Raw genomic sequence first — 141,707 nt, 5'->3', positions numbered from 1 at the left:
GAAGAAACACTTCAGCTCTCCGCTATGTGGGCTTTCTCTGCGTCCTGAAAGCGACCAGCTTAATACCAGGGAGCCTCCCACTGACCGGACATTTCTGTCAGGAGCCGTTCTCGCTTCCCCAGGGTGGTGTTGGTATTGTCCTTACTTTTTGAAGAATGCTTGTCTTTGACGTAGAGTTTATGGGTGCGTTGCTCTGTGGCCAGCGAAGGGGGACGTGAGGGGTGGATGGTGCAGGTGCAGAGAGACTGGCCACGCGCCATACATTGGGAAGCCAGGGGATCGGTAGAGGGGGACTCATGACACTAGCCTCTAGTTTTGAAAAGTGTAGTGTTTGCTGTCATAAAATTGTTCGATAAAATCAACAAAGAGAAAATACTCATGAGCACTGACGTAGCTGTACTGATTTCCAGGCGAAACAGATCTCAACGCTGCGATAACAGAAGCAGGAAAGACTTACGAAGAAATCGCCGGTCTTGTGGCGGAGCAGGTATCCCCACGCACACGGGCTCCCCGAGCGGACTGTAGGCTGTCAGACCCACGTGTTCAGTTGGCCGATTGGTAGAACAAACTTTGCAGATAGAGCTTCTCTTCTCTCATTGTTCATTGTGTATGGCCGTCGTGTTTCTTCGGGTAAGCCGCGGTGGAGGACGGTGGCCGCACTGACCATGGAGAAATGGACGTGAATGCCTTCCAGTGTCAGTGGCTCGGACCCACCCTCCACCATCTTGGGGGGGTTGGGATGTTAGAGCAAGAGCTGCGGTCGCCCCCCCCGCCCCGGTCTGGACCCGTAGCCTGTCTGAGGCTTGCTTTACTTGGCTGGTAATGGCAGTCGTGGACCGCGCCGGGACAGGCTCTCCACCTTCGGCAGCCACTAAGGAGAAGGGACCTCTGAGGGACCCTGGCAAGGGGCGGGTCTTTGTTCCAGCCACGTGGCTTTTACTGGAGCCTTCAGTGGTCCAGTTCCCCGTTCTTTTTACCAATAACCGATAATAGATTCCCTTCAGGGAAATACACATCGATGTTGTTTCAAGTCCCCGAATTAAAGTTTCTCAGGTGACCTCCTGAAATAACGTACTTCTGCACACACACGTACACAACACCTTCATGTCGGTCATGGACTACCGCTGCTTGGAGGAAAAGATGAATTTTTAGAACTGTGCCTAACATAGCTATTAAAAATTATAAATCAGAAAAATAGAAAAATTTTAAGTTACCACTTAAGATGACTACCAGATTTTTAATAATAATTTCTATTCTCTGTTAAAATTTAGACATTAAATGATTACATCTTATTTGCTGATATATAAATAGTATTAGTTTTTTGCCCCTACAGTGTCATATTTTAAACCACCTCAAAATACCTAACTTGACCAACCAGCCTAAAAATGATCTGATATTTTTTTTCCCTCTAAACTATGATTGAGAATATAATAGCCTTGAGGGTTGTTTTCTTGGAGGAAAACTATGCTGAATGCCTTAGCCCTTGATAGACAGTAACTCGTACCTCGGGCTTGGCCCATACAGTCCTTCAGTACGACCCTTTTCTTATCCTCGACGGTCTAGATTTCTCTGCCAGTAATAACCAACCTGTGTCTTATTGTAGCCAAAGAAAGATCTCCATTTCCTCATGGAATGTAATCATGAATATAAAGGTTTCCTCGGCTGCTTCCCTGACATTATCGGCGCCCACAAGGTAATTTGATCACAGAAGTGCGGACAAGATGACACAGGGAGCCGGGGCCATGGCCCACGGCCACCGCATGGGTCCTGTCGCCCAGCATGGCCCTGAGTGGGGGACAGGGGGAAGGAGCTTTCTGAAACCGACTAGAGCCCCTTGGGCTGTTGAAATAGATCCTGTAACACATTTACACTATGCATAGTTTCTGGTTTTTTCCATTCTATAAAAAGATTACTTTGAGGAAACAAAAATGTGAAAAAAAATTCCTTTATGCCTGTACTTAGGCCAGGTATCAAACAAAATAATCACGCTGTTGCAAATTCAAGACAAGATTAGGAATACAGTTTGCTCTTACTAATGAGACCCCTGTAAGCTGTTGGGGCGGGTCCTCAAAGACCCTTCCCCGTCGAGACGAAGTCAGATATTCTGTCCCCCTGGGCCTGACAAAGGGTTTCCTAATGAAAATTTAAATGAACAACATCGATTTTATATTTTTGTTCTAATAAGGAAACTATATAATTCCCACCATAAAGGTATCTTTAAACTGAATTTCGAAATAGTTTGGGTGTCCTTGCATTTCAGCTCTGGTTTGTTTGTTTCAGACTCTACGTATTAGTTCAGAATAGGGGCATTTTATCAACTGTCATACTCCAGGGAACTGTGATGTACTTGGATTTATTAGGAAAATCTCTACAGAGGGCTGGTCTGCGACCCTGGCAGTCCTGGCATGTGGCCGTTTTAGCGTTCAGCTTAATGATCCGAGCGTTAGGAAAGGGTAGTGTGCAACTTCAGATACTTTAATATAAAACTGAGAACATTCTCTTTACCAAACCGTCCACCAATGGACACTCAGGCGTTTCCACACCAAGGCTGTTGTGCATAAGGTTGCAGTGAGCCTGGGAGCACGGTGGTCTCTCGGAGGTAGTGATTCTGGGAGCATAGATCTGAAAAGTTCTCCCCACAAAGGAAACATCAGACAGACTCGTTCCTGTGGGAGGTGACGGACGTTAACAGCAGTCACCATGGTCGCTGTCCTGGGGTCCAGACGTCAGGTCATCATGATTGGATTCACCTTGAACTCACGCAGTGCTGAATGTCAGTTACAGCTCAACAAAACTAGGGGGGGATAACATAAGTAAATATAACACAAGTAAAAATCTCAGTTAAAAAAGCCAACTCAGAAGAGTCAGCTTGTCATAGGGATTGAGGTCAGCAATTAAGAGTTTTGGGCATGGCGGCTGGTTTATGCACAAGCATGAAATTTCTTTTCCAGACCGCTCTCACGAGCACTGTGATGATCCTGGAGTGGGAAACGTTCAGCAGCTCTCTCACTCCTTCCGCCTGAGTATTGATTTGAAATCGAGGCAGCACTCCTCCCAGAAACCAAAGTAAAGGTGACAGCCCACACGTGCCAGCACCCCCAGCCAGCACGCCCCGAACAGAGACAGAGAGCACGGGCGCAGGCACAGACTGTCCCCCATCATTCTAAACCCCGATGCCTGTGTCCGTCTCCTGTGCGCCTCTGGTCCTGGCACAGGCTTGGACATCACAGAAACAGAGCGCTGTTTGCTTTTCATGGTGTTGTAGCAGAAAACTGTCCATTTTAGCTTAGCTCTGTTTTTCAAGAATAGCAACCGTTTTGCTTCCAAGTGACTTGCAGGAAGTTACATTCAGGCGCTCTCCTACGTTCGTTCTTTGTGGGGACATGTTTCTGTTCAGTAGCCGGTCAGTTGTAGAAGACGTTGGCGTCGTTGCATGTGAAATGGAAGGCTGGTCCTTCGAGCGTCGTTCTGTTAACACTCTCGTGTCCGTATTCCACAGGGAGCGATAGAGAAAGTGAAAGAAAGTGATAAGCTGGTCGCCACCAGTAAAATCACCCCCCAGGACAAACAGAACATGGTGAAGCGAGTTGGCACCATGTCTTACGCGTTGCAAGGTAAGGCCCGGGTTTGTGCGTCGCGCAAAGACGGTTTCGGGCCTTGTTGCTTCCCTGGCTGGAGAGAAGGCCCACCGCGGACCACAGCTAAGCCGATAAGAGCTGATTTAGAGTTTCCTCCCAAGCCCGTTGTCTGCAGGATCCCAGTGTTAATGCAGATGAACCCGTTGAGTCAGCTAGGAGTGCCGGCCTGATTAAGCCCGTGCTTCTTGATCATGTCTCGGAGACAGTGAAGATCCTTCTATAACCCTTCATATCCGCTCCTGTCGCGACGCTGTGTTAGACTCCAAAGTTCAGCTTTCAGCAGTTTGTAACCTCTACCCCCCAGGACCAGAGAATGTAAAGGGAGTTTGGACATGGCTTTTTCGGCAAAATTTGAGTGTTAGTAAAAAGATACTAAATAATTTTTATATATTTGAGTGCTTTCCGGCACACAGGAGCTGTGAACGGGTTTTCCCTGTTTTGGTGGACAGACAGAGCGGGCACGGGCAAAGGAGAAAGGGGAGGGATGTTCTAGTCCGGACAAACCCACGCAAAATAGTGGGACAAGATGTTCTCACTGGTCTTCAGGAGTAAGATGAGCTTACAGGCTGGCGGGGATTAAGTGTCGGTGATGGTGGCGGGCCTTGAGAGCTGGCAGAGGAGCCTAGTCTTACTGTGGGCATTAAGAGGCCACTGAACGGCTTTATGGTGGGGGGGCGTGGGGGTTCACGGCTCAGGGAGAGGGTGGGAGAGGTTGGCGGGCAGTCGTCAGAAAGCCCACGCGGGACACCGCTGCCTCTGTGGTCTGAGAGTTGCAGGCACGAAGAAGACGTGCTCGGGGACACAAGGAGGCGCATTTGCAGACTTTCCCGAGGAGCAGCCCTCAGGACTGGGGAGTGCATGGGACAGAGGCAAGAATGTCTGCAGGGGTTCCAGAGCTGAGGCAGCTAGGGGCAGCGATGGAAAAATCTGAGAGAAGATCTGGCTTCTGAGGGGTTCGAAACGGGGGATTTGGCTTTGAACTTGTGTGTGAAGCTTTCCAAACTGATAAATGAGAAGCTTTATACGACTTCAGATAATGCAAGACTCAAAACAGCGCCCTTACGGTGGGCGTGTATGCCTGCAGCTGGCTTTCTAGGTGCACAGAATGAGGGAAGAGGCAGGGGGAGGTGTGACAAGGCCTCTGCTGAGGTGGTGATGGGCGCGGGGCTGGTACAGAGAGACAGATGTGATAAGGGAGTCATCTGTGAGGACATGTATTCAGCAGAGCTGGAAAACAGGGGTCCAGAGCCTCTCACCTAGCAAGAGGTTGGGTTCTGGGAGCCCTGATGCTCCGAGCAGCGAAGTCCATCCAGAAAAGGGTCCCCCTGCGTCTCCCGCATCCCTACAGCCTTTCAAGGGCACCCCAAGAAGCCTGTCCAGGCAGCTGCAAGAGGGGGCGGGGTGGGACCCACTGGGTGCCTCACTGGGTCCCGTGTCAGTGACAAGTCTGCAGAGAGGGAGCCCCACGCCGGCCTCCTGCTCCGTCCCTTCTGGGAGAGCAAAGTCCACACGCGGGTGGTTGTCTGTGTTGGGTTTGGCAGCGTCTCATCTGCACGTCAACAGGAATCATCCCTCTGCGGGGAAGTATGGTTGCCCTCAGCTATGCTGATGACTTTTCTAGCCTCTTTGTAAAGTGATCTGGCAGGGACTGGCCCTGCCCTGAGGCCGGCCTGGGCAACGGAGCCGAGCAAGCCGGAGTGGCCTGTGGAGGGCCGGGTGGGGGACTGACTGACACCTTGGTTTCGGTTGCAGCTGAGATGAATCACTTCCACAGTAACCGCATCTACGACTACAACAGCGTCATCCGCCTGTACCTGGAGCAGCAGGTGCAGTTCTACGAAACAGTAAGTCGGCCGTCCTTCCCGGGCCCTTTGCACGCACACGCGCGCACGCGCGTGCACACACACACACGCACGCACACGGAGGACTCGTGCTCACATAACTTTGACCATATATAAAGTTAGTCTGCCTGTATTTTATAATCCTAAGTAATAAACCAAAGGAGGTTAATTATGGAGCAGGGGTTTTTTAAATCCCTTTGACTTGGATCTGCCTTTTCCTTTTTGAATCCCACTGGGTTAAAAAAGTTTTCTCGTAAGGAAGAAGGGGTAGTGGATGCTGGTTGTGAGGCCCCTAGAAGTCCTCCGGGGAGGTCCCCCCCCCCCCGCCCAGCCTCTCTGTGCCCGGGGACAGTGCAGGACAGGAGGGCCGCCGGCTCTGCAGGCCCTCGGCTGGGGATGGGGCCCGGCACCGCGGGCAGGCTCCGTGAAGGAGCTTCCGTTGTGCACCAGAGGAGCCTCAGAGAGAAAACGAGAGGGAGAGAAACCTCATGTATTTTCGTTTAGGGAACGATCACTAAAATGTAAGCTTTTGTGCTCTGCATAGTAATTTGGTTGTTCACCGGCGTGTGCAGAGAACAAAGAGGTAGCGTGTAAGCGGGAACTCCGGCACCTGAAGGCAAGTTCCCGAACCGTATTGCGGACCCCGTGCGGGTCGCCATGCCTCAGTGTCCCACTCGCGCCATGCTCCGCTCCGCATGTGCTGAGGGTGATGGCGGGCCAGCCCCGCACTCGCATCCGTGCACGTGTCCTCTTCGGGCGAGGCAGTGCGGGAAGTGTCGGACTCCAGCAGCAGATCCTTGAACGGCAGCCGTGATCAGGGTGCTTGCCACAGAGTGCGAGTCGTGTGTGGGAAGCAGCTGGTTTGGGAGCTGAGCTTCCAGAAGGAATTCCCTGAAGCACGCTTGTCCCTTCCAGCGTGCAGTTCCTGGGCTCTCCGTGTTAACTAGAGCTGCCGTACGGTTGCCTTCACGTACTGGAATCCAGGTTGCTGTTCTGTGTTAGAAGAGCCTTGAAGGGCAACTCTTGAAACTCCGATCATGTTGATTTGTTAGATAATCTCAAGCCCAAGTGAGGTTTCATTATCAATGACATTGTGACTCGATGACATTTAATCAGTGTCCTTACCGGATGTAACAGTTTTAGGAGAAAGCAATGCTTCAATGCTAAAGTTCACATGCTTTTCGGTGGAGCAAACCTGTATTGAGCACGTAGTATATACTAAGCACTTTCTCCAGATGCTTGGGCTCCAAGAACGGCCGTGACATCCGTGTCCTCGGGGAGCGTGTGTTCTCCCTGGGGGAGGCCTGGGCACATAGCCACGGCTGCGGTCCCGCACCGGCTCTGTCATGGGGCGCCGACAGTCTGGAAGGTGTGCCCGGCAGCGGGGGCCCAGGAGTCCACGGGTGTCCGACAAGACAGGGCAATCCATGCGAGTAGGACACCCACCCCTGCCGGACCCCTGGTCTGGAGGTGCTGCTCCTGAGAGAGATGGGGGCTGTGCCGGGAAGAAGGGGGGCCTCCTGCAAGCTGGGGGCAGCATCTGGGGTTGGGGAGGGCTCCGTGGCTGGTTGGTGCTGGAGGAGACTTGAAGCTTAGTCCAGTTGAAGCCTTTGAAATGTTTGCAGTGTCTAACTCATAGGAGGTGGCAGGAGTAAGATGCTGCCGGGTCCTGGTGGGACTGGGCGTCTCAAGGTTGTCTCGTTTCTTCACCAGATCGCAGAAAAGCTGAGGCAGGCCCTCGGCCGCTTCCCGGTTATGTAGAACACAACAGAACACCAAGAGAACTCCCAAGTGCTTCTTTCTGACTTTGGGCAATGCGGTTTTATTTCTTCCCCCTTCATCAAAAACAAAAAGGAACGAAAGACCGAAAACCAAAAAGAAAGAGTTGCAAAAAACTGCGTCTATTTTATTAACCAACCTAAATGCCTCGGTTCGTGGGGTTAGTCTTCTTTGGTTCGTTTCCACATCCATTACTGAAAACAATGGAAATTGTCTCTATTTTTGGAAAGTACTTAAAGTTATCAGAATTTTGAATGGAAAATTAGGGGTTCCCCCACTGATATTTTACACAAATTGTAATTTGTACGTCGTCCGTGATCTTCTGGGTCTTACCCAATGTCAGATAATTACTAATTGCTTTCTTAAAAATATGAAATATACCAGAATAAAAAATATATATGTTTGTATATTTTTATAACTCTTTTCAGTCCCGTGGGATTCCTATCTACTTGTAGGAAGCTCTACATGCCTTTCACTGACATATTTATGACTCCAGTGCTTCTGTTTCCAGGAGGGAGGAAGCCAGGAGGGGCTCTGGGGGCTGCCTGCGCCCTCCCAGGAGGCTCGGGGCGGCGGGGGGGGGCTCACGTGTCCCGTCAGAGCGGGCAGTGTCGCAGAAGCCCAGGATCCCATTCACTGCCCGCACTTCCCTCAGGAATGCTGCTGACTGTCCCCTTCCACGGGGGTGGGGGGGGCTTCCTCCCCAGGCCTGGTGAAGGCGTGGTTCTTGCCAGAAGGAAAACGTTGACAGGGGTGGGTGCGTGTCTACAGGGCTCTGATTCTGCTCCCAGGGCTGGAGCTGCCGTGCCGGGGCCTCTGCTCGGCGGGGACAGACGTGCTCCCCCCAGAGCTTCGCTCCGCATTGGTGTCTTCAGCTGTTGAATCAGAGGTACTGAGACCTGTTTCCGAGGCCGTGATATGCCACTTATTTTGGAGGGTAGGCGAGCGAGCCGGGGGTGTTAAAACCACAGCTTGGTAGGCCTCTCCGTCCCTCAGATGGAAGCGCTTAGGGACTGAAAAGGGTCACAGGCTGAGTCGTGCACAGCGGTCCCTGGAGCTTTTGGTCTCTGTAAGGACATCGTGATGGTCAGTGATGCTCTTCCGGACCGCATCTAGAACTTCCGACGGGATTTTTCTGATCACCGGCCTCCAGACGGAGGCACAAAGCGAAAGTTAATCGTCACAGACTGTCAGCTTTAAACCCGAGCGCTCGGACACGCACCATCTGCCCCGCAGCCCAGTGAGCCCATCCTCCACACTTGCCTTACGACCTCTCCCCACTGCTTTCATTCTCCTGACCTAGCGATGATAGTATAGATGATGGAAGGTTTGGGCCAGCACAGATAAAATGAAACCAAAAAATAAGTAGCAGAGGAAATCGAACGAACATGAGTATGAGAATTTCTTGCTCTTTAATATCACGGGTTTTGTTAATGTTTTATAAGTAATTTTCCCTACTTGATTTTTCTTTTATAAAATCTCATAGAACAATGTTTATGATACAGCCATTTAATATATGTACAAATTGTAAAGAATATGTATAAATGTTTTACACAAATGTAAGAGCATGTAGAAGCCAACATATAAGTAAATTGTTAAAAAAAAAAAAAAAGACTGTACAGTAAATTCTGAAAGCACTTTTTCAAAACACTTTTTGGTATTTGTGTGATTTATTTTTTTCCTTCCTTCCTTTTTTTTTTTTTTTGATAATTGCTTCTTGCTTGCAGCTCCTAAAAATAGTCCAGATAATGAGTTTTTCCCCAAAACCTAATTCTCCTGATACGAATTAATAACTTAATTCCTTAAGTCAGAGTCACCAGTCTTAGAAGCACGTCTTAATCACCAAAGCGCTGTAAGTGACAGATCCTGATGCCGAGCATATTAGTGATCCGTAGAGAAGCAGCCGACGGGGGTGTGCGTGTGTGTGTGCGTGTGTGTGTGTGTGTGTGTGTGTGTGTGTGTGTGTAGTGATGTTGGCTTGTCTCCATGTGCTGTAACCTAATTCTGTGGTGTAAAAATCTCATGTCACAAGATAAGAGCATAAGAGGGGAAAGAAATCAAATACTTGCCCTACACACACGCACGTGGTATTCAAACAAAATAAGAAAATATGACAGTTAAAATCCTTTCATGGGCACTCAGCAGTGGCCGTGGCCGGGTCCACCTTGGTGAGCAAAGTGGACGTTGCCGAGCCCACGCATAACCTCGGTCCCTGCCACCGTGGCACTTTGTTCAGGAGCCCACTGGGACGTGACCAGGGCAGCTGGGGAACGAGGTGGACTGGTGTCCACAGACTGGGTCATCCTAGCCATTTGAAGATTAAAATCCTCTTCTGCTGAGGCCCTCTTTCACGGGCATTTTGGGGACGCAGAGATCTTCACTCTTTTGAGGACAGGTCTGTCCACATTCCTCTTCCCCAAATGTCTTTCTCACCAGTTGTCCAGTCCTGTTCCTTTCAGGTATCCGCCATCCATCAGCCCGACCGTGGCCACAGCCCGACCGTGGCCACAGCCCAAGAATGGACAGGGAATCAGTCGCCCATGAGGCCATCTGTCCTTCCGAGCTGCGTGAGCAGCCGGGAGCACTGCTCGACATTCTGGCCACGGGGAGGCTGTCCCTTCACCGTGTCCTTCAGGGGTGTCCCGGGGAGGGGCGATGGTGCTGTAGCTGTCTGCTTTCGGGGGCGTCTACATCCCATGCAGAACCATCTGTAAACCAGGCCCGAGTCTTCTCTTCATTTCTTGGATGACCTTCGACAACTCCCCAAGCAGCCACAGATCAGGCTGGGAGAGGGAAGATGGTGTAGCCAGAGTAGGGACCGTGGGCATGTGGGCCACTTGTCCCTGTAGGGCCTGCTTGGGCCTGGTCTCATATTTTCCACTTCCCTTTACTGATGGGGTGCTGGCCTGCATGCCCAACTTCATGGCCCAATGGGACAGATAGCACCCAGTTCACAATGGGTTGCTTGGGGGCCCATGGGTAGGCATTTAGTCTACTGAGGCCCAGTAGCAAACCCAGAGCTGTTTCTCACAAGGAGAGTCATTATCTAGGGGGACGGGTCGGGGGGTGATAGCAAGGCTTGGCTCCAAAATCCTAAGGGCTTGCTTTATTACTCACCTCTAGGGCCCTGCCGAAGGCTCCAGACGTCAACCCTGTCGGCTCTAACATTCCAGGTGCCGCTGGCGGTGCTGGATCCTACGGCCCCAGCCTGGGAGCAGAGCAGCTTGCACGGTGGCCTGGACCTGCTGGGAAGCCCTCTCTTGTTCTGGGCCCCACACCAAGTATCTGTACACCCTGTGGCCCTACTGGTCTGAGGAAGGGGCCAGGAAGATGAAAAAGGAACCTAAGGAAAAAGGATGGCAGGAGATACTCAGAAAAATGGTAGCTGACTGTGAGCCAGGGAAAGTAATGGGAATTTGAAAGTGAAAAAATTACCCATTGCAACGTTGATGCTTGGAAAATGCTCCTTCAAGTGGCAAAATTTTAATGACCTAGTGTGGGTTTTGTGGTTCCTATAGGATATGTTGATTTTTGATTTTTATTTGTACCCACCTTTATCACAGAAGAGCTATAATTAGAGAATAATTTATAATCTTTACAAATCTCGACCCTGTAAAAATCAGTACTTGGAGAGGAGAGGTAAAGGCACGGTGGGAGAATGGGGTCAGTCTCCTTGCCAAGGCCGTCCACACGCGCCTCTCCTGCAGCACGCGAAGGGCCCCGATGGAGCAGGGGACGAGGAGCCAGTTTGTCTAAAGGCCGTGGAACCTCTGGGGAGAAGACCGTTCAGCTTGGCTGTCAACAGTAGGTTCAAAGGTCCGGAGGTGGGAGTACGTGCCACATCTTACACCAAAACAAAAGACTGAAGGAAGCAATCAGTCTGTGGGATTTGCAGAGCTCTGTGGGCCGGGAGAGAGAGAGAGACCCGTAAGGTGTGTCGTTTGGGCCGGGCCAGACCAGCGGCTTGAAGATGCGAAGGTGGTGTTCTGGGGAGTTCCACTGCAGAGGGAGCGCCTGGAGCAGAGTCGGGGAAGCCCGGGCAGTGGGGTTGGTAGTGAGTCATTCATTCTGGAGAAACGCCACTGACTTCCTGAAAGTAATGTTAAGTTTACCAGCACGCCGGAGTCATGTGCTCCTCCCTGGGGATAAAGTGACGTCACAGCCTGTGGCAGGGAGCGGGGACAGCCCCCTCGGCTTTCCTGCAGGGCTTCCCAGCTGGAGGTCACGGTGCCTCCAGAACGCATTTCCTGAGGCTGGTCCTCTGGTCTGGTGGGTATAAGTCCGAGAGGCCTTAAACGTCCTCCAAGGTAGAGAACAGCCCTCACCATTAAAAAATTATCCACCCAGAATGTCCAGAGTACCCAAACTGGGAAGCCCTACTTTAAAGCACCTGGGGGGTTCAGCCGGTTAAGCATCTGAGTCTTGGTTTCAGCTCAGGTCATGATCTCATGGGTGGTGGGTTCAAGCCCCAGGTTGGGCTCTGCGCTCAGCAGGGAGTCTGCTTGAAGGCTCTCTCCCCCAGCCCCTCTCCCCAACTCTGATGCATCCTCTCTCTCTCCCAAATAAATAAATAAATCTTTTAAAAAATATATAAAGCAAACAGACAATTACTCTTTGCCTGGGGGCCAATAGATGGTGCCAGGGCCATACAGAAGGTGCTCAATAAATGCACGCGGTCATCGGTAGAATCTAAAGAGCCCAGGGTGATGGGGAATAGAGGCAGCAGGAGATGCGGTGAGGCTAAAACCGTAGCACTGGGACCAGGGAGCAGAGCCGAGCGCTGGACAGACTCCCTCTACACCGCACAGACCTCAGCGCACGCTGCTGGGTTCAGCCCCGGCACCGAGGAGCCCGCTGAAGTGTGAAGACCGGCCTTCCCCTGGAGGAACCCTCCGTGGCATAAAGAGACCTGAATTGTGAGGTGGCGCATCAAGTCTGGCAGCGGCGTCTGTCACCTTGAACAAGTCTCGCAGGTTCTCTGCCCTCAGTCCCCTCCTCCGCGGAGTGCCAAGACGAGCGTGGGCTTGTCCCAGAGCCCCTCCCAGCTCTGGGAACCTCCGTGAGTCACTTAGAGAGAAGCAGGCTGGGGGCCCGAGGACCACGGCCTCCCGGCTTCAGCTGGGGACAGCTCCTCTCTGGGACAGCCACCCCAAGGAACCCCTCTGGGATGCAGTCCCAGTGGGCTTCAGGGCAGGGTGGGGTGTGTCCCAGAACCTTCTCTCATCACCTGTCAGCCCTGCGGTTCAAAAGCAGGACCCGGCCACCACCAGCCGCTCCAGACACATGTCACCGAGCAGAAGACAAAGGGGGGCCTCTGAGCAGGTGCCATCCAGGCTGAGTGTCGGGACACCCTCTTTCTGCTCCAAACCTTCTTGATCTCAAAGCAGTCGGCAAGTGCGAACTCACTCCATAGCAGTAATGAGGTGGGGCATGGCTGCCCACACTGTCTTCTGGAATAGTCACTGCCTGTTTTCACACACGGGGGCGTCCAAGTCCAGGAGGGGCACCCCTCTGCTCCAGGCCTCTCCGGCCCCTTCCACATCTGGAGCGCATTCCCTGATTCCCTTTGCCTTGGCAAACCCTGATGCTTCACGAACGCCGGCGGAGCTCCAGAACCTTCCCGCTTCCCAGAGTAGGTGTTCGACGAGTTACAGGGAGGGAGACGGCTTCTCCCCAGGGCTTGTGCACGTGCCCACCTGTGCCTTCCCAGCCTCACCCACAACACCACGGTCCGTCCCCCTGGGGGGCGTCCACATCGGCTGAGGCCCTTTGGGCTTACTGTCTGGACGTTCAGTCCGGGGTCGTGTGATGTAGTCTGGCTGGAAGGCCAAGCTGAAGCCTGTGACAGGCCCGGAGGGAGGCTGCTCCGTCCTGGAGCCTCCCCAGCCTGACGGCCACCGCACCTGCTCGCCTCCCACTCCCGGGGTGAGCGGGCACGCTCGCCCGCTTCTCCCCCCGGGTTTGCCTACTTTGGGGAATCTTTGTAATTGATTCCATTCTCTGGCGCCCGTATACTTTTGGCAGTCAGATATCAAGAGCGGTTTTCTATTTTGTTTCTTAGCCATCAGAATAGAAATAATTGTCCAGTGAAGACGAGAAAGAAAGCGAGGTCAATACTAGGAAAGTTAGGGATGCAGGGTCCCTAGAGTCACAGGTACGGAGCGATCAGTTCACTACGTCTTTAATACACGTGGGCTCTTAGGATTATGGACTCACCCGGACCTCAGGGAGAGGCCACGTGTCAGGCACAAGAGCCACGGTCCACGGAAGGGACAGCCAGCAGGCCGGATGCTGCCAAGAGCAAGCCGGAGTCACTCGTGTCAGACAGGATCCTGTGTCCAGCAATGACAGAGGCCCCAAAGGACCGCAGCTCCCACATATCACGGGGACCAGCGCCCGCTGACGACGCCCCACAACCGAGAAGGAGCAGAAGCAGAGGAGGTCTGTGCGGGCCCCAGACTGACTCAGTCCCTTTGAAAAGGGAGGGGTTTGCAGCCATCAGACCCTTCAGACACTGGTCACTTAAAAAAGGCAGTGGCCCCTGGAGGTTCTGCCCCATCAATCGCGGAACAGAACCGAGATCCTTCCTTCTTGGCTTGACCACAACAAACACTAAGGGCCGCAAGCTGACCTGGCCGGGACAGGGGCCTCGTCTCAGCTACGGGCCCACAGACTGACTGCGAGTCTGGGTCGTTACCTTCCTACCTTCTGTGTTACCTTTTTTTTTTAAGATTTTATTTTTTTATCAGGGAACGCACACGCATGAATGGGGGAGCAGTGGAGGGACAAGCAGGTCTGGTGACAGTGTCACGGTCCGCACACAGTCTCCTCGCACGGACGCGGGCCACCCTCTGTGCCCAGTTGTGGCTTTCTGGGGGCCGCACGCGGGCAGCCCCCCCATGCCACCCCTGTCTCTGTCGAATCCTCTCCTCACTCTGCCCTTCCCATCCTGGCCCCCTGGGCCCCCCACCCCCCCACCGAACGCGGATTCTCTGGCTCCTCAACTCGACAAGGCCACAAAACTCAGTCCAGTCTCCCCCTCCCCGTTCCGGGCCTGGCATCTGCGTTCGGGCAGGAACTCAGGGCCAACATGGGGCTCACCCCGCTTCTTTCTCTTCTCTCAGGGATCAAAGTCCTGCATCGCCTGGTGTCTAATGTTTGAACCCATTTTTCATGTATTCTCTCCATTTTTCTCTTCATTTAAGGAGGGGTAGCTGGCCTCTAGTCTGCCACCGTTGCTAAAAGTGGAAAGTACATTGTTTATTTTTAAAATCTAAGGCCCGGGTAGCTTTCCTGCTCACAGAGAGCACTTGGCACGCGCACCCCTCACGATCTCTTCTACTTTGAAGCCGGTTCCAGCTGTCCCTGCAAAACCACTTAAAAGCATAAAGTTGAACAAAAATCAAAATAGCTGCATGAATGCTTTGGCGGGGCTCAGTTTTATTTTTCTTTTAATTTTCATTTTTTAAAAAAAATTTTATTTATTTATTTGACAGATCACAAGTAGGCAGAGAGGCAGAGAGAGAGAAGGGGGAGGAAGCAGGCTCCCCGCTGACCAGAGAGCCCGACTCGGGGCTCGATCCCAGGACCCTGAGATCATGACCCGAGCCAAAGGCAGAGGCTTTAACCCACTGAGCCACCCAGGTGCCCCTAATTTTCTATTTTTTTAAGCCTTTATTTATGTGTTTGAGAGAGAGAGCACGAGCAGGGGGAGGGGCAGAGGGAGAGGCAGGCTTCCCCCTTAGCATGGAACCCGATGCGGGGCTCCATCCCAGGACCCTGAGATCAGGACCTGAGCTGAAGGCAGACACCCAACTGGCTGAGCCACCCAGGCGCCCCTGGGCTCAGTTTAAAACTGGGTGAACTTCTTCCTTGCCCTCGTCCGCAAACCTCCCCTCCTTCCCTCTTAGCCTTCTGTTTCAGGATCCCAGGATCCCCACCCTCTCCCAAAACATACGAGGCTGGCAGCAAGTACACAATTCCTATCGAAACCAGCTAGATCCTGTATCTGCCTGTAAAACCCCCAGCCCCTTTCCGGGCCAGGGGGGTCGCAGTTTTGAAGGCCTTCACCTGCTTCAGCCTCCTTTGCCTGGCGAAGCAGTAAAGCCAGCGTTCCTCTTCTCCCGAGTTCCGTCTTCAAGTTCTGGTTCACCTGCGAGGCCTGGAGGTGCATTTTGGATAACAGCTGCGGGAGGCAGTACAAGTTTAACACGTCGTGGCTCTCGCCTTCTCTGGGCCCACTGAGTCACCCCCTTCCCCGTCTCCACAAAGTCAGGCGTCCCTGTGGGCCTTGCACCAGCCAAAGAGCATTGTGCGCCCTTGCAGGTGGACGCACGGGATGGTGGGAGCGCGTCTCCCAGCTCTTCTCCGCGGCCCACAGAGACAAGGGGAGGGGGCACTGAAGGGTGCACGGGACTTAGAACGCAGAGGAACACACAGAGGGGAGGTGGCCCGGGGAGCAACTGCCCGCCCCCCGCCCCGCCCCACCACAGAATTTTCAGGAGCTAGAAGTAACCCCTGCCACGTTGAGCCACTGAACCGGAGTTGTGTCTTAAGGTAGCACGGTCTACACTGCACCCACGCCCCCTCCTGGCCAGTGTAGCCGCTCATGATGGCACCAGTGTGTGAACTCACCCTGACCCTAAGCAGGTGTCTGGAAATATGTTGGCTGAATGAAGCAGATGTAGTTGAAAATGAACCACTTGGAAAACTCTCCATCCTCCTCCAAATAAAGAGCAGAAAGAAGCAAAACAAAACAAAAATTTACGAAAGCCAATAAACCACTTTGGGGAGATTGAGTTCTTCGGTTGATGTGTTTAAGTACCCCAGACTGATGGATCCGTTGTAGTGCAGCTGGGCCCAGTCTTCCCGCAGCACACCTCTGAACAGAATGGACAGCGAGTTCCCATGAACCATAGCCAGATACCTACAAGAGAGGAAGCACAGCCCCCTCCCCCTCCCCAGGGAATTAAGGTTTTTCTTGAGGAGCCCTCTATGCTTGACCCTCTTCTTCTGGATAACATTACCTGTGTTTTCTAGTCCCTTGGAAATGTCTTTGTAGTTAACATTTACTTCTCACCAGGGCGCCTGGGTGGCTCAGTCTTAAGCGTCTGCCTTCGGCTCAGATCGTGATCCTGGAGTCCTGGGATCAAGCCCCACATTGGGCTCCCTGCTCAGCGGGGAGCCTGCTTCTCCCTCTCCCACTCCCCCTGCTCCTGTTCCCTCTTTCGCTGTGTCTCTGTGTCAAGTAAATAAATAAAGTCTTTGGGGGAAAAAAAAAAGATCTACTTCCCACCATCTTTTTTTTTTTTTTTTTAAGATTTTATTTATTTGACAGATGGGTCACAAGCAGGCAGAGAGGAAGGCAGAGAGAGAAAGGGAAACAGGCTCCCTGCTGAGCAGAGAGCCTGATGCAGGGCTCGATCCCAGGATCCTGGGATCATGACCCAAGCCGAAGGCAGAGGCCTTAACCCACTGAGCCACCCAGGCACCCCTACTTCCCACCATCTTTAGAGGTACTTGTGTGAGCAACTTTTTCTAACTTGCTTCTAAAATAGGAATTCTTGGCCTTGTGGTCCACGTAATATCAGGTGTGTGTATCAGTGAGTTGTAGCTGGGGTGCAGGGGTCCCAGACAGACCAGGGTCGGCCACTCGCCGCAGACAAAACCCAAAGGCAGAGAAACAAGTGGGTCGTGGAACAGGAGAGGGATTTACTCCAGTGAGGCCAGTGCCGGGAAGACCGCGGACTAGCATCTCAAAGACAGTCTCTGAAGTCCTGAAAGTACTTCCGGGTTTATCCAAGGAGAACGTGGGGCAAAGGTGGGTGGGCACGTGCAGGTGGGCCATGAAGGTCAAGTCCATCGTTGCTGGTGGAGTCCATCATGGCCAAGGACGGTCTTGCTGGCTCAGGGCAGGCCGCGTTGCTTGGGGGCGGGGAGCAGGGGTGGGTTTCGGTTCCCATCACAGGGAGGCTTCGCCCACAGATAGGGTCTTCCGTCTGAGCGGAGAGACCAGCTGGAAAGTTTGAGGTCAAAAAGGAGGCGGCCGAAAACCTCTTTCAGAACCACAGACGATTATACGGTTCCTATTCGTGTGCATGTCTTGCATTTTTCTCAGATGGGGAGCCCCCACGGATTCTAACATTTCTGGGAAAGGGCTTTATACCTTGCATTATCTTTTGAAAGGGACGGGTGACTCGGCTCAGGATTCAGAGCTGCTGCTCTCCAGACAGAGTCAACTCACCTTTCGTCCACCGCATCCTGGTCTCCTTCCTCCTTCCCTTTCCTTGTACCACGCGGACCGGCGGAGTGCTGCGGAGAGAGAGAGATGGGTAGTTCCCTCTTGGCCCTCAAAGCTTCCAGCGGGTCCCCCCGGTCAGCTGTCTGAGCGAGACCCAGTATCTCAGTCCGTGGGGTCACTGTGGAGAGCACCGGGGCTCCAGGACGCCCAGAACCTCACGGTAAGAGGTCACAGACGGCAGAACGAAGATCGGCTCTGCACCTTTGGCCAAAGGAGGGGCGAACGGGAAAGGAGCTGAGCCCGGAGGAGAAAGGGGAGGCTCGTTCTGCTTCAGAGCCGGTGGCCCTGTGTGGCTCCGAGCAGGGTGTGAGATTTTTGTAGGATGGGTTTTGGAAAGAAGAGGGAAAGTTATGGCAGAGAAGGGAAAGAGAGGGCAGTAAAGAGAGTGCAAAGACCCTGACTATCTTAGTCCCTGTGATTGTCTAAATAAATCCGTGCAGGCCCGGGGGGGTGGGCTGGGTGGAAGGCGGGGAGCAGGGGGAGCTCAGAGACGGCTCTCTGACCGCAGACACTGCACTCGGCCTTCAGGGACCCGGATGCGGAGTCACCACTAATTTCTAATGTAAGTAGGCTTAGAAGCACAAACTCTGGGGCATTTTTAAAGGTCAAAAGCCATGTCTTGGGGTTTCTGGGGGGCACAGTCAGCTGAGCATCTGACTCTTGGTTTCGGTTCAGGTCATGATCTCAGAGTCGTGGGATCGAGCCCCGTGTCGGGCTCTGCACCCAGCATGGAGTCTGCTTGAGATTCTCTCTCTCTCCCTCTGCTCCCACTCATGCGCACATGCTCTCTGTCTCCCTCTCCAATAAATAAATAAATATATCTTTTTTTAAAAGGCCACGTCCTTAATGAGAAACAAGCAGAATACCTCTTTTAACAAGGAATCCTTTGGGAAACTCTAGAAATAAGGACCTAAGAGGGATAGGAGCTAAGTGACCTGAGGTCACAGTTCCCTTTTACTTTCTGTCTTGCTCACGGAGCTGTAACAGATCCTTTCTTAGTTCTCATTTTTGTTCCAGCTTACGTGGATTTGTGTTCAGTTTTGTGGTTAAAACAGTCACCAAGGTTGATCTGAGGAAGGCTGTCGTGTTTATTCCGTTGTGGTCTGCTTTGTCGTTCGTGCTCCCTGCAGGGACACGTCTGTGAGTACATGACAAGGTGACCACCTGCTTCTAGAGCGGTGCAGAAAATACCCATGATCCGTGCCTCCTCAGCAAAAGAGGACAAACACTCTGGCCTGCTGAATTCCTCAGCAGCACCGTGGAAAAACCAAGTTTTCTCAAAGAGAGAAAATATGAAATCAGAGGCAGTGTAGCCAACAGAAAAAAACACAGGGTGAGAAGTCCGGAGAGCTGGTGTCTAATAGCAAGTCCGCTCAAGGCTTCAGCGTCTTGTAGCAAATCAGAAATCATTCCTGTCCTTTCCACTTCATGATTGCCTTGGGAGGAAAGATATGACATATGGAAAAAATTAAAATAACATAACTGTTTCTAAGGCAGCACTAAGCCTTAAACCACGAAAACAGCAAGAGAGATGATCTTATGCTGTGGCTGTTCTAGACACAGGAGACACTGTTGGTCAGCCAACCACAAACCCGTTCTTTCCCATTCCTTTTGCTCTCTTGTCCATCTCAACCAAAGAGTTGGGAAAAGTCCCTCTTGTAGCTAATGCCAGGCATGTGACACAGTTCTGGCCAAGGAGACTTCAGTGGAAATTTGTTGGGGGCTTCTGGAGAAAGCCTTTTGCCTTTTTCTTACAAAAGAGACAGAGCTGCTTTAGATTCCTCTCTTCTTTCTACTTCGAGTATCAATGTGATGGCTGGAGCTGAAGCAGCCATTTCGTGATCATGAGGACAACAGGCCAACATGCTAATGATGTAGTAGGTTGGGTCTGAGGACCCAGAAGGGTCCCAGCAGGACCAGCAAAGACGGTCCTCAATTTTGTGCAGGATAGAAATGAAATGCAAGCCGAGAAACTGAAAGCAGAGTTCATTGAATAGCATAAGTGACAGGTAGAAAATAGCAGAGTGTCGGGGAGAAAGTGAGTCTTTTCGTTATTTGGGGCTAGGGGCTTATGTTGGAAAAGGGCTCTAGGATACATGTTACTTCAGAAATCTTTGATAGGGTCTGACCAAAGGTGAATGACTGAGTAATAGGTGTTATTTTATAAATAATGGAAGGTAGGAGGTGTTGATTCCAGTGTGGGCCGAAGTTTGTTCAAATCTAATGTTCTGGAACAGGTTTGGGATCTGGCTCTTCTTAGACGTGATGAGGTATTGGGTGCCTAGGACAAAAACGTTGGAATGGGAACATAGCTTCTTAAGTTTTCAGACGGAAATATAGGGGGTGCCTGGGTGGCTCAGTTGGTTAAGCGTCTGCCTTTGCGTCAGGTCGTGATCCCAGGATCCTGGGATCAAGCCCCACATCGGGCTCCCTGTTCAGCGGGAAATTTACCCAACAACTGAGCCACCCAGGTGCCCTAAAATCTTTAAAAATATACATCTAGGGGCGCCTGGGTGGCTCAGTGGGTTAAAGCCTCTGCCTTCGGCTCGGGTCATGATCCCAGGGTCCTGGGATGGAGCCCTGCGTCGGGCTCTCTGCTCAGCAGGGAGCCTGCTTCCCCTCTCTCTCTCTCTGCCTCTCTGCCTACTTGTGATCTCTCTCTCTGTCAAATAAATAAATAAAATCTTTAAAAATATATATGTATATACATCTAGAACATGAGAAATAGGGCCTCATGGGAAAACAGCAAAGATGGAGACTTCGTAACATGGAGTCCCTTCAGCTTCCCTACCTCACTAAGAATTATGGTACAAGAAAGAGCTGGGAGCTGCTACCTTCCCTCTAGATGACCTGGCTTGAGAGTCCTGGTTCATCTGAGACTTTTAGAGTTGAGTTTTCTGTAGCTTCCAAAGCCTTCCAAAGTACTCCTGATACACCTGCTATAATATGTTATTACTGAAAGGTTTTACTAATTTTGTTCAGAAAGGAATGACCACGTAATGATCCAAAATTTCACTGTACTTTTCAAAACGAACAGTATTATGAAGCAAATTTTAAGAGAAAATTTTTTAAGAATTTGGGGCACCTGGGTGGTTCAATCAGATAAGCGTCTGCCTTCAGCTTAGGTCGTGATCTCAGGGTCCTGGGGCTGACCCAGGGAAGCCTGCTTCTCCCTCTCCCTCTGCCTGCCATTCTGCCTGCTTGTGCTCTCTCCGTCTCTCTGTCAAATAAATAAATAAAATCTTAAGAGAAAAAAGAGAATTTATATTTTGGGGCACCTGGGTGGCTCAGTGGGTTAAGTGTCTGACACGTGGTTTCGGCTTAGGTCATGATGTCGGGGTCCCAAGATCGAGCCCCATGTTAGGCTCACTGCTCAGCAGGGAGTCTGCTTTTCCCTCTCCCTCTGCCTCTTCTCCTGTTCCCACTTGCTCTCTCAAACAAATAAATCTAAAAAATGAGAATTTCTATTTCAATAACTTCTAAACATACAGAAAAATAGCATGGTTGTAGATGCAATGCAAATTTTATTTATATAATTTATCTTTTTTAATTTTTTATTTTATTTTTAATTCCATTACAAATTTATATTCTGAAAGTTTTCAAACATGCAGAAAAATAACACGCATCCAGAAAGTGTTTCCTTTCTCACATACCCACAGGAGGGGTCATCACCCAGCCTCCTACCCTGCATTCTTCCAGAAATGGGGAACTTACTTCTACACAAGGCAGCCTTTTTTCTTTTTTGACCCCTCATTGCTAGAAAAGTCTTCTGAACATTGAATTAAAACGTGTCCCCCTGCTCTCTGGAGTGACGATGTGCAGACCTCATTATAAAACCCCTCGTGGCATTTCTCTGTCTCTGGATCTTGGAACCCGCTCAGGAAGGAGGTATTTCGGAGGAGGGTCAAGGATGCAGCGGAAAGGGGCTGAGGTGGGAGCACATTCCAGAGACCTGAGCCTCCTCCTGCGCCGGAATGTGGCCCTGCCCTCTTCCTCCCTCTGCCCCGCCCCCCAGCTATCTGCCTGGCTCTAGCATGGGGCATAGGAGGGGTGCCGGAGAGAGACCTTCAGGTCAGAACCACTTGAGCTGACAACCCCTGAGCCGCCCGAACCCAGTCCAGATAATCGGCCGCCCCGGGAGGTGCCCCCCGAGTGTGGAATCGAGCCGCCTCGCAGCACGCAGGCAGCCAGATGCGAGCTGTCCGTGGCATCTGGCCCCACACCCCGACCTGGGACTGGTGGGCTTTGCGTGGGTCTTCAGCTGTGACGCGGGATTCAGGCCCGACCGGCAGCTGCTATGCCTGTGTGCTGCTATGTCTTGGCCGCAGAAGTGAAGAAAGCTCCCCGGGGCCCCAGAGCCCGCAGGCACCCACGCCAGCAGGCTTCGTTTCAACCCACCCAAGCAGCAGGTGCTGTTGACCTTCACCAGACCGGGAGGGAAGGAAGCCGCCCGGGGCCTGCGGGCAGAGAGCGCAGGCGGCGTACAGACTCGTGGGAGAGCCTCTGAGTCACCCGCACCTGGATCTACGGAACTCAGCGCCAACCGGCGACCGGTGCCCTCCGGTGCTCTGAGACAGTCCCCTGGGAGGCCACGAGAAAAAGCAAAGCAAGTCCCTACCCTATTCCCTGAGCTCAGGTCGTAGGTGCAGCCCTGTGCATGCAGGTGTGTGTGGATAGTGAGATTCAGAGGCATTTACTCCTTTTTCACAAACATGATAATGAACTTCCGACCACCCTCCTATGAAGGCCGCCTACCGCCCAGCCCACTGCGTAAAGGCCAATGGAGCCAGGCCAGCTCTCCCAGGGAGACCTGAGAGCCCAGTGGGGTCTCATTTCTTTGTTCAACAAGGACCCCTGGAACACCAGGCACTGGGTGTCCAATGGCAGCCGTACAGATGCAGCCCTCGCTTTGCGGAGCAGCGGGCCGGGGGGTGGGGGGATGCTCGGAGTGATGGCTAGCACCTCCCTAGGGCCCCCTCCGGCCCAGCACTGTCCCAGACCCTTTCCATGCATCTTCCTTCTCATAAATCCATGCAAAAGCTGAGGCATGTGAAGCCGCAGGCAGGTAAGCAAATTGCTCAAGACTGCCCAGCGGGAAAAGGGTAGGTCCAGGCTTCCTACCCAGGCCATCAGGCTGCAGAGCTGCCTTTGACTCCTATGTGATTTTGTCTGTGAAGGCAGCTCAGGAAAGCCCAGACACATGAAGGACTCAGAGTGACTGCTAGCAAGGGGAAGGGCAGGGAGACGTGGCCGGGAGATGGTGGGGTCAGAGCTCTCCGAAGGGTCACACGTCGGCTGAGGAAGGAAAGCTGACCCAGGAAGGAACTTCCAGAGCCTCAGTGAGGATAAAACCACAAAGGACAGGAACGATGAAGGTGGAAAGACGAACGAATTGGTCACCATCCGAGGATGTTAGTGGAGCAATTCACGGTCATGAGTTGAGCGCTCAATCAAGGAAAAGCATCCGGCTCTGCCTGTTGTGTTGACACGCCCACTGGGTAACAGAGAGTTGATGCGAATTTCCCATTTCTGGAGGAATCTTGGCTACAAATGAAGAAGGAAGGAGAGAATAGAACCGAACTGTTGACAAGGGTCACAGCATGGAGGTTCGGGGGCGCTGCGTCACAAAGGAGAAACCAGATGTGTGCTTCTGGATGGGAAGCGCGCAGCCCAGCCACAAGTCAGAATCTGCTGGAGCTTCGGTATCTCGCACCCCCCGCCCCCAGGCTACAGATCACACAGAGGGCAAACAACCCCAGCGACCACCCTCAGCGGAGTCCCGTCTTCCCCTTGATTATGCTCCACGCCAGCCGGAGCCTCGCCGGAGGAGTGTGTCCGGCGTGTTCACCAGGCTTCCAGGAGTGGGGGGCCTGGAAGCCAGCCCAAGGGAGCAGTGAGTGTGACCGGAGCGGGTGATAGAGACCAGGAGGCATGAGGAGCAGCCCCAGGAGCCTGGAGGTTTCGCCAGGGAAGCTAAGGGGGTTCAGAGTCACCGCCGCCGAGTTTCCCGTGTGCTTTTCATCCTCTGAAGTCGACAACTAGATCTTCAGGCACACCGAGGGTGAAGCGGGAAGAGTCGAGATGTGAAGAAGAGCCACCGGTACCCCATCCGTGTTCGGCAAGTGCTCCCATCGGGCCGGCGGGGACCGGCTCCCCACAGGACCCCAAAGACCGGTCTTTGTCCTACCAGACCCATCGCAGCCTTTGCCGTCTGCTCCTTGAGATGCTTCCTTCCCTGGGACTCCAGGACCTTGTCCCTGCTGGGTGCCCTCCCACCTCGCGGGCATCCCCCAACCCAGGCCAGCACCCAGCCCCTGGCGAACTCATCCAGGGCCCAGGCTTCAAATGCCACCCGGATGCCCATAGCCCATAGCCTCTATCTTTCCATCTCCGCCCAGCCCCCGCCCTCGGACTACAGGCCCGTGTAGCCCACCGCCTGTGGGACACCTCCACCTGCGTTTGAACGAGGCACCCCAAACACGTGACCCAGCCACCTGCTCCTCCCTGCGCCGCCTCCATCTGACGCCAACGCCGTCCTTCCAACTGCTCTGGCCAAAAGCATAGGGTTGTCCAAACGCCTGTCTTTTCCCCATATTCTTATCTGCTCTAACAGCAAAACCCATTGGCGCACCCCTCAAAAGCCTACGCAGAACAGGACCATTTCTCTCCACCCACCTCCCACCCTCCCCGTGGCACTCTGGCCACAGCAGCCTCCCTCTCTGCTCCCTGCTCTCCCTCCCTCTGCCCTGCACTCAGGTTTTAGTATCCCAGACCTTGAGACAGTCTGATGAAAACCGCATCTGAGCTCGTCTCTGCTCTGCTCCCATCTCTCAGAGCAAAAGTCAGTGTTGCCGGGGCCCGCGTCTCCTCCAGCTCCCCCTGTCCAAGCACCCCCTCCTCAGGGATTTGCACTGGCTGTTCCCGGCACCAGAAATGCCCTTCCCTGAGACACCCACGGGGCTCATTCCCTCCATTGCTTCAGTTCCTAACTCAGACGTCACTTCTCAATGAGGCCCTCCCTGACCCCCGTTTAAAATTGTCCCCCCCCCAGCATTCTCCTGTCCCCCCGAGCGCTATCACCACCTACCATGTTAATGGATTTCGTTTGTGTGATGTCCCCTCTGCGGCAGGGACTTTTCTCTGTTTTGTGTCCTGCTGTTTCCCCAGCGTCTAGAACAATCCTGGGCACACAGCAGGTGCTCAGAAGATATCTGTTCCCTAAATTCATCAGCCGGGGTCAGAATCACTGCCATGGGTGACCACAGAAGTTGTGACTCCTCCGCTCTCCCGGGACGAGATGGAACTAAGGGGACTCATTTATTCACTGGGCAGGTTCTCGGGTTCCCACTAGGAATCAGCATTCCCGCTCGGCGAGCTTATAACGCGGTGGGAGGAGGGTGGCCGAGGAATAAGGAAATAAAGGATTTCTTCTATGGGAGAGGGATGCGAGCAAAGGAGAAAATTGGAGCGGGGAAGAAGACAGCAGATGGCACACTCGTCTGCTCCAGGCCGCTCGAACAAAGTTCCACAGACGGCGGGCTTCAACAGCAGAAGTTTATTTCTCACAGTTCCTGAGGCTGGAGGTCGGAGCTGGCAAGTCGGGGTCTCCGAAGGCCTCTTTCCTTGGTCTGTAGGCGACCAGCCGTCTTCTCCCCGGGGCTTCACACCGTCTTCCCTCTGCACCTGTCTGTATCCCGATCTCCACTTCTTACAGGGACACCGGTTGGATTAGGGTCCATCCACGTGGCCTCTTTTCAACCCAATCGCCTCTTTATAGGGCCTGACCCTAAACACAGTCACATGCTGAGTGTGAATTTGGAGAGACACAATTTAGCCCATAACCGGAGGTGAGGTGGGTGGAGGAAATTGAGGCAGAGACTGGCCGACGCTTTCAGGACGCCTCCAGGGGCCACCCCACTCTGGAGGCTCTGGGGGGTCGGCAAGGCCAACAGAGCAGTTCAACTTCATTCTCTCTTCCCTGGCGTGGGGCCTGAGAGCCCCCCCGCCCAGTCTACCTCCCACTCACAGCTCCCCATGAGCTCCGAGTCTGTGTCAGAGAGAGCCAAACCTCAGTCCATGGGGAAGCTAACAGTGGTCAGACCCTGGATATATTTTTAAGGCATTGCTGACAGAATTGAGACCTTCTCCTTTGGCAAAGAACCCAAGAGAAGACCAGCTGAGGTTGTCCCCAGTTTTAGGATCCCAAGATCTCCTCAAGCCCAGGGGACTTGGAACACACCTTCTAGAGACAACTGTGCCACAGCAAATGTTCTGGGCCTTTCTCGATTTCCTCAGTTCCCATGCCCAACCCCCTTTTTGGCTTATTGGGGGTTCAGCCGGGGCCAGGTCTTTGAAAGGATGATGTCTCTTACCCTCCTTCTCGACCCTGCCCTCCCACTGTCCAATCTCTCCCTTCGAAGGGCCCATCATTCCACCTGCCCTGGGGGCCTGACTGTCCTTCTCTTCTCTAGAGGGAAGGGATGCATCCTCTCCACACAGGGGCTCTAATTCCCCCTCCTCCTGTCTGCTGCCTACAAAGGCCTGGCCCATCTCAGAAAGCCTCTACTTTACCCTCGGGCTGCATCGTATCTGTGTTTCTCCAGCCGAGCTCCTAGAGCCTGCCCACTACCCTTCCTGTCTGCCTTTCTTCCTTAATTCTTTGCAAGCTGACTTTTTCCCAGCCCTCTGATAAAGCTAAGCACTCGAAGGGCATCAAACCAGGGATCTCTTCTGAGTCCTCATTCCTGAATTTTTTTTTTTTAAGTTTTTTAAGTAGGATCCACACCCCCGGGGCTTGAACAAATGACCCTGAGATCAAAAGTCAGATGCTTAACTGAATGAGCCACCCAGGCGCCCCTGAATCCCTCTTCATACAGACCCTTCTGAGGTTTACAACCACTGGCCGCTCCCTCCTTCCTTGGGCTCCTCTAATCTCTCCAGCCACTGCTCTGGGGCTTTCCTCCGTCCCTCCCAGGCTCAGAAGCCGGTCTCCACGCCCCTGCAGACAGCCCGCACCCCTCCACGGCTCCCGTCCTGCCTTCTCTCCCGGCTGACCTTGCTCATCTTAAGCTCAGCTCAACCCCAACCACACCCCCCAGCCCGCTCCCTGGTTCTCCTGTCTCTGTCGATGGTGCCGCTCTGTCCCATTCCCTAAACACGGGCTTCCTTTCTGACTCCTCGCTGTTGTCCTTTTCGCCTCTCATGCAATCAGGCCCCACAGACAGAGCCGTTCATTTCTTCCAAAGCTCTCCCCTCTTTCTCGCTCTACTTTGAGATTTCCCTGGACTCCAGACTCCCCAGGTCCTGCTTGCCTCCCCCCAGCACAGCCAGCATGAATTTCCTGCGGGGGGTGGAGGAAGACCCCTGGCTCTTTGTCTGCCACCCCTGTGGACGGACAGTTCACTCCAAACCTGAGGGGAGCCACCTAAAAACCCAGCGGGCTCCTGGCTCATTCAGCCACTTGTCAGAGATGAGGGGGGGCGGCCACTATAGTTCACTGAGTCTAAGATGCACACGGTACCATTGCTGCAGTCTGGGCACAGCCAACAATTTACACAGGTGAGCAGGCAGCATTGCTCCTTTCTTAGCGGTTCCTAAAACCGTGGTTCGTCTTACCCCTGATCATGTCTTAGATTCTGTAAGCTGTAAAGCTCAGGTGCCGGTCTTCACCATGGGAAAGTTTCTACAATACGTACAGCATGGCGCTAGGCAGAGTTTCGAATGATGTGATGCTAGAGAAGGCACAAAAGAGTACAAGAGTTAAAATTTTTAAAAGCCTGGTCCTCCCTGAGATCTTACCCCTAATTTGTGAAACAGAGCTAAGAGAAAAGAAATATAAAAACATGTCTCAAGCAACCCATGACCACATGAGAGCTGAAATGTACATCTGTGAATCTGAGTACCTACATATAAATGCTATTTCCTGGGACCTCATCATTCCAGGAGGGCTTCCTGGAGGAAGCGAGTTTCAAATTTAAAAGGAAAGGAAAGTGGGCCGGAGGGTACTTTGTATCACTTCATGGGTACACTGTTCTCAGGAAGGTAATATCTCCATTTCACAGAGGAAGAAACTATGTGGACAGCTTCTGAGCATCCTACCTGGGACAGCCACACTTCATAACTGAATTTGTGAGCAAAAGGACAGAAGCCCAAGGAATGATATGAATCTCTGGCAGTTGTTTACATTTACTTTATTCCCCAGTTCATCACCTGGGTGGTTGTCCGCAGCGGATTGAATATCTGGTCATTCCCAGTCATTCACGAATGTCTGCAAGGGCACCACAGTGTCCCGCTGGGCACTGGGAACTGCTCCTTCCTGAACATGCTCGGGAGACAGAGCCTGACCCATAGCCTTCTCAAGGTGAGCAGGTTGGGGTGAGAAGAGCCTGGTTGGTTTGGGAGCCTGATGGAGGTCTCGGGGCTGTGCATGCACACCTGTGGCAGGAGAAGGAAACAAAACCTTCAAACCCACCCAAGGCGCCATTCTGGGTAAGCCTTCCCCCAACTCCCCTCTCCAGGGGAGGAAGCAGGGATATGTGCTGGGGGCCATATCTTGTGAGTACAATCAGGCTAACCGCAGTGTCTGCCCTGAAGTCAAGGACTATACCCCAGAGTGGGGAGAGGGGCTGCAAGCTGGATGGGAGAAGGCAGCTGCCTCCACCAGCACCTGACAGCCGCCCTGACCCCTGATTCAGCACCCATCAGGTAAGCGGGTGGGACAGGTACTGCCTCCATCTGACCGGTGAGGCAAGAGAGTCAAGGTCACATAAGGGGCCCGCCTAGAAGTCATAGTTCTCCCCGGGGCATCAGGCCTTGGATCCCCCCAGGTTGCCCCTGGTGTGGAAGTGGACCACAATATCCTCCCTTATCGAAAGCTAATAAAAGGAAACATTTCTCGATCACTTTCCGCTCGCCAGGCGCTCACTAAGCGCCTTTGGGGAGTTAACTCGATCCCCAGTGCCTCCTTAAACCCGCTTCACCCGCAGGGCAACTGAGGCACAGAGCGTTGAAGCGACCGGCCCAGGGTCGTGCACCGCCCGGTCGGGGACTCGGGGGAGGCAGGCGGCGGACTCCCGCCTCGCGGTCCCGCGGGCCCGGCCCGGGCTACCCATATAAGGCCGCGCCGCCCTGCAGCGTTTCCAGGCTCCATAGGGCACCCCGCGCCCGCGGCCTCCTGCGCGCCCAGGAATGTGTGGAATCTTCCTCCCCGGCTGCCGCCCGCCGCAGGGAGGGCTTCGCCTCCGGCGCGGAGCCCGCAATCGGCCCCCGAGCCAAGCCCCGGGCCCACCCGGCCGCCCGCAGCAGCTGCCTGGCCGCTGGGGGGAGCGCGGCGCCTTCCGGAGAGGGACGCGGGGGCGGGCGGCGGGGCGCCCTCACCTGCCCCGGGCGGGGCGGGGAAGGCCGGGGAGGAGGCGGGGGAGGAGCTTGCGCGGGGCCGGCAGTCCCGGCCCAAAGTGAAACTCCGGGCACTTGCGGGAGCGCGGGGAGCGGGGACCGGCTGCGCGCCCTCGGGCCGGACGCGCCCCGGCGCCCATGGCGCTGAGCAAAGGGCTGCGGCTGCTCGGGCGGCTGGACGCCTCGGGGGAGTGCAGCGTCCTGCTGGAGGCGCGCGGCCGCGGGGACTGCCTGCTCTTCGAGGCCGGCACGGTGACCACGCTCGGTGAGTACGACCCCGCCGCGGACCCGCGGGCTGGGGCTGCGCTCCCCTGGTCTCCCGTCCCGGGGGAGCGGCGCCCGAGGCGAGGGCGCCTGCCGCGCCCAGAGAAAGGGGCACCTCCCGTCCCCGAGGTGACCAGCCCCGGCGGGGTGGGGGGCGCGCCGAGACAGCTGGGGCGTGGGGGGGCGCGCGCGGGCTGCGGGAAGCCTGTTTGAATGAGGTGACCCCGGGGACGCTGGAGTGGCCCTCGGGCTGGGCCCAGGGCGCGGCGGTCCCCAGCTCCTCCTGGGGGGCTGCCCTCGCCGCGCCCGCCGGTGGTTGCGTTCTTGGAGAGCCGGTGTGGCCCTTAACGCCCTGCGCTCCGCCGGGACACGTTCGAGGTTCACCGCGATCCCAGGGGATTGACTTAAGAACCGCGGGACCCTGTGCCTGGTGCTCGTTTTCCTTTGCACCTGTTGATGAAACCAGTGATCGCCTGATTGCCCGTTGGTTTGTGCTGGCTAGCTTCTGTTCCGGAGGGATTGGGGGACACAAGCACGGGAGCATAGACCCCGGAGAAACCTCTGATCGTACCTCTGTTTGCCTCACTAGATATTTGGGCGAGAAGTATCAGTTCTGCAAAGTGCGGAACTTGTAAGCAAACATACTAGCCGGTGACCCTGCCTTTATGCTGGATGTATTTGAAGTTAGACGACACCAAACCAGTACATTTCATGTCGGTGCTTCAGGAAGTGTGGAGACTGGCCTTGTGCCAAGGACTTTAGTGATGATCTCATTTAACTTTCACAATTCCGCCAAAGAGGTACTATTATCCCCATGTTATAGATGAGTAGACTCGGGCCTGAAGAGACTATGAGACTTGCTTGCCCCAAGGTGACACACCTCTACCTGAGTCCTGTGCTGCTGTTTTCAAAGATTTATTTATTTAAGGGGGGAGGGGCAGAAGGGGAGAGAGAGAATCTCAAGTGGACTGCCAGCCCCTGGTGGGACTTGTTCTCACACCCCGGAATCATGACCTGAGCTGAAACCAAGAACCAGGGGCTTAACCCGCTGAGTATGCTGTGTTTCATACAATGCATGGCTTCCTTGGTGTCACCAACCAGTCACCCTATCCCCAGTTTTGTGGCTAACTTCATGGGGAAGGCCAAAGTGAGCAAAAGCAGGTGAGACTGTTAGAATTTTGAACTTGAACACTGGAGAGTAGGCTTCCCCGGGGTGTCCTGCTGTATCATCTTACCTTGTTGCTCCTAAACGAACCTAAAGGAGGAAGATCACTGTCCTTTAGGTTCTGGATGACCAGTGCCCTCACTCCCACCACACTTTACAAATGCCTCCAGTCTTTTTGCTCCTGGCATTTGTATACATGGATTCTTCAGTTAGGATATACATCCTGGAAGAATCCTCTCTTCTACTGCAGTTTCCCTATAATCATTTCATTAGCATATAGTTATCGGGCTTGTTTTCAGTGGCCTGGTTACCGAAACAATGTCTCCAGTATTGTCAGTACCGTAGCGTGCCTCCGATCCTTGATTAAATTATTATCAGATTACTCCGGTTTGTGCTCTGTCCTGAAAAAATCCAAGTTTGGTCATTCGCTAAGGTCTTGAAAGAAAACCACAGAAATTTCCATTCCATTTTAGATGTCTACTTCATACCACATTTATCAGAGCCGAGAGATTCATTTCATGGTACAGAAATACTCCTTCATCAAAGAGATTAAAATGTCCATCACTTGGATTACGGAGACGCGAAGCAAGGTTCGTGCGCATTTAAGAGCTCCTTTGAAGCCACTTGGAGAAAAAGACTTTATTTTTTCAGAAGAGGAGACTTTAAAATGATGGATGAAAAGAATAAAATGCATATTTTCCATTTGGAAATTCAGTTCGGGCTGTGATGCGTGTATTTCTGTGGGGTTTCCAGAGCCCCGGATTCTAGTACAGAGGGTAGCATGGAAGGCGTTGGCTGGCCTTCAACTCATGTGCGGCCCGCATTTGTCACTTAACCTAGCGTTCATTTTTCGGTAGAACTTGGGCTCGGATACTTAATTCTTCAAGTCTGCTTTTCTTCAGTGAAGTGAAACTATTTTTAAAAAGCAGCTGTCCCGCCCTTGGTGGCGTTGCTATCCCGGTGGGGGCGGGGCGGGGATTATCCAAGCCTCCTGTTACTAGAAAGTTGTTGTTTGAGGCTTTTCAAGTATCCGAAACGCGCCGCCTTTGGACAGAATGGTTCTGAATTTGAAATCCCGGTCTGTGCTTCGGAGGGCTGGCTCCTTGGCTTGCCTTTCCTTGACAAGGAAAAGCGGACTTTCATTTTTTTCCCCCAGAAGATTCCAGTGTCTGCTCTTGCCAGGGGCCGGATATCTGTGGAAGCCAGTGTGGCTGGCGTGGGGATCCTGACCGCTCACCCTTTCCATGAGGTTCGAGCTGGGGGGGTGGGGGGGTGGGGGGGAGCTTCCTCTCCCTTGAGCTGCGGTCCCCCCTGATGGGTCTCCCCTGGAGGAGCGAGAGGCCAGGGTCACTTACGTGGACGGTTTATGACCATGTGGGTGGGGTGGTTCCCCCCCAGCCCGGGAATGTTCCTCCCGCTCCATCCTGCTCTGAGGCTGATTTACGCTGCTGCTTTTAGGGGGAGCAGCGGGAGAGCCAGCATGAGCCGCTGCAGGACAGCTCTTCAAGGGACACGTTAGCCCATAAGGATCCACACTTGAAAGGGCCTCTCTCGGCTGGTCTGGTCGGCTGGTCGGGGGCTCGCAAACAATGGCTTTGCATTTGCAGGCGGTGCTCAGAGGCAGTCCGGGGCTTGAGCTGGGCTGTGAGTTTAGGAGAAGCTGGTGATGCTTGGCTGGGCTGTGGCTGGGCGCGGTCCTTCTGTTCGTTCTGCGGTGACTCTGGGGACCGTCTCCACGCCAGGCCATGGAGCCTGCCAGCGGGAGGGCTGCTGAGGGAATACTTCTAAGTTCCTGCTTCTGAAAGAATGAGGTTGAGGGTCTATCTTCAGAGTAGTTCAGTGAGAACAGGGATTCGGAAGCAGAAAAGCCAAACACGGTGGCACCAATTACAAAAGGTTTTGTTACGTTTTCTCGATGACCTGATTCCAAGGCAGGAGGCTTCCCAAGCACAGGTGTAAAGAAAGCCATGGCAGAGCATAGCTGGAGAACAGCTCCCCGTGGCCGGCAACCCACAGTTAGCACAGATGTTCTTTTATTTGCACATCTGGAGGAAAAGTACCTGCTGGCTTTCCTTGCGTCTCTTTTAGGCTTGGTGCGGACCCGGGGAAGGGAACTGTGCCTGTTGTCCACGGGTTTCATTTTCAGAACGAGCACGGATCCTCCGAGTCCAGCCTTCTCCAAACAGCCCCCAGGGCGGGCGGCCCGCCAGCGCGCGCGCGTTTGCACAGGTGTTTGCGAGCGAGGGCAGCCCGGCCTCTTTCCCCCAACCACGTCTGCTGTTGAACAGGGAGCCGGGGCCATGGGGGGCGGGGGGGGGGTTGGGTGGGAAGGAGGCCTGGAAGACTTAATTAACTTAATTAGTGAGTGTCCCTAAATTACGCTGAGCTTCTGGGGGGGGGAAAGTTTCTGTGTAAACACCGGGCCTGGGCTTTCCCAGCCGATGTTTACATAAAGGCCACAATATCCTGCTTTGTTTGATTTGCTGAAACGGCCACGGAGCCCAGCAAGGCTTCTAGCTGTGGCCTTGCTCACTTTCCCCGGCTTTGCGGCCCAGAATCAGTTGGTCGGGGCCATCAGGAGTGACTGCTTCAGGGCACCTGAGAATCTGTGAGCGGCCGGGTTATCCGCTCTCCTGGGTGGAGACTGCACGGACACGTGGCGCCCGGCAGGGGCTCCGGGCTGCTGACTTGGGACACCTGGGCAGCCCCCACATGTCGGCCTCCACGGCTCATGCACGGGTCCCTCTTCCTACTTGGGGGTAAGCTCGGCAGGGGAGTCACGAAAATGCAAACGGGGTTACTGCGTACTTCTGCCTGTCGTTTGCGTACCCGCCGGTAGGAGCGCGATGTCCTGTCTTGCCTCCTGTGGCTCAGACACCTTTCCCGTAACCCCGAAGTGTGAACATTTCCCAGTGTAGGAAACTAGAAGGAAAAAAGAATCCCCCGTACCTGTCACTCAACATTGGTATCTGTCAATATATTTCAATTCTGTGGCACTTGTCCCGGTATTTTTAAAAGATTTTTTTAAAAATTTTATTTGAGAGAGAGAGAGAGAACAGGGGACAGAGGTGGGTGGACAGGGGAGGGACAGAGGGAGAGGGAGAAGCAGGCGCCCAGCTGAGCAAGGAACCCTATATGGGGCTTGATCCCACAACCCCGGGATCATGACCTGAGCCGAAGGTAAATGCTTAACCAGCTGAGCCACCCGGGCACCCCTGTTCCCGTATTTGTTATGACAGATGAATCTCCTAAAATTTAGTTGGTTCAATGCCAAGCAAGATTTTAATGTATTTGAATTGGCTTTTTTACCCCCCCACCCCGATTGCATTTGTGTCTATGTGTTTAAGTTCAAAGTTTACTTGACAGACTGAGATGTGGCCAGCAGCAGAGATGGTTGTGTGAATTGATTCTGAGATTCTGGCCAAGATACTTTTTTTTTTAAGATTTATGGTTTATTTATTTATTTTGGAGAGGGGCGGGGCAGCAGAGGGAGAGGGAGAGAAGCAGACCCCACTGAGCACAGAGCCTGATCCCACAATCCTGAGATCCAGAGATCACGACCTGAGGTCACGACCTGAGCCAAACCAAGAATTCCCAGCGTAACCAAATGTGCACACAGATGCCCCCTCTGGCCAGGCACATTTTGAAAAACAAAGTGACCACATGGGAAGAGTAAACCTTTGGTTGGAAGAGCAGGACATTTCCACCTTGGGATGGCCCTGATGGGCTCACAAGGAGACAATCTGAGCTCTTTGGTGGCACTGCCCTAGATCATGGCTGGAGGGGGCCTTGCCCATGCCTCTCTTTGAAATGAGGAGTTGGGTTAAGGGGCCATGTCCACCTGTCATCTGCAGTCCCCTCTCTGGACCTCACTGCAGGTACCCAGGACCCTGGAATTTTCTACCCAAGCAGTGCCCAGACTGCTTCCTGCTCTGGTCTCTTCCCAGGGTCTGTGACAGACTGCAGTGCCCATGTCCCCTCTGGGTCCCGGGGAAGGGGGTGTGGCCGGGCTGCACCGTATGGAACTGGACACAGGACACACTGGCTGGGGTGTCCCCAGGTGGGCGCATGAGGCCTGGCAGAGGTGTGAAGACTGGAGGTGGGAGGAGGGAGGAGAGTGGTGTCCGTGGAAAGAGAAGGGCCCAGGCTAAGGGCAGCCGCCACCACTGGCCACATTCTGGACTGATTTCCAGTTAGCAACAGGGGTGAACTTCTCAAGCTAAGAGGGTAGAACATATTTTGTTGAACAGAACTGTGGCAAGGGTCCAGGACACTGGGTCTCACCTCTGGGGTGTTCCTCGGGTACCCAGGTCCCACTTTGGGATTTTTTGGCTGCTCAGCATCTGTTGCTAGACTGGGTCAGCCTTTCCATCTGAGATGAGGAATATTTCCTGTTGTTGCTGGGTTTTCTGCCCGCTCCTGAAGTGTCCTTAAAGCCCTGGGAAACTGCCCCAGGCTCAAACTTGGGAATTAGATGGGGGTCCCCAAGCATTTCTGGGCAGGGTGGGTGGTGTGGTCACCAGCTGCCTCAGTCTGAAAATCAGATCCATTTTGCAGGGGTGTCTGCTCCTGACCAAGCCAAGGGCTTGAAAGCAAAGCCCCCAGAGCTGCACTAGCATTTCCAGGCCACATTTGCAATGGGCATCACTTTTGTTTTCCACGCACTGGCGGGTATTGTGCAGATACTAGTAGATTTGTCCGGGCACTGGTAGATGGGGGGCTCTCAGTGGGCAGGCAAGGGTCCACCCTCAAGGCCAATGCAAAACAGCCCCGTTATGGGCACTTCCTAATTGTGTTCAAGGAACGCTGGAAGGAGGCTTCGGGTACTGTTCTGTACATTAAGTCATTCTTGGGGACGATTTAATGCAAACCTTGAGAAATACACATGTCCTTGGGGCGCCTGGGTGGCTCAGTCAGTTAAGTGTCAGACTCTTGGTTTTAGCTCAGGTCATGATCTTATGGGCCCTGAGATCAAGCCCTGCTGAGCCGTGAGCTCAGTGGGGAGTCTGCTTTCCTTCTGCCCCTCCTCCCACACTCGCTCACAGGTGCATGCACGCATGCACGAGCTTTCTCAAATAAATAAGTAAATCTTAAAAAAAAAAGAAATATGCATTGATCCTGTATTAAATGGATAGAAATTTATTTCAGGACATATTCATATATCATATTCATATAACATTTTGCTTTGAGGATGTTCATTGCAGGCTGCTTTGAATTTTTAGCTGATCACACAAACCCTGGTCCAACTTGAAAATGGCTGATGGAAAAATGGCTGATGTTTATGGAGCACTTACCAGGTACCCGGTGTTGTTCTAAGTGGTTTACATGTATTGATTTATTTAATCCTCACTCCGAGGTAGGTATTAATTATCCATTTTACACCCAGAGAAAGCGAGGCACAGACCAGTATAAGAGCTCACATCCCTAAAAAAAAAAGAAATGTCAAGGGCGCCTGGGTGGCTCAGTCAGTTAAGCATTTGCCTTTGGCTCAGGTCGGAATCCCAAGGTCCTAGGATCGAGCCCCACATCAGGCTCCCTGCTCAGTGGGAGGCCCGCTTCTAACCCTCTGCCTCTGCCCAAGCTCATGCTCTCTCTCAAATAAATAAATAAAATCTTAAAAAAAGAAAAAGTTCAATGTGTGTATGAAAAAGACTAGGTGTGTCCTGTTGTCTCTGTGAGTATTTTGGGCTTCAAAACACGTGTGTCGTCAGTTAGTGAAGATCAGGGGTGCTGGGGAGTTGAAGTAGGCAGAGCCTCCCCTTGGGGACTAGATTTTTACTCGATCCTTGTGTCAACAGGCGGGGTCAGGCTTGGGGAAGCGTTTGCCCACTTTCTGCGCAGAGTGTGGTGTCAGGAAGGGGACATCTTGCAGAGAAACGTGGGCTTCGGTCCTGCGTTCCAGCGAGCTGAGGCTTTGCGCTGGGTAGTGACCTTCCAAGCGGCTGGCCCAGCACCTCCAACAGAGCCTGATTAGGACTCCAAGCTCTGAAGAAAGTGCTAGGGGCATAAGTGCAGCCACGAGCCACGAGCCTCCCCGAGGACATGCTTCTGGACGTGAGGCATGTCAAACCGATGACATGTTGGACTGGTGTCTTCCCGAAGACGTCCTCAGTTGATCAGGGAGAGATGCCTGAGGGCGTGACTATGTCTTCCTGTCCTAAGTTCTCTCGTTCTGGAGGACTGGGGGTGGGAGGCAGGAGGGTCTGGCAGCTGGGTGCACAGAGCTGCGTTTTGCACCGAAGGTGGGCACCGGGCATCTGTCGTGGGCCTGGTGCTCAGCAAAGGGCCTGTCCGGGAAAGCTGGATGTGCCTGGCCAGGTCCTGGGGGAGCGGCTGTCCTCGTGCACGCCGTGGGAAGCAGGACGGTCGCCACCTGCTTGTAACGCTTCCTGGTTCAGAAAATGACTCTAGCGGGAGGAGTCGCTTCGAGCGCATTAGCTAAGGAGGGCAGGCAGGGCAGCTCCTGGTGACCCAGTTCTTGGGAGCAGTTCCAAAGTACGAGTACGAAAGCCTGAACTTAATTTCACGGCGGCGCTTTGAGGCTCAGGGACTCTCCTGGGGAGCCTTCTGTGATACCGCGGGAGCTGGTGGCTTCCTTCTGTTCCTGCGTCTCTGTGCCTTTCTGGCCCACCTCCTCCCTTCTGTGAGACCCGGCCTGCTGGAGCCCCCCTCCCCGACCTCCCCTGCCCAGCCCGACCACAAGCCGCTGTGCTGGACACATCCGCTGGTCAAGAACAGGCCTCATCCTCTCCAGCTTCTGCTCCTTGGCAAGGTCTGAGACAACGCTCAGGGCAAAGCTGGTGATAAGAAATGAAGGGGGGGGCACCTGGGGGGCTCAGTCGGTTCAGCGTCTGCCTTCGGCTCGGGTTGTGATCCCAGAGCCCTGCATCAGGCTCCCGGCTCCATGGCGAGTCTGCTTCTCCCTCTGCCTCCGTGATCACTTTCCCTCTCTCTCAAATAAATAAATAAAATCTTAAAAAAAAAAAAAAAAAGAAAGAAAAGAAATGAAGAGTGACCTTCCTCTGTCCTTTAGAGCAGCGTAAGTTCTCAGAAAGTGGAACTTGGGCCCCCAGAGTGCTCCTAGTTTTGAAATTGATGTGGGATTTGGGGGGTGAGGTGGGGAGAGGGCAGGGTGGTCACAGTGACCCTCAGACCCAGCATGGAACTGGGGTGGTCTGGACACCCACCAAGAGCTAGGAAAATGGCCAGATTTAAGCAGGGCGTGAGGTACATTTCTTATCTCTGCTGGCCAGCTGCCTTTTTGTATTCAACTTGTGTTGACTGTATTACTGATGGTAATTATGTATTACCATGAGCATACTGATATTAGGTATTAGGTAATTAGGTGTTAGCATGAGCATACTCAGGTATTACCTGAGCATACTGATGGTGGTAATCTCTACTCAGAAAAAGCAAATTACCCCCCTTTCCTCAGGTCTCACCCTAGAATGTTCCAACAAGACCTCCACTAAACGCTTCACCTCTCTCCTCTGCAGCCTACCGGCAGGAGAGACAAGACCTGAATTCTAGCCCTGGCTCCTTCTGCGAGTCCTTATCTGTTCTTATCTGAGGGAACTAACCTCACAGGCCTCAGGGTCCACATCTGAAAACCAACAAATGACAAGCCCAATGGCCTTTCCTTCTCTGGGATTCCATGTGTCTTAAAAAAATAAAAAATGAAAAAAAAATTAAGCACTAAGCATGAGCAAATAAGCAACACCCTTGCCTTACACACCTAGTAAAAATAATAAACCACCCAGAAATTTGAGTCTTAGGAGAAGTGATCTGGCAAGGTAAGATTGAAGATGGTTCAGATCTAAGTCTGAGCTAAGAATCTAATGCTATACATTTTTTTTATTATAAACTTATGAATTAACTAAAAGGCATAAGATTCTTTCTCCTTGGTTCTGCCCCTTTCCCAATGGGCAGAGAAGATTTTCAAAAGGCAACAACAATTTAGCTTCAGTTAGGGACACAAAGTAAGGTATTTCTTAAAATATCATAAAATGTGCCAAAGTAGTAGCTCCTTTAGTTGGTTCTTACTAGCATCCCTTAACATTCCGAAGCTCCTGCCTTGGGTCATAAACATAACTTTGCTTTTTTAACCATCTGCTCTGCAAGGAGGAGTTTGTGTGTCTGGGAGTGTGTGGTCTTCTTTCAGCAGCTTTACTGACTGCTGCGTGAACTTTGCTTGGCCTCAAACCTTATCCCGGCTGACAATCCTGCATGTGGAGAAAAAACTCTTCAAGGAGACCGTTTTCCGCAGCTCCTGCTTCCCGGTTAGGCGACGCTGAGGTCGGGTGGAGCCAAGCCCGATCCTGCTGGCAGAAGGAGTGACAGAACTTGGTCCAATGTGGCAGTCCCCGGGCTCTGGCCCAGCAGAGCTGTGGTACTCCCATCCTGGCCTGCTTCAGTAACGGGCTCGTTTTTATGTAAATGATGTAGATAAAGAAAGGAATATTGGAAAGCTTGGGCTAGAAACAACTTGCCAGCAGCCCAGGCCTGAGCCAAGCCCTTGTGATAAGGTCGATCATAGGGGTATCTGCTTCTCTTTTACCCGGACCACCAGCAGGGGTGAAGGTGGGAGCCGGGGGTCCAGAGGGGCGGGGCCTGTGGCTCAGGAGGGGCGGGGCCTGTGGCTCAGGAAGTAGGGGCCGCAGACCAGTCGGGAAGAGAGGGCATACATTGCGCTCCGTTTCCTCCACCACCTCCCTTGCTTTCCAAGCTGACCTTTCTAGAGAGGACACTTTTCCCCAATTAACAGAAAGGCACCCAGTGGGCTCTAGGCAGCCTTGGAGAAAACAGACCGGAAAGGCCTTTTTCTAACTTGCATGGCGGTGATGAAATTTTATTTATTATTATTATTATTTTTAAAGATTTTATTTATTTATTTGACAGACAGAGATCACAAGTAGGCAGAGAGGCAGGCAGTGAGAGAGGGGGGAAGCAGGCTCCCCGCTGAGCGGAGAACCCGATGTGGGGCTCGATCCCAGGACCACTGGGATCACGACCTGAGCCGAAGGCAGAGGCTTTAACCCACTGAGCCACACAGGCGCCCCTGAAATTTTAATCCAACCGTGGAACTGGTATTTGCAGCTCACCCCTGCGACACAGGGCGCATTGCATAGGAGCACACACCGGAAGGGAGGAATTGTACTGAAATGCCATTGCGTGCAGACGGTGGCTGCAGACCTGGGGGGTTTTGGCCGTGTGTCTGGCTTCAGCACTCTCCGCCGTAGGTTTCTGGTTCAGTCTTGGTGTTAGGAAATTTGCTGAGAGTTTATTAGAATTTTGTCTTAAAAAGAGAAAATAGACCCAGATCCCAGACCAGGCGAGTGATCCTAGAAGAGAAGTTGTGAGCTTGAGAGGCTGAGGTTCGTGACTTTAGTCCGCCACCAGCTTTCTCTGGGCCTTGTAGGAGGGGCCTCAGTTTTGCGGCCTCTGTGTGCTCCCCTCCTGCGCACCCTTAAGTCTTTTGGGTGCAGAGGATACGATTGGTGCACTTAGAAGATTCAGGAGACAGATCCTGAAGGATCTATCAGTGACTTGGCAATACTGAGGGAGGGGGATGGATGGACACGCGCGCGCGCAGGGCAGGAAAGAGCTGGAACGAGACTGGGAAATGTTGGTAGCGCCTGGAGTTGGGTGATAGGTATGTGGAGGTTCATGAGACTTAGTGAGTGAATAAGCCGGCTACTGTTCAAGCTCGGTAGATAAAAACTGATGGCTTTCCAATACACTATCGTGATTCATTAGAAATTAGAGTATCACATGGAAAAACAAAAAGATTCCACTCCCAGGGACAACAGTTTCCAAGAATAAACATAATAAAATATGCAGCGCCTAAAAGAAGAAAGCTATAAAACTTCACTAAAGCACCAAATAATTGGAAAGGTATGCTGTGTTCTTTGATAGGAACATCGACCTTGTAAAGATGTTCTTCTCCAAGTAATCTACAAATGCAAGTATCTGTGAGTAAAACCAATTCAATTCCAATAGGAGTTTGATGTAAAACATAGGGGACTGACTAAGAATATCGGGGACTCCCCCCATACTTAAATGGCAGCCCCATATGGGTGGGGTAGAGGCTCGCGACAATAACGTCTGACTCACCCTGGCCCCACTGCCTTCCTCCGCTCCGCCCAATCCCCCAGCAAGTCCAGGCTTCTCTACCTCCACACTCCACAAGGATCTGGATGCCGTCCGGTGCTCCTTCAACCAGGGCCTCCTTCACTCGGACTCGCGGCCGCCACCTAACTGGTGTCCCAGCCACCACTCCCAGGGCTTCCCCCAGCCCCCGTGCAGGGAGGGACCTGCTTAAGCCTGCACTTCCTAAGGCCTCTGCCCTGGCCTCACCATTTCCTGAGCTCACTCCATGTGAGCAACCCTGGCTGGCTCCTGCCTTGGCAGCTTTTACTTGCTGTGCCTTCTGCCCCCGGTTGTCTCCCCCTCCCCCCAACCCCCGACCTCTGCCTGGCTGGGTCCTCCCCATGTGGGGCTCTCTGGAGGATTTGGGCGAGACTTTCCTGGCCACTCCAGCTGATCTGGCCCGTGGCATCCACACACCCCACGCCCTCATTGTCACCGGTCTATCGCCTGCTTTCTTTGTCTTACCAAAAGCACCTTCGTTGTTTGCTTGCCTGTGTCCTGTGTAATGTTCACCTCAAGCGCGCAGGCTTTCTGGGAGCAAGGGGTTGTGGGTTACATCGTGTCCCCCCAAAAGATCTGTCCAAGTCCTAACCCACAGTACCACGATAACGGAATGTGACCTTATATGGAAATCAGGTCTTTGCAGCCATAGTTAAGTTGTAAACTCAGGTGAAGTCATGTGGGAGTAGGGTGGGCCCTTAATCCAGTAGGACTTAGTGTCCTTAGAAAAAGAGAAGACACAGAAACAAACACACACAGGGGGAAGACGGGCATGCGAAGACAGAGGCAGAGATCAGAGTGATGTGGCCACCGGCCAAGAACCCCGGTGGCCCCCAGAAGCTGCAAGAGCCAAGGAAAGATCCTACTCTGGAGGCTTCAGAGGGAGCATGGCCCTGCCAACACCTGAGTCTGGACTTCCGGCCTCCAGGACTGTGCGTAAAGTGTGGTTATTTCCAGCACCCCTGCCCGTGGTGCTTGGTTCTATGGCAGCCCCAGGAAACCACAACAAGGGGGCATTTTCTGTCTTGCTCGGTACTGTCTTCTCAGCCCTGTCCGGTGTGAGGAGCAGCTCCAGAAACACTGCGGAATGCTGAAGGAATGGCAAAAATAGCCAAGAAGCTTTTGAAAAAGATCAGGGGAGACGAACTTGATCTAGCGGATAGTGAAGCATACTATAAAGCTGTAAGAATGTTATAACAGAGGGGCGCCTGGGAGGCTCAGTCCGTTAAGCGTCTGCCTTCTGCTCTGGTCATGATCCCCCGGTTGTGGGATCAGCCCCCCCCGCATCGCATCGGGCTGCCTGCTCAGCGGGGAGCCTGCCTCTGCTTCTCCCTCTGCCTGCCGCTCCCCCTTGCTTGTGCGCTCTCTCTGTCAAATAAATAAATAAATCTTCAAGAAAAAAAGAATGGCATAATAGACAAAAATCAATAGACTAGAAGAGAGGGCTCAGAACAGACTTAGGTAAATGGATTTAGTTTATTATAATGGTGACGATTTAATGAGCCAGGGGAAGGGTGACTATTCAACAAATTGTCTTGATACAATTGACCAGTGCTGTGCCGGGGGCGGGGGCGGGGGACAGGCGGGGCAGGGGGCTGCTCCTCCTTTACTCAGCCGGATATTCAGACCGGGTTCCCCTTGGACTGTCTAGTCTGAAAGGAGGAGGGCAGAAAGCTCAGCTTGCCCCCCGGGACTGTGCTGGCTGTCCCTGTCCAGGAGACCGAGTGTTCTTTGTGGGAGTTCTGGCAGGTGACTGCGTAGCCACCCAGCTGGTAACTAGCTTCTCCCTTGGCTTAAAGCCTTGTGTCCTGTTGGAAACAGCATCTCTTAAAAAAAAAAAAAAAAAGATTTTATTTATTTGAGAGGGAGAGAGAAAGAGAGAGCAAGCAAGCACAAGGGGGGGGGGCAGACCCCCCGCTGAGCAGGGAGCCCAATGCAGGGTTTGATCCCAGGACCCAGGATCATGACCTGAGCCGAAGGCAGAGGCTTAACCGACTGAGCCCCCAAGCGCCCCCGAACCGGTGTCTCTTATCAAACCCCCAGAAGTATAGATTCCAGGCTTCACCCCAGCTCAAGCCTGGCGTCCTCATCAGCAGGTGTAATTCATTTATGGCTCTTCCGTGTCCAGGAGCAATGGGCCGATCGCAGTCATTTTTACCATAAGCAGTGCTATCTAGTGACATAGTTGATGGCTGACCGTTATGGGGTTCCTAGGTTTTGTTAAGCCCATGGGGATGCTAATTAAATTAGAGCCCTACATTATACCATGCATTAAGGCAAATTACAGAGGCCTTTACGGTGAACTATAAAGAGCCCCAACTTTTAAAGTATTAGAAGAACATAGAAGAGAAACTTTCACAGTTTTATGGTGTAGAAAGCCTTTCTAAACAAAGCATAAAACTCAGAAGTCAAAAAGATAAAGAAACCTGATAGACTTAAAGAAATCTCTCTCTCTTTTTTTTTTTTAAAGATTTTATTTATTTATTTGACAGACAGAGATCACAAGTAGGCAGAGAGGCAGGCAGAGAGAGAGGAGGAAGCAGGCTCCCTGCCGAGCAGAGAGCCCGATTCGGGGCTCAATCCCAGGACCCTGGGATCATGGCCTGAGCCGAAGGCAGAGGCTTTAACCCACTGAGCCACCCAGGCGCCCCAAGAAATATTTCTTTATTGAAGTATGACATACATAGAACAATGAGCAAACCCCACCACACAGCTCCTGAGTTTTCACAAAGCGAACGCACCCCCATGACCAGGGAGGGATCTGGAAACAGAGCCCCGGTGGCACCCTAGGAACCCCTGCACAGCCTTTGCCCTGTATCCGACCAATAGATTGGATTATATAAATATGTAAATCTCCAGGATATCAAAAGACACCATAAAAGCGCTTTAGAAATGAGCAATGGAAAGAAATCGTGTACACCCGTTTGCAACATACAAAAGGGTCAAAGACTGACAATCATGGGATGTAAGAGCGCCTATAGATCATAAAGAAGGACAAATAGTTCACCAGGAAAGATGGCAAAGGATACCTAAGTCATTCCCAAGAGGAAAACTGCAAATGGCCCAGGGAGCCAGCACCGCCCACTCTGCTCAAGGCTGGAAGCCATCTCCTCCGTTCTTCTAACCCTCTCCCTCCTGTGACTCAGGCATGGAAGGCCCAGGACAGACACTGCATTCCACCCAGGGTGACTCTGCCCTGCTGCCCCCGCCACGCCCCCGCTGTGCCCTCCCACCTGTCTCTCCCTTAGGCCTTGACCCGTTTCCCAGGAGACATTTGCTTCTCTCCTGCACTGGCTCCCAGGCTTCCAGACAAGCCCAGATCTGACTTGTCCTCTAGGGACACACTTGCTCAGGTGCCCGCCAACCTCAGTGCAGCGCACATCAGCGCGGGGCTCAGGTGCTTGACACACGAACAACAGCTGTGGCAAAAGGCAGGAGGGGGCCGTCATTGCCGGAGGTTGGGGCAGGCGGTAGGTTTGGCGTCCCATTTTTGAAGACTCGAGTCGGGGAGGACCGAATCGGCCCCCAGGAAGGAGGGTGGGACAGGCACCAGCAGCAGCAAAGTGTTAGTTCCGTAAAGGCGAACTTCCCCAGGGAGGGCTGCTGAACGAAGGGACTTCACAGGTAAATGACTGGGGGAGTCTGGACCTGGCATCCCCCCCACCCCGGAAATGTGCAGCTCAGGCCATGTGGTCAGTTCAGCCCAGGGATCCCGGGTATGTTTGACCTTTGTTCGCAGAGCACACATCAGCCTCTCAGGGGACACTGGGGTCTCTTGGGGAGTCGCTGCTGTGAAGTGATTAAGATTCTAAGACCAGGTTCTGACCCATCCACAGACTTTCCTGTTTCCAAGGCTGGAACTAATTCCAGGTACAGAAAGCCTTTGCCTGGTTGGTAAGTCAGAGGAGGCAGCCCCCAGATTGAGGAAATGTGGTACTAGGACCATTTGAGAAGGTTTTCTTCTGCCCTTTTGTAAGAATAGTGTGAATATCTTCCCTTTTGTTGTGTGGGGCCTCTGTGAGAAGCAGGCATGTTTAATTAATAGACGCGTGTGGAGGGAGAGCCCAAACTTGTCACAAAAGATGCCCCCAAATATTCCCTACGTGTGGGGACGCGAATAACGAGGCACCATTCACGCGTCCGCTCAGAGTTGAACCTTCTGGGACCGGTGCATCCTGTTTGCCCAGGGCCAGCCCTGCTATAGCACTGCTTCTCTGTGGCCCGTCCAACACCAGTGACCACATTGGTGTTCTAATCACATCTCTAACGCCAGTTTTCCTGCTAAACAGCGGACAACAACAATTTTTTGTAAAAATCAAAGAAGGCTGACAAATGAATTATAGCCAGTTTTCTGGATTCTGTATTAAAATACAGAGTAGGAATTGGCTTTTGATGGATGGAAGAAGTCTTACCTCAGCTTTCTGGAACCGTGTCCCATCCTCAACAAGTCCCTCCCGCACCAGCCTCCCCCTGCGCACCCTCCCCCAACCTGAGGCTTGCTGGGAGTGGGGCAGGTGACCCCTGTTCACAGCCCCTTCCTCCCCCACCCCCGGGCCAGGGTTCCTCCTTCTCCCCCAGAAGGACCGTTCCTGGGGACCCACGCGCGTCCTCGCTGAGATCTCCCTTCCTCCTGGCCACGCTCTGCATTCACAGAGGAGCTGCGCTCCTGGCTCCCTGGGTCCTTTCGCCACAACTCCTGTCCCCGTCCTCGGTGAGCTCCTGGCCATCAGCACGACCCACCTGCTCTGCGGGCCTCCCTCTGCCCTCACCGGCTCACTGCCAAGCCCTGCCTTCCCTTCCCCTCACCCCGCTAGACCTTCTACTCACCGGGTACTAGGCCACCCTGCAAGTTCAGCTCCGGGCACCCACGACTACCCCGACCCAGACAGCTCTGCAGCCACCAGGCCTTTGGTGTCTGGGCTGGGAAACCTTCCCGCCACCCTCACTGCCCGCACACCCCCCTCCCTCGCCCTCCTCTGGCCGACAACGCACCCCATGCACTGACCACTCCTGCACACACTGCCCCCCACCCCCCCAAGCCTGGCAGCCCCCCAGCCCAAGATGAGGCCCCACGCATGCGCCCTGGTTGTCGGGTGTGGCAGGACATGGACTTCTCAGTGCAACTCCTCAAGGGGTTTTCGTGCTGGTCCATAGTCTCATCATATTTTCCTTTTTATTCTTTTTTTAAGATTTTACTCATTTATTAGACAGAGGGAGAGTGCATAAGCAGGGGGAGGGGCAGAGGGAGAGGGAGAAGCAAACTACCCACTTGAGCAGGCAGCCCCAAGCGGGGCTCCATCCCAGGACCCCGGGATCATGACCCGAGCTGAAGGCAGACGCTGTACCCACTGAGTCACCCAGGCGCCCCGCCCCGTGTTTTCCTCCTCTGGGTGCTCTTCTCTCTCCAGGATGACTGTTTCACACCCTCTCAGCCTTCAGCACCTTGGGCCTCTCAGCTAACGTTTTGCTTCCTATTGCCCCGACAAAGTAAAAGGGATTTAAAGGAGAACTTGCACGAGCCCCACCATCTGAGCTATTTGCCCTGTGCAGGTGCTCTCGCCACCTTCCCTCTGTTACAACGATGACGCCGGTGTCCCTGGGCGCCCACCTTCCTGCCCCCTCCCTCCCACCCTACCTTGAAAGACTTTGTTCCCACTCTTTACCCCTTTCCTTCCTAGCTGGGTGATTTCCACCATTAAACCCACAGACAATCAGATCTCACTTTAAGAAACCTACTCCCGGCCCCAGCCCCTCACCTCCTTCCTCCATTCTCGTGCATGAGGGGGTTGTGCACACACGTGCCATCTCCGTTCTCCCTCCCCCCATCCTCCCGGGGCCAGGCTTTGGTACTTGCTGCTCCTCTGAAGCCCTTCATCAAGGTCCCCATAACTTCTGGGTCCCGGGATCCCGCAAAGGTCTGTCCTCCCTCCAGCAGCACCACCCACCCAGCTGATCCCACCTTCCTGAAGCGATGCGCCTTCCCAGGTCGTGTTCCTCGCAGCCATTCTCCCGTTCTCCCGTTCTCCCCGGTGCTCAGACTCAGAGCAACCCTCCCCCCCCACCCCCCCCCCACCCCGCATCGCAGAGGTGCGCATCTGGAATCCTTGCTGAGCAATGGAGTTGAAGCAGGACAGGGTGTGACTTTCCCCTTTCTTCCCATGCCGGCTGGGCCTCTCACGTAGCACAAGATATATGTGGATTACACTACATGGCTTCTAGAGGGGTGTGTGTGTGCCTGCACGTGTGCACACGCATGCACGTGCCCACACCCCTGCGTGCAAATGGGGCTTCTCTGCAAGGGGAGAGGCTCAGAGGAGGGGCCGTTCAGTTGGACGGATAACTGAGGAAGGAAGAAGAAAGAGGGATGTCCGGGGGAGCTGGTTTGGCTTGTCAGTTAGAGAGGAAACCTGGAAGGTAGCTCTCAGTAGAGTCTCCAGTGCCAGGAAGGCCCGTGGACCTGATTTGTTAGTCACAGGAAGCAAAATGAAGGGCTTGCTGTAGGAGGAAGTGACACATCAGGACCCGCTCCAGGAGGCGAGCCTGGGGGAGAGGGTGGGGGGGGGGGCAGGGCCTCGGGAGAGTCTGCAGGCCCAGGAATGAGATCTGCGGTCAGGCCAGGAACACTGCCCCGAGGGAGCGAGTGGGTCTGCAGGATCTGCCCCCACGTATACAGCGAACAGGCACATATTTGGAGAGAAGTAGGTATTGTCAGGCTTCGCTCTGCCTCCCCTCCCTGTGCAGCGCCCCGCTGCCCCCCATCAGAAGTCTGCTCAGCGTGGGCGGAAGACTCCCCCCTAAAGTCTCAGTGTCCAGTCCTGTGCTCCCGCCCCCTTGTCTGAGGAGCCGGCCTCCTCCTCCAGCTTGGTCACAGCCACGGCTGACCTCCGTGCAGGGAGCGGAGTGGGGAGGACCCGCCCCAGCCCGCAGATGTTTTTCCAGCTGTGGCTGCAGGAGATGATACATTTCCCTTTTATTTTCTCTGGTCGGTTTGCACAAGCTAGCACAGCCTTGGTGGGAGGCCGTGCACTTGCTTAGGTCATGTGTTTCTGAGTGCCCGCCCCCCCCCCCCGCTCGCCTCCCCTCCCCCCACTGGCTCTTTGGTGTGGCCTGGACTTTTGTGGTGAGAGAGAGAAGCAGTGGGGAGTACAGGAAAGTTTCTTCTTGGGGCTGACCTGGGTCTGCCCACTTGGCTTTCATCACGGCTCACAAGCTTCTGTTACAGACCGATGTTTTTGATTTGCACTTGGCTCAGCAACCCTCCTGCGCCTTCTTCCTCCCGCCCCGGGAAAAATCATTGTCTTTCGGAAGAGCTGCTCTGGCTCTAAGCTGGTGACTCTGGAAGGAACAGGCATAAGCCAGTCTGAACGGAACTCGCGAAGGACACGCTGACCTTGATCTGGCCGAGGCTGTCCTCTCCGGAGCCTGAAACACGAGGAGAGGGTTTAAAATCCTGCAAGTGGTACCTCGGTCTTGGACTGTCTGCGGCGTTAAATTGACCTACTTGTGTTTGTGATATGTGGGCTGGGCTTCCCCGGAATTTCCCGATGGCGTGTTATTGTGGATTAGATTATGAAAGAAAGAAACGTGTGTGGTTGGTTTGCTGACTGATCCGGACTGGCTGCGTGCGGCCCGGGAACACGGCCTGCGTGGCCTGGGTTTTAAGAAGCAGAGTGTGCTCGGGCTCCACGTGTGACTCTGACTCCTGGTGACACCAGCCCCACCCGCGGGACATCAGGCCAAGTTCGCCCTGCTTTGGGGCAAGCCACCCTCTCCTGGCAGCCTAAGTGGCGGCCGTTTCTCTTCCACTCCCTTGGCCCACTAGTCCCGGGGGTAGGATGTGTGTCCCCTAGGCCCCTCTTTGCCACCTCCGGACCCCCCTTCCTTTCTTCATAAAAGCGCTCAACTCTGAATCGCCTAATGGAGATCTTCCAAGGTCATCCAGACTTCTAGACTGTCAAGAGCCCCTGGGGATTTAGGACGGGAGCCGTAGCTCGCTGTCAGGGCAGGGTGGGGCACCCCCTGAACCTTGACCCAGCCGTCAGGAGACCCCAGGCCCATTTCTCTCACCGGATATGCACGCCAGGGCTGTTTGCAAGCAAGGCTCACCCACTGGGTCCAGTGTTAGGTGGCTGAGCTTCCAGGATCCCCTCAAAGGACAGGCTCGTTTGTTCCAAGAGTGTCCACATGGCCCCGTCATAGTTCTCAGGTCACCCGTGGTTCCTCGAAGCCCAGAGGCCTTCTACCAGTCAGGATGATTTTGAATCACAAGCCATGCTGCCTGGTAACATGGATAACTGACATCAGGTTACCGGGGAAACAGGACTTGATGCTAACCCAAGGTCAGTTCTCTTGCAGGCTCTGTTAACCCTTTGCCCACACACCCCGGGGACCCCGTCACCCGTTGCCCTGTGTTGGGATGACCTGGTGATTTTACCTCATTTTCTGCCAGTGTCGCTGATGCGGAGGTTTGCCCTCATTCTTGGTACCTTCTGTCAAGCCCTTGGCCTTGGGCTCCCCGACCTCTCCCCGTGGGCTCCTGTCCATCTTTGTTTGGTCCTGCTCGCTTGGTAATACCACCAGTGAGATCCTCTCGTCCTTGCCTGAATCCTTCTCTGTGTAGCTGGAAGTTTCCAGAAACCCACTGCATGCTGATAGGGATCATTGCCACTTCCGACCCCTAAGTACAGGGGGGTCCTGCGGTGAACTGTCCCAGTGGGCTCTGCCCACCTTCCCGCCTTCTGGCTCTGCCGCTCCTCCCCCACCTCCTCCACTTCCTCGCTCTTAGCTGATGGACTTGCCTCTCGCTGCACCGAAGCCCTGAAGCATTTGCGGGGGACGTCTGCACACTGCCTACGCCCCAGCGGCCCACCCACCCCCTTCCCGCCGCTGTCTGTTCCCGCTGTCTGCTCCCGTGTCTCCTGGTAACTGTTGGACTGATGGACTGTTTTTGAGGGTGGTCCCCACTTAGACATCGGATTCCACTGACCTCCGGGGCCTCCCTCCAGCAGCTCCCCCTCTCCTAGTACATCGGTTTTTACTGTCCCAGAGTGTTTCTACCAGCATATGTGTGTGGGTGCACACACACACATACACACACACGTGCACATTACAAATATACACATGCACGCATGTGTGTACACATGTATGCACAGAGAGACACGCATACATGCATATATACACACAGAGACACATACACATGTACAATATACACATACATGTACCTGCATGTGTGCACACACATGTGCACACATGCACACGCGTATGTACACATGTGTGTGCACACAGCTGCATATACAGACATATACCTGCTTGCACAGACATACACACATGTACACATACATGTACATACATACACACGTGCACATATATATACGTGCACTCGTGCACATACACAAATACACAGACATATACACGTGCATGAACACACATACACACACACACAGAGTTCCTTGAAGAACTGTCTCTGTTTCTCCCTCTGCAGTCAGCTGCCTGCCCCTGCACTCCACCGACACTGCTCCTTGCTGGGCCCCAGTGCCTGACTGGAAGGATGGACACTCTGTCCTCATGTCACGGAACAGAGAGCAGCACCTGAACTTGCCGACCCCTCCTGCCTCCTTCAAACACTTTCTTCTCCGACCTCCAGGATGCCACGCGTTTCACATTTCTGGTTTTCCTTACATCCTCCGGGATATTTCTCTTCATTCTCCTTGATTTCTGAAAAAGCTGTTTCCAGTACTCACTTCCCAGGCGATCCCCCTCCAATCTCCAGATTTTAAATGCCTTCTGTTTGCCAGGACCCTGTTCACACCTCCGGCTGGACTTCTCTGCCGGACTCCAGGCTGGTACAGCGCCACCCTCGATGTCTGTGCCGGGGCGCCCGTGGGCACCGCAGGCTCGACCTGAGTTCCTGATGCTCCATCCAGGCCTGGCCCGTCAGTTTCTGCCCTCCTGGTGCGGGCTGCTGAGCCCCCTCGCTGTCCAGGAGGAAGACTTGGCCTCATCCTTGGACCCGGTCTTTCTCTCATATCCCACATCGAGTCTGTCCACAAATCCTTTTGGTCTGACTTTCCAAATATATGCAGATAACTTGTGATGTTAAGGAATTATGGTCAAGTTTTATTAGATGGGATCATCATATTGTGGCTATATTTTTAATTTATTTTATTTTAAATATTTTTATTTATTCATTTATTTGACAGAAAGAGAGAGAGCACAAGCAGGGGGAGTGGCAGGCAGAAGGAGAGGGAGAAGCAGGCTCCCCGCTGAGCTCCCTGCTGTAGGACCTGGTCCCAGGACCCTGGGATCATGACCTGAGCCAAAGGTCACCAACTTTGAGCCACCCAGGTGCCCTGTGGTTATTTTTTAAAAGGAGCCTTTATCTTTGAGAGATTCTTACAGTTTGCATTTCTTTACATGCTAAGAAGGTTGGGATTTACTCACAGTAATCTAGGGCAATGATTTTCACCTGGAGGACTCATTAAACCAGATTTCTGTGTCTGGAGGCCAGAGGTTCTGACTTCGTAGGCTGCAGTCGACCCGATCATTTGTATTTCTAATGCAGGTTGATGCCTATTATCTGAGGCCCACATTGAGACCCACTGAGGGAAGGTAGAGGAGAGTGGTGGGGAGTCTGAGTGGGCAGGGGTGCGCAAGAACTGATAGGGGAGTCGATGGGACGTGGTAGTGTGGGTCCATAGTGTTGTTCCAGTACTCTGTTTTTCCCCGGAAGTGTCTGTAGTAAAAAAGTGTGTGTGTGTGTGTGTGTGTGTGTGTCCAGAATGACTATTTCTCACCATCTCCCCTGCTACCACCTTGGCCCAAGCTAGAGTCATCTCTTGCCTGGATTGTTGTAGGGGTCTCCTTGATTTTCCCCTTGCCCCTGTGGGATCTGTTATCAACAGAGCAGCCAGAACTATCCTCAAAACTCTGCAATAAATCCCTGTCACTCAGAGTGAAACCCCGGGACTTTCTATGACCTACAAAGCTCTCTACAACGTGTTCTCCGCTCTGTTTTCTCTGTCAGACACAGAGCTCCTTGCTGGTCCTTGGATATGGCAGGAATGCTTCTGCCTCAGGACCTTTACACATGATCTCCTGGGCCTGTAGTGCCCCCCTCCCACCACCAAACTTCAGCTATCCCTGTCATTTCCTTCAAGCCTGTGTTTGAAGGTCGCACTTGCAGTGAGGTCTTCTTAGACTACAGTATGTAAAATTTCACACACACACACACACACACACACACACACACACACATACCCCACACACTTCACACCCCTTCCCCTGATCACTTTTTCTCCTTAGCTCCTCTCACTGTCTGTATCGTGCTTATTGCTCTTGTCTGTCCCCCTTGGCAGGAAGCTTGCACGGTCGGTACCTGGCACTGAGTAGGGCCCGCCGCTCCGCCTCTGTGGCTGCGCCTTGGCCGTGCCACGCTGTTCCCGGCTCCCACTCCCCTCCCGGCTTGGCCTCCACTGTCATCTCACATCCATTCACCACACACGTTCCTTCTTTGCCACTGCCGAGTGCCTGCCTTGGCCAGCTCTGCTGAAGACAGTTTTTGTCGGTTCGGTTCGCCTCTGTATTTGTGTCTGGCACAGTGCCAGCCGTGGCGGGCTCTCGGCACGCGCTCGCTGGGCACGTGGCTGCATCCTAGGGGCGAGAGGTGGACGAGGAAGAGGGTGGTGGGAGAGCAAATGAGGGGACTTTCCCGAAAGGTTGGAAATCTGTGGCCAGGGGGAGGGGAAGCAAAGGCATTCTAACATGGAAAAACCTACAGGAAATGCAACAAAAGTGTGAAAGACAGGAATAGTCTATTTTCGGAACATTAAGAAGGGACGACAGAAGTTGCAAATGGGCAGGCCGAATGCAGTCTGCAGAGGTGTGTGCTCAGCCCACACGATGCTTAAAATAAATTTGGATTGGTTGCCAACGCTGAAAAATCAGGAGTGTCCTACTTCTCTCGAAAAACTGGAGAAGACTCGCTGGCACCGGGCTGGCCTGGGACTGACCCTCGGTCCCCCCTCAGAGGTGGGGGGTGTGTGTCCTCGGGTCAGCTGTGCCCCCTCCAGCAGCTTCATTCATTCATCACCTACCTGCTGCTTGGAGATATTCCATCTGTGAGCTCCGTTCTGAAGAGCCAAATGGATTTCTTCTTCCTTCAAACCTAACTGAGGAGGTATCGTTGTGTGGGGCAAGCAGGGGTGTCGGGTGATTGGGGAACGGGCTGCTCGAGAGGCCAGGAGGAGGCAGGGAAGGACCATCCCCCGGGGCCTGCAGTTAGGGGGCCGGGCCCTGCGGACACCTGCTGCAGACTTCTGGCCTACCGCCCTGTGACATGGTCGCGTCCTGTTGAGGCCAGGAAGGTGGCGACTTGCTGGGGGCCCCCATGTGTCTGGCAGAAGGGGTTTCCATTTGGAAAGCGGTCAGTCACAGGCTTCGAGGGCGACCTGGTGGCCCTGGGGTGTTGTGTTGGTTTGTCTGCTACATAAGAGGACGAAGAGCCTTTTTTATTGGCCCCATGTTCCTGGTGGCAGGCTGGGACACGCGCACTTATCACCTGTCACCCAGCAGGACAAGTGGCCAGTTGTGTTTCCAGAACTTCTCTCGTGGGCACGTTCCCACCTCTGAGGCGTGGGTCAGACCACATCACTTCAGCGAGCCGTGTCCCGACGTCTTGCTTTGTTGGCTCAGGATGGTGGTGCGGAGGTAAATGGACACACGAGGGCCTCCTCGTTGACGTGAGAACGGGCTGATGCTGAGGCTTCCGGATTCTGTCTAAGGGCTTTTGTAAAGCTCCGAGGGTTGGAATATATATTTCTGGGGTCAGGATCATTCTCATGCTTTATCAGCTCGTGTCCTGAGAGGAGGGCTGGGATCCTGCTTCGGCTGCACGGGTGCCGGGTGCCGCCGCGCTGGCCGTGCCTGCAGTCCACGGGGGTGGGATTTCACAGGGATTACCTGTCCTCGATCAGGGCGCGGACCCATTTCCCGGAGGGCTCTGTAGGCAGAGGACACGGCGCCTGGCCCTCAGCAGTGGGCTTGCCATCGCCTCGGGGGCGGGGGATGTTGTTCCTCTCGGCCGGGAGCAGATATGCAGGGAACGGGGAGGCTACCTCGCCCCCCTCACCCATCATCAACATGGGAGCGGGAAGCCTGTGGCCTCTGAGAAATGTGGGCCCCTAAGAGGTTGGCAGCCTAATCCTCAGCCCCTGTGACACCTTGTATGGCAAAAGGGACTTTGCAGGTTTGATTAAGCTAAGGGCCTTGACGTGGGGCGATTGTCCTGGGTTACCTGGGTGGGCCCAGCACACTCACAAGTGCCCTTCGAAGAAGGAAGAAGGGGGTGACAGGGTCACTCAGTCGGTTAAGCATCTGCCTTCAGCTCAGGTCATGATCTCAGGGTCCTGGGATCGAGCCCCGTGTCGGGCTCCCTGCTCGGTGGGGAGTCAGCTTCCTTCTCTCCTGCCCCATGCCCCATTCATTCTCTCTCTCTCTCTCTCAAATAAATAAATAAAATTTAAAAAAAAAAAAAAAAGAGGGAGGAGGGAAGCAGGAAAGGGAAGGGGAAAGAGAAGTGAAAGTGGGAGGAGAGAGCCGAGTATGGCTGTTGCCGGCTTTGAAAAGGGGGTGTGCAGGGGCCAGGAGCCCTGGAGCACCGCCGGGCTCGCGCGATGCTGGGAAATGCCAGGGACCAGGTTCTTTCGCAGAGTTTCCAGAGGAATGCAATCCTGCCGACACTGATTTTAACCCAGTAAAACCCAGTCTGGAGACTTCTGACCTGCACAGTCGACAGCTCACAGACACGTGCTGTTCTGAGCTGGGGGGTCTGGTCATTTGTTACCGCAGAGGCAGCAGGAAGACCCAGGAGGGACGCGCCTCGCGGCCGCTCCTTCTCTCAGCCCGGCGGAGGGAGTGGTCGGGGCGGTCCCCCCAGTCCTTCTCATAGTTAGCATTAGGTTACGAGGCCCCTCTGCCCCCCTCCTCCTTCGCCATTCTGACAACAACTGTGGCTCCAAGCCCCATGAAAAAATACGTCCGAAAACTTGTGCACGGTTGTAGAGGTGACACGGAACCCCCAGATGCTCCCCCGTGAAGCTGCAGCGTCTGCTGGGCCTTCCTCTGTCGCCGGGATGAGAAGCCCATCCGGACGCAGAGGGGCTGCTTTCCCAGGAACCTCGTTAATGGGGTCTGCCGGGCCCTCATCCGGGGACTCATGCAGGTTCCCGTTTCATTCGCTGCGTATGGAAACGTTCTTCAGAGGGAGGGTCCACGGGCTTGCCGCCATCAGTGCCAGATGGGTCTCCGGTGCCCTTAAAGGTCAAGGGCTCCCGGCTCCAAAGGGTCCTTCCCTCCGTCAGGTCAGCTTTCTTCTTTTGCTTCCTCCCAAGGCTCTGTTTTGTCCTGGGCACTGGACGAGGACAAGGACGAGGGCTCTGCTCCGGCAGCTTGCCGGGGGGACGCCCCGGGCCCGGGCCCGGAGTACCTGGGGCGCGTGGACCTTCTGCACAGCCTCCCCGTCTGTTACTCAGCAGGTCCCCGCGGGCAGGTGGGCGCTCTTGGGATGAGCCTGCAGGAGACCTTATTTAGGAAGGACGGTCCTTCCCACTGGGTCACGATGACTCACTCCTGGACGGGGCTGGGCCCCAGGCACCTGTTCCTGGCTCGAACCCCAGCACCTCCTTGCAGCCAGCCAGGGACTCTCCTCACCCTCCCCAGCACCACCCTCCCCCCCACCCCAGGGAGCTGTGGGCGCTCCCAGAGAGCAAGCTGTTTGTGGGAAGGTCTAAATGTGCAGCTCGGTGATTCGCTAGCCCTAAAACCTCCACACGCATCACTTGAGGCCGAGCTATTGTCTCTGCGTTTTCTTTTTCGAGTGGGTGGGGAGCCAGATGGGAAGGCAGCCGTGAATGAACTCCGGCTGGAGACCCAGGCTGATGTTGTCTGTGATGTGTTTCTCTCCCAGCTCCGGAAGAGAAGGAGGTCATTAAAGGCCAGTATGGGAAGCTCACGGACGCTTACGGCTGCTTGGGGGAGCTCAGGTTAAGATCCGGTAAGTACCCCTTCAGACAGAACAGCAGCTGTCAGAGCGTCTCCTCCTGCATTCGTTTGGAAAGACTGCCGGGTTTAGACATTTTATTTTATCATCTTTTAAACTGTGTCTTTATTTGCCTGAGCCTGCGCCTCCGTGCCGGGCAGGAAGGTGAACGCAGCCTGATTCTCACCTGTCTGTGCCGGTGGCAGAGGAGGGTGTGTGCGAAGGATGCTCACCTTCATGGTTTGCCCTCCAGGACCTGAGTTTTTCCAAAGTCGGGTGTGGGGGGGTCCCCCCCCAAGGGGGCTGTTTGTTGTTGACAAGGGCTCTGTATCTAGAAGGTGTGGATGCAGGGAGTCCGAAAACCCCGGACTCGCGGGGTGGCTTGAAGAAGAGCGGGGACTGGGCGTGCGCGCTGGCGAGGACAGAAGAGCCCCCAGCACCTGCCATCGGACGCCGGCGGTGGGGGTCGGGGGCGAGGAAAGGAAAGTGCATCTGGAAAACGGGCCGCGTAGTCCAACTTTGGAAAAGGCTGAGAACTCCCAGGAACAGGCGAGCATCCTTGTCCGTGTGAGACCCTCGGGGCTGAGCTGTCGGCTGGGCTGTTACCGGAGGTCGCAGCCTTCCCCTGCGTTGTCACCTCTGTGCCCCTGGACCTCACTTTGGGGTCTGCAGCCACCATGTCCTTCCTCCTCTCTCAGCCACCTCATTTATGCTGGCCCCAGCCACTGGTCTCCAGGGATGTTTGGGGCCCGGGCCAGGGCACAGGTGATATCTCTCCTTCTCAGTCCTGCACCCCAGAATGAGAATGGCTGGGAGTGAATCAGATTGGGGCACACACGGCTTCCCCCGAGCCGAGCATGTTCCCCCGTGTCCCACAGCAGCTGCGTTCACAGACGGGGAATTTTTTTTAAGGCAACAGAATGGCACGTTGTCTGTCACTACTTTTCTGGGTCTTTTCTTTCCGGGATGGGTTCTCCTAAACCCTGATTCCACCAGTCATTTTCAAATTGTGTGTAGGGAAAGTGCTCAGTAGCCACACGACAACATGCATGCCTCCGATGTCTGTTTTGTTCCCCGGGGCTAGATGTGCGTTAACTTATTTAGTCCTAAAAATAAGCCAATATGATATTGCCTCTTTTCCACTATTCCCAGTAATGGAAACAGGCTCAGAGGGTTAAAGTGATTGCCTCGGGTAAGAAGTGTAGCTGGGATTCAAACCCAGATGGAGTTGCCTCCAAACACTTGGCTTTTTCCCTGAAAACGTGCTGCCTACCCCAGGTTTTCTGTGGGACTTTTCCCCTTAGTGATTTTAAGGAGGTCACAAAAAAGTCCCGTGGCCCTTGCCTCCTCGACAATGATGTGAGGACGCCAGCTAACCTTCCGTAGCTCGCACTCCGTGCCGGGCACTGTTTTAATGTATTAACTCTGTTCTCGAAATACGAGAGGCGGGTGCCTGTTCCTGCCCTGCTTTACCCAGACAGAGAAGCTCGGAAAACTTAAGTGCTGTTTTTTTGTCTCTTCTGTGACTTTTTTTTTTTTTTTTAACATATTAGAGTGTCTTGGTTCTTAGGATGTGTTAACCGTTGTTGACATCTTAAAGTTATAACCGGCAGCAGTTTTCCGATACATGAATCAGTGATCCGGTTTGCGTCTGACCCAGACCTGGATTTTGCGCAGGGCTGTAACTTGGCCAAGGTCAGGCAGTTCTCCAGGGGTGACCTGGGTTTTAAACATGTGCCTTCTGGCGCCTGGGGCTGTTGTCAACCACCTGGGGCTGTTGTCAACCAACCGGGCTGTTCTGTCTTGAAAGGGGGCAGAGAAGGTTGAACTTCCAAGGTCAGAAGGAGCAGTACCTTCCCTTCATCCCAGAGGAGGGTGTCTTTTCCCTGGACTATGATCTGAGATCGGCTACAGGGAGTCGCTCTCAACAGTCGCCCCCACTCTGAATCGTAGCTACACTTCTTGCCTGAGGCGATGACTTTAACCCTGAGTGGGCCAGGGTGTCTGTGGGGCTCCTGGCCCAGGGTCTGGGCAGGCTTCCGTGGAATCATCCCAGGGCAAGGAGGTGGAGAGAGATGACCACCTGCTGGGGAGTCCCCCCCGCCCCATCTAGCCCTCATCCTGAGGTTAGGCCCTGCTCCCTTGTGTAGCCTGTGCTCCCCACCCGGCCCTCCCCCAGGAGTGAGTGCGCAGAGCCTCTGGGGGCCTGGCATGAAGGTCGCTCAGGTCCCCAGCCCCCAGTTCTCCTGTCCTCTGAGTACCCCCAGCCCTTCCTGCCAGAGTCGCCCTCCCAGGTGGGCTGCCAAAGCTCTCTGCAAGGGGGTAAGAATGACTTCCGAGTTTTGGAATGTCAGCATTCTTTGGCCTGTTTTCAACACATTCCTGAAAGGGCCCTAGGGTATCTTTAGGATAGATGGAAGGATTGGGCCTTATTGTCCAGTTTTTTAAATCCCCTCGGGTACTTGATTTTCTTTTCCTCCTGCAAGTCCCCAGTGCAGAGCTCTCCTGTTTTCTTCTCATCTGTTGAGGGTATTGGGCAGTGCCGAGTGAAACCCCAGTTTGGGGGTGCCACCGAGACAACCAGCCCAAGCTGGGGATGGGCCTCCCTTTTGACTTTCTTAGGCCGAGGGTCTCTGTGCAAAGAAAGAGACTTCCTCTCAGGCTTATAACAGGGGGCAAGTTGTTGAATTTCAATCTGCCTAAGTGACGATAGCTTTTTTCTGTTAGAAACTAAGAAATGTGCACAAAAATTGCTAAAAGCTTTATTCCAGGTTCCTAGGTTTTCATGGAGACCGTAAGTCCCTCCTTCCTCCCAGAAATGCCAGCAGGAAGGGGGTGGAGCCCCCACAATTAGCCGGGGAGTCAGGCTTCCTGATGTAGACATGATACAAGGCAAAGAAAGTGAGAGTACAGCAGCTGAAAGAATTTATCCCAACGATTACAGGATTTAACTCCCCTTTAACCTAAGCTCTCACAGCCTCCCTGTTTCATAGCATCGAGGGTTGAATACAGTGAGGTCTTTAACGAGCTCTGGAGTTGTGCAGTGCACAGCCTGTAAAGCCCTACTGGACAGCCCTCCCAGATTCTAGTTCCAGCTTCACAACACACTCACCTTCTGTACTTATTCATCTCTCTAGGACTGTAGTCTGCAAAACCAGGAAAACTGCCTCACCTCTGTATTACATAATTCCTAAGAGATTTATAGGGGAGAGTAAACCTGGTTTGGAAATGGGTACCGAGGGGGAGGGGGCTGGCGTGCAGAAGGGTCCCTCTGGGAGAAGTGGGTGTGGGGTAGAGGTCAGGGCACTGAGTCCTGGTGGGTGCTTAGCCTGCACAGGCTAGCGGAGGGCTCACTGCTGGGCAGTCACTACAAAATGCAAAGTCTCCAGGGAGGGAAATGGGATCGTCTTTAGTTTTGAGATTCGGGGTACACAGTGTTCTCTGGAAAGTCTTGAAATGATACGGCCTTTATCAGTCTTAGGATCACTTATGACCTACATCTAGTGGAGTGCTGGTGAATATTGGACGTCCAGCTCTGGGGGGGGGGAAAAGCCCTGCTAGGAAGGTCTGCCAGTTTCCATGGTGCGGCTAACCCACCCCTGGTGGATTTCAGGCTACAGATCGAGGCTGGGGAAGGGGGGCGGGCGTTAAGCTACCGGCTCACACACACGTGCCACCTGCACGTTCCAGAAAGGAAAGGTGAAAGAGATCCTTGCACCCTGTGCCATGCAGATGCAGGGTATTTAGAACTCGAGCTGGTTGGTACTGGGGGAGCCTTGGGGACCCCCACTCCACGAGTGGGCAAGCCTAGAGCTGAGTCCTGTGTCTATAGCTTTAAAGTGTGAGAGAGCCCTGTATAAGCAGTAGAGAGAAGGGGGTCTGTGGGCAACCTCAGGGTGGAGATTGGCATGAACCTGGCCGGGGAGTGAACTCCAAGGCTGAGCCGGGGAAGCAGGAGGCCCAGAGGCCAGAACACACCCAGCATTGTCCCCGCACAAACGGCATTGTGTCTGCCCATGACTCACTGTGCTCCCAGCGCCAGCCCTTCCCAGCCAGATGACAGTGGCCTCAGCGAGATAAGACAGGGACCCCGTTGCTGCCGGGCTCAGGGGCCTGGGGACAACCGGGCCTTGGAGTTGGGTTTTGAAGGCAGCCCCCTTGAGGGAGAGCATTTCTGAGTCAGCGTGGAGGTCAGCGTGGAGGTCTCCGAGGTTTTTGTGCAGATGGCAAAATACAGAGACGATAAAAATGTACCATTGTGACCAAGTTAAAGTGGACAGTTCAGGGGCACTGAGGACATTTCCATTGTTGTACTCCCGTCTGTCTCTAGAAGTTTTTTCATCTTCTCAAACTGAAACCCTGGCCCTCCTAGACAGTACAGAGTGGGGTGGTTGCCTCCTGCTTCCCCAACCCTGCTCGCTCGGCCTGCGAGACTCGCCTGGAGCGTGGGCCTCCTGCCACCTGGGGGGGTGTATGTGTCCCTGTGTGTGTGGGTAAAGCCTTCTGGCTCTGCTGTACCTTTGGGCCCGTGACCTGTTGTTTGTCCTCCCGGTCACCTCTCCCTGACTATGGCCAGCGACCTCTGACCCAGGCGTGCTCTCCACTAATAAATACTATTTACCCGTGGATGTGCGGATCCAGAGGTCCCATCCACCTTCCCAGCAAGTCTCCTTTTTTTACGTTAAATCACTCTTTAGCAAAGCATTTTGTTTATATTGTTTGACTCAAAATCATTGCGGTGATGGCGCAAGTCCGAGTCTTCTAAACACATCAAGTGCCGGCATCAGATTGCTGCCCGGTACGATCAAGAGACACATTAGCACAAAATATGACATTAGGATGCAACTCCGGGGGGCATGGAATGGAAAGATAAGGGAGATCCCATCTGTTAAAGAACTGATTCATGCCTCCCCTGATCAAAGCAGGATCTAGATCCCGCTGGATCCCGGTAAAGACGCCCACGACGGTTTTATTGTCACGCATCAATGTTTAGCATATGCTGTAAAATGTATTATTCACAGCCATTTAATCTAGTGATGAAAACTCGTGGTGTCCAGTGAGCGAACGGCCCATTAGTCAGCCACACCCCTCGTGGGACAGTGAGCCAGCAGGACTGGAGGCCGCCACACCTGGGAGCCCGGGGGAGCCGGGGAGGGGAGACCCGTGTGTGCATTGTGGGTCCAACGGCAGAATAGCCATGCCTTGGGCGGACAGTGTGGCTTCCCCCTGGGGATAGTCCCTCGCACATGAAATGGCAGCCTTGTCAGGCACGTGGGCCGTCCTTCAGCAAGGATCTAGGTAAAGAGTGCCAGATCTGGAAGCAGACTTAGCCTGAGTCACTTGCCCAGGTGGTAGAGCCCAAAAGTGGATTCGAATCCCAGCTGCCCCACTCTGTTACCTTGGGCAGGCTTCTTAACCTCTCTGTGCCTCCATCTGCCTCTCTGTGAAATGGGGCTAAAAGTGGTATCTCCTCCCCGGCCTCCCATGGGCTTGTTCAGAGGAAGTTCGAGGAACAACACCTAGTGCCCAGGGAGCGCCAGAACCGAGAGTCCTCTGTTATCATAATGCTGGGTTCCAGTGCACTCCTGTGGTGGCTTTTCTTAAATTCACCTGTGCCCTCTCCTAAGCCCCTCATCCCAGGACTCAGGAGCTCCAATTCTCATTTATTTTAAGAGCCTTTTCCTGCCTGCTGCAGCCACCCCTCCGTGCCTCCCCCGGGCCACTGCCCTGCACAGGAAATGCCTACTGTCTTCAAAGCCATCTGGGACTCTTGCCAGGGACTCAGTCCCCCCACGCAGAGGCTGTTGAGGATGTGCTGCTCGAAATCCACTTCATAGCTTGGCCGGAGAGACGTAGTTTTCTGTGCTTCTCCTTGACCCCACTCTCTACAGAATCCCTTCTCGGGCTTGCAGCCTAGACCGCAGGGGCTGTCCCCTGGCCACGCCTCTGACCGGTCTTCAACTCTGCTTTCCCTGCGCTGAGCACATGGAAAGAGGCAGAAGAGACGCCTGGGCACGGGTTCTAGCACAGGTTATGGGAACATTTGTGTTTGTGAGGCTGTAATTCAAGGACATCCAGCCCACATTAACCCCATCTGTCGCCCAGAAGTAATACTTAATCCTGCTTAGGAAACCCAAGCCCCCCACCCCCTATCACTGTCCACAGCATAGCTGCCTTATTCTTATGTTGCTTTAAAGTAGTTTCCTGGTAATCAGCCTGGGGAGGTGGGATGGGAGCTGATATGGTCTCTCTGTGGTCCCCCTAGCAGGCATGCTCGGAGGGGTGACACAGGATGAAGGCATCTCTACGAAAAATCCAGGCATGTCCTGGTCCTGAGCAGCACCCTTCCTCCTACCAAGTGTGAGGAGGGAGTAGGGGGACAAAATGAGGACTGGACTCAAGGGTCTCTTATCGGAGTGTCTAAAACATTGGTCACCATGGGCCCAGACAACGACCTCTGACCACTGGGAGTAGACCTTGCTGGCTACAGGTCCTTTAAATCTTAGCAGGTGGGAAGACTATCCTCTGGACCAGAACCACACCAGCCCCCCAAAGGCCAGCTGGTCACCCCAGTGATTGGGCCCTCTCCTGAAACGGGGCGGGGGCACTGTCCCCGCTGTCCCCAGAGCAGAGCCTCGCCACGCACCCCTGGCTCCCACAGCATGTGCTTGTCTGCCTCGTGCAGTTGGGGGTGCAGAAGACAAGGCAGGTTTGATGGGGTCCCTGGAGAGGTTCCCTCGTGCTCCTGGCAGCCCGGTGGGCAGTGGTATGTGTGATCATTTCACGGGGAGTGCGGAGGCCTGAGCCGCCCTCTCCCTGGGTGATGTAGAAGTATTTGTCCATCAGCCGTGTGCCGTGCTGGGATATTACAATGAAACGGGGTCCTGCCCCAAAGAAACCCCAACCTACTGGGGATACATTTGGGGACAAGGTTGTTAGCTTTGCATATATGAGGGCTAACAGGGATGCTGTTGGCCTGTGGCAGGGGATGGGGCGGGTGGGGGGGGCACACAGCCATGTCTTGGGAGAGCAGGGCAGTCTCCCTGAAGGGCAGAGAGGAGTTCTCCTGGAAAGGAGGGACTGCGCTAGGATGGCCCTAATGAACCCCGGAAATGTTTGTGGCTCTTCTGGAGGGTGGAGACAGGGAAGGCGAGTGGGGAAGGCCTTGATGGGCAGAATGTGGTAGGGTTTCCCAGGCAGAGACGGCATCTTGGGCAAAGGCCCAGGGGTGTGAGGGCGTAAGGCGTATTTGAGGAGCCGCGGGACCATGGGTGTGCATAGGTGGGGAGGGATGGGTGGTCGGCCTGGGAGGAGTTCCCCTTTCAGTCCTGGGGGAGGTGGGAACTGTGGAAGGATCTCAGCAGGGAGCGAGGTCTTCCATCAGGCATCTTCGAGAGGCTACACCAGGGACTGAGCTTGGAGGACTGACCCCACTGGGGGGCCCTGAGCCAGGTGGTGCCTGAGGCTTCGTGGAGACGGCGGATTTGCAAGGCTTTGGGGGGCAGATGGGGGAGAGGCTGTGGGTCCAGGAAGGCTCCAGGCGAGGGACCCACCCACCCTCAGGCTGGTGGGCCACAGAATGGCCTGACTGCTTGTTTCAGCACAGGTGGCTGGCCCCTGGCCCCGCCCCACTGGATGGGGCCAAAAATTCGCATTTCCAATAGGCTGCCAGGTGGTGGCGCTGCTGGCCAGAGGCGACCCTCCGAGAACCAGGCTTCAGGCTCTAGTGGGTTGCAGTGGCCACGCCTGCTTGCCCCTGGCGCTCTGGTGCCCGCCCCGTGCGGTCCTAAGACCCCTTGTCTATTTCCCTTCCAGGTGGCGCTTCCCAGAGCTTCCTGGTTTTGGTGACAGGCTGCACGTCTGTGGGCAGAATTCCAGAGGCTGAAATCTACAAAATCACGGCCACCGACTTTTACCCTCTACAGGAGGAGGTCAAGGAGGAGGACCGTCTCGTAGCCTTGAGGAAAATCCTCAACTCGGGGGTCTTCTACTTCTCATGGCCCAATGATGGGTCCAGCTTCGACCTCACCGTCCGGGCGCAGAAGCAGGGCCATGACAGCGACGAGTGGGGGAGCTCCTTCTTTTGGTGAGGGCCCTGGGTCATTGCCTACCACCCCGCTCCCCCCCCGCCCCCATCCCCCTTGGATCACATCCAGGGCGGGCTCTGATTGGCACCTGTGTCCTTGCTCTCTGCTTTACATTATCCCCAGGATCCTGGGGCACCTCTGAGAGCCCAGTCGCTCTCCCCACAGTGAGAAGAAAGCTAACCCCCCATCCGCACCCCTGGGCTCAGGGAAGGTGTCCAAAGCAGTCTAATGTAGATTTAGAAAAGAAACTCTCCATGAGTAAAGAACATAAGAGCCCACACCCACCGGGTGCTTCCTAAGTGCTGAGCCATGCTCAGTGCCCCTGTGGTCCTCTCAGCGATCTGGGTTACCCTCTGGTGCACACACAATTATCACAAATGCTTATATACGGCGCTCCTATTCTAGTAATTTCCTTGCTGGTAATAACTCAGAATCCTGGGATGCCTCGTGGCTGGCTCAGTGAGTTAAGTGTCTGCCTTTGGCGTGGGTCATGATCCCAAGATCCTGGGATCAAGTCCTGCATCAGGCTCCCTGGGAGCCTGCTTCTTCCTCTCCCTCTGCTGCTCCCCCTGCTTGTGCTTGCTCTTTCTTTCTCTGACAAATAAGTAAAATCTTAAAAAAAAAAAAAAACCAAAAACTCAAAATCCTCACAGTAACCTAAGAGGTAGGGTCTGTTTGTTATGCCCATTTTACAGATAAGGAGACTGAGGCTTGAACAAGTGAGGAAATTTGAACCCAGGCATTCTGGCTCCAGATCCTATACTGTTAGTCACCAGGCCAAACCATCTCTTCCAACAATGGGGAAACCAAGTCAGCCTGCCAAGGTGCCGAGCAGTCATGTGATAACACATATCCTGAGGCCCAGACCAAGGCGCCTGGATTTCTGTATGTTTAGGGTTATTCGGGTGTTCCACCACAGGCGTAGTAGCTAGGTGTGGCTGACTGTATAAATGTGTAAATTATCTACGGCTCTTTCTGGACCCTGGGGGTCATGACCCTGTAAGTCCTGGAAGGTAGGGCTGGTGCAATGATCTCCATGGACCGATGCCAGGCCTAGGTAGTCAACCACTGTACCCTTCGGATTTGCCAGGAGACAGGTGAGAAGTGAGTCAGAAGCCAGTGGGATGAGCATCGAGCTGTAGAAATGGCTCCAATATGCCTCATATCCTGAATGTTCTTAGAATTCCAGGGCTGGCCCTTAGGAGCCACCCCAGTTTCCCAGCCCTAAGATAGGGTTGATGAGGCTTATTTACAGCCGTAATTTATGCCTGCCTCCCTCCCTTTGCCCAAACCCAGGAACTCGGAGGTCTCCTTCAATGCATAAATGTTTTTTCCCCCTTGGTGCTTCGGGCCCCCCACCGCTGCCCGACCTCTGCCTGGAGAAAGAGGCTTCACCATATCCTGCCGCAGGTCTTGGCGCTCCTCACCCCCAGGCCCTCTTGGACCGTCTGGTTTTGTTGCGTTCTTGGGGCCGTCCTGTGCTCAAACTTGAAAACACCTGCGAGTCCCCCGCTACTCTTGTTCCAATGCAGATTATGACTCAGCTAGTCTGGGCCCCGGGACCCAGACTCAGCATTTCCAGCCAGGTGATGATGGTGGCCCCTGTCCTGGGGTTGGAGGATCCTTCTCTGAGAAACAGGTCCAGGCGATGGTGTTTCTGGGAATTACTAAGTCCATTTTGCAGGGACGAGCTGGTACCCCTGAAGTCCAGGAAGTGAGGGAGGTGAGGGCTGGGGATTTGGAGGGCTCTGCGTGCTAAGGACATGGGGCCACCTCCAACAGGGACTGCTGGACAAGGAGAGGTCTCAGAGGCTGTGACATTTCTTGGCAACATCATAGGACGGTAGGGGATGCTTAGGGAACCAGGTGGCCCCTGTGTCAGGCCTTCTGCCAGCTCTGGGGCTGGAGACGTGGGGTCCACAGAGAGCAGCGGGAAGGGCGCAGATCACGAGGTGGAGGCTGGGACCGAGCGGGGCGGGGGGGGGGGTGGTGGTGGCTGGGGAAGGGGCCAGACTGTATCTTGAGCTGAGAGGAAGCGGCCGTCTGGAGAGTGCCAGGTCGCTGGGCGTGGTTTTTTTTTTTTTTTTTTTTTTTTTTTTTTTTTTTTTTTTTTTTTTTTTTAAAGATTTTATTCATTTATTTGACAGAGAGAGATCACAAGTAGGCAGAGAGGCAGGCAGAGAGAGAGGAGGAAGCAGGCTTCCTGCTGAGCAGAGAGCCCGATGTGGGGCTCGATCCCAGGACCCTGGGATCATGACCTGAGCCGAAGGCAGAGGCTTTAACCCACTGAGCCACCCAGGCGCCCCTTTTTGGGTGGCGCCCTCGGAGCTGACCGCAGCTGAGTCAGCCCCGACCCAGCAGTCACAGGCTTGATTGCCCGAAGCCCATTCAGGGTGCTGCGTTCCAGGTCTGGACGCACATCTGGAGTCAGATGGGGTCCACACGGAACGTGGCTGGTGAATGAGGGGGTGCAGGGCGGTGGGAAGTTCTTTTTCCAGTCTGGTGATGGGCCGCACCGAGAACTGCTTCCCAGTGGAGTGCAAGCCTGGGAGGAGACTCACGGCGGTTTTCCTTTTAGATCTGGGTCTCTTCCTCTGAGGACAAGAGCTGTCCTCCTACAGCGCGCCAGGCCAGTGTGGCTATAAACAGGGACTCAGAGCTGACAATATTTAGCAAAAGGCTCCCTTGCCTGACCCCTGGTGACTGATGGCGGCCACAGCTGTGTGGCTGGAAGATTGGAATATTCTGGAGACCTTGCTTTGATGCCATATGCAGATTTAATTTGCTACTGAAGCTGGTTCGTCATCTGAATTTTAGAGAGTGACTCAGAAGAAGAAAACGTATTTTTGTGAAGAGTACTCCATCATCATCATTTTTCGGGAGGACAAGCACAGTGGCTAGGAGAGCTCAGAAGGGGCCCCACGTGGCTGCTCCCTGAGGGGTGGGGTTTCTCGGTGTCCTGCTCACGGTGGGGGAGGCTGGCCTGAGACCTCGGGAGCCTCGCTGCTTGGAGAAGCCACCTGAGACATCGCAGGGCTCACAGGGCCCTTCTGGAGAAATGAGAGAAGGCTGCTATCTGGGAGGCTGGCTCGGGCAGGGCAGGAACGGCGCTGCCTTTTTTAAACAAATAGGGCCTTGTGATCTAGGTTTGCTTAGCGCCCCGTGGGAGACAGCGTCCTGGGAAGGCTCCTGCCTCCCTGGGAGAGGCTGGGAGGCCTCGGAGGGTGCGAGGTGCTGCTTGGGTCTCCTGAGCGCCCCGAACAGACCTCGGCCTAGAGTGTTGGGGGTCCTGGCACCCCTCCAAAGCCACCCTTCTCAGAGTCCCGCTGGGGCTGAGTAAGGTCACGTGGGGTTGGGGAAGCTGATCGAGGGCAAGAGGGGGCGTGGCTCTCCTGGTGCGGCTGGTATTGTGGGGCCCTCGGTGAGGGAGCAGGTAGGCCTGGGGCTGGCAGCCGGTGAAGAGCACAGGCTCCCGGCTGTGCTCCCAGACCTTGGGCAAGTCCTTCACTTCTCTGTGCCTCAGTTTCTTTATCTGTAGGATGGGCCGAATGATAATACCTTTCACGTAGGGCCTTTGGAGGATGAAGTGACTTAATTCATCTCAAAGCACTCAGAATGGTTCTCGGTGCACTTGGTAAATGTTGGCTTTTATCCCCATCCTTATCATCATGGACACCAGGGGTCCCCAGACCCCCAGAACAATCTACCCGATATGGGGACAAAATACGGGAACTTTTGTTGCTCTTATTTTCATCTTTTTTTTTTAAGACTTTATTTATTTATTTGACAGAGACACAGTAAGAGAAGGAACAGGAGCAGGGGGAGTGGGAGAGGGAGAAGCAGGCTCTCCAACGAGCAGGCAGCCCTATGCAGGGCTCGATCCCAAGACCCTGGGATCATGACCCGAGCCGAAGGCAGACGCTTAACGACTGAGCCACCCAGGCGTCCCCATTTTATCCTTTTTTAAAAAAACACTTTACCTACTTGAGAGAGAGAGTCCAAGCAGAGGGGAAGGTCGGAGGGAGAAGCAGACTCCCCACTGAGCAAGGAGCCCAACACAGGCTCTATGGCAGGACTCCGGGATGACGACTTGAGCCAAAGGCAGACGCCTAGCTGACTGAGCCACCCAGGCACCGCTCCTCTCATCCTTTCTCACTTATTTTGAATCGCTTCCTAGTGCTCTCTCTGGGATAGGCTGCACCTCATGGGATATGTATGTCATTTAAATAAGCATCCATATATTTAGTGATTATTTTTATCATTTATTATTTACTTATAAAGCCTATGATTAAATTTTTTTACTGGTGGGATTTCTGATTTAAAAGTGGAGAGGGCGGGGGGTCTGGAGGAAGGCTCCTCCCACGTTCCTCCCACCTTCCTCCCACGTCCCCCGAAAGTGGGGCGCGGATCGCGCTCCGCTCCGGGACTTTCTGTTTGCCGACACTGACGCCCGCGGTGGTTTAGGGAAGGAGTCCCGGGTTGATACTGCTTGGCCTCCGCTGCCCTGCAGCTTGTGGGGCGGGGGTCCCACAAGCTCGGGAACTTCCCGGCCCCGCAGCCGGAGCACGCAGGTCACCGGGAGCACCTTCACCCCACCCGTGGCCGGAGAGCCGGCCGTGCGCCTGCCCCTCCCCCACTCGCTTGGGCGCGGTGTTACCTGGAGGATGCGTGACCCAGTCGCTGGCTCCGTTTCGCAGGAACCAGCTGCTGCACGTGCCCCTGAGGCAGCACCAGGTGAGCTGCTGCGACTGGCTGCTGAAGGTCATCTGCGGCGTGGTGTCCATCCGCACGGTGTACGCCTCGCACAAGCAAGCCAAGGCCTGCCTCGTGTCCCGCATCAGCTGCGAGCGCGCCGGCGCTCGCTTCCACACCCGCGGCGTGAACGACGATGGCCACGTGTCCAACTTCGTGGAGACTGAGCAGGTCAGTGCCCGGGCCGGTCGGTGGAGCCCCGTGGCTCGGAGGGGACCCAGCCGTGCACATGCGTTTCCGTTTGGGGCAGAAGAGGTCAGGGCATGTTGAAGGTCGTTTCTGGTCCTTGTGGTTTCTTCCTCTGATTGGAGAACAGAGCGTCATTGCGGCTCTGCCTGTACGTGTGGCCTTAGGTTTGCCCGGGCTGGCTTTCTCCATCCACTTTTGCTGGGCTAAAACTGATCCCCAAGGTACAAGGGTACCAGCCCCGAGGAAGAAGGAATTCTTGCCATGGTCATAAAGGGTGGTGGTTATTTGAGAGGGCAGGTGAGGAATGAACCAGAAGGCTTGGAAAGTTTTCTTGAGACCAAAAATAAATCAATAAAACAAGGATGAGAGGAGAAACCATTTTTCATCCTAAATCAGCTGGAGCCTGTCAGCACCTGGGAGTTGCGAAATTGGCATGTTGGGCGGCACTTGGTTTCAGCCTCCATGAATATAACCATCTGCTTAATTTCGCACTGATTCCCCCCCCCCCCCCAGATTCTGTTCTCATTCCCAGAGATGCTGTCTTACATTGGTTTTTGTTTTTCATTTTTTTCTTTTCTCTTTAGGTTGAAAATCTGTAGGGTAAGGCCGCCTTGTAGACTAACAGGTGGAATAAATTATAGGAAAGGCAAGCCCCGTGAAAGGCACAGGTGTCCCGTGGCTGCGGGTGTCACGAGGCAAACAGCCAGTGTTTATTGCATCCGCTCCTTCCTGCAGCTGTGAGAGGTGGCATCTACCAGGCCTTGAGCCAGTTTAATTCAGCACAGAGCTGAGCACCTGCTTTCTGTGCGAGAGCCGCCGCCACCAGCTTGGGCTTAAGGTGAGGAGGTCCTCTTGGAGTCGGATGCTGAGTAGGAGGACTTTGGAACGGGAGCTTTCAGGTGATGGGCAGGGGCACTTGCTTGCCTGTGACTTCTGCTCATTCTCTGCTCTCCTAGATATAAATAATATCTGGTTTAAAATGTCAGGAAAAAATGTGGCCCTGAGATGGAGGCCATTTTCTTTTATTCTTGCTCTTGTCCGCACCATGAAGAGTACTTCCTATTCTTTGCACGGCCTCACCTGCCTTAGCACCGTCCTGTCCCCATGCTTATCCTTGCGTGATGAGGCTCTGAGTCAGGGCATTCAACAGAACTTTATTATTTTTCATCTGTTAGGGGCTGAGCACTGCGTCAGGAACTAGGGGCCAGCAGTGCAAATCCTAATTGTACAGATCAAAATATCCATGCCCCCGAACCTAGCGACTGAGCCGGATGGAAGAGGGTTTCACTGGCAGCACTGGGGCTTGGACCCAGCCTTGCTCTCCTTCTGGCTTTTTAGTAGATAGTCCCTTATATACTCTTCTCTTTTTTTGGTGCTCTCCAGTGAGTTTTAACCACATTTTTTAAAAAATTGGGGTCTCATCTATTGTATCTTACCAAGTAAGTCATTGGAAAAGCACCTGCCCTCCTTTTGGGCGTTTTAACCCTGTAGATGTCGGCTGCTAAAACAAAGTGCCATGGACAGGGCTTAAAACAACTAGAATCTATTGTCTCATGATTCTGGAGGCCAAGGTCCGAAATCCGGGTGTTGGCGGGACCATGCTCCCTCTGAAGCCCCTAGAAGAGGATCCTTCCTGTCTCTTCCAGCCCTGGGGGCCCCTCGTTAGGGCCCTCCTGTCTCTGCCTCACCTCCATGTGGTGGCCCTCGCCCCTTTCATGAGGAGGCCCGCCCTGTCCGGTATGTCCCATCTTAACGGCTTCTGCAGTAACGGTCTCCAAGTAAGGTCACATTCCAAGGTGCTAGGGGTTAGGACTTCAGCATATCTTCTGGGGGCACATAGTTGATCCATAAAGACATCAGTGTTAAGGGACCGTACTTTTAATGCAGCACATTTAGCTTTATGGAAAATGTCGATGCTGTACTGCTTTTCTCGTGTTTCGACGGACTAGGGCTGGGGACGTTACTCTGGTTATTTCATCTCTGGGGACCTGGTGACTGGCATTTGTCCCATGGGCCTGATTGCTTGGGCTCAGAGACAGGGACCTTGTTGCAAGGCCTTAGAGACAGCCCCGGCCTGCCCTCTGGCTCCTGGAGCTCGCAGCCCCGTGATTTAAATGGCTGCCACCTGCCTCCCTTCTCAGGCCGGAGGAGGGATTTCCTGGTTCACGCAGCCTTTCTGGTTTTCCCGCTTTGTGTTTTCTCTCCCATTTCCTCTTCCGGACTCTGGATCAGACGGAGCTTGCCTTGATGAAACCCTCAACCCAGCCTTGCTCCGGAAGCCGTGGGCAAGCCGACAGGCAGCCGGACACCCCCATCCTCTGCTTCCCCAGAGATGGGCGGTGAGTGTGGACCTTCTCTGGGACCAGCGTGGCTCCTTGGGCCCGTGGTGATTTTGTTTTTATGGGATGTGTAATGGGGCAAGGGGGTCATCGTGGCCTTGCACCCAAAGTTCTAGTTCTTTGTGGGCCCCCGACAGTGTGACCACTATGGCGTGGGGTGGGGGGTGTCGGTCCCCAGAGCCGACTCCAGGTGTGTCCTTGTCAACAGGGGAGCAAACTCTGAGGCCCTCCGCTGAGTGTGGTTGTGAACCCATTCAGGCAGGGAGGCAGCAGGAGCAGGACAGCACCCCTCATCGTCCTGGGAGTGCTCCGCACAGTCCTGCCTGCAGAGGGATGGGGAAAGTCGACAGAGCAAGGGAGGGCAGAGGCCCGTGGGGTGGCCCTGGATCAGGAGGAAGGCACAGAGGAGACTGCAGGACGTGGTGACGGCGTGCGCTTCCCGAGGAAAGCATCGGGCTCAGGGACACCCTGACCGTGCCCTGGGGAGCCAGCCCAGCCTGGATGGGGGGCTCAGCCACTTCCTGAAGCAGGGAGCACCTGCCGCTGGGGCTCGTCCCCTCTCCTGAAATGTTTTCAGAATGAGCAGCCGTGGCTGGAGGGAGGCAGCTGCTCCCCGAGAGACCAGAACCTCCCTTGTCTCGCACAAGACAGCCACTTTCTCCGTCTCTGCGGTCCTACAGTGGTTTTGTTTACGGCACTTTGTAGCCATAGGTTGATCTAAGTTTGTTTTTAGCACAGAAATCTTTTCCTAAGTGGAATGTGCACGTCACCAGTGTTCCCGCCAAGCACAGCTCTGCCTCCCTCCCTCTGCTCCCTGCTGCCCAAGGGGCTTCTGGGCATCGGTGCCCGGGGACACGCGCAGCCTGCAGGCACCTGCAGCGCTCGGGGCGGCTTGGGAGGGGGAGCGGCGCAGGAAACAGCCGGGGGCCTGCTGCAGCCCATGCCATGTTGAACTTGGCCCATCAGGGCTGTGGTGATGTGCTGGGGACCTGGGGGAGTCGCTCCCTGGGGCCTGCCTGGCCCGCTGCCAGGTGCTGGCGGAACCGAGACTGGCCGGCCGCGGTCAGATTGGTGCGGTGGGGTCGCGTGCACCTCCCTGTAGTCTTGGTGGCTTTGCTCAGGGGGATGGCAGAGTGCGGCTCGCATCCTGAGGCCTTCGAATCAAAGGGGTGCCGGAGGTGGAGTGGGCTTGATTCGTTCCGGCTCATGGGGCTGCCTGCTTTGCGACCCCCAAAGGGGCAGGCTTTGGGACACAGGCTTCTCACTAGAGAGTGGCAGGCAACTTCTTGGAGGAAACGTGCTGGGCTGTGGTGGGGAGGGGTCTCAGCTGGGTCTGCTCTCGGCTCCTCTTGGCTGTTGCCCACAGATCCCAGGCCCCTGCTGGGAAGTGAGGCTCTCTGGAACCCAGCCCGTGGCTGTATGCGAGTGGGGGTCCTCCGCTAAATGCTTGAGGGGGGCTGATGAATTGCGGCGCTGTGCTCCTTTGCAAATGGTGGGACTAGACGGAGAGCGCGTGCGTCCCTGAGGCAGGGTCTCTCCTAAACTAAACGCTCAGGGAGCCAGAAGAGGGAGAGGTTTTCAGCTCCACCGGCTCTGCCCTGCTTCAACATTTTCCCTAAGAGGAATGAACAATTTTCTTCTCTGAGGCAGGCTGTATGTGTGTGCACGTGCATGTGTAGTGTGTAAGTGTGCATGTTTGGGGGGGTTCGCGTGTGTGCATGCACAGGTGTGTGCATTGGTGTGAGTGCATGTTTGGGGGGGTTTCCATGTGTGTGCATCGGTGTGTGTGCATTGGCGTGAGTGCGTGTGTTGGGGGGATGTTTTGTGTGTGTGCATTTGTGTATGTGTGTTTGTGGTGCATGCATGTGTGCACGTGTGGACCTCATCTCAGTCTTCCTGGGAAGAAGCCTGGAGTCCTTTCAGCTCTGTTGTGAGTCATACCTGGTAGGATTGCTCTGACTCACTAAGCAGAAAAACAAACCCCAAAAAGTCCCTTTGGTCTACTAAAAGACAAAAAAAAAAAAAAAAAAGGAGGAAGAATATTTGGCTATTAAAGATAAGGCCACAATTAGTCTGGACAGGTGAGGTCAGCTTCATGTCCTCCCAGGAATGCAGCAGACTTGGAAAGCATTGGTTTGCAAACCCCTCGCCTGGAAATGGGAATTGAGCAAAAGCCTTTCAGATCAAAGAGTACCTGTTGGGTTGCGAGAGTCCCTGCCTTATCCCTTTGTTTTTAGGGTCCTTAGGTTTCTGCTCCCACTACTGTATGGAAAGGGGCCGCTCCCGAGTTGCCAAGGCCAGGCAGCTGGCCCTCCCGTCTGTCAGTCCTCTGCAGGGGCCTCATCGGCACTCCTGGCCAGCACTCTCCTGCCCTCAAGAGCCATGAACCACCACTGCGCGCTGGGATCACCTTCCCTCATTACTCATTTACTCCTCCCTGTGACCCGGTGACGGTAACTCTACCGAGAGAGGGAAACTGAGGCCCAAAGTGGTTAAAGAACGTGCCCAGGGTCACCCTGCAGGGCACATGGGAGCTGGCAGGTGGAAGGTGCTGTCCCAGAGCCCACGTGCTGACCCACTTTTCCCCTCCACCCTTCTGTCCCCTCCCCCCCGGACCCCAACACCCTCTGGGAAAACCACTTCTGGGAGGCGAGGCATCAAGGCTGCAGGGAGTATGAAAATTCTGTGTTCTTCAGCTCAGGAAGGAAAGCGCCACAAACCCACTGCTGGTTTTGTCTTATCACCTTGGCAACAAAGAAGGTGGTCCCGGTGATGAATGGGACGCAGCACTGGAATATCTTCACGTGGGAGGAAGGAGAGAGTGAGAGGCGGCTTTTCTTCCTGTCCCGGGGTGGGGTCTGGAGTGTGGGGCCTCCTGGTGGGTGTTTTCTGAAACCCGTTCTGCCTGTGCAAGTTCTGGCTCAAGAGGAGTGTGGTCTGATGCTAGAAGCAGCTCATTTAGCACATGTTTAAGTGAAGGGTAAGCGTTCCATAGCTTAAATCAGGTCCTGGCGCTGTTAAGGGCTATCCTGATAGAGAAATGTTGGCGAAGTTGGTTTCTTTCTCGGTCATCTGGACCTGTGTGCTCTTGATCTCTCTGTAGTCAATGAGGCCTGCGTGAGTTTAAGCAGTCCGCTTCTTTCTTCTGTTTTTGGTGGTTTGCTTTCTTTTGTTTTAAGATTTTATTTATGAGAGAAGGAGAGGGAGCATGAGCTGGGGGGAGGGTCAGAAACAGAGGGAGAAGCAGACCCCCACTGAGCAGGGAGCCCAATGTGGGTGTGGATCCCAGGGCCCAGGGATCATGACCTGAGCTGACGTCTTAACAGGCTGAGCCATCCAGATGCCCCTGGTTTTGGTTTTTGGTTTTGGGTTTGTTTGTTTTTGTTCTTATTTTGAGCAGAATAATAGGGGGAAGCCAATTTGCTGCTAGTCCGTATCCAGAATCAGACTAGTTCTTAAACTGATGCTTTTCCCTTTGGAAAGAGGAGTTCGGCTCAACTCCATAGGAACCAGGCTCCCGTGATTCCTGTTGTCCCAGGGAGCTGCGGGTCCGATGCTCAGGTCCGCCACTGAATTACTAATGCATGTGTGATCTGAGCGTGATCTAGCCACTCGGAAAGCTACCCTGTAAGGGAGCAGGCTGGTAAGAGATGGAAAGGATCGGCAGCGCTGCCCGGGCCGGCCCTGCCCAGGCCAGGGTAGAATTACTCAGATAAAGGGCCGTGCGTCTGATCAGCCCAGCAGCTTCCCCGCGTGATGCTCAGCACTGCACTTCTGGTCCCTGTTAACACTCCCTTGCATACAGTGTTGGGGGGGGGCTGCAGGCAGGGCGGCTGGTATCCCCCAAATAACGGTGTGTGGTGGGGGGGGAGGAGATCCGTTCTTTAGCCGGTGAGTATCCCCTGCTTCCAGCCAGGAGCGCCCCCTCCCCGCCCCCTAGAACCCTGTGAAAGCTGTGCCGTGTATGTTGACTTCATGGCGGGTTTAAGAACCCGGTGGCATACGGCCAGCAGCAACTGCTAGTTCAAGTCAAGTCTTGGCCTGCAGTGTCGAGGGCAGTCGCCGGGACTCGTGTGGTCACCCAGGACTTTTGGCCATCGCTTGTTTGTTTCATCCGACCCTTTCCAGTTGCTCTCTGCTACTCAGCTCGTTGACGAGGTGCAAATAGAGGCTCTAAGGAAGGTCTTAGTTAAATTCCAGAGCTCATTTGCCTCTGTCCCTACAGCAGGGAGCGGGGAGGTGTTGCTGGGCCTCCTTCGTCCCGGGCAGCTGCAGCTCTCCCCCCGAGGCCTCGTGCCCGCCGCAGACTCCTCGGAGGCTGGTCTAGTGCCAGCACGCCCGTGAGCACACGGGGCTGGCCTGTGGGTCAGGGAGCGGCGCGGCCAGGCTGGCCGGGGGAGCAGAGGGCGCAGAAGTCTGCTGTCTGCCCTTCGTTGGGGCTGGTGTCGGGTCTCAGGCGGCCGGATCCCGTTACCCGGCCCCAGGACATTCGGTTTCATTGAGGAATACTTTCCCTTTATGTTTCCTTGCGGTGCAGACGATTTACATGGATGACGGAGTGTCGTCTTTTGTCCAGATCAGAGGCTCCGTTCCGCTGTTTTGGGAGCAGCCAGGGCTTCAGGTAGGTAATGAGAAAAGTAAGTCACCTTCCTCTCTCTTCTGAACAACTGTGGTTTGTTGCTTTTAACCTTATTTCCTTCAGTTTCTCTGCTTGTTCCTGCAGCCCCACTGGGTTGAGCTGAGCTGCCGAAGTGTGCACACCTGTGTATGTGTGGGCGCATGCATGTGTGCGTGTGTATGTGTGTTTAGATACAGATACAGAAATGTATACGTTGTATCTGATTTTCTGACCCTAAACTTGCTGTCGATGCCCCTGACGTGGGAGGGGAGGTCTTTGCTGAGAAGCATCACATAATTGAGTAGAATGACTTTGTTAGTCCCCGAGTTCAGTGTATTGGGAACACGGCCAAAGATGTGTTTTGAGAGCTGTGACTGTCCCGCAGGGTTTTGAGAGGTTTTCGGGCCCTAGTGGGCATGCAGCAGGTCCAATGCCTGGAGGTGCCTGCTGTGGGGACACGTGAGAATGGCACGGAACTTTCCCCTGGTTTCTAAAAATACACCTTGCAGTCTAAAATAGGGCTCTGGTCTGTGCCAGAGGTATTTGGCATTCTTTCTCCCGGGGAGCATTCAGGGCGTGGTACCACGTTCCAAGGACACGTTTGTCGTCCGTGGACCCGGGCACTGTCTCGTTCGCGAGCTCCTTCCCTGCAGGTCACGGGCCGAGTGGGTCTGAGGTTCCTCAGTGTCGACCCCAGATCTTCCCCTCTGGCCGAAGTGGTTGCGTGCCCGGAAGGCCTCCCCGCCCAGGCCTCTGTGGCTCGGGCTCCTCTTACCCTGTGTGATGGCGGTTGGAGCCGCAGAAAGCTCAGGGCCGTCTGCGGGGGGTTTGGGGGGTGTTTCACACCACTGGGTCTTTCCCCGGCCCTTGACTTGACCCCGTGGCCATCGTTGTGCCGTGGGCAGCCTTGATAAGGAGACATTCCAGCTCTTGGAGTGAAGTGGAGGTATGAGGGTCTCCTGTGGGGTCTCACTTCTGGGGGAGGGAGAAGCTTCTCGGGCCGTCAGTCTTCCCATCAGAAAGGAATGACTAAGATGCGTGAGGACGGCTGGTGGCGTTATGTGACGGCATAGACACCCCTGAGCCTGATTAGGAGGGGGAAGATGATTCTGGAGCTCATCCCAAGACAGTTTTTCTAAATGGCTTTATTGTGATCTAATTTACATACCATAGACTGCACCCATTTAAAGGTACAATTCAACGGTTTTTGGTGCATTTACAGAGTCATGGAACCATCACTGTGACTAATTTTATAGGGTTTATCACCGCTAGGAACCCTGTCCCCACGGGCTGTCACCCCTCCCCGGGCCCTCCCAGCTCTCCCCGAGGCCAAAGCTACTGTCATTCTACTTTCTGTCTCTATAGTATGATTTACCCCTTTGAGACATTCCAAAAAGGGTTTCTGATACTTGATTTTCTTTAGGTTTGGAGTTTTCCTTCTGAAACTTCTGGAGCTGTGTATTTAGAAGAATAAAAAGCAAACATCAAGTGAGGAGGCGATGAAAAGGAAGCAGGAAAGGAAGTTAGGTTTCACATGAAGATTTTAAGAAATCCAGAAATGGGGGTGGTCGTGATAGTCTTGGAATTGGGAAGGAGCCTTTGAAATTCATCCCCTTTGCCCCTGCGTCCAGTTCCGGGTCCTTCTGACCCCCTACACTGACCTTGAGGCCGGGATTTGGGACGGCCACGATTACCCGCCGGCTCCTCCTTGCCTTACAGGCCGGCTGTCTGCAGAGTGTGGGGGGGGACGCGTCAGAGTGACTCTGGTTCCCCAGACCTTCAAGAAGGTTCTTCTCTCCCTTGTGTCTTGTCCGAGGCCTTCCAGCCCTTTGGCATCTTCCACCCCATTCCTAGGACCCCCCATGTTCTGGTCTCTCTCTCCCCAAAACAAAGCAAAACCGGTCCGTCGTTCCCCTCTTTAATTTCAGTCACCAGCCTGACCCACTTGAGGCAGCCTGACCCTGCCTTGGAACAGCTGCCCCTCAACGCGACACGGACAGCCTCGGCGGGGGGTCCGGGGGGCTCGCTTTTTGGCAGCCGTGGCACCTTCTAGATTCATCACACTCGGGCTTCCCTAGAACCGCCGTCATTTCTTTAAAATAAGCTTCCAAAGGCTTTAGTGTTCATTAATCTTACAAAGGATTTGCTAACCTTTGGGTCTCATACCCGTGCTTATCCTCTGAAACCATATCCACCATCAAAGAGAGATTAGGTCCTCTTCACAGGGCGACAAGGAGGGCAGCTTTCAGGGATGGTCTTGCAGTCCCCCTCCGCCCGGAGCGATCCATGGCAAGCCTGAGGACTGATTCTGGTGGCTTTCCTCCCCTCCTCCTTTACTTACGTTAAATGAAAAATGCCCAGATTTTTAGGCCGATAGCTAGCATCTTAAGTTGCAGTGTTGCTCCCTCTGGGGGCTCCCCCTGGGAATCGAGGCGCAGGGATAGGGCCTAGGCGTGGGGACAGGCGGAGAGGACTTGGGACGATGACTTCTCTGCACGTTTCCACGGCGGCGATGCCTTCCCTCCAGGCTCCTGGATCCTGACGCCATTTCGAGCCACCGTGAACCTTCCACGATTTCCTCTTTACCATGTAAACAGCTTTGCAGTTTATAAATAGCCACACTGAAATCTTACACTTAAAGCTAATTGCTCTCCTGGTATGGTTAGCGAGAGTATATTTTCTGTATACGCGTGGTCCGTGGAATCTTCCTCGCCTGTCACACGCGTGTGCAGACGGGTCTTGCCAAGATGAGTGAGGTCTCTGTTTGAAGCGTCCTATGATGTCAGCGGCCGGAGGAGGTTGCAAGGTAGACGAGTCCCTCTGCTGTTCCCGCCTTGCCCACACCGGCCCCCTCCCTGTCGCACCCTGTTTACTAGGCTCTTGGGGGCAAGGCCCTTGATGTGCTCCTTTGTGTGGGAGAATTTTTTTTTCCCGAATCCGGGATAGAGTCACGCATGCACCGTGGGTCCCGGGTCTGTGTTTGCACCAGCTCCCATGTTTACCGGCAGCCGTTGCCAGAAGGATCCAGATCGCCAGGTAGCTTCTCCTGTGATTCAGAGCGTAAGCTTCGCGGTGACGGGACCTGGTTCTGGTTCACGTTCCGGCTGTCCCACTTAGGAACCGTATTCTTTTGACAAGTTTTTATCTCAGAGAAAGGTTCTTATCAAAACAAAAAAAACAAAACAAAACCCCACAAATCTGAGAAGTTCCTATCTTTGCTAAGCCTTAGTTGACTCTTCTGTAAGTGGGGTTAACAGTCGACCTCCTGAGGTTATGGGGAAGATGAGCTGTCACGATGCATAGTAGAATTCAGCGCAGTTTCCAGAACCCGGAGGGCACACTAGTGGTAGCTGTTAATGTTATCAACGTACATTCTACCATCTAGGAGACAAAAACACAGGTTGCATTGGGAAAGCATGGCTCTCCGGAGTGAGCGTCGCCCGTCTCCACGAGGCCCGTGAGGTGGGACAGTGTCCACGTATCTCTGTGTCAAGATGAGGCCGGAGGACCAGGCTCCCAGGTGTCCCATCACCCCACCCTCAGAGCAAGGCTTTCGTCCATCCCACAGAAACTCACTGAGCATCTGTGGGTACATGGGGGCACTATATGTCACAGACCGTGCCTTCGGGAGGAGGGGACAGGTCACGGCAGGGGTGGTGTGAGGAGAGCCCAGGAGGGAGGAGGCCCAGCTCGCCCAGACACCAGTTGGGTGTCTGAACCAAGCCGGGAGGGATGGGGCCGCATCGGGCAGGGAAGGGAGCCCGCAGAGGGGACCACACATGCAGGCGTGGTGGCCCAGCGCTCACAGTGTGACCCGGGAGTGGCGAGGCTAAGCTGCTCGCAGCCCGAGGCATGGCGGTCGTGGCCAGACATCAGACCGGAAGGCCAGGCAAGGGCCAGATGGAGACGGGCTTTGTGTGTGAGGCTGAGGAGTTTGCATTTTACTGCGGGAGCTGCTGGGGGGGGTGGGCACCCCAACTTGGCTGCGCTGGGTAGCTTATAAAACACCTGATACCGGGGTTGCCTGCTCTCCCAATGAAATTGCAGCGTCCAGTCCTCTGTGACTGGGAGCTCTTCCTGCTTGTAAAAGAAGAAACTCTGGGTTATGATCCGGGGGGAGGCAGATGTGTCCAGTCACAGAACTTGTCGGGACTAAACACCAGGCTCTGAGCCCTGACCTGCTGTCTGTCCACTCTCCCCTATGCCTTCTCCTGGGAGGGTTCCGGGGCAGACTCTCACTGACGGACAGGCTGACCGCAGCAAGCAGCCCCCCTGTCTTGGGCTTCAGCCCTCGGGGGTCTCACACACGGTGGCTCAGAGGAACACGGGCCTCTTCCCGCCAGCGCCCGCCTCGTGAGCGCAGAAGACAGGAGCTGATGGGCGGCGGAGCGCGGGGGACAGCTGTCTTCTCGGGGCTCAGCCCGGGTCTGGGCAATGAAGTCTCGCATGTCCTCAGCCCGGGGTCCGTGCCTTCGGGAGCAGGAGCCCAGAGTAAGCACGGCTGCGGGCTGAAGACGACTGCCGGAGCTTCCCCTAGGGATTCCCAAGGCTTCTTAGGACCTAAAGGGACTTGGGACTTTGTGGAATTATTTAGATGGACATGCCTAACCCCCAGGATTTCTGAGTCCGTTGCTGAGAAGCCCGTCGTCTAGACTGGCTCTTTCCCAGGCGTGAAGATGGACAGATGTGTGACGTGTGGCGGGAAGACTTATAAATAACACTCGGTCCACACCCAGCAGTGACACTCGATGGTGTGGACAAGCCCCATGACGCTGCGTTTATGATGCTCCATAACCGGCAGAACCGAACGATACGCTTCAAGAATGTTCTTTCTTAAAATCATTCCAGACCTGCAGAAAAGTTGTAGGAACATAGGGGGAACTCCCATGCGTCCTGTCCCCAGATTCATGGGACACGAACCCCTTGCTGCCCACACACGTGCCATCCGCTCCTTCCCGAACCTCTTGAGGTCGGGCTGTGTGCATCACACGTCCTTACTTAATATGTCAGGACATTTTTCCTGAAAGTAGGTGTGTTCTCTTGCATCAGCACGGGACGGGTGCACGGTCAGCAGGTGTGGCACGGTGCTCCAAACTCACCTGCGGTCCACAGTCCAGATTTAGCCATTGTCCCCATGCTGCCTGTCACCTTTCCCCCTTGGGTCAGGGATCCAGGACGCAATCCTGCCCTGCCCATCGTTGTCACGTCTCTAGTCTCCTTTGATTCGGATCCTTTCCTCTGCCTTCTGGCTCTTGGGCTTTGACATTTTTGGAGGATGCCGGTCTTCTTTTTCTTTAAATCGAAGGTGCCTCATGTGAGGGTTTCCAGGTGTTTTATTGTGATCAGGTTCAGGGTGTGGATCTTTGACACGACCCCATCCTTGCCGGGGTGTCCCATCTCTGTCCCACATGCCCCCTCGTTAGTGATGTTAATTTCTATCACTCAGGCACGGCGCTGCTCTATTTCTTTATTTATAGTTAATATGTCTTCCTTTTCAGCTAATAAGCGTCTATGGGAGACCCAGGCCATCAAACTCTCTCTCAGTATTTATGATCGACAGGTGATTTTTGCTGAACTGTTCTTTACTATGATGGTTATAACATGGTGATTTTTCCATCACTGTCTCCACATTTATCGATCACTGTTCTGTAAGGAAGAACCCCGCCCTTTGCCCCCATCCACCAGCCCACCTCTCTGTCCACTCGTCTGTCCATTCATGCACCAGCCAGCTCTCATCTATAGAGGTTTATGAATTCCTATCTCATTCATCTGATCATAATCCATTACTGTCCATTACAGTTCAGCGTTCACTCTGTCCCAGATTCGTCCAGGGAGAGCCTTTTCGAGCTAGCCCCAATAACCCTATGTAGTTTTGTCTTTTAAACTTTTGATGTTCAATAGGTAGCTTGAAATCATAAGGCAGATTAGTTTGCAGGTAGCCATAACTCAGATTTTAGGGGTGGTCGAGGTCCCCAGACTTGCAGAGGAGGCTGAGAAGTGGTTCCTCTCTCCTTGGTTGGCTGGCGTTCACCTCTGCACTGTGGAAAAGTCTCCCGATCTGACGTGGGCCTCGTGGGCTGACCCGAAGTTTCTCTTCTGCCTTTGGAAGAATTCCAGCCAGCACGGGACCCACACAGCTTTTAGAACAGGCTGTCACAGAGCCAGACTCGGGCTTCGGGACCTGAGTTCAAGGCCGGCCTTCCAGATCTGTGAATGTGCCATGGAGGGGGAGCCTGGCTGGCAGCCAAGGGGATGGGAGGACCATCACTTCCTGGGTTCACGAAGCAGGAGGAGTCACTAGTGTTATTTCTCTTTGCTTTAGGTTGGCTCTCATCATCTGAGACTCAACAGAGGCCTCGAAGCCAACGCCCCTGCTTTCGACAGGTAGGGTTGTCTGACACCACCCTAAGCCCCCCATCCTTTTGGGAGTCTTCTGCCAACCAGACAGGGGACAGAGGGAGGGGGAGGGCCCCAAATCCTGGCCCTGCCTCTGCCTTTTACTTTGGTTCTTTGGGCAAGAGGGGAGTTTACAAAATGGGATTTTTTAGTAGCCCTCAGGTTTTCCTGAAAGTTCATTAATACTGAAGTGACCCTTGGCAATTATTTTATCTTACCAGTCCGTTCTTTAATGAAGCTTTATGCCTTTGTCCTAGTCAACAAGGGATAACGTAAATCATAGGATAATTGTGACTGCTTGTTTTTCTTTTATTTTTTTTTTTAAGATTTTATTTATTTATTTGTCAGAGAGAGAGAGAGAGAGAGAGAGAGCGAGCGAGCACAGGCAGACAGAGTGGCAGAGGGAGAAGCAGGCTCCCCGCGGAGCAAGGAGCCGGATGTGGGACTCGATCCCAGGACGCTGGGATCATGACCTGAGCCGAAGGCAGCTGCTCAACCAACTGAGCCACCCAGGCATCCCTTGTTTTTCTTTTAAAAGCAATATAGTCCCAGACTTAAAAAGTCATAGTCTAGAAAGGTATAAAGTGAGAACTAAAAGTAGTGTTAACTTCCAATTCCCGCTACTAAAGATTTCACTGCTAGATTTTCATGTATCATTCTAGAAGACCATTTGGCAGATATCCTGTTCATTTTCTGAACCACAAACCAGACCATTATGCGTTTCCTGTTACAGAACTTTCTTAGGAAAAGCCATTGGTCAACTAAACAGTAACTCGTATTTGACATAGTTAATCACTTCTTAAAATATTTGCATGTTTAACCTAAATACTAATTTTAAAAATGAGTGACTGTCGTGAAAATTCCAAGAGTGATTTTTTTTTGAAGGGTATTAATCGTTCTGCCTGAAGCTTGATTTGGACATTAAATCCGCACGCGTCCTTGCTGTGTGCCGCAGACTAGCCACGGCAGCCCGTGACCGTGAATTAGCACGTCACCATTAGTGGGCTGTCACTCTAAAGAGGGGTGTGTGTGCACTTGAATATGCTCTTGCCTGTGTTCAGGACCGTTCATGTGTTCTGTGCATTGTGTATATGGAGTTGTTGTAGGGGACTTTGATCTGCCTTAAATGTCCTTAGGAGATTGAAAACAAGATACCTCCCCAGCTGACCGCAGTGGAAGGGAGGGGGTGTGCATGCTTGGCTTGTTTCAAAAGCTTTGTGATGAGCTTTTAAAAAACACACACATTTTAAGAATGTTTACACCGACGTAAACATTTTTGAATCCTGTTAGTGCGCAGTGTGTGCCCAGAGAGGATAAGCCCCCTCTTCTCACAGGAGCTCCTTCAAGACCAGGAGCCCTTCGACAGGCAGCTGCCGCTGGAAATGGGGCCCACGGCACACTCCTTTCCTAAGGTGGCCGAGCCGGGGATCCCTGAGCTCTCACGGGCCTGGGGCCGCAGCTGCCCGGCCTCACATTGGGTGCTGCCCCAGTGCACCCATTTCACTGATGGGTGGGAATGCAGGCACGTGCTTCTCCAGCAGACCCACTGCAGGGGGGGCAGACCCCTGGAGGGGTGCGTCCATCTCTGGCACATCAGGGGGCTCTCAGGAATTTCTCCCTTCTTTGATATGTTTGGTCCAAAGTAAATCCCTTAACCCCCTCAACCCATCCCCACAAAACCCCTTTCCCTTCGTGCACACACAGAACACCTGTGGCCAGGGCTGTTCGGTTCCCTAGGCTGTTCCCTGATTCCTCTCCTCCACCTGCCGTCTGGGGTGGGGGACGGGGAGGAGGTGCTCTGAGCAGGCCTTGGCTGTGCCGGCCTGAGAAGTATCTTGGCTCACTGGGAGAGTTTGGATGGAAGTGTTAACCTTTCATGAGGGGCGGCGCCTGGGTCTCACTTGTGCGGGATCCTGCCCTCCCCTTCCTCCCTCTCTTTGTGTGGAGCTACTTGCCTCTGCGGTCCCAGGGTGGACGCTAGGGTGCCTTCCCCTGCTGGCTGCTCTGTTCTGCCCTGCCTACCGGACTCCACATGCCCCAGGAAAGCCCCCCAGTTCTCCAAGGAGCTCTGCACTACAGTAACAGATGGGCAGGCAGGAGAAGGATCCAGGTGCCCGGAGCAGGGAGGCCGGGCTGGGTCTCGCTGGCCTCGGGGTGGGCTCCAGCATCCCCCCGGGAGCCCTGCCCATGGGTGCAGTCTTGAGGATTTGTGATGGCCATGAGGAGTCCAGTAACCATCACCATGACACCAACAGGAAGCATGACACAGGACATAATCTTATCTGAGTGTGTCCTCGGTTCTACAGACAGTTTCAGATAGCATGCTGATGGAATGATAAACATTAGTGGAGAGGCATAGAGCACACCATCTTTTTTTTCTAGAAGAATATATTAACCTTTTTTTTTTTTAATAAAGTTCTCCAAAAATTTAGGGTTTTAACACGGCATTCTAAAAACTGATTTTAGAGCCGGGATATATCAGAATATTTATGTTAAAAAATTACTAATTACACAATGATTTTCCAACATTTCTTAATTAAACAAATCATATATTTTCTTTGCCAGCTAAATATGATACCTATTTTAGCTGAAATAATGAAGCTAAAGCAGAATTCAAAGGCTCAGGAATGCCAAAGTGGGGAAAAAAAGACTCACCTGGGAGGGGAGTCTTAGTGTATCACTAGTAAGTGTATTATCTCATTTTAAAGTTAAAAGGAAGGAAAGTGGGGCCCCTCGGTGGCTCAGTGGGTTAAAGCCTCTGCCTTCAGCTCAGGTCATGATCCCGGGGTCCTGGGATGGAGCCCCAATCAGGCTCCCTGCTGAGCTTGTCCCTCTGCCTCCATGTGCGCGCTTGCTCGCTCTCTCTCTCTCTCTCTCTCTCTCTCAAGGAAATAAAATTTTTTTTAAAAGGAAGGAAAGGAAAACCAGCTCTCCTGTGCCAAGCCCTGACTTGTCCCTTTTGTCTTCTTAGTCCTCAAAACCATCAGGAGGAGCATTAGCTTTATGGTACAGACAAAAGAGTAGCTCAGAAGGGCTGGAAAGTCTGGTCAGGGGTGCTCGGGGCTGGTGTGATGGGCCGCATTGTTTCTCCTCCGGCTCTGGGTTTGGAACCCGTTGAGACGCAGGGTCACACATCAGCCTTATTTCTAATAAGCTTCATTGTGGGAGGTGGCTTGCATTTCACCCCCAAATCACGGGGCTCACTCAGTGACCAGCAGAGCCGGGCAGCTCAGACTTGCCCCAGAGCAGAGCCTGCCCTCTGGCTCCCTATAGCTGACCTCTGGGCAGGACACACCTTCCCCGAGCAGGCAGACCCAGAAGAGCCCTGCAAACACTCTGTTTGTTCTCGGGCCCTCCCCCAGAGCACAGGTTTGTGTGGAAGCCCTATGGCACCAGTCGGATGGAGCCCTACCTCCTCCCCGGTCGGGGACACCGAGGGGAGGGCGGCGCATCCCTTGAGAATTATGCCACATAGAGATAGGAGCTCACCTCACCCTAAAGGAGTCAGCAGAGGACCTCAATTCAAACTACCCCCTTCAGAATCCATATTCTACTATACAGTGCTGCCCGCAAATTTGGTGAGAGAGCGTCTTTTTCCTTTATTGGGCTCAAACTGGTTCCTTAGCGCTAATTAACTAAAAACGTCAGCCTAGAAATTTGGAAAACGCAAAATGTATAAAGAAGAAAACGATTTTAAGTCACATACAATTCTACCATTTTTAATACTGTGGCATGCTATCCTCTCTTTTCTATCTTCAGGCATGAAGATTGCATGATGAAAATGTGGTTTACATCTCTTTTTTTTTTGTCTTGTCTTTTTTTTTTTGTATTGTCTTCCCCTGTATTTTTTTAAAATTACATTTAAGTAGTCCTACTGTTAGTGAAGTTATCAAGTTAGCTTTTCAAAAGCTGGTGATAAAAAGTAAATATTAGTCTTTCCCTAATATTTCAATATATGTATTTTTTTAAGATTTCATTTATTTATTTATTTGAGGGAGAGAGTGGGCAGGGGGAGGAGGAGAGGGAGGGAGGGAGAATCTCAAGCAGACTCCCTGATCAGACTCGGGGCTCGATCTTACGACCCCACGATCGTGACCTGAGCTAAAACCAAGAGACGCTCAACCAACTGAGCCACCCAGGCACCTCACAACATATGCATTTTTTAAAAGTCTCTGATCTATGAATGTTTTCCTAAAGCCTGAAATTTTACTGTGCCTTCTTGCCTGGATCACACATAATTACACATAATGAAATACGGCACTTAGATAACAGACACTGAGGTTAACAACCCTCCTACGAGCTTTTCTAGCTTCGAGAAAGAAGGTCCCAAGTGGAATTAGAGATTAATTTCAGAAACACGCGTGTTGCGCTTCTTGGACCCTGTTAATAAAAGGCCAGGTTAGCTGTTCTGGATTTAACGGTGGTATTTTGCAGAAAGTCTGGCATGTCTGTCGTCTGATGTTACACTTATGTAGAAGTCCGATGTGCTAGGAATTATTCTTGACCTGAGCCTTGCGTGCAAACAGGCTGTTGCCACGCTTGTCCCTGACTGTGGGGTTGGTGGCTGGGGGAGAGTGGTGGTCTCCATCCCACCCCCAACCAATTTCGGGTCTCGGGGAACAGCTCCACCTGGACCTCTGGTGCCAAACAGGTCCTTCCTGTGCCCCATGCCCTCGAGGGTGGGGTGGCAGTCTGTGCGCTTGCGACACGGGGTCACGCGCTGGCCTGTGCCCTTGCAGGCATATGGTGCTGCTGAAGGAGCAGTATGGGAAGCAAGTGGTCGTGAACCTGCTGGGGAGCAGAGGCGGAGAGGAGGTGCTCAACAGAGCCTTCAAGGTAAACGCCGCCGTGCTGCTACTCGGGCCCGGGGTGGGGAGGGGTGGCGGTGGGTGAGGGGCAGGACCACCCCGCGCAGAGGCACTCTTCCCTGCAGGACTGGGAAGGGCACTGCTGTCACCACGCCTGGGGGGCTCTTTCCCACCAGCTCTGTCGCATGAGGTGATTTGGGCTCCTGAGGTACGAAATTTAATTTTTGTGAGCTGACAGTTAGAGAATGTGCTCTAACACAGCATCCCCACCTCCGGGGCTCCCTCTGGGGCTTGCAGGGCTCAGGAGAGCCAGGCCCCCTCCCTGGTTGTCTTGGGGACACACACACATGCACACACGCACACGCGCGTACACACACAGGCTTCGCCCTGTGGTCCCTGACCGCGCAGGGAGCCTGAGCTCCCTTCCTGCCTTGGTCTGGCTCTGCCTCCTGGCGCGCTCACCGAAACACCTGCAGCGCCCTTGGCCTGGCGCCGTCCCTCAGAGCTCCTGCTCCGTGTAAAGCAGGAACCTTAACGAGATTTCCTCCCACTGACGTCAACCTTCAAATTTTCCATCCCTGTCTGGGCTGCCCCCGGGAGCAGGTCCCTGTGTCCAGCTCCCCGTGGGCTCCCTGTGGCCTCTCTGGGCACTTTCAGGGGTTGGGGGTGTGCAGAGGCGGGAAGGAGCCAGCTGAGGGGACAGCTCCGCCCACCTCACCCGGGCCTCTCCCTGTTCCCAGAGCTCCCGAGGGTCTCATTCGGCTAGATGCAAGGCTCCAGAAGGAGCTATGGGCGATGTCCGCGTTCCTTTCCCGGGGGCCCGTGTCCCCCGCTTAATGGAGAGGGACCCTCTGTTCCAGGGTCCAGGAAGCCCCTTCCGGGGAGAGTGCGGTCGGACCCCAGCTTGCGGGAAGCAGTGCTTGCTGCCTCCCTGACTCCTGCCCTCCATCGGCGGGAGCTGAGCCCACCGGGTGCCCCTTCCACCCCGCTCAGAGAGGCCACGTGCGCAGAGCAGACTCCCTGGTGGCCAGGTTTGTCTGGCCAGACCTGCTTTTCCTGTTGGGTTTGTTGCTGTTGGCAGTCAGCTTGCTGAGTCTCTCCCCTCCCAACCGTCTTGGCAGCAACGTGGACGGCTTATATTAAGGGAAAAGAAGGAAAGAACAGAACCTCTTTTCCCTCTATGTCTTGAGTGCTGGAGAGGGCATGTCCTCAGCCCCCCATCAGCCAGCAACGGTGCGCCCTGCGGACGGGCTCTTTGTCGCGAGGGGGCCAGGAGGCGGCAGGGGTCCTGTGGTCCAGGGGGAGGAGGGCAGGCTGCCGGGCAGGGAGGAGGCGGATGCCGCCTGGAGCAGACCCGCTGGTGTCACGTCGAGCGGCGGCTCCCTCGGCCCTGAGCTCCGTGCCCCGGCAGCCCGCCCACAGACCGCAGTCACAGCCCGACAAGGTGCAGGTGCTCCCTCCAAACTGTGTCATCACGAAAGGGCGAAGGGGGCACTACTCAGCTCGGCCGACTGCTTTTTCCTGGCAAGACTCTCCGGACGGCCACCGCCAGGCGCTGGCTGGTGTCCTGGCTCCCAGAGGCGGGCACTTTGAGTTGCAGGGACCGGAGGGCCCAGCGCTCTTCCAGTTTCTCAAGTTCATGGACTCTCTGGGCAAGTTGAACCTGAAGCTACGCGGGAGGGTCAGGGTGGGTTGGGCCTGAGGCTGGGTGCCTCCGTTTCTACCCCAGGGCTCCTGAGAGCACTCTGGAATGCCCCGGAGGTTCCTTGTGTTGGAGGGAGGCCTCCGTCAGGAGCCCCAAGCTGCCGGGAGCCCCTGCTATGCACCCCCGTCCCTGGCCTCACATCCCCCCCAGGTCCTGCGCCAGCCTGGGCCCGCTGGCCCTGACACCTCGTCACCCCCTCCTGCCGTCTCACTGGGCCACGTGTCCGGCACCTCCCCTCACAGGGACCCGAGGATGGGGCACCGAGGAGCACACCCGCCTGAGGCTGACGCTTGACTGGGTGGCACCGGTTACCTGGCAACGGGGAGCTGGATTATGAGCCCCCACCCTGTGGGCTGCCCTGTCCTTGGGAGGCCCGTGGCACTTGGGGGTCTGCAGAACAGAGTGGTCCTTCCCTCCTCGGCGCCCTCCCAGGAGCCCCGCGGGGGCGGGGTGTGATGTCAGTTCAGAGCTGCGAGCTGCGGAGCCACGGCAGCCCCGGCTGTCTTCGGCCCGGGCTGGCCCCCTGCCCTGCTGCGGGCGGGATGCTCTTTGCAGTGCTGCGCTCCGAGGCTCTGTCCTTCCGTTTCAGGGTCGGGGCGTGTGAACAGCTCGGTCCCCCATTTGCCTTCAAGCCGGAGCGTGGGCCCTAGCCAGGGCGGTTAGCGCCCCCCCCCCCCACTCCGGCCGCCGGAGGTTTGCAGCCCCCGCGTCCCGTCCCCCGCTCCCTGGCCACCCTCTCCCTCTCCACTTTCAGAAGTTGCTCTGGGCCTCTTGCCACGCCGGCGACACGCCTATGATCAACTTCGACTTCCACCAGTTGGCCAAAGGTGGGAAGCTAGAGAAACTGGAGAACTTGCTGAGGCCGCAGTTGAAGCTGCACTGGGATGACTTTGACGTGTTCGCCAAGGGCGAGAATGTAAGTCCACGGTGAGTCTCCCTCCGCCCGCCGCCCCCTCCCCCCGCTGCGCAGCCGCACTTGCGGTCTCCAGGGCCACAGGGTCAGGCGTGGGGGGTGGTCCCCACTTCCAGGGCCTTCTTCCCCTTCCCGCCTTCAGACCATGCTCGTGAATTCGGTGACTGGATGGCCAAGCGTGGTTTTCTGGCAAAATAAATGATAAGGGACCAGGTGAAACCGTGGAGCTCTGGGGACCACAGAACTCACTGCCCGAACTGACAAAAGCCCACGAGAGCGAAGAGGGACAGCTCGCGCCAGCCCCACGGCCCGAGGAGCCTGGGGTCTGGATTTTCCTGCTCAGCGCTGAGCAGAGAAAGGAAACCCGCTTCTCTCAAATCACAATGCAGTCGATCCTCGTTCTTCGGATTCCATGTTTGCAAAGTGGCCCATCGCAGACACTGATTTGTCACCCCAAATCAACACGCACGGCCCTTTCAGGGTCATGGACAGACACGCTCATAATTGTGAGAAATTTGAGTCCCTGAGTACACCCTGTTCCCAGCTGAGGGGGACAAAGCAACGCTCTGCCTTTTGGTTTCGACTCTCCTACGATCGAGTGTCCTTTTTGGGGGTCTGTGTGGTGCCCCGGGGTCATATCTTTGTGCCTTTTATTGGTCATTTCACTGTTTAAAATGCCCCCCCCCCCCGCCGCCGCCAACGTAGTGCCAAGAGCTGGCCGGTGTTCCCAAGCACGAGGCGGCCGTGCTGGGTCCGACGGGGAAACTGCGCGGCGGAGAAGCTTGGCGCAGCTCTGTCAGAGCACAGTTCCTCGGAGTCCGCGTTAAGCAGCGATCCATGTTAAAGTGCCTTGAAACAGAAATGCCCGTAAAACAGGGTTATGTGTTGTGCAGTTGGGGGAAATGTGAGAGAGCAGAGGCTTGCAGGAACCCGACCCTCGGTTTCCCCTGGGAGCAGTAGTTCAATGTGTGCTAATCTGCTAATGGTTCCGTTCGCTAATTGTTTTTTCTTTTTTAAGATTTATTTATTTATTTGTGACATAGAGTAGGGGGAGGGGCAGAAGGAGAGGATCTCACACAGGATCCCTGCTGAGCAGGGAGCCCAGCGCGGGGTTCAGTCTCACGACCCTGAGGTCATGACCTCATGACCTCATGACCTCAGCCAAAACCAAGAGTTGGATGCTTCACCGACTGAGCCACCCGGGTGCCCCTCAACTCGCTGATGGCTCGTGGCCCCTGTGTAGACATAACTACGGCAAATAATGAGAATCGGCGTGTTTTATAACGACCCGGGTGTGCGTGCCACTCCCGCTGTGCTGGGTCCCTCAGGGTGTGCACTGGGGATCCTGGCCGGCTACCAGAGTAGGCACGGGTCGGCCCCAGTTTTCCCAGACGCCTGCAGACAAACGTAGGCCATCATGCTGTGGGCTTTGCTCCTTCAACAGCTTGTAACCATTTGCATTTCTTGTCCTCCTAAGTTTTCAGAAAGGCACTTTGCGGATGAACTGTCTTGACTGCCTGGACCGAACCAACACAGTGCAGAGCTTCATAGCACTCGAGGTCTGTCCCTGCTGCACGAGGCCCCTTGGGCCACCTGGGTCACGTCTCATGCCTCCATCAGCAGGATGAGGGGACATCACTGGGCTAGCTTCCTAACAGGGGGAGCGTGGGGCAGAGACGTGCCGGGCGTCTAAGAGCGAGTCCTGCCGGCGCGGCTGGCTTGCCCATACCACTCGATGCCTTTGCCTTATTTGTACGCACGCTTTGTGGAATGCACTCCAGACATGGTTGCCCAGAGGAACCCGGTGCCACCTTGAGAAACAGTGGTTCTGTGTAGTGATTGCTGTGAATATCCAGCTGGGCGAGGGCAGTGTGAGGCGGGCTCAGATGCGGCGGGATTTGACGCCCAGGAGGGAGACCTGAGTCTGCCTGCCGGCCTGCCGGCCCAGTGCCTGGCTGACCCCTCCTGGCTCTCGACTAGAGGGAGGGGGTGGGGTCACCGCCGGCTGCCCGGCCGTCCCTGATTGCTCTCATCCCTCTGGTGGTTGGGGCTGGGCCTGGAGGAGGAGGTCAGGAGTAAGGGGCCCAGAGGAGGGCTGCCGGCACGGTGAAGACCAGGTTGCCTCAGGTTGGGTGAGTGGTGGTTGGAAGCCCCACTCTTTGCTGCCAGGATCCCCCATTCTCTGGAGGAGCACGGGGTGGTCCACAGTCTGCCAAACAAGGGATTCACGGGGATGATGCCTGGTGACACAGACCCGAAGCAGCTGTGGGTGGTGGGAGCGTCCAGGTGGGAAGATGGTGACATCTGTCCCTTCCTTGTCATCCAGGTCCTTCATTTGCAGCTCGAGAGCCTGGGTCTGAACTCAAAGCCCATCGCGGACCGCTTCGTGGAGTCCTTCAAAGCCATGTGGTCTCTGAACGGGCACAGCCTAAGCAAGATGTTCACGGGCAGCCGGGCCCTGGAAGGGAAGGCCAAGGTAGGGGGAGACCGCGGGGGGCGGGGGGAGGGCCTGCGTGGATCCCTCTCACGGCCTCTGGTCTGGCCTGCGGCAGGTGGGGAAGCTGAAGGACGGGGCTAGGTCCGTGTCTCGCACTATCCAGTCCAACTTCTTTGATGGGCTGAAGCAGGAGGCCATCGAGCTGCTGCTGGTCGGGGATGTCTGCACCGAGGAGTCTGCAGACAAGGGAAGGACACTCCTGGACAACACGGCCCTGCTGGGTAAGGGGGCTCCCGCTCCACGTGCATGGAAGTTTCTAGCTGCCCGGCCACCCAGAGGGAGTGTTGGGGGTGGGGGTGTGCCAGCCAGCCCTTCCCTCTCCTCCTCACATAACCCCAAACAGCAGGTAGCAGACACTCCCCTGAGCGGGGCGTCCGTGCCCTGCCCTCTGGCCCGTGACTTCAGCTTGACCACGTGCCCTGAGCGGCTGACAGGTGTGGTTTGTGTTCTTTTAGGAGATGATCAGTTGTGTGCAGCCGCAAGAGGAAGCTCAGGAAAAAACAGTTTATTCTTCAGATGGAAAGACATACAGGGACACCTGGGTGGCTCAGTTAGTTAAGTGTCTGTATCTTGACCTCGGGTCAGGTCATGATCTCAGGGTCATGAGATCGACCCCTGCATCTGGCATCAGGCTCCGTGCTCAGCCTATGGAGCTGCTTAAGATTCTCACTCTCACTCGTGCTCTCTCTCTCTCAAGGAAAAAAAAAAAATACAGACCAAAGGTGAAAGGGTGGAAAAAAAAGTTTTATGCAAAAGAAAATAAAAAGAAAGCTGGTGTAGCTATACTCCTAGCAGACAAAAATAGACTTTAAAACAAAGACTAAAAAGAGACAAGGGCATTACGTAATGATAAAGGGGTCCATTAAACAAGACGACATAACGTATATAAATATATATGCACCCAACGTACGAGCACTAAGATATTTAAACATTAACAGGGCTAACGGGAGAAATTTACAACAATACAATAGTCAGGGACTTTAATAACCCACTTACATCAGTGGATATCGTCCAGACAGAAAACGAATAAGGAGACACATTGGCCTTAAGCAACACATTAGGCCAGATGGGCTTAACAGACATAAGCAGAACATTCCACCCAAAAGCCAGCAGAATACACATTCTTCTTAAGTAAGTACATGTGGAACATTGTTCTGGATAGGTCATATGTTAGACCACGAAACAAGTCCTAATAAATTTAAGAAGACGGAAATCCTATCGTGCATTTTCTCTGACCGCAGCGGGATGAAACTAGAAATTATAAGAAAACTGGAAAAAACAAAAATGTAGAGATTAAACAATTGCTACCGAACAACGAAATGATGGGTCATCAGAGAAGCAAGGGAGCAATTTTTTAAAAGTACCTAGAGACGAACAAAAACAGAAATAAAACATGCCATAATCTTTAGAAGGCAGCAAAAGCACTTCTGTGGGGAAAGGGCCTGGCAACCCAGGCCTGCCTCGAGAAACCAGAGAGAGCTCAATCTAACTGCACCGCTGAAGGAACTAGAAAAAGAAGAACAAATGAAGCCCAAAGTCAGGAGAAGGAAGGAAGGAATAAAGATCAGAGTGGAAAATAAATAAAGATTTAAAAACAGCAGAAAAGATCTACGAGTTGGTTCTTTGAAAAAAATAAAACAATAAAACTTTAGCTAGACTAACCAAGAAAAGGGAGACGTCGCTAATCAGAAATGAAAAAGGAGAAATTACAGTGGATGTCAGAGAAATACAAGGGCTCATAGGAGACACTACACGTAATTCAGACAACCTAAAAGAGGTAGGTAAATACCGTTCCTCCAAGACGGGATCATGAAGAAATACAAAATCTGGATAGACCGATTATTAGGAGATGGAATCAGAAATCAAAAACCTCTCAAGCCCGGTACCTGGCTTTCTCAGTTAGTAGAACACAGAACTCTCTTTGATCTCTCAGGGTTGTGAGTTTGAGCCCCCTGTTGGGCAAAGAGATTTTGAAAAATAAGAGTGGTTACAAATTAAAACCAAAACCAATACACATAAGTCCCATGACCTGAAAGCATCACTAGTGAATTCTGCCAAACATTCAGAGATTAAATACTTGTCCTCCTCCACTCTTCCAAAAAACTGAAAAGGAGGGCCTACTTCCAAACTCATTTTATGAGACCATCACTACCCTGATATCAAAACCAGACAGGGATGCCACGCATCCACACTCAAAATTGTAGGCCGGTGTCGCTGATGAACACTGACACAAAAATCTACCATAAAATATTAGCAAACCAAATTCAACAACACATCAAAAGGATCATTTACAATGATCAGGAGGGATTTATTCCAGTGATGCAAGGATGGTTCGACATCCACAAATCAATCAACTAATATACCACATTAACAAAATGAAAGATAAAAATCCTGCTGATCAGGGGGTGTGGGTGGCTCAGTCAATAAAGTGTCTGCCTTTGGCTTGAGTCATGATCTCAGGGTCCTGGGATCGACCCTCCATGTCAGGCTCCCTGCTCAGTGGGGAGTCTGCTGCTCACTTTTGCTCTGCCCCACCCCCCCCATGCATGTGCTCTCACGCTCTGTCGTTCAAATCTTTTTAAAAATCCTGTTGAAAATAAATAAAAATTAAAAATCCTGTTGATCATCTCAATAGATGTAGAACAAGCATTTGACAAAATTCAACTGAAAAAAATTCTCAACAGAGTGGGTAGAGGGAATTTGCCTAAACATAATGACGGTGGTTGTCTATGACAGGCCCACAGCCAACATTACACTCAGTGGTAAAAAGCTGGAAGTTTTTCATCTGAGATCAGGAGCAAGACAAGGATGCCTAATCTGGCCACTTTTATTCAGTGTGTACTAGAAGTCCAGCCCACAGCTGGACTTCTAAAAAAGAAAAATTTTCTTTTTCTAATTCCAATTAGAAAGAATTAGAATTAGAAATTCTAGAATTAGAAATTAGAAAGAATAAAACTGTCATTATTTGCAAATGACATACTATATATAGAAAACCCAAAAGATAACCCCAAAACTGTTAGAACTGATAAATGAGTTTAGCGAAGTAGCAGGATACAAAATCAAAATACAGAAATCTATGGTATTTCTATACATTAATAACAAATTATCAGACTGAAAAATTAAGAAAGCAATTCCATTTACAATTGCATCAAAAAGAATACCATACCTTGGAATAAATTTAGCCAAGGAGGTAGAAGATCTGTACTCTGGAAACTATAAGACACTGATGAACAAAACTGAGAAAGAGGCAAATAAATGAAAAGCCCTCCTGTGCTCCTGGGTTGGAAGAATTAATATTGTTGAAATGTGCATACCACCAAAATAATGTACAGATTCAGTGTAATCCCTATCAAAATTCCAGTGGCATTTTTCACAGAACTAAAACAAATAATGTTAAAATCTGTACGGAATCGCAAAGGCCCTGAGTAGCCAAGGCAATCTTGAGTAAAAAGAACAAAGCTGGAGGTATCAGCTCCCTGATTTCAAACTAAACTATAAAGTTATATTAAAACTGTATAATATTCAGGTAAAAAACACAGAACAATGGAACAAATTTGAGAGCCCAGATTTAAACCCATGCTCGTATGGACAGGAAGTTTATGACAAAGCAGCCAAGAACATACAATGGAGGAAAGACTGTCCCTTCAGTAAATGATGTTGGGAAAACTAGACAGTGGTACACAAAAGCCAACTCAAAGTGGGTTAAAGACTTGAATATAAGACCTGAAACCATAAAATTTCTAGAAGAAAACACAAGTGGTGAGCTTCCCAGCCTTGCTCTAAGCAATGTTTTTTGGATCTGACTCTAAAGGGAAGGAAACAAAAGCACACAAACAGATGGGGTTACAGCAACTAGAAAAGCTTCTGCATGGCAGAAGAGATCATCAGAACAAAAAAGCCAGGGGCGCTTGAGTGGCTCAGTCGGTTAAGCGTCCAACTCTTGGTTTCAGCTCAGGTCAAGATCTCAGGGTTGTGAGATCAAGGCCCACGTCAGGCTCCATGCTGGGTATGGAGCCTGCTTAGGATTCTCTCTCCTCCTCTCTCTCCACCTCCCTCAAAAAAAAAAAGGAAAGGCAGCCTACTGAATGTCTGAAGATTTTTGCAAAGCCTAATTGGATAAGGGGTGAATATCAAAATATGTGAAGAACTCCTACAACTCAACAGCAACAACAAAAAATCAGGCAACCTGATTTAAAAAAAAAATGGGCCGAGGATCTGAATGGACCTATTTACAAAGAAAACATATGGGCGGTGAAGTGGCACATGAGAAGATGTTTAGCATCATTAGTAATAGGGGATGCAAATCCGAAGGAAATAAGGTCTAACCTCACCCCGGTCAGAAAGAGAACAACCACTGGAGAAGGCTATGAAGATAAGGGAGTCGTTGTGCACTGTTTGTGGGAAAATAAATTGGCACAGTCACTATGGAAAGCAGTACGGAGATTCTTCAGAAAGTTAAGAATAGAACTACCATATGGTCCAGCTCTCCCTCTTGTGCGGATTTATCCGAAGAATGTGAAAACATTGATTCAAAAAGATATGCATGCCCTTCTGTTTGTAGCGGTGTGCCGTGGTGCAGCCAAGTTCCCATCAGTACATGGATAAAGAAGGTGTGTGCGTGCGTGCACACACACACACGCACACTACACACGCACACACGCGATACTACCCGGCCACGAAAAGGAATGAAATCCCGTCATTTGCAACAACCTGGATGGACCTTGAAGGTAGTAGCTAGGTGAAATAAGTCAGGTGGACCAAGACAGTTACCGTGTAATTGCACTCCTGTGGAATCCAAAACAAAAGAAAAGCAAACTTACAGATACAAACAGATCTGTTGTTACTGGGGAGGGAGGGGGTGGGCAGATGGGTGAAGGGAGTCGAATGCCTGGTGATAGATGGTAACTAGACTTCTGGGGGTGATCCTTCTGTAGTGCAGACAGATGGAGAGTTGTAATGGTTTCTACCCGAGACGTGTAGTGTTATATACCGGTTTCACCTGTTTAAAAAATCTATTAGACTTGCAGGTTCTAGGCATGGGGAGCGTGCCACAGGGGGGCTTATTGGGGTTTTCTTTATTGGGATTTCCGCAGGAAAGGGAGGACCGTGTAAACAGTTCAGGCTTGGCCAGTTTGAATAATTCTGGTAGGCTTTGGGTGAGAGGCATGGACATCCCCCTGGTCCTGGCATGACTGAGGCAGAGGAATATACAAACTACGTACACAGTAGCAGCTATCACTGTAGTTCCTGGGGGCCCGGGGCCATGAGTGTGAGCCCGCTCTTACACGTTCTTGTGTATTTCCAAACCGAAAGAAGGGGGAAAGTCGAGAAGATGCTGCAGGAGACCCTGTACTGTTCTACGTGTCAGTTTCTCGGAGTGCTGGCTCGGGCCGAAAGCCTTTCTCAGCTCCGGTGGGTTCTTGGTCCCATCACCAGTCATCATTCATCCCAGGGAGTCTCCCGTGAGGGTCACCTCCTTTCGTTAAGCACCCAGGACCCTGTAGAGCTGAAAGAGGAAGAAGAAACGCTTGTCTCTGGGGACCAGGACTGTCATGCTTCTGTCAACAGCTAAAGGTTTCTTCTCGTTACTTGAAATACAGTTGACATATGACATTGTATGATTCTTATGGGCACAACATAATGATTTAATATGTGTGTACGTTGTGAAATGATCACAGCAAGTCTAGTTAATATCTATGCACACATAGTTACAAAAAAGTTGTTTTTTTTCTTGTAAGACCATTTCTGAGCGACTCTCTTAGCAACTTTGAAATATGTGACACAGGATCATAAAGTCTGGTGTCGCTGCTGTACGTTCATCCCAGGACCTACCGGTGGTATAACTGTACCTTTTGACTCCCGTCACCTTTTCTTCCCCCAACCCCCTCATAACCCAGTCCGTTCTCTGCATCTGTAAGTTCATGGTTTTGGGGGGGGGGGTTGGTTTTTGTCTTCCATCTGTGAATGAGCTGGGCAGGTTTCTTTGAGGGAATTTTAATGGCACTTTATCCCCTAGACCTTATAAATGCTGTAGAGCTCTCAGTTGGAGAAGGGGGGACCCCAGCATTTTTCCTTATAAGAATAAGCTTTAAGGAATTTTTGAAAAATGAATCTGCCCGGGCTCACCGTGGTTTCACAGCTGCTTTGCTGCTCTCATTCTTCCACGGGGTCTGACTCTCACTTGGCTTCCAGTAGCCACGGTGGTTATTTGTGTCGACCCGCAGACAAGGCCGGCTCGGTCGAAGCTGCGAGAGGGTCTGCGTAGCACAGCGCGTTGTTGAGTAGACAGGTGGGCGTGACTTCTATTCGAGGTAAGTCACCAGTGTAAAAAATGGACTGTATTTTGGATATCCAGAGGATGGACCTGGTTCAGAGCAATGATTTTTTAAAGGCTTGAGTCCAATATAAAGCTAATGAAACATCTCTTGAGGGATGGAGGGTGAAAAAAGGCAAAGATAGGGTAGGCTGTTTTAAGTTTTAGATAAAGGTATTTAAACTGTGGTGGGTCACAGTGTCCCCTCGCTGATGTCCCCCTGGATTGTGGGGGAAATGCCATGGCAGAGACTCCCTATAGGGTGTGGTCGGCTAACACATGTGGAGGAGGAACTGTGTTTTCAGGACTTTGTGGCAGGAACTGAGGTCCTGTGTTTTCAGGACTTTGTGGCAAAAATGCCCCAGGGAAATGTACTGGTTATCTATGGTGGGTTTAGCCTTTTTTTTTTTTTTAAGATTTTATTTATTCATTCGAGAAAGAGAGAGAGAGCACCAGCAGGGGGAGGGACAGAGGGAGAAGCAGGCTCCCCGCTGAGCAGAGAGCCTGATGTGGGGCTTGATCCCGGGACGCCAGGATCATGACCCAAGCCGAAGGCAGGCGCTTAACCGACTGAGCCACCCAGGGGCTCTGGCTTTTGCCCCTTCCCAGCTTCTCGCGGAGCACCCCTGGCCCCCGTCTGTAGGATCCGCAGCCCCCTCTCCGGACAGGGAGCCCCCTCCGTGGTTTGCCCGCGGCAGTGCCGCGCAGGCACACGGGCCCTCTCCTGCCTCCTCGCAGTGACGCCCAGGATCCTGAGAGCCATGGCAGAGCGCCAGTCAGAATTCACGACCTTCAAGCGGATCCGCATTGCCACGGGGACCTGGAACGTGAACGGAGGCAAGCAGTTCCGGAGCAACCTCCTCGGCACGGCCGAGCTGGCCGACTGGCTGCTCGACTCCCCCAAGCTCACCGGCCTCACAGGCTCCCAGGGTGAGCACAGCGGCCTTGACCGCCCCATGCAGGGTCCGGGGGGCCCTCGGCTTGACCTGTCCCCGCAGCCCGTGACTCCCGTGATTTGGTAGTGGGTGTTCTCACCCAGAACGTTCAGGAAGGTTTCGGGGCTTCCAGAACACATCTGGAAAATCGTGGGACACCTTGTCTCTTCCGAACGTGTGGCAGGGTGGTCGGGGTGGGGAGTCTCCCGGAAGGTAGCACGGAATGGCCTCAGGACGAGGGTTTGAAGCGGGAACGAGCAGCATGGCTGGGGGGCGGCTGTTTCCAGCTCCCTTGGGTCCTGCAAGAGAGCCGCGATCCGCCTCTCGGCTGTACCCGTTCTCGGCAGCGGCCCCGAGCCTTGCCCAGAGCCCATCCCTCGCTGTCCCGGGGAATCTGTACCCGCACCTCTGCTGCCTTGTGGCCCATGGTGGCTTGAGTCCACGGCCCGGGGTTCCTGGGGTTCCTTGGTGGCAGCGACCATTCATGGTGTCCCCGGGGCAGGCCCCGTGTGTGCAGAGAACGTGAGAGCAGCCCCGGTTGAGGGATCTTCCCTCCCCTTTTTTGGGTCTCCCTTTCTGCCCTGCTGGGAGCCGCGGCCTGGCTTGAGGGCTCAGGGGCTGAGTGGCAGAAGGCGGGGAGACACTGGAGAGATGTGGCCAGTGGCTGGGGGGGGGGTCCCATTAACCCCTCCGCTTCCCGGTTAAAGGGGACACGGAGAGGACGGGTGCACAACGTCTCGGCTTGCTGTGCTCCCCATAAAACACACTTCACAGCAGACCTCCGCGGTCCCCAGCTGGACAGGGTTTCCCCTCCTCCAGCCACCAGGACGGCAGTCCCCTGGCCCAGGACCCCGTCCGTCTGTCATGAACGGGGCAAGGCCTGGCCCCGCGCTGTGCAGAGTGTGGAGGGACACAGGCAAGCATGGCACGTGCCTTTGGGTCCGATGCCTATGTTGGTGGCTGGGAAGGAAGGGAGACCCGCAGGGCCGCGCCCTCACTACCCACCGGCTGGGGTGGGGACTTCACACACGTGCTCTGATGGATGCTTCATGACGTCCTTGGGAGATGGCAGCTCCTTTCCCTTCTGAAGACAAACGGGTTTAGAGAGGTCACTGATGTGCCCCAGGATGGAGACTGGGAAAGGCTGTGGGCTCCGGGGAGGTGAGGGAAGGTGGGGATCAGCACGGAGCGTCACGGAGCCCTCTGGACAAGTGCACCCGGGCAGCGGCCCACCCGGGCTCAAATGGGGCACACGTGGCACCCCACGAGTCCACGAACGCAGGCCTTGTGCTGTCTGATTTCCCTCAACTCCTGCCTTTCCCCCAGTTGAGGACAGCCCGGCTGACATATTTGCCGTGGGGTTTGAAGAGATGGTGGAACTGAGCGCGGGGAATATCGTCAATGCCAGGTGAGCGTCCGGGCACGGGGGTGCAGGGTCGCACCCGCAAACTCACCCGAGGTTCCGCGAGCCAGGTGCCAGGCCGGGAGTGGGACACTGGGTCCATCCTGCTTCTGCCTCTACTGCCCTATGGCCCTTGGTGTGTAGGTTCTCCTGATCACACTCCTGCCCCGCCCACACACACTCACAGATGTGCAGCTCCCATTCCCCTTTCTTCACAAATTAAGGAAGTCGAAGGAAGGGCGGGTTACAGCTGTAGGGGCTCGGCGGTGTGTGGAAGGTGAGTCATGCTGTGAGCTGGCGTGTGCACACCTGGAGGGTGTGGCTGACGGCCGGGCTGGGGGGCGGGTGTTGATTCACCTTTCCTGGGGAAGGTGAGAAGCGGAAGTGCGGGGAGAAGGTGCATCTCTTCTCAACACCAGATACAAAAGAAAGGAAACCACTGCATTGACATTTTCTATAGGGTCAACTGGACTTTTTCTTTCTTGTTTAATTTCAAGGAACTTTCTGAACAAATAACACCTGATCTCAGCAGCTCTTAGGAGCAAGGTGCTGTGATCGGTTTTAGTGGCAGGGGTGGGGTGCAGTGTGAGCGATGATGTGTACGACACAACCAGAAATACGCAGATAGCCCGCTGCGGAGATGAAAGCATGGCACTAACGTGGGGGAGGGGACGGCGTGACAGCAGTCCTATGACAAGAAAAGGGGCTGAAGGAGTGTGTCAGTGGGAGAGCCCATCTCCAGCAGAACGTGAAGCGTCATTTCTTTCTCATCTTTTCCAGTACCACCAACAGGAAGATGTGGGGTGAGCAGCTCCAGAAAGCCATCTCACGCTCTCATAGGTACATTCTCTTGACTTCGGCACAGCTGGTGGGCGTCTGTCTGTATATCTTTGTACGTCCATACCATGTCCCATTCATCAGGTAAGAACATTCGGTTTATGAACATCTGGGGGACGCGGGGTTGTTCGTCTTGGTGTTTTGTTCAGACTTCCTCTCCCTCCTCCCCTCCTGCTACAGGAATCAGGACTCGCCATTATTCTAGATAAATGTAGCAGCCCCCCGAGGAAAAAGCAGGCTGAATAGAATATTGTCTGGAGATTAAAAAGCCACAGTGGGAACCTTGCGGGCCAGGAAGCTGAACTCTTTCAGAAGGAGTGATTGTTGACCTCCCAGGCTCAGTTTTGTGCAAGGAATGGGATTCCTTGTTGAAGTCTTAGGCAGGAAACCTCTGACTGAGAGCTGAGTAACTCGGCGGGAAATGCCAATGCTTTTGTCTCTTTTTAAAAGTGTTCTAAATAAGACGTGTGGGCAGAACGCCTCTGCCGCTGTCACCCCACTGTAATGCCCCTCAAGTGGCTGCTGTGTGTGTATCAGAAAGGGAACCCTCAGCTAATGGGTGCCCTCTTAGGAAAGAGTGTGCGCATGCATATGCGTGTGTGCATACGTGTGTCTGTGTGCGTGCGTGTTTTAAAGTTTGAGAAGAATTCACCTTTTCCCTCAATGACTCATAACCTCCCACTGCTACCTTCTCACTCATGTCCGTAGAATTTCCTCCCATGCCCAGCTAAACTCACTGCCCATGCCAGGCTAGACCTTGCCCCCTCCTGGTTAAACACCTCTGAATATTTAGAGGACCAGAGGCATGCTGGGGGCCGTGCTGGGAGAGCAAGGACTATGCTCCCTACTCACAGTCCTCATCTATGACTTTGGGAAATTCCTTAAGTCCGTGTCCCCCCAACTGTTTGTTCTGGCAGTTGGGCGGTGTCCAAAGTGCATGAGTGGAAGTCAGCAAAGGTCAGGGTCAGGGTAAAGGTTCGAGTTGAACCGTGAGAGACGGAGTGATGCTCGGGAGCTCCAGATTTCCCAGCGGCTCTCCTGGGACCCCAGCCTCTCCTCCAGTCTTAGCTGGCTTAGCTCATAGGCTTCTTGGCCGGTTATCCCCTCACCTCATCTGCCCACTGATAGTCCTAGGGAGCGGGCGTCGGCCTCCGAGTGCCTCAGTGTCCGTCCTACAGACCCGTGCACGCGCACGTGTGCGTTGTCACCTGGCATCACGTGTGAGCAGTTGTCTGTGAGGAGGCCGCCTGGGCACCAGGCAGCCCGGCACCAGTCACTAGATGTTTCCTGTTTCTTAATGCAGGAAAGCCGTGAGGGGTGGGCAGGGGACGGGGCCGTCCGCACGGCCTCAGGGGGACGGGGACTTGGGAGGACTTGGGAGCGCAAAGCAGGGCCGGGCTGGAAGCTTCCCAGGTGCCTTTGTGAGCGCGGGACCCTCGAGAGCTGGGGTCGTAGAGAGGCTCCTCTGGGCTGCCACGGGGAGAGGAGAGAGGTCCAGAGTCGCCGGACGGCCTGGCTGCCCAGAGGCCATCCAGCAGCCCAGCCCCTGCTGCCCCAGGCTGGTTCGCACTCTTCCTTTTTAGCCGCTAAGGAGCCGCTGCGTGTGCACCTTGTGTGTTGCAGGGACGTGGCCATCGACACGGTGAAGACAGGCATGGGGGGAAAGGCCGGGAACAAAGGGGCCGTGGGCGTCCGTTTCCAGTTCCACAGCACCAGCTTCTGCTTCGTGTGCAGCCACCTGACGGCCGGCCAGTCCCAGGTGAAAGAGAGGAACGAAGACTACAGGGAGATCACCCAGAAGCTGAGTTTCCCAATGGTGAGAGCACACGGTGGCCTGGGATGTGACCTGCACGCGTGCTCGCTGCCTGCTTGGGGCGGCCACACACGTGGTTTTCGGAGCTGCTGATAGAGGCCGGCATGGGGTGGGGGATGGGAAGCGACTATAGGAGGGTCCTTGCCCCCCCAGGGGGCTCAGCTCCAGGAGAGGGGATGTGACCTGGGATGGGACAGTAGAGCCAAACCTCAGGGATGTCCCTGGAGTATTCTGTGCCCTGTCTCTACTATATGTTTCCCGAATGTCCTTATGCACCCCACGTTTTCTTGGCATTTTTGTGCGTTTTCTGGTTTTCTTGTTCACTGTCCATGCTTTGTCCAAGTTGGTGAAGAACATCTGAATCCAAACAGTAGAAGACTTGGTTTTCTTAAGATTCATGGTCTTCAGATCTACCTACTGTTGCAGCTCAGATAAGAACGCCCATTTTTTTGAGATCTGTGTGTTCATGACCGAGGGGCTCTGGATCCTCCCACCTGGGCGCCCGGTTGCAGACAGCCTGCGCCATGCTGCCCTCTAGCGGTGGCAGGGGTTTCTATCCCAAAGCCCCGGGCTCTCCAGACTCAGATTCAGATGTTCCCCTGCCTGCAAGGAGACGATTGCCTGCACACCTTCAGCCTGGTGCAAACCCCCGTCTCCCTGCAGTGAGCGGAGGCCAGCTCTTTCCATCACATGTTCCGCCCGTGTCTGTGACTCAGCAGGCTGGGTCATGGAGCTCCTCCCCGTGAGGCCAGATAGACCCGTAAACCTGACCTCCTGTGTACTGGGCTACACGAGTACTCGAGGCAGAACGCCTCATTTTCACTAATAAGTGCTATAATCTCTGCTGTGGTTTTTATTTCTTGGATTAAAGAAGAAACACATAGAGTTGGGAAATTTACGACGTGAAGTCTTCCAGACCACAGAGGACACGATGCATGTTTTCTTTGTGTGTTCCTTTAGTTAAAAAAAAAAAAAAAAAAGTCCAACCTTTCTCACTTAAAGTGCTATTTTGAACGTTGGACACATGAAAAATATTCAAAGTGTTTAAAATAGAGCCTTTTTTTTAATAGAAATATTGACGATACCTGTATAAGTTAATACTTTACACCTGAGCTGCCCAGCGGACTAGCCACTAGCCACAAGCAGGAATTTAAATAAAATGAACAGTTCCTTGGTTACATGGGCCACCTTTCCTGATGGCCACTCTGTGGCTGCTCGTGGCTGCTTGAGGCTGGTTTTGGACAGCGTGGACGGAGAACATTTCCATCACTGCGGAATGTTCCGTCGGGCAAGCAGTGCTCTACACACTTACTGATTTGGTTGTGATCATGTTAGTCTTCTGTCCAGATTAGAGTAGAAATGCCACACGAGGATAGTAGAAACAGATTTTGGAGTTAGGCAGATCTGAGTCCAAAGTTGCCTTTATTACACATTGGTGTAACTGCAGCAGGTTCTTTTGAACTTTTTGTTTTTATCTAAAGGAGAACCAACAGTGCGTGCCTCACAGGGTTGCTGTGAGGGCAGTGTGCCCCCAGAACAGAGCCCGGCACAGGTAGATGGGCGATAGGGGTGGTGTGTTGTGGCCGCTGTCATTGGCGCTATGATTTTGGCAGGGAAGGACGGGCGAGAGTCCCACACTCTCCAGGGCTGTGCTGGGGACCACAGGCTCAGGGTGAGCCAGACAGGGCAGGGGGAAGGAAGAATGGGATAGAGAGTCACAGGAGGAAAATGGATTAAATCGTGACATTTTATGATGTTGCACATCCTGGGCATTTTGATATTTGTAAGCCTGAGCCTCATAACACTGAAGCTTTGGACAACTCGTCTTTGGATGTAGACGTAAGGAAAGCAGGAGCACAGCCTGATCTCAGAGCTGGGGCCAGCGCAGTGAAGACTGGCAGTCGTGGTTCCCTATTAGAGACGAACTTTCCCCAGACCACTCAAAAACACTGTCATTTAAAATGAAGATAGCCACGAAAAGCTCCCCAGCAGGTGTACAGGATTAAGGAGAGATGAGATGCTCTCTGTGAAGTCTTTTGTTAAGTAGCTTTTTAGGAAAAAAGACATCTTTATCATCTGCCTGGTGAGCTTTCCTCCCCCTCTCCCACCTCCTTTGCAAGATGGGCCGGAATGACTGTGATTTTCTTGAAACAGGGAAGAAACATTTTTTCTCACGATTATGTGTTTTGGTGCGGTGATTTCAACTACCGCATCGACCTCACTTATGAGGAAGTCTTCTATTTTGTCAAACGCCAAGACTGGAAGAAACTTCTGGAATTTGATCAGCTGCAGCTACAGAAATCAAGTGGGAAAGTAAGTTGGACTATAGCTGCGCGCTATAGACTGCGTTAGAGTCAGAGCTGCTGGAGGTGGGGGACACGCATCTGCAGTGAGCACAGTGTTGTGAGGCTGCTGAACACTGGTGTGGGCAAGCCCGCCCCACCCCGTGTCCAGGGCCAGCCTCGTACGTAGGGCCTGCTGTCCGTCCTTATATCAGCCATCAAGTGACACTCCAGTACTCTGTTTTCATGAGATCTCTGTTTCTCATTGGCAAGCACACTAACATGTTAGAACAATACCTGATATACTTTATACACCAATTTGGGCAGATAATCCTCAGGGCCGTCCTACAAATTCGGTGTTATACCCATTTTATAGACAAGAAAACTGAGGCCCAGGTCCAATGAGCCCAAGGTCACACAGTACACAGAACCATGATGCCGCCCACAGCTGTCAAGCTACAGAGCTCACGTTTATCCCCTACATGATCCATGTGCAGTTTCTTTTTTAAAGATTTATTGATTTATTGTAGAGAGATGGAACACGAGTGGGGAGAGGGGCAGAGGGAGAGAATCTCAAGCAGACTTCCCACCGAGTGTGGAGCCTGACACAGGGCTTGATCTCATGACCCCGAGATTATGACTTGAGCAGAAATCAAGAGTCAGATGCTCAACCGAGTGAGCCACCAGGTGCCCCCCACCCCCCACCATGTGCAGTTTTTTCGTGACGTGATAGGAAAGATTCAAGTATGGATCTGCTCTCAGTTCCTCCAGGTCACCCTGGCCAGCCTCCGGGTGACCCAGAGCATGTCTTCTCCAGCTAATGCTGTTGCTCGTTTGGGTGCCTGTGAGCTTTGCAGCCGGCGGGGCTGAGGTGACGGGAGCACAGCCGCACTCCATTTACCTTTTGAAAATAAAGCGGCTGGTCCCGTGTCCGGAGGCGTTGAGGTCTCCCCTACAGCAAGAGTCAGACATTCTTTGAGGTTCCCTGTTCACTCCCCGTTCAGCCTGCCACGGACGTGGATTGCCGAGGGGTGGCCCGACGGAAAAGTAACCACACCTCCCCTGTCTAGAGCAGGTTTTTCTTTCTTCCTCCTACCGGTGCTGTCCACACCCTTCTGCAGATGCCCGGAGAGAAGTCGTGAGGTCTTTCCAGGGTCTTCTCACAGCGCTGGGGCTAGATCTAGAGCCAGACAGAAACAGAATTCAGTTTCAGGTCCGGGCTTCTGTTTACGCAACTCATTCAGTTAGCGGATGTCAACGAAGGCCGGGTCGGGTCGGGCCGGGCATTGCGCTCGCTCTGATGCTGAGCAGACGAACACCTGGGATCCTCGCCTTGCGCCTTCCCGTGTCCCGGGCACTGACGTGGTACATCGGGTACCCGAGCTGGGTGGGAGATCCTGGGGTGGTGTGTAAGTCAGCGGAATGAGCAGCCATCCCTCTCTTGCTAACGAAATAGCACACCCATGTTCAGTTGTAAACATACTTACAAAAGACAGATTCTGTCTTTAGGACTAGAGCACTCTGGAACGTGCTTTTTTATTTTGGGTTTTTGCGTGCGACGTACGGAATCTAGAAGAGCTAAGGTGGTCTTGGTCTTTTCTCCCAATAGATTTTTAAAGACTTTCATGAAGGCGCCATTAATTTTGGACCTACCTACAAGTATGATGTTGGCTCGGCCGCCTACGACACGAGTGACAAGTGCCGCACCCCTGCCTGGACAGACAGGGTCCTGTGGTGGAGGAAGAGGCACTCTTTTGACAGGACAGGTGCGTGAGATGTGCGTGCGTTCGGAGGTGGTTGAGGCTGCACACTTGATAGCGCAGAGGGGAAGTCGGTCACATTCATTCAGCGTGGCGCGCTTTGCTGTATAAATGACAACTGTCTTGACCCAGAACTATAGGAAACTCATTCCAGTTGGGAGCCCCTAAGCTTTGGGAGTTGTGTTTTGGGGAACCCCTTGGTTCTCCCCGTCCCTGCATCATGGCTGTCCCCTTCCCCCCGCCTGACACACACACCCCGCGCCGTCTGCCTTCTGTCCTGGGTGGACAGCAAGGAGAGAAGCCTCGGCTCTTCCTCTCCAGTGACTCTCCCTCTTACACACGTGCACGTCATCCCTCACATTTCATTCAACCAAACGCTGACCTGCTTCAGGGTCCAGCTCCACGTTGAACGTGAGCCAGACGCAGGAAAGAAGCGTTTTCTCTAAATCGGTTGTCACGGACGTCTTGAATCGCTAGCGATGGCCAACTAGGAAGGGTGGTGGATTAGGGCACCAGGAGGTATAACAGCTCTGCTTTTCTGGCAAGATGGGCGTGGAGATTTCAAAGCCAGGGAATCCCGTCATTCAGATCAGTCTCTGGACGTCTGTGGACGTCGTCCGGGCATCGAGATGCAGGCATACCGTGATGTCCTTGGCCTTGGCTTTGCCTACACACAGGGCTGCAGACTTCCCGTGTTCCTGTAGCCCCTGGGACGGGAACCCCACAGCTACGTCTGCATTCCCACTCGGGTTGTCCCCTGGGAAGGACATAGCAGCACTGGATCATCTACATACATTCTCTACCCCAGGCTCCCTCTCTACCGTCCTCTTACCCTCACCTCCCTCCCTCCCCACCCCGCCCAAGCCAGCTCAGGTTAGAGCAAATGGGTCTGAGACAGGCATGTCCGTGCAGTAGATCCCTGGCGCGAGCTTCCTTTGTCGGCATTCTCGTATGTTGATACCGTTTTGTGTTGTGTGTGGGTCTCTTGATTGGAACCTCTGCGAGCAGCTGGAGAACTCAACCTTCTAGACAACGATGTAGATGCTGACAGCACCGTCAGACATTCCTGGTCTCCTGGTGCCCTCAAGTATTACGGCCGAGCCGAGCTCCAAGCGTCTGATCACAGGTACGGTCCTCACTGCCACCGGCACGTTGTCCTGGGCTATGGAAAGCAGTGTCTGCTGCTCCCCGCAGAGAACGGACACGCTGTCCCCCACGGAATGCATGTGTGCACGCGTGTGAAAGATATCAAAGAACGAAGAAGAGGGTGACCACTAGCTGTGTCCCCACCACCAAGAATTAATCCGTGTTAGCATGGCAATTGCTCACATCATAAATGACCTCAGGGATAAAAATGGCAAAGGTGCAGCCTATTTTGTCATTGAAATTCCCATAAATGACGTAACTGCACAACTTGCTTTTTTTTTTTTTGTCACTTAATGTCTTTGAGACACAGTCACATTGATATTACAGACCTGGCTCATTCCCTCGTAATCGCCGTCCAGTATTCCACTGAATATATCCATGGAATGTACCCATTCACCTGCTGGTAATTTTTTTTCTAATTTTTTTCTGATGTTTTTCTAATATTTTTTTTTCTAATATTTTATCATTACAAATGCCAAAGGGTTTTTTAAGTGTTGGATCTGAGTTCTTCAATGCTCTGAGCTGTCGGTTTGGCCTGCCTGTCTTGCATTATGGACGGAACAAGGCGCAGGATAAGTCCACTCGACGTGTGCTGGGACCAGCCACAGAGGGCGATTAGTCTCGTGGAGTGTCTTGAAAGAGACAGAGGATGGCATCTGGGGGTGTAAATAGGAAGGATTTGCTCTTCCCGTGGCTGCTACCAAAACTAGCCTGTCGTTTTCAACTTCTACAAGGAAAGAAATTAGGAGAGAGTTGGTGGTGAAGAGCTGGTCAGCCAGTAGGTTGAAATCTTTAGATATTCTAAATTCTTAAGAAACCTGTTATTGCAAATACACACCTAGAAACAAACCTTGGGGAATCTCCGGTTATAGGACTTTCTACAGAGAGCTATAGTTTTGCTAGTTCAGTGAGTGTCTTTAGAAGAACTCCTTTAACCACTATTCCCTGAAAGACCTTGTATACTAGGCCCTGTTCCTGGCACTGAGGATTGACAGAGAACAAAACAGACAAGACCACATTTCCGGGAAGTTGTCTAGTGAGGACAGACAGACAGTAAACAAACGTGAAAGGGAAAATGGTAATGATAAGACTCAGAAAAAGGGTTGGCGTTCAAGGAAGGCCTTTTAGATAGGATAACCAGGGAGGCCAGACCTGAAAGAAGAGAGAGTGTGAGCCATAGCAGTGTCAGGGAGAGAGCATTCCAGGGTGAGGAGCGAGGCCGTGATCAGGGATCCAGAGAATCGAGGGGGAGTGGAAAGAGTAGAGGAAGCCCTAGGAGCTGGGGGAGCAGCGCAGGCCGTGTGGAAGCCTGTGGGCCCAAGAACGTGGGGTTCGGGTTTTCCTCGAGCTGAGGAGTGGCTCATCTGATGAGGTGTTGACAGAGTCAGCCAAAGAGAGTCCAGTGGGTCCAAGGAAGAAGCTGGTGCAGTAGGCAAGGGAAGAAACAGTGACAGCCTTGGACCAGGTGGTCACGGGTCCCCATGGCGAGACGTGATTGGGTTCTGGATAGATTTTGGAAGTGGAGCCCACAGAATTGCCTAAGGGTTGAATAGTGTGTCTCACGCATGTGTTGGGGGCCGGGGGCGGGGGCGGGATTTGAGGAGGCTCCCAGAGCTGGACCTGAGCAGCCAGAAGGACGGACGGAGTCGCCTTCGCTCAGCTGGGACGCCGGGAGCTGGTTTGAAGAGCGTCTTCGACATTGGCGGATCTTTCTGGTGACAAAGCAGAGCCCTCAGTTACTGGCCGTTAGGGGAAACATACGGGCGCAAACAAACCCTCCGTAGTTCCTCTGAGACAAAGTCTATAATGGTCTGTTAGGTGTCTTCTGCATTTTCCACGCGTGTTAGAAGCTTTTACACCAAAATGTTAGCCTGTGTGCGGTGTGTGCCCGGTGCTGACACCTTTTTACTCACACACACACGCATAGAGAACATTAGGATTATATCTTGCAGACTTACCATGTTGCCTTACTGCATTTATTTTATTTTTTTTTAAAGATTTTTAAAATTTATTTGATAGAGATCACAAGTAGGCAGAGAGGCAGGCAGAGAGAGAGGAGGAAGGGAAGCAGGCTCCCTGCCGAGCAGGACTCGATCCCAGGACCCTGGGATCATGACCTAAGCTGAAGGCAGAGGCTTTAACCCACTGAGCCACCTAGGCACCCCTGCATTTATATTTTTAAGTTAAACGTTTTATGTTGAAGTAATTCTAGACTGACGTGTGGTTGTAAGGAATAATAAGGGGAGCTTGGGTGCGCTTTCCCTAGGCCCCACAGTGAAGAGATCTGTCACTCTGTAGCAACAAAGTCACTGTCAAGATACAGAACATCTCCTTCACCATAGGGTGCCTCCCGGCATCTTTCCACAGCCCTCTGCTCCCTAACGCCTGCCCGCCACTGCTCTTTTTCTCCCTTTCCATAATTGCATCATTCTAAGCCTGTTACATAAATGGGATCAAAACGAGGGGGACTGGCTTTTTCCCCGCCAGCCTCAGCCTCTGCAGATTCACGCAGTTGTCCCGCTTCTCGCCCTGCTTCTCCGTAGCCCATTTGCATTCCTGCTGGGGGCGTGGCCCGCGGACGCCTGCACCTGCTTCCTCAGCCACCACGCTTCGTCAGCACGTGTGGCTCCTGGGAAGAGGTTTTCTGCCTCTCACGTAGTGCATATCCCGGCATCAGATTTTTTCCCCATCTTCTTTTTTCTTCTAGGTGTCCCCCCAAGAAAACCCCGAAAACCAAAAATCTAACAATTGCAACATAAATGTGTGAGAAACACACTGATTATCATTCACATCTCTTCATTTTTGCCGTGTCCCTGGTTTTCAGGGTTACCACCATACGATCTACTATTCTGTCTTCTGTTTTGTTTCCTCTTAATACTGTATTGTAAATGTCTTCAAGAAGATTACATAATCGGGGCACCCGCGTGGCTCAGATGGTTGGGGGTCTGCCTTTGCCTGTGGTCGTGATCCCGGAGCCATGGGATCATGTCCCGGCTCGGGCTCGTTGCTCGGCAAGGGTCCTGTGTCTCCCTCTGCCTGCTTCTCACTCTGCTTGTGCTCGCTCACTCTCTCTCTGACAAATATCTTAAAAAAAAAAAAAAAAGATTACATAATCTTCATAATAGAGGATTTCCTAAATTTTTGCAAAGGGAGTAAACCCTGTATCACAATGGCAATAAACGATGATTGCATTATTTCTTGCTGATCTATTTTCGTGGGTATGTCAGCTTGGCTTCTCTGACATTATTCTTATTGGTTGTATAAAATATTATCATATGGCTGCACCATAACCGTTTCCCTATTGTGGTATAGTTAGTGTTTCCCCTTTCCCCTTCCATCAACAGTGCTGTAACGATCATCCTTGTGTACAAATCTTTGTATGCCTCTCTGATCACTTTCTCAGAACAAAGGCCTAGAGTTAAAATTAGTAGGTTGAAAGAGATAAACATTTTTGAGATTCTTAACAGCAGTTGCCAAATAGCCCTCCAAAAACTTGAACCCCTAGCAAAGGGGGAATTCCCACCTCTCTCCATCCTCGGCAGTACTGAGTAATACCACGTAGAAAAATCTCAGCTAAGAGCCAGTGCTGTTTTCTCCAAATCATCCTTAGGCAAGAATGCCAAGGCAATGCTAAGATTGGCCAAAGATAGAGTCGGAAAGCCTAGGACAGGACGACCAGGCGCCGTGCTGGGCTGGGGCCACACCCACGGGCCGTGGATGTTCACTCTTGACAGCGGATCTCTGGGGCTTGGGCCCTCCTTGGCCCCGTCACCCATCACCTGTCTTCCCTCCCTGTCTAACGCAGACCTGTGCTGGCAATCGTGGAGGTGGAAGTTCAAGAAGTTGATGTGGGTGCTCGGGAGACGGTGTTCCGGGAAGTGTCCTCTTTCCAGGGCCCCCTGGACGCCACCGTCGTAGTCAACCTTCAGTCACCGACCTTAGAAGAGAAAAACGAGTTTCCTGAAGATGTGCGCACAGAGCTCATGCAGACCCTGGGCAATTATGGGACCATCGTTCTTGTCAGGTAACTAGCGCCTGGCTGGGGTGGGTTCCGCGTGCCTCTTAGGTATATGGTCATTCAGAGCCACGAGAACTGCAGATTGTTCTTGGCATTGACTTGGCACATCTCATTTATTCCAGGATCAACCAAGGGCAGATGCTGGTGACTTTTGCAGACAGTCACTCAGCTCTCAGTGTCCTGGATGTGGATGGTATGAAGGTGAGTCATGCTCGGTGCCCCATGGCACAGGGGCTGCTTACTCCCCAGAGTTTTCTTGGGCACCACATGAGGGCAGGAGCTAACTAGCACCCTTCCTTCTGGTGTCTGTTCCTGGTCTCCTCGTTGAGGTCTCTAATGTCCAGCCCTAGCCACTTGCAGAATCTGGAAGGAAGAGCAAATGTTAGAGGGTAGATCCCCCTGAATCACTGGGTCTGTCCTGGCTCACACTGGCACGTGGGGAGGGCATTTGCTGCTATTCTCAGTAGACGGTGTATTTTGGAATCTGCAGTGTACAGATAGTTTCCATTTTGATAGTATCCTGGTTTTATGTTCCCATGGGCTGAAAAGCTGGAGATGATGATTCAACTTTTAGTGAGACCAAATGGGAGCTCTGCTGATCTTGCCTGAGGTCTAGGCCCTCAACTTTTCTTGGCAAAACAGGAAGATTGGCCTACTCCTGATGCCTGAGTTTGAGCCGGATGCCCTTTGAGAACAAAGGAGGTGGTTCTCAGGTCTGTACTCCCTTCTCAGATGGCCACTCTCTCCTCGCAGGTGAAAGGCAGAGCCGTGAAGATCAGACCAAAGACCAAGGACTGGCTGAAAGGTTTGCAAGAGGAGATCATCCGAAAACGGGATAGCATGGCCTCCATGTCTCCCACTGCTAATTCCTGTTTGCTGGAGGAAAACTTCGACTTCACGACTCTGGACTATGAGTCAGAGGGTGAGTAGCTCCGCAAGGATCTCTTGGTCATTGTGGCGAGGCCAGCGGGCAAGAAGTTCCAGCAACCAGCGTGAGATTTTTAAGACCCCTTCTCACACCTAAAGGTGACAGAGGGTCCTTGGGGCACACGCACTGTATTCCACGAGCTACGCTGGGCCCTGTGCACGTCTGGGGGAGATGCCTCAAGCAGTCAGTAAGACCCGGAGCCACCTGAAATGATAGAACAGTGGCTTTGAGGCTCTCTGGGCTGTGGGCTCAGTCCGTGTCTCAGGCCTGAATGGAATTGGGGTTCTGTACCAGTTGACGCGTGGGCGCCCCCGGGCTGCCGGGAGCTGGGCCGCAGGCCTCCTGACGCCGAGCGGCAAGCCCCGATGGCGAACAGACCCCATGCCACTTGCCCTTATTGTGCGCTGTGACATTTCCTTCCCCAAGGGGATATCCTCGAAGAGGACGAAGACTATTTGGTGGATGAGCTAAGTCAGCCTGTGGTCTCGGACGGGGAGATGGGCGGCGACAGCCTCTCAGAAGCCCCCAGCTCCGCAGTCGCGGCGCCCGCCAGCAAGTCACCTGCGCCCAACAAAAAGCAGCAGCACCCGACCTACAAAGGTAGCTTGGCCCTTCCCTTTTCTAAAGAGCCTCGGGCATCGAATCCGCTCTCTCTCTCAGTGCCAGGGCTTTGCATGAGGCCACAATTATGTGCTCACAGCCCACGCCAGGGCTGAAACCACAAGTCCTAGCAAGTGGGTGGAAACCGGGCTCTGGGCCCGTATCCAGCTACCACCACATTGACTTTCTCCAGTGCTTTTTATTTACCTATTTTTTTTTTTTTTTTAAATAACCACTGGTACTGCTAAAGCACACCAGATCCGTGGTAATTCCCCTTTCCTCCGGATGTTTACATGACCACAGCCCTGAACTGGTTTTACGTTTGTAATTCCGTTTTTCCTCCCCATGATGTTTGTTTCAATCCCATAAGAGACATAATTATTTTTTTATTGAAATATAATTGACATGCCACGTTATGTTGGTTTCAGGTGTACAATTTAGTGAACCAGTAATTCTGTACATTACACTGTGTGCGGTTACCATCTGTCCCCATATAATATTGAAACAGTGTTACTGACTGTATTCCCTATGCTACACTTCTTGTCACTTATTGTCAAATAAGTGTAATAAGTCAGTAACTGACTTATTTTAAATAGGAATTTTGTATCTCTTAATCCCTTTCACCTAGCAGCACCTCACCCCCTAGTGCACCACCAGTCCTCTGTAGGTATGAGTCTCTTTCTGGGTTTGGGTTTTGTTTTTGGCTATTGTTTGTTTGATTCTTTTAGATTCCACGTGTAAGTGAAATCATACTTGTCTTTCTACATCTGATGTATTTCACTCACCACACCCTCTGGGGTCCAGCATCTATGTCCTGAGTGCTGGGGTCTTGTTCCATTCCTGTAACATGTTATTACACAGTAATATGATACATTAGCATCATTCTACCATTCGAGACTTAAGCAAAGAGGGACAGAAAGTCCCGCAGATTAAACTGCAAAGCCCTAGATTACATAGTGTAATGGCCCTTTCAAATAAGTTGTAAAGCCCGCTGGCCTTTCCCGGGCTGGAAAGGAGGGCTGTCTGTGCTCCAGCCCCAGACTCTGCCACGGCCATGAGACCCTTTCTGCTGCTGCTCACGGTGCCTCCCCCGTTGGAGGAAAGCTCTAATAGGTTCGGAAGCTTGCCATGAGCTGCAGCTGAGAATACAGAATAGGCTGAAAGTGAATTGAGAGGCTTCCCGGGGAAGGTAATTTGCCGGGAGAGGCGCAGACACCCCAAGTCCCTTTGTGCCATTGTCCCAAAGGTGGTTAGGAGCCTGACTGCACTGAGCCATCGGGAGCTCTTAAAGGTACGCTTGCTGAGCCCCATCATGGAGATGTGGTTTTGGCGGGGGGTGGGTTTGGGACCCTGGAAATCTGGTATCTCATGAAGCTCCCCAGGTGACTGAGGTGCATGGCTGGGTTTGGGGACAGCCGCCCAACCCAGGTGGTTCTGTGCCCTGCGCATCCAGAGGGCTCCTGCCCGGATAGAAGGGGCCGAAGGGAATGCCCTTCAGACAGCCGGAGGTCCTTTTCTGCAGGAGTGGCCAGCGTTCAGGAAGCCCCTTGAGGGGAGGGCACATATGGGCACCAAAACCTCTTGGAATAAAAAATTAGGAGAGCACGGGGCTATGTGGGTGACCTTGCCACCTGGCGGATGTGAAGGCATGTCCTTGATGCTGCCCGTTAGAAGGAGAAGCCCTGCCTCTTCCCAGCGCCAACCTCAGAAATACATGGGTTTCAGCTGGTGGAAATGTGAGGGGTGGAGTGTCTGAGTGAAAATAAAAGGCATCGGGCTACGTTGTAGTGTGGGAGAGGAGACCTGCCATGTTCCTAAACTTACATGTCATAAATGTATAATAAAAACCAGAGCAGTCACCTCCTCACGCGCCTCCTAGCCTTAGAAGGTATTGGCAGGACAAGTCAGGAGGTCGATCACCTGTGCAGTAGCTGGCCATGGGTGACGGTTCTTGGGGCTTGATGGGTGAGCAGGGATCCTCCCATTCCAGGAGCTTGCCACGGGATGGCAGGGGCGGAGGCAGAGACCGTTCTCAGCCTCCTAAGCAGCTGTCCTGTGTTAGAGTGAGGAATTCAAACCGAGGGGCTCTGGTCTTCAACTGTCTCCTCTTCTCTGTGTGAGTCTCCTTCGTTATTTCAGAAGGAAATAACCCTAACCCTATACTTGGACACATCTCCATGTCTCTCATGTCTGGACAAGAAGCCTTGTCCACAGTTCACCTTCTGTTCCAAGCAGGCACTGGGTGCCGCCCCACCCTCCCATGCCGGCAGAGGAAGAGAAGGGGGGACCCTGCTCTGCGGGAGGGCGGGGGACCCTCCTGCACAGTCGGTTCCGCGCAGACAAAAATCCGAGCCGTGCCTCACGCCTCACTCGCGTTCCGCCGTGTCCTCCAGATGACGCTGAGCTGGTGGCAGTAAAGCGGGAGCTGGAAGCAGGTGGAGATTTCCGGCACCGTTCTCCAAGCAGGTCTCTGTCGGTGCCCACTCGGCCCCGGCCGCCTCACCCACCGCAGAGACCCCCCCCTCCAAGTAAGACTCTGTTGCTTTCGGCTTGCCGCCGTGCCTGCTGGGAATAACCACCCCTTCCCCGCTACTCAGCACCTGCCTCTAAGTCGCTGCTGCCTCGCCCGGGTCCCCAGCGCCTTCTCCTCCTCAGGCTCCTTTCTGGGTCGATCCCAGAAATAGTTGTGTTTCTCACGGCAAACTATGTGATTCTTTTTACCCAGCTGTTGGCCTTCCCGTAGCCGTGGTTTGCTTTAAGGGGCTTTCTGTTGGAGATGGTAGAGAATGGAAAATTGGGGGGGGGCAGCAAGCAAAGACCTTCTAGCACCTTCTGCTGCAGCCCCACAGAAGTAGCCTTCTGTCTGCACCTGCTGTCCCCTCCCCATTTCCCAGGGCTCCAGTGAACCCTGATACCCGACACCCCAGGCATCCTGGCTTCTGTGGGCCCATGCCTGCTGACCCTGGCATTTGGCGGCCTGAGGATGCGCCCTTCCCGGCCCGGCTCCGAGGACAGCGCTCTGCTTCCTGTCTCCTCCAGAGCCGTCCTTGGCCCCTCAAGCTTCCCTTAATGACCTGAAAAGACATTGGTGACGTGCTTTGGAGCACTTTCTGTTTTACCTCTACTGTTTACCTCCCCCCCTGCCCTGCACCCCAAAAGCGTGGCAGTCAGACACACGGATTTTCCCTCAGGCTTTACCTTCTCATTGGGTTCATCTTGGCTTACGTCACAATAGTCCTCGATGGCAAGCTGGAAGCACGTGACTTCTTAAGCATATTCTTTCCTTTTCTGAGTTAACACTCAGACAATAGAACAATAAATAAAAAGTAAAATTCATATTGTGGATATTTATAAAAGTAGGTAAATACAAAAAATAAAAATTTTAAATTCACTTGATTGTCTACAAATAGCAATTGTTAACCACAAGACTTCTAGCTTTTTTCTAATTATATACATCTGTATCTGCACGTGGTCATTGACCAACCTGGTATCCGTTGTTTGGTCCTTTGTCTTTCATCTAGTGTCTGTGTCTTCACATGTTCTTTTTTTTTTTTTTTTTTTTAAGATTCCTTTATTTATTTATTTATTTTTAAAGATTTTATTCATTCATTTGACAGAGAGAGAGATCGCAAGTACACAGAGAGGCAGGCAGAGAGAGAGGGGGAAGCAGGCTCCCTGCTGAGCAGGGAGCCCTATGCGGGGCTCGATCCCAGGACCCTGAGATCATGACCTGAGCCGAAGGCAGAGGCTTAACCCACTGAGCCACCCAGGCGCCCAAGATTCCTTTATTTATTTTTAGAGAGAGAGCATGCTCATACCAGTGTCAGGAGAAGAGAGAGAGGAAGAGAGGGCCCCAAGCAGACTCTGCACTGAGTGCAGAGCCCAATGCAGAACTCAATCTCACGGCCCTAAGATCACAACCTGAGCCAAAACCAACGCGCCCCTAAATGTTAGAAATCATCAAATATGATTTCTCAGTGACTATAAGTGTCATTTCATATCATTTATTCTCCTGCCTTGGGATTTTTTAGATGTTGCCCACAAACCATTTTTAAAATGGGGTCCGAATAAAAGGAGTATACTTTAAAATTGACTTTTATATCAGATTTTTGAATTCCTCTCCCTCCAGGATGTTAGATTAAAACTTGCACTCAAATAATACTTCTCTAGAGAATAGGCACAAACTGAGAATCAAAAGTGAGAACATCGACCCTGTTGCCGCCTACCTGCCTGCACGGGCTCAGATCCTAAGCGCGTCCGCGGTTGGCCTGGCTCTCGGCTGGCTGGGAATGGGCCTCAAAGCAGCCGTGACTCACTGAGATTGAGACTCTGCCCTCCTTGGTTTTCACAGCTGGTTTAATGGTGAAAAAGTCGGCGTCGGACGTGTCCATCTCGTCGGGCACCCATGGGCAGTACTCGATCTTGCAGACGGCCAGACTTCTGCCGGGAGCACCCCAGCAGGCAGTGAGTTTCCCTGTGTTCAGCTCAAAGCAAAACAGGCCAGCATTTCAGACCTGAGGGTCCTGCCCCGTGGTTTATCTTCAGCCCCTGAGACCTTGTGGGATTGCCTCTTCTCAGTGAACACAGAGACCTACATCTCTTTACCCTCTGCCTGACCGCCAGCTCGTTCCCAGACCCAGAACTCAGGAGCAGATGTGTTATCAGGTTTCTACGTGGTTGTACAGGGTGTTAGAGAGAAAATCTTATTTGATGAAAAATCCCATTTATCCCTGTGTGGTGGAACTGTTAGTTTCCAGACTCATCTGTCCTTTCCAAGGCTTGCCTTTGACCTTGGTGTATAGAGCAGGGCTCGGTAGAGGGCAAAACAGGACAAATTCAGATAGTTGTTTTGAGGGAAGAAGCTAAGAAGAGGAAGGGTATATGGCACAGTAGGGGACACTAGTAATGACTAATAATGAGTGAGGGAGGATTTTAGAGATGGAAATTTCTAGAGGATTTGCAGTGAGCTGCTCAGGAGGACGGGAGGTGGCAGTCAGTGGAATGGAGGTGAGGGAGGTGAAGCCAGGGTGCTGGGTGGGGGTGAACTGTCCCGGGAGGCTGGACCAGATGTCACGTGTGACAGCAGGAGGAGGGAATGACTCGGGAATGGCTGGTTGATGGTACTGAAGGCAGGTCATCAGTGGCAACCCAGAGGTTTAGGTTAAGAGGGAGAAAGGTGAAGAGGTAGAAAAAGCACTTTCAAGAAGAGAGTGGAAAGGGTTTTAATAACTATGCTGAGCTGTGGGAAAAGTGGCTTCTGATGATGCTTTCTCGGTATGACCTGAAAATAGTGGTTCATCCACATTGCAAAGACCTGTAACCCCCCGGTTTGGGAGAGGAGGCTTTTCAGCTCGGAATTACTGCACTCCACTAATTGGTATGAGAGTACTTCCTGGAGGAGGAGCCTGGAGGGATGCGGTCTCGATTGGAGTTTGTGTTTAACTCCGGTCTGATGAAGCCCCATGCCCCTCACCCCTGCAAACTGATCAGTAGGCTATGAGGGCACCAGGCGAGCCTGTTTTCCTGCTTCCGTTCATATGCTTTTCTTCATGATTCTGTCCTGAAGCCCAAAGCCAGGATGGGGATAAGTAAACCCTACAACGTCAAGCAGATCAAAACTACCAACGCTCAGGAAGCAGAAGCAGCCATCCGATGTCTCCTGGAAGCCAGGGGCGGTAAGTGTTCTGCTGGCTTCTCCTTCTGGTCTTTTCTATGCATCTTCCTACTCAAAGGGGCCTAGAAAAGAAAGTAACTTTTTTTCCCCTCTGGAGGCAGTATTAACTTGGAAGCACCTTTTAGCAACATTTTATAAAATTCCCCTACAAATGTTATTGTCTATTTAAAATTATATATTTAAAATTCACCAAGAATATGGAAATAACCCCAGGATTATTAAGAAGCACTTTAAGGTAGAGATTGAAATAAATGAAAATGAAGTTTAGAAAAGGATAATGCTCCAGGCACTAACTCATTCTGCCAGCTCCAAAAAAAGAGACAATTTGGGACCCATCCCTATTTCAGGCACAAAACCTTTTGAAATCACCAGCAAGTACAGATTCTTTACTGTCAGGCAGGGACCTCTTCCCCACTATGCTGCCTATTAGTTTTTTGGTGCTGTTACTTCTCAACCCATGTTAATACTACTCATAATCATATTCAAAATTGCTGGTATGAATGTTTTTGAGGTTTGGGGGAGGTTTTGGGGGGTCTTTTTTGTTTTGATTTTGTACAAGTATCTTTTTTGGAGAGGAGAGATCATGTGCTCTGAAGTGCCCATCACGGCTGTCTGGTTGATTTTAGACAGGATATGTAACTTATTTGGAATCCCAAGTAACATTGAAGGAGGACATGAATTAAGAGGTCAAGAAACACTATTGTAGGATAACGGTATCATGAATGGTTTCTTTTTTTATTAAAAATAATAATAATAATACAATGGAATGGATGTAACCAGCCATGTGACCACCAACTGATGAATGAATAAAAAGGTTGTGTAACTGTAGAACGGAGTATTATTCAGCCATGAAAAAGAATGTATTCATATATATGTTTTATCATGGGTGAATCTTGACCATACTATGCGGAGTAAAAGAAGATAAACACCAAAGGTTATTTATTATATGATTCCATTTGTTTGTTTATTTATTTATTTATTTGAGCACATTAGTGGGGTGGGGAGAGGAGAGAGAGAATCTTAAGCAGGCTCCTTGCCCAGTGACGAGCCCAGTGCGGAGCCCAGGCTCAGTCTCACAACCCTGAAATTCTGACCTGAGCCTAGATCAAGAGTCGGATGCTTAAAGGACAGAGCCACTTAGGCACCCCTGTCTGATTCCACTTACAGGAAGTGTCCAGAATAGGCAAATCTATACAGAAAGAAAGTTACTAGTAGTTTCCAGGGCTTGGGGGAGGAGGGAATGGAGGGGTGACTGCTAATGGGAGCAGGGTTCCTTTTTGTGGTGATGAGGATGTTCTAGAATCAGATAGCGGTGATGGTTTGTACAACTCTGGGAATATACTAAGAAAACACTGAATTGTATCCTTAAAAAGAGTGACTTTCATGGCATGTGAATTATACCTCAGTAAAGCTACTTGTTAAAAGTGTTCTGCAAATGTAGAGATTAGGAAAGGTTTGAGGTCTGAGATCTACCCAGGATCCCAGCCTAGGATTTTCTTGGTCAGAAGCCCTGCTGAGATTTTGAGACATTTCGCGTCACCTCCCCAGAGAAATGCACAGAGCCATAAAACGTTGCACATAATGTCTGGGCCTCGCTGATTCCCTATGAAGACTGTCCTCGTTGAGAAGGTGAACATGAAAAGCTGGGGGCTGAACCCAGTTGGCTGGTCCTGACAGCACTCAGATTTTTTTGTTTTTAGAAAAAAAGGAAATGTTGACTTAGCAAATTACTCATAGGATGTGGACTGCCTGAAGATTAAATCAGGCAGCAAATCGCCTTGTCCCACCCACTTCAGCTGTCCGTACACCTGTGTGTTTCAGGCACCCCAGGAGACGCCCTAAATGCCACAGCCCTGAGGGACCCAGGCCCTTCCAAACCAGAGCCCACAGCAGGGGTGGCCCCGCTCCTGCCCCGGCGGCCTGCGCCCAGAGTCCCTGCCATCAAGAAGCCAACCTTGAGGAGGACAGGGAAGGTAAGGAGCTGTAGAAAGCCTCTTGCTGCCGAGGTGCTCCCGTATCTGGGGAGAGGAGGCCCAGACACGGCCCCGTCCATGGGGACACTGTGTGGCCATCGCTTCCTCTTTTGCATCCCTGCCATGTCCTTGGCTCTCGCTGAGCAGAAAAGCCAGGAGTCTCTCCCGGCGATGCAACAGCCGGGAGGGATCAGGCCTCCCGAACGTTCTATTGGAGCCTCCAAACGGAGCCCCTGTGGGATGGCGTGTGTCCGTGTCGTGTGCACGTGGTTGCACGGGTACAGATTTTTGTTCGCCGCCCAGTGGATTCGCAGGGTGGACGCACTCTGCGCGGCCTCTGGTACCGGGGCCTGGATACTTTTCTTGCCACTTTTCTTGCAGATTGTATTTTGCTCTCGCTCTCAAGCTTCTCAGCCTTGCTTGCTGCTTCAGAGACATGAGTTTGTCAGGACAGTGGCAGCCCAAAGACTGGCACCTCTAGAGACATCTGGATCTTCCGTTTGATCTCGGTGTTCTAGTTACGGGACCCTCGGTAATCCGCCGGCTGGCCCTGCCCCAGTGGCTGCCGCTTCTCTACCTGCAAAGCGTGTGTGATGAGGCTCTGGCGCTTGCCCCTTGTTCTCGCACTGGTCTGCCCCACGTTTGCACCTTGTCTGTCCATCTGCCCTGCCTCCTTCCAAAGCAGACCTCCTTCCTCCTCCTCTCCCCTGGGCCTGCTATGTCCTGTCTTTAAAAGCCAGGACAGAAATGGGTCCTTTTCCCAGGCCGCGGAGCAGGAGTTCACAGTCAAAGGCTGGTGGGGAAGGATTGTGTCTGCGATTCGTTTGCTCATGGATCAGAGGGAATGTGGAGATGCTGATGCTTTAGGATAGAACAGCTCCTTTGGTGCAAAAGCTCCCTTTTGCCCCAAGCCGTTGTTTTGCGATCCTTTTGAGTCAGAACCGAGGAAGTGACGTTCCTGTGCAAAATTTGCCCTCTACTGTAGTGAAATATCAAAGATTTAAGGAGCCAGCGGATCCCTTAGCCCTTCGATGAGCCTAACGCCCTCACATAAGTTCCTCCGGCCTCGCATGGTACACGTTGAGTTGTCAAAGCTGGCGCCCCGGAGAAGATAGTTTTCGCAGGTTCGCTTTTCATAAAGGAAGAGCATAACCCCATTTCCTCAGTAACAAAGGACAAACTAGTTTCAGAATATTGACCGTGCGGCCCTGGGGTTCGGGTTTGCTCTCCTCTGTCGTTGGACCTGCTGCTACTTGACAGAAGCGTGTCCCTCCTGCGTTCTCTCGTACCTGCTCTCACTTCTCCATCCCAGACATTCTCAAATCTCGAATTTGCTAGAATGTCCGCTGAGCCCCGTCTCTGCCCCTCCCTGCGGACCCTGTCTGGGTGCTGCCTCCCGCGCCCCCAGTGCTGGCTGCTGATTGACTGACTGACCCTCTCTGTCCTGCCTTTCCTCAGCCCGAGTCACCGGAACACCAGTGTGGGCCGCAGACGGTCCATTTTACCATCGGGCCCCCCGAGACGAGCCCCGAAACCCCTCCTCTAGCAGCCGCCCCTCCCGTGCCCAAACCGAGATCGCTGCCGCCCGGGAAGGGCGCCGAGAGGAAACCGAGCGGGGGGCCGCCCGCCCCGGACGACGATGCCCCCGCCGCGGCCGCCCCGCCGCCCCCGCGGGAGGAGCCGCCCGCCGCGCCCCGGGCGCCCCCGAGGAGGAAGAAGTCCGCGCCCGCCGCCTTCCACCTGCAGGTGCTGCAGAGCAGCGACAGCCTCCAGGCGCTCGCCCTCGGCAGCCCCGGCGGCCACCGGCCCCCTGCTCGCCCACCCGACGACGACGGCCCCCTGTCCCCTCCACCCGCTGGCCTCGGCCCTTGCCCCGCGGCGAGCCCCGACACCCACGGCGCCAGGGAGCCCCCGGCCGAGACGGCCTCCCTTCTTGGGGACTGTCGGGATCCCTTCTGGAGCCTTCTCCACCACCCGAGCCTGTCGAAGAACGCCTGGCTTTCCCAGAGCAACGACCCGCCGGACTCGGGGACCCCGGACCCGCCAGGAGCACCCACCGCCCCCGCTGCCCAGGAGCTGCCGCCGGGGCGCGGGCGGGGGGACGTTGGTGCCTGTGGGACCGGCGGCGACAAGGACCAGAGGACGGTGCTGCAGGTGTTTGACCCGCTGGCGAACACATGAGGAGGGAGCGGGGACAGCGGCGGCCGCACGAGCGGCTCTCTGCAGGGAAGCCCGGCCTCGAGCCCACCCGACACCCCCACCCGACACCCCCACCCGACACCCCCACCCGACACCCCCACCCGACACCCCCACCCCCACCCCCACCTGACACCCCCACCCACATCCGACACCCCCACCCGCATCCGACACCCCCATCCCCATCCGACACCCCCATCCGACACCCACCCCCATCTGACACCCCCACCCGCATCCGACACTCCCACCCGCATCCGACACCCCCATCCCCATCCGACACCCCCACCCCCACCCGACACCCCCACCCCCACCCGACACCCCCACCCGCATCGGACACCCCCACCCGCATCCGACACCCCCACCCCCATCCGACACCCCCACCCCCACCCGACACCCCGACCCGCATCCGACACCCCCACCCCCATCCGACACCCACCCCCATCCGACACCCCCACTCGACACCCCGACCCCCACCGACACCCACCCCCATCCCACCCCCACCCCCGCAAAAGAGACCTCTGTTTAAAGGCGCACTGAGAAAACACTTGTACTTCTGTCACTCTGGTGTCGTTTACAGAAACTGTGTCTCATATTCAATCTGATGGGGTTATCCAGCCCCCAAGACGGGTTTTAGTCCAGACTCGTGCGTCTTAGTTTCCTCTCCGGGGTCTGAGAAACCTCCGGTCAGGTTCGCCGTGGGGCTCTGAGGACAGAGAATGCAGTTGATAATGACCGAGTTCTCTCCGTGCTTTTGCGGTTTATGCACGTCTGTGGTGGTTTTAAAATGTTGTTTGTACTTCACAGATTGGGGATGGCTTTTAGGAGGGCCACCTGCAGACGCGGTAGCACCTGAAAGGAGGCCGGGCTCGCTGTACCTGGCCTGCTGACCCCGGGTTAAAAAAAAAAAAAAAAATCAGGAGTTGAAAGCAGCAGCAGATCAGCCAAATGACCAGATGACACATTCCCGTGAGCCCTTGTATGTATGTACAGGTGCAGGAAGCTTGATTGCGTGGGCGATGACGTCATGCACTGTTTGGGGTTGGAAGCCTCTAGTATTAGCTGACCCGGGCTGCAGCTGGCGGAAGACCCCTCCCCACGCGTGTCAGCGGTTGCGTGCCCCACAGCGTGCCGCAGTCTTGAGCCCAGGTGTGCGAGTTAAACCCTTTTATATACACTGGCTCTTCCCTCTTAAAGGAAGCCTCTTGGCTTCTTTCTCCCCTTGCATTGCAAACCGAAAAAGCACCATCCTGCAGACTCCAGCTGGCATGTAATATGGGTCCTCATCCTTAGGGTCAGAAGACTATTTCATTTCGTCTGGCTGCCTGGCTGTGGCTTCAGTAGGGAAAGTACCACCTGTCCCTGTATGTAAGAGATCCCAGAGCAGCATTTTGGGGTTTGCTTATCTATATGTTCACTGGGTTTTGTGTTTTTTGTTTCTTGGGTTTTTTTGTCTGTACAGTTGCGACACCACTTCTTGCCTAGTCAGTCTTTTAGAAAGACATCACCAGATGATTTTACATTTTAAGAATAATGTTGTAAGGCATAATGTTGTAGAATCTGTTTGGAGCAGATACCGTGGTTTTTTGTTGTTGTTGTTGTTGTTGTTGTTAAGATTTTATTTATTTATTTGATATAGAGAGATCACAAGTAGGCAGAGAGGCAGGCAGAGAGAGAGATGGGGAAGCAGGCTTCCCGCTGAGCAGGGAACCGGATGCGGGGCTCGATCCCAGGACCCTGAGATCATGACCTAAACCGAAGGCAGAGGCTCAACCCACTGAGCCACCCAGGCGCCCCAGATGCCATGTTTTTGCTAACAAGTTCACAGGTGAAATCTGAGGGTGCTACATACTGCATTTAAGGGATTTAATATCCTAGAATCATACAGCGGTGACTCCGTCTTATCCCTAATGTGACCGGACAAATGGTTAGGATGGCACTAACTGCTGATGGTTGGGATGGCAGTAATCGCCCTGCCTGGGGTGGGGGAGGTTACCATTCTCTTTTCTTCTCTGGGATTTTCAGATGACCTCTCATTGCCACTCTCAAGGTACGCTGCAGATTATTTAAATCTGGCACGCAACACAAAAAAAAACTACAATGTGTATCGCACTTCATTTGAAAACTGATTTTTAAAAAAAGATATTAATGACCCACAGGGATAAACAGATAATATATATAGTTGACCAGTCTTAAAAAGAGGGTGTTTCTGGCCTTAGCTGATTAGCATTCTTTCTGTAGTGTGTAAGTAATTTATATCCCGTTTACCTCTAACGAACACAAGTAAACAACATAATTCTTGAACAGTTAGGGGGAGAAAGAACACAAGATGGGTAAATGGCTTGGAGAAGTTAAATAATTTGCCAGGATTCACACTGGTACTAAAAGTACTTTGAAGATTTGCTCATTCAAATGTTCCCTCCTTCTGTCACCTCTTTTTCCCACCAAAAGTAGGTGAATTTTGAAAGAAGGTATATGCAACACAGCGGTTGCTTGCGAAGCTGGAAATAGGACTAATTTTCAGGCTTCTTCTTTGTTCTAGATGCAAGTAGCCAATAAATGGGACAGAGAACAGAATTTTAATGAAGAAAGGTGCTCATCACACAGGTAGCTCTTAAGGATCTGACATTCAGTATTAACACAGAATTGTGTTGACCTCAGGAGGCAGGTCGCAAGAAAAAGTCTAAGTTGTTTAGCATAAAGAACAAGTATTTGATCAAGGCTGTTCAAATTTTGTGAACAACAAACTGGATTTTGAAGTGATCGTATGTAAGGTTCATGCACCAATGTTCTCTTTAAAAAGACAATTGGAATTCCCTTACTTAGTTTTTAGATCAGTGTTTTAAGAGGCGGTAGTTTCCTAGGTTAGCAGAGTTGGTTAAATATCCTGGACAGCCAGCAGCTGCCACCCTGGGGATTTCTCTATGTGGGTTTTTTATTTTTGGTTTTTCTGTGCCCCCACACAGACCTTGCAGTGTCTTTCATTACCGCTCTGTAAGACAGTGCAGTTCACCGCACAGAATTTGAGGCACAGACCTTTACAATTCAGCATTGTCTCCGTGACCCCAATTATATTCCCTTTTCCAACCTAATTTTCTCCGACTTCTTGCCTATTTTTAAAATACGTTCCAGTAAATGACTGAAATTAGGACATCTGCTCAAGCAATTCCTATAAAAGTTGACAGTTGTTGAATTTCAAGATATAATAGAATTTTCCAGATACATAGAAGTACAAGGAAAGTAATGCATTAAAACGTTCGCTTTGTAATGAAATAATTTTATCAGAAAGCTGCAAAAATTATTTATTGGGTGACTAGTAATTAAAACCCTGTCATGTTTATTTGAAGTGATCATTTGTACTGCAGTTGTAAAATATGCTTATTAAATATTTTTTCTCTTTTTTAAAATATGGTTTGTTTCTTTGGGGATATGAAAGAATGTTGGGATATCTTCTTTATCTTGCCTTCTATTCAGGATGAAATGTGATTATTAGTTATTCCGCTGAGTTCCTCTTTTTTTTAAATGGTGTGAAGTAGGGACCAACATCACCTTGCCGAGGGATAGTTACACTATACCATTCATTAAATAATAAACCATTGCTCTTCCTTCCTTTTAATTAGGCTTCTCAAGGGGTTATTCAATTTCATTGGCACTTTCAAATAACACTGGGATTTATATAGCCTTTCTATTTTTTTTCTGTTGATTTTTAAAACATTTTCATTAACTTCAATTTACATTTTTTTCTTTTTAATTTTGTTCTTAATTTCTTAATTAAAAGTAGCACTAGATTCCATTATCTTTAGACTTTCTCACTTACCAGTAAAAATATTTAAAGTTCTGTATTTTCCCCAGATTATAACTTTAATTCCACCCCATGCATTTTGGCATGAAATATGCTCCTTTTCATTACCTTCTAGATTAATTTGCTTTTATTTTCTCTCTCATCCAAGGGAGACTAATTTTCCAACAGTTGAGGGTTTGACATTTAAACATTGTTTACTCCTAATATTTCGGATTATGACCTGAGAATGTGGCCTAGATAAACCTACTTTTAAAAATGTATTAAAGTTTGCTCTGTGGCCAAGGGCAGGATTGATTTTTGAAGTGTGTTCATCAATATAGAATAATTTTTTTTAAACTGTAGGATACAAAATTGTGTGTGTGTGTGTGAGAGAGAGAGCGCACAAGAGAGATATTTGATGTTTTAATTCCTCTATATCCCAAATGGAAGGAGTCTTTCTGTACGGCAGATCTAGAGCGGGAGGAGGGTGGGAGGAGGGTGCATAGTTCTCCAGTGTAACAGCCTCCCACCTCCTCCCGTTATTCTTACCAAGATTCCTTGGGTTTTGTTGAATTAACGCTAATCAGTTTGTTTAAGCCTTTGGTGTATCTCTGGACATGTTGAATGATTGCCTTTGCTAATTTTGACTAGTTTAATAGACGCCTCTCTGAGGGAGAGATACCTTGCATTCCTCATCCTGCCATTCTTTTAGACCTTGTCCTCTGGGCAGTCTGTTCTGTGCCCCTGGATTTCTTGTCAATCCCTGTGCCAATCCTACATTGTCTGTTTTTACGCTCATTTTTATTAAGTTTTAATTTTCTTTAACCGGTATCTGGTAAAACAAGCCCTCCTACTTCATTCTTTTTCTTAAGAGGAACTTGGCTGCTCCTGACTCTTTGAAATTGCATATAAATTTTAGAAGCAATTCATCAATTCCATTAAAAAAATAAAACCTATTGGGAATTGTTTACTGGGAATGAATGGAATAGAACAGACATCTTTGTAAGACTGACACTTCAGTCTAGGACCGTAATATATTTCTTCATTTAAGGATGTCATCATTTCTCCAAGTTTTAAACATGAAATATATATTTATATATTTAAATATTAAGTATATGTTTAGAAATAAATATATATGAAATCAGAGGGAATAGTTTGAACCCTCATATGTCCCTCACCAAGATTTAACAGTAATTAACATTTTGCTGCATTTGCTTTATATTTTCCCTTTAAAATATTTTAAATGAAGGAATTCTGCTATCATGACATTTGACTACACTAAACACTTCTAATATGTACCTCTAAATAACATTTTTATAATCTTAATACCATAAGTATGTCTACCAATTCTTACTTTAAAATTCATTTGCTGTTTTTTGCCGGTGTCCTTAAATATGAGTTTCTTGTGTATGGACTGTATCAATCTTGTTAAACTCATAAAATTCTAACAATTTACTCTCTTTCAGTATGCCTACACCACCATCCATATACCACATTATACCGTACCATTAAAAGATATGCCATATATATTCTATTATTCTTAAGAAGGTGCTATGGCCTGAAAGTTTGTGTGCCCCCCCCATTCATATGTTGAAATCTTAACCCCCAGAGACGATTGGCATTAGGAGGTGAGGACTTTAGGAGGTGTTTAGATCATGAGGGAGGAGCCTTCACAAATGTGATTAGAGTTCTTGTAAAAGAGACCTCACAGAGACCTCTCGCGCTCTCCATATGTGAGGACACAGCAAGAAGCTGCCAGTTTCTGAGCTAGGGAAACACGCCCATGTTAGTGCCATGATCATGGACGTCCAGCCTCCAGAATTGTGAGAATTAGATGTTTGTTTATAAGCCACCCGGTCTGTGGTATTTTTGGTACAGCCGCCTGAAGAAACTAAGAGAGGCTTCTAACTTAATTATGACTCTTAATCTATTGTGAAATGCAGCCCAATTACAAAGATGTTAAAATAATTTTTAATGTGTCTTAAAATTAATAAAATATGGTCTCTGTAGATTCTTTTGGATTTTCTATGTAGATAAGCATATCCTCTGCAAACAAGTTTTATTTCTTGCTTTCCCATCCCTGTACTTTTGTATACCTTTTTTTTCCTTCTAGAAGTAGGTAGGACAATTAGTACAATGTTAAATAAAAGTGTTGGTTAACAGACATTCTCCTCAAATGGAAAGTGTTAATATTTTTGCCATTAAGTATGATGTCTATTATTTTTTCTTCTCTAGACATCCTCTTAATTAGGCTAAGGAAATTCTTTTTGTGGATTGCTAAATTCATCTTTTTCATGAATAGTTTGAGTTTTATCAGACACTTTTTACATGAATTGAAATGATTATGATTTTTCCCCTTTTGTTCATTAATAGAGTGAGTTATGTTGATCAGTTTTCCAATGCTGAACAACCTTGCATTCTTGATAAAAATCCAACTTGAACAGATCATATTGTCTTTTTTTAAAAGATTTTATTTTAGGGAGAGAGACAGATAGCAACAGAGATAGAGCACAGGTGGGGAGGAGAGGGAGAAAAGCAAGCTCCCTGCTGAGCAGGGAGCCCAATGGAGGGCTTGATCCCAGGACCCTGGCATTATGACCTGAGCCGAAGGCAGATGCTTAACTGACTGAGCCACCCAAACACCCCCAGATCATACTGTCTTTTAAACTGTTACTGGAGTTACATTGCCAATATTTTTGCTTAGGGCTTTTGCAACTATATTCATAATTGAGATTCTCTTTTTTGTACTGTTCTTGGTATCAAAGTTACACTAACCTCCTAAGTTGGGGAGTATGCTCTTTTCTATTAACTGGAAGAATTCAATATTGAAATTACTTTCTCCTTAAATTTTTGGTAGAATACACCAGTAAAGTCAACTGGGTCTATAGCTGCTTTGTGAGAAAAATTTTTAAAATCACTGATTCTGTTTCTGTGATAGTCATAGGAATGGTTTCTACTTCACAGGCAAGTTCTCTACATCATGGACAAGTTGGGTAAGTTTATTTTTCTTGGAATTTTTTATTTCATCTAAAATTTAATAATATTGACCTAAAAGTATTCATAATATCCTCTTTTAATGTTTACATTATAGTGATAACTCCTTTTCATTTTAATATTGGTAAACTGTGCCTTTTTTCTTAACTGGTCCACTAGAGGTTTGTTGATTTTATTAGCCTTTTCAAAGAATCAAGTTTTTTTGAGATTCTATTTTATGTTTGTTTTCTGTTTAACTAATTTGTGTTCTTTTTAAATTCCTTCTATTTTTTTATTTTATTTTGTTCATTTTTCTAATTTCTTGAGATCAGTGCTTACCTCATTCAACTATTTGGTCAAATTTGAAAAGAATGCATATTCTCCATTCTTCGGTACAGTGCTCTAAATATTATTTCAGTGGCTCAAGTCTGGAAAGTATGTAATTCAAATCTTGTATTCTCCCCATAATTTTCTGGTCTGTTTTATCAGCCATAGGTTTAAATCTCCCATGGGGTCTATTCTTGTAGTTTTCTCCATTTTTGAATTATATAATTTTAGGTCATATACTCACATTATATGCAATTAAAATTTACTATTTTTCTGGTGAATTTAATCTTTTTATAACTATGAAATGACCCCTTTTTTCTCTAATAATTCTTGTCTTAAAGTATGTTTTGTCTGATATCACTATATCATCTTCCTTTTGGTATTTGCAATACATGTCTTTTTCTGTCTTTTAAGTTTTGAACCTCTCTGTGCTCTCATGATTCAGGTGGGTCTATTATAAATGACATATAATTGATACCTATATGACATAGGTATAGCTATTATAGGTATATTATTATAGGTATAGCTATTATAGGTATAGCTATTATAAATGACATATAATTGATACCTAGCCTGACATATTTCTCTTTTAACCGGGATATTTAGTCCATTTACATTTAATGTAATAATTGCTATATTTGGGTTTAAATTTTACCATGTTGTCTCTAATTCCTCTTTGTATTATCTGTTCTTTGTTTCTTTTCCCTTCCTTCCATGCCTGCTTTTGGATTTTTATCATGCTTCTTTTTCTTCTAATTTATATGTCCTTGTATCCTATTTTTTTATTACATTTTTTTATTTTTAAAGACTTTTTTAAAATTTATTTATCTGACAGAGATCACAAGTAGGCAGAGAGGCAGGGAGAGAGAAAGAGGAGGAAGCAGGCTCCCTGCCGAGCAGAGAGCCCGATGCGGGACTCGATCCCAGGACCCTGAGATCATAACCTGAGCCGAAGACGGAGGCCCCAACCAACTGGGCCACCCAGGCACCCCTGTTCATTATATTTTTATTGGTTATCTTAGAAATTACAACATGTGCCATTAAATTCTCCAAGTCCAATATTAACCATTACTTTACCTTCCTCTTGAATAGAGCAGTGACCTTGGAACACTTTAACTCTGTATATACCATCCTAAATATAGTTGCTATATATTTTAATTTTATATATTTTAACAACCACTCAAGTCATTATTATTGTTTTGTACAATCAATTTTCATTTAATTTATCCAAATAGTTGCCTCTTTTCTTGCTCTGCATTTCTTCTTGAATCTCAGCACCTCTGGAAAAATCATTTATTTATCTTCTATCTGAAGTACATCCTTTAATATTTTCATTATTGAAAGTCATTTGCTGGTAAACTGTTAATTTATATAAAATGTCTGTTTCATCTTAATATTTTAAATGTCATCATTTTTGCTGAATGTATAATTCTAGGATGGGATGGTTTTCTTTCAGCACACTGACAATACCATTGCAATGTCTTCAAGCTTCCATTGACTGATGACTTAGCAACAATCTTAAGTGTTGTTCCTTTAAAGTTTTTTCCTCTTGTCTTGGCTTTTCTGCAGTTTCACTATGCTGTCTATAGATGTGGATTCATTTTTATTTGCTTACTCTGGAGCTGTTGAACTTCTAGAATCTGTGGGTGGGTTGGTGTCTTTCATTAGTTTTGGGAAGCTTTCAATCATTTTCTCTTCTAATACTGCCTCTGGGACATTCTTTTTCTCCTTTCTTTCTGGAACTCTCATGAAACATGTGATGGAATTTGTTATCTTTTTATTTGCCTATATATTTATCCTCTCTTCTATATTTTCCATCTTCTGGTGTCTGTTGAATTCTGAATAATTTTTCTGACCTCTCTTCCAGTTCACTAATTTTCTTTGGTTGTATCTAATATAATTTCAGCTTTCTTTTTTAGAAGCTACTTTTGGTACTTTTTAAAATCTAAGTCATGGGCGCCTGGGTGGCTCAGTCGGTTCAGCATCTGCCTTCAGCTCAGGTTATGATCCCAGGGTTCTGAGATCAAGCCCCAAATTGGGCTCCCTGCTCAGTAGGGAGTCTGCTTCTCCCTCTGCCTCTCCCACTCCCCCTGCTTTTGTTCCCTCTCTCACTCTCTCTCTCACTGTCAAATAAATAAAATCTTAAAAAAAAATTTTTTTTTAAATCTAAGTCACTGTATAGTTCCCTGTTACTAGAAAACTTTCAACCTTTTATTCTTAAAATAGTAACCATAGTTATTTTATCATCTATACCTGATATTTCCAGTATCTCTAAACTTTTTGGAGGAGGGGATTTTTCTATTTGTTCCCATTTGTGGCATCTTATTTCCTTGTATGCCAGTTATCTTTGTTTAGTGATTATGCCATTTGGAAAAATATTTGTAGGAATAATTTAAGGGCTGGTATGAATGTGTCTTTCTTCCTTTCTCAGATGTCTGGGGACACCACCAGTATGGGATCTCTGATTTAAACTGTCAGCTTGCAATTCCCTGGACCACTCAAGAGTCATGAACATGGGATGTTTACTTCCAGGTCACCCTTATTTCATATATAGAGCCCTTGGCAGTCCCAACTTAATGAATGTGTTGGGTTATCAGACTGCCTTGGCCAGCCCTAGTCTTTGACTTCTGTCCCCTTCACCTTGCAAATTTGCCAAAACCACAACTCAGTCTCTCAGTTGTTTGTTTTGACTTTAGAAATGACCACAGAGTGGGGTCTTGCACAAAGATGCCCAGCTAAGGATGTTAAGTGGGATCAGAAATATAACCCTGCCCTATGTCACAAGCCATGTGCTGGAGGATGAAGGGCCTTTTAAAAAACATCCGGCCATGGGGAACATTTTTTTGTAAATACCTGGGCAGAGGTGCTGCCAGATATGCCAGTGGCATCCTTTCCTCAACCAAAAGTAGTTTCAACTGCTGGTTTCCTCTCTCGTTTCTTGCCTTTTCCTACATTTTTGTCAATAATTTTTTTGCTAGCACTTTGATTGGTTAAAAATATTTCATCCAGATTTGTTGGTTGTCCTCAATGGGAGGTGGTTCCAAAGTATCTAGCCTGCTATTACTGAAGCAGAAGTTTAGAGTTTAACTTTGTAAATGGTTCTATTTGGGGTAATCTCATTTATAGAGAAAAATCTATAAGAACAGAATTACTATTCAAGAGTTATTTTTTATTAGTTTCAGAGGTAGTATTTAGCCATTCATCAGTTGCATATAGACCCAGCGCTCATCACATCAAGTGCCCTCCTTATTGCCCATCACCCAGTTATCCCTTCCCCCCACCCAACTCCCCTCCAACATCCCTCAGTTTGCTTCCTAGAGTTCAGTGTCTCTTATGGTTGATTTTTATCTTATTTTTATCTTATTTCTCAATTATCTTTATCTTTATCTCTCAATTTTTATCTTATTTTATTTTTTCTTCCCTTCCCCAATGTTCATCTGTGTTGTTTCTTAGTTCCACATGTAAATGAAATCATATGGTATTTGTCTTTCTCTGACTTATTTGCTTAGCATAATACCCTGTAGTTGCATCCACACCATTGCAAATAGCAAGATTTCATTCTTTTTAATAATATATATTTTATTAATATATAATAATATTTTATTGTTATTAATAATATAATTATATTAATATAATTATATATTGATATATTTTAATAATATAATGGAATATATATAACATATATTATATATATATTTATTTATACACACACATATACATACATACATACATACATACATACATACCACATCTTCTTTTTCCATTCATCTGTCAATGGACATCTGGGTCCTTTCCATACTTTGACTATTTGGACATTGCTGCTATAAATATTGGGGTACATGTGCAACAATCACTATGTTTGTATCGTTTGGATAAATACCCAGTAGTGCAATTGCTGGGTCATAGGGTAGCTCTATTTTCAACTTTTTGAGGAACCCCCATACTGTTTTTCGGAGTGGCTGCACCAGTTTGCATTCTGTTGCATTGCACCAACAGTGCAAGAGGATTCCCCTTTCTCCACATTCTCACAAACATCTCTTGTTTCCTGAGTTGTTAGTTTCAGCCTTTCTGACCAGTGTGATGTGGTATCTCATTGTGATTTTGGTTTGTACTTCCCTGATGCCAAGTGATGTTGAGCATCTTCTCATGTGTCCTTTGGCTGCTGTTTGTATGTTTTCTTTGGAGAAATATCTGTTCATGTCTTCTGCCCATTTCTTGACTGGATTTTTTGTTTTGGGGGTGTTGAGTTTGATAAGTTCCTTATAAATTTTGGATAATAGCCCTTTATCTGATAAGACATTAGCAAATATCTTCTGACATTGTTGTCTTTTGGTTTTGTTGACTGTTTCCTTTTCTGTCCAAAAGCTTTTTGTCTTGATGAAGTCACAATATTTAAGATTCCCTTTTCACTGATATTTTAACTTATCTTTTTTCTTCTAAGATATACTCTAGCTTATGTATGTTGCAATAACTTGACTAATAGAGGCTATGATTTGAATTTTGACTTCTGTAGAGCTACCTTTTTAGAATAGTGTATCAAAATAACATACTCAAAAATTCAGCATTACAGAAAAGTATTAAGAGCTAAAAATTCACCCGAAATCTACCTAGAAATAATTATCTTTAACATTATCATTCTGGAAATTTTCTCTGTGTAATGTACAGTAACATCAGATTATTAATATTTTAACATCACACTATATGTCATTGTATAATAGTTATAAACTTAATTTATCTGAAGTTAACCTAAGAGGATCAAACTATGAGAACCGATTAACAATATTTCCTGGGTTCCTTAGGCTTGAGCATGTTTTTTCATTACCTGGCACAATTTAGCTGAGTACATAATTCTTTCTTTCCAAACTTACTATTTTCTAACACAGGGGGGGTTTGTTTTTAGGTTATTTGTTTGCATTTTAAAGTGCAGTATTTTCATCCTTCCCCTCCCCTGCCCCCCACCTTGGTAAGCCTGGATTTAACCAATAAAGCAAATTTGTCAGAAGGGGCACATGGGTCCCTATTGCCTGAGTTTATACTGGCAATGTAAGTCTTTTGCCTTTATAGTTGAATGATGACTTTTTATCTATTCTAATTCTTTTCCTTCTATTTCTACTGTGGTTCTGCATCCACTAAGCCACCACTCTCTTGAGAGGATTTCCATCTATGTCTTTTATTCTTTAACATGGCCTCTACTTTATTCTGTAATTGTACTATTTTGGTTTTCATTTTGTTTCCATATTGCCACCTTTTTCTCTGTATATTACTTTTTGCTGTTGTTGTTCAGGGATTTTCTTTCTATTTAGAACTGAACCTTCAGCTGTCTTTATATCCTTGTTTTGCTTCATTATGTTGCTTAAGTGTCATGTATTTTCATCTTCGTTGTGCATAATAAACTTCATCTAAACCCATTTGGCCAAATAAAGGGGAAACTCTTCCGACCCACTCTCGCTCCTTATCCCAGGCTGCTTTTGGCCGTCTGTGTTTGACTTAACCACTTGTTCTCTCTTCCTTTATCTGCAGGTGGGAGGGGGCATGAGTTGTCCCAACAGCACAGTTGGGGTTAGTCCTATACTATCTTTGTTAGGAGATCTTGCCTCTTGTCCCTCTTTTGAGAGTTTGTTACTAGAGTCCACCTCACTTAGAGTGATTGCATCTTATTTCCATGAGGGCTTCAGAAAACAAAGCCTTACTGTTTTGGTTTTTGAGTGTTTTAATATTTTCAATGATAGATGAGGTTTCCAACCTCAAGGCTTTTTCTTTAACTTCGCTCAGCACCTTGTTCCTCCTCTTTTTCCACAAAATACAGACCTATCATCAAAATTCTCAAGATTATATTGATTAACCTTCTTCCCTAATATCACTTACTTTTCTTAACCGCTGGTTTTCAAAGTTAATAGCATGAGCTTTTAGTCAGTCCTTTCTTCTTCTTCTCTTCTTCTTCATCTTTTTTTTTTCTGTTGAATTATTTTTTCCTACTTTTCCTCTTTTTTCCCCCTAATTTTTTCTCCCTTTAGTTAGGTATTGGGGGAGAGAAATTCTGAAATCAGCTTCAAAGTCCTAGACTATTTGTTGTTGTGACTTTGTCAGTTTTTAAAGTTAATGATGTGTGAAATGTTTTGTGAAGATATTGCAACAAACATGCATAGATTTTAAAACCAAAACTGGGTTTAACCTTTGCTCTCAATAGTTTTGAGACTTTGCACCAGTTTTATGTTTTTTTTTTTAATGCTCAGTTTTCCTCTCTCTAAAATATGGCTAATAAAGGTATTTTATATTTACATATATAAAATACACCCAAAAGTGATACACCCAAAAGTCTAGTTACTATCCATCACCCTACAATTTACCCCCTTTCATCCACTCACCCCTCAACACACTCTCCCTACCCCGGAAACTACCAACAGTTCTCTGTATCTGAGTTTGTTTTCAATTTTTGCTTTTTCAGACTTCACATATGAGTGAAATCATAAGGTATTTTTCTTTCTTCTTCTGACTTATTTCACTTAGTGTAATACCCACTAGGTCCATCCATGTTGTTGCAAATGGCAAGGTTTCATTCTTTTTTATGGCTGAGTAGTATTCAAGTGTATGTATATGTGTGTATATGCACATCTGCTTAATCCATTCTTCTCTCAGTGGACACTGGTTGCTTCCATATGTTGGCTATTGTAAATAATGCTGCAAGGAACAGAAGATACATATTTCTTTAGTGTTACCTTATTCTTCAGATAAATACCCAGTAGTGGATGAGCTGGATTCTATGTTAGTTCAATTCTTAATTTTTTGAGGAATCTCCATACTATTTTCCATAGTGGTTGCACCAATTTATAATCTTACCAACAGTGTACAGTGTTCTTTTTCTTCTACATCCTCTCCAACACCTGTTATATCTCATCTTTTTTTAAAAAAAAGTTTAAGTAATCTCTACACCCAACAGGGTCTTGAACTCACAAACCCAAGGTTGAGAGATCCCTACTCTTCTGAATGAGCCAGTCAGATGTCCCATCATTTTTATAATAGCCATTCCTGCGGGATGAGGTGATAATCTTATTGTGATTTTGATTTGCATTCCCCTAATAGTTATGTCAAACATTTTTTCGTATGCCTGTTGTCCATCTGTATGTCTCCTTTGGAAAAGTGTCTATTCAGATCCTCTGCCCATTTTTTAATTGGTTTGTTTTGTTGTTGAGTTGTAGCAGTTCTTTATTTGTTTTGAATATTAGCCCCTATCTGATGTATGAATGCAATTACCGTCTCCCACTTGGTAGGTTGTCTGTTCATTTTGATGATGATTTCCTTCACTGTGCAGAAGGTTTTTAGATTGATGTGATCCCATTTGTTTATTTTTGCTTCTGTTTCCTTTGATTTTGGAATCGGACCCCAAAAAGCACTGCTAAGACCAGCGTCAAGGAGGTTACCACCTATGTTTTCTTCTAGGATGTCTGTGCTTTCAGGTCTTCTATTGATGTATTTGATGAATTTTAGTTAATTTTTGTGGATGGTCTAAAATCGTAGTCAAGTTTCATTTTTTTTTATATGTGGCTGACCAGTTTTCCAAAACTTTATTGAAGAGACTGTCCTTTCTGCATTGTATACTTTTGGCTCCTTTGTTGTAAATTAACTGTCCATATATGCGTGGGTCTATTTCTGGGCTCTCAATTCTGTTTTTTTTTTTTTTAAGATTTTATTTATTTATTCGACAGACAGAGATCACAAGTAGGCAGAGAGGCAGGCAGAGAGAGAGGGGAAAGCAGGCTCCCTGCTGAGCAGAGATCCCGATGTGGGGCTCGATCCCAGGACCCTGGGATTATGACCTGAGCCAAAGGCAGAGGCTTTAACCCACTGAGCCACCCAGGCGCCCCTCTCAATTCTGTTCTATTGATATTTGCTTTTGTGCCCATACTGTACCGTTTTGAATACTATAGCTTTGTAATATAGTTTGAAAATAGGGAGTGTAATACCTCCAGCTTAGTTCTTTCTCAAGATTGCTTTGGCTGGTCAGGATCTTTTGTGGTTCCTACAAATTTTATAATTTTTTTTCTAGCTCTGGGAAATATGTCATTGGAATTTGATAGGGATTGGATTAAATCTACGTCATGGTCTTATGTAAAGCAACACTTGGTACACAGGAACTCATTCTTTACTGCATTACAGTTCTATTTTATTAGTAAAATGAGAAGCCAACTAGGAGGTTATATTCCAGGCCAAGTGTGAAAATCTGAACTGGAGACTGTGGCAGTAGAAATGGAAAGGGATTCTGGTCCTTTTAAGCAGACCAGATAGCATTTGGTACTTAACCATATTGGGGAAGGAGAAGTCAAAACAATTGAAAGGAGTACTGATTGAAGGAACATAAGAGATTATCTAAAACAGAAACAGAAGAAATGGACCTGAGCATAAACAGACTATGTAGTTCTTAAATCTTTCAATGAATTTAAAATTCTTTTAATGAAAAAAAAATTTAATTTCAGCTTTATTGGGGTATAATTGACATGTAAAACTAAGATATTTAAAGTATACTTGTGGTAATTTGCTATAAAATGTGAAAGGGTTTCCCCCATCTATTTAATTAAACACATTCATCACCTCACATAGTACTTGTATGTGTGTGTATGTGAGAACTCTGAAGTTTTACTCTCTTAGCAAATTTGAATTATACATCATAGTGTTGTCAATTATAGTCACTATGTTTTATAGTAGATGATCAGAACTTAATTTATGCTATAGCTAAAAGTTTTACCAACCTCTCCCTATTTCTTCCTACTGTTAGCCCCCGGCAAACAACTTTACTACTGTTTCTAGTAGTTTGAGGTTTTTTTGGTTTGTTTTTATTTATTTATTTATTTATTTATTTATTTATTTATTTATTTATTTTTTAAGATTTTACTTATTTAACAGAGGGAGAGAGAGATCACAAGCAGGCAGAGCAGCAAGCAGAGAGAGAGGCTCCCTGCTGAGCAGAGAGCCCGATGTGGGGCTCGATCCCAGGACCCTGAGATCATGACCCGAGCTGAAGGCAGAGGCTTAACCCACTGAGCCACCCAGGTGCCCCTTGTTTTTATTTTTTAGGATTCCACATATAAGTGATACCATAAATGTCTTTCTCTGGCTTACTTCACTTGGCATAATGCCCTCAAGTTCCATCAATGTTATCACAAATGGCAGGATGGAAATTTTTCTCATGGCTGAATAATATTCCATTGTAGGTATATACCAAATCGTCTTTATCCATTCATCTGTTAATAGACACTTAGGTTTTCTCCTTATCTTGGCTATTGAGAGTAATCCTGTAATGAACATGGGAGTGCAGATATCTCTTTGATATCCTGTTTTCATTTGCTTTGGATATTTACAAAGAAAGGAGATTACTGGATCATATGGTAGTTTTTAGGTTTTTTTAGGAACCTCCATACTGTCTTATATAGTGGCCACACCAATTTACATTCCCACCAGCAGTGCACAACTGTTCCCTTTCCTCCACACCCTTGCCAACAACCCCTCTTATCTCTCATCTCATCAATGATGATAACCATTCTAATAGATGTGAAAAGATATCTCATTGTGGTTTTGGTTTGAATTTTATTTGAACTGATGATTAGAGACATTGAGTACATTTTCATATACCTGTTAGACATTTGTATGTCTTCCTTGGAAAAATGCTCATTCTAAAATCAAATTGTTTGATACTTACTATTAAGTTGTATGTATTCTTATATATTTTCGATATGAATCCCACATCAAACATATGATTTGCAAGTATTTCCTCCAATCCAGTAGCCTGCCTTTTTAGTTGATGGTTCCTTTTCTGTGTCCTTTTCTGCTTTTTAGCTTAATAATGTTTCAATTTTTATGTTATTGCGTCTGTTGCGTTTGTTTTTGGTGTCACATCCAAAAAATCATTGCCAAGACTAATGTCAAGGTGCTTATCAGCTATGTTTCCTTCTAGGATTTTTATGGTTTAAGGTCTTAATGTTCCAGTCTTTAATCTATTTTGAGTTGGGTTTTATGTATGGTATAGATAGTAGTTCAGTTCCATTCTTTTGCGTGTGGCTGTCTGGTTTTCCCAACACCATTCACTGAAGAGACCATCCTTTCCCAACAATACATTCTCGGCTCCTTTTCCATAATTTGACCAAATACGTACCAGTTTATTTCTGGGCTCTCTACACTGTTCTATTGATTTATTGTCCTTTTATGCCAATATCATACTGTTTTGGTTACTGTGTCTTTGTAATATAGTTTGAAATTGGGAAATGTGCTGACTTGTGTTTTCTTTCTGAAAATTGCTTTGGCTCTTTGGGGTCTTTTCTGGTTCCGTGAAAATTTTAGGATTGTTTCTTCTATTTCTGAGAATAAATGCCATTTGAATTTTGATAGGAGCTGCACTGAATCTGTAGATTGCTTTGGATAGTATGGACATTTTAACAATATTCGATGTTCCAGCCCATAAGCATGGAATATCTTTCCACTTATTTCTATTTCTTTTATCAATGTCTTAGTTTTTGGTGTACAGGTCATTCACCTCCTTGTTTAAATTTAGTCCTGGTATTTTTTGATGCAGTTGTAAATGGGATTCTTTTCTTAATTTCTTTCTAATAGTTTGTTATTAGTATATAGAAACCTAATTTTGTATGTTGATTTTGTATCCTGCAACTTTACTGGATTCATTTATTCTAAGTTTTTTGGTGGAGTCCTTTGAGCTTTCTAAATACAATGTAGTCTGCCAGTAGAAACAGTTTTGCTTCTTCCTTTACACTTTGAATAACTGTTCTTTTTCTTGCCTAATTGTTCTGGTTAAGCCATCCACTACAATGCTGAATAAAAAGTGGCAAAAAAAAAAAAAAAAAAAAAGTCATGAGATTATGGGCACTCTTGTTCCTGATC

General features: G+C 51.3%; 2 protein-coding genes across 2 annotated transcripts in view; both read left to right on the top strand.

Annotated features, from left to right (window-relative positions):
• The window catches only part of SNX9 (sorting nexin 9), a gene marked incomplete at its 5' end in the record, with an annotated part of 104,790 nt that extends 95,888 nt beyond the window's left edge, over nucleotides 1–8,902 (top strand). The window contains 5 exon segments of the mRNA XM_080805150.1: nucleotides 411–487; nucleotides 1,604–1,693; nucleotides 3,500–3,614; nucleotides 5,391–5,482; nucleotides 7,193–8,902. Coding sequence (XP_080661276.1) covers nucleotides 411–487; nucleotides 1,604–1,693; nucleotides 3,500–3,614; nucleotides 5,391–5,482; nucleotides 7,193–7,240 — 422 coding nt within the window. The 3' untranslated portion in view covers nucleotides 7,241–8,902.
• Nucleotides 8,903–29,056: 20,154 nt separating this feature from the next.
• Nucleotides 29,057–127,139, top strand: SYNJ2 (synaptojanin 2). The gene is made up of 27 exons (XM_080805791.1): nucleotides 29,057–29,217; nucleotides 55,493–55,579; nucleotides 63,380–63,650; nucleotides 68,349–68,574; nucleotides 75,469–75,552; nucleotides 81,872–81,933; nucleotides 86,685–86,781; nucleotides 89,213–89,385; nucleotides 90,849–90,930; nucleotides 91,698–91,847; nucleotides 91,924–92,089; nucleotides 98,920–99,111; nucleotides 100,443–100,524; nucleotides 101,299–101,439; nucleotides 102,979–103,171; nucleotides 105,323–105,481; nucleotides 107,060–107,216; nucleotides 108,219–108,336; nucleotides 112,162–112,380; nucleotides 112,497–112,575; nucleotides 113,128–113,296; nucleotides 113,729–113,902; nucleotides 116,296–116,430; nucleotides 118,254–118,366; nucleotides 119,469–119,577; nucleotides 121,398–121,549; nucleotides 123,008–127,139. Exons 1-27 carry the CDS (start codon nucleotides 29,091–29,093, stop codon nucleotides 123,728–123,730), a joined length of 4,440 nt encoding a protein of 1,479 aa, XP_080661917.1. The 5' UTR covers nucleotides 29,057–29,090; the 3' UTR covers nucleotides 123,731–127,139.
• The last annotated feature ends 14,568 nt before the right edge of the window (nucleotides 127,140–141,707 follow it).

Source organism: Martes martes (assembly GCF_963455335.1).
Source record: "Martes martes genome assembly, chromosome: 6".
Lineage (NCBI taxonomy): Eukaryota > Metazoa > Chordata > Mammalia > Carnivora > Mustelidae > Martes > Martes martes.
This window is presented reverse-complemented; position numbering and strand designations above follow the sequence as displayed.

Bases quoted from the DNA above. Each gene is read 5' to 3' on its own strand.
- SYNJ2 (XM_080805791.1), top strand. From the start codon at position 29,091: ATGGCGCTGAGCAAAGGGCTGCGGCTGCTCGGGCGGCTGGACGCCTCG. The intron at 90,931-91,697 runs GTCTGTCCCTGC...CTTGTCATCCAG, and splicing joins AGAGCTTCATAGCACTCGAG to GTCCTTCATTTGCAGCTCGA. The intron at 99,112-100,442 runs GTGAGCACAGCG...CCTTTCCCCCAG, and splicing joins CGGCCTCACAGGCTCCCAGG to TTGAGGACAGCCCGGCTGAC.